General features: G+C 39.4%; 1 protein-coding gene across 1 annotated transcript; it reads right to left on the bottom strand.

Moving 5' to 3' along the window:
• Positions 1-4374: 4374 nt before the first annotated feature.
• On the bottom strand, positions 4375-69790 carry LOC136870278 (uncharacterized). Its single transcript, XM_067144909.2, has 3 exons — positions 69490-69790; positions 22933-23116; positions 4375-5548 (listed from the first exon to the last, which is right to left on the bottom strand). The coding sequence occupies exons 1-3, from the start codon at positions 69651-69653 to the stop codon at positions 5501-5503; spliced, it is 396 nt and encodes a 131-aa protein (XP_067001010.2). The 5' UTR covers positions 69654-69790; the 3' UTR covers positions 4375-5500.
• Between the last annotated feature and the right edge of the window lie 74389 nt (positions 69791-144179).

A 144179-nucleotide genomic window follows, 5' to 3' on the forward strand; every position in this document is an offset into this window, starting at 1 on the left:
TGATGCCAAGTTGCATTGTAAGAAAATTAAAAGCAACTGTAAAATAATGTTCTCCATGCTCTTTGAAGTAAAGCTAACATGGCATTCTTTGAGAAAGCAAATATAGCCAGTGGTTGCCAAGGTTAGATGCATCATTAGACTGTGTGTGACTATACTTGGTGGTTGACAAAGATTTTCAGGGAAACCTGTTTGGAATAGTGTTTATTAATAGTCACACTCTTGTGTAACATATGGTAGCATGATTGCACTCAGGAGACTAGCGAATTGCAGTCTAGATGTTGGAAGAAGTAGTAGACTTAGCAGATACCAGTTACCAGTATATATCACATTTACATTTTAAAAAGTAAAAACTGTACAACTTCTTTCTTTTTGCTATTTGTTTAAGTGCCAGGATTTGGAAAGTAGCGGCCATGGCCTTAATTAAAGTACCACAGAACACCATCTTCAGGGCTGCCAACAGTGGGATTCGAACCCACTATCTCCTGAATGTAAGCTCACAGCTGCACGACCCTAATCGCATATTGAAAAAACTGTAGAATGTCCGGCTTCTTAGCTGAACAGTCAGTGTTCAGTTGAGATGGCCCTGGGTTCAATTAATGGCTGGGTCGGGAATTTAAACTATGTATAGATAATTCCTCTGTTTCAGGGACAAGGTGTTTGTGTTTGTCTAATACACTTCTTCATATACACACAACACATCTCACTACAAACCACTACAGAAAGATATAATATTGAAAACGTCCCCCCCCCCACACTGCACCGGCAAAGGCATCCAGCATAAAAATGGGCTGAATCCATACTAAGAGCCAACCCCAGGTAAATGGGAAGAGACTAGGAAGAAGAATAGGAAGTATAAACATAGAAATATGGTTATAGCACATACTAAAACTAACATCACGTAATAGTTACTTTAACCAGAGATTTGCATAACTCACAAAATGAATACCAGTACTGAAGGGTATTACAAACAATACTGAAAACAATTGTCAAAATATATTAGGCTGATGCAAAAGTTGGTAGCATTTATTAGTATACTGGCGGCTCTGCAATTGTTTGGAGTTTCTTTATCGTTAGTTCTAACATATTCTTCTGTTTCATTTAACAGAAGTGAAAATTGTGGAGGTGGTTCAAAATGTTTGTACTGTGTATGTGGAGAATACTGTCTGAGAAAGTACGACAAGAAAAAGGTTTAATAGTTTTAAACAGAGCCACTATGTGGTACTGATTCATGATGATTCACATCAGTCAACCAGAAACTGGCAAATGTAATGGGCTGTGACCATTCAACCACTGTGTGCATTTTAACTCCAATGGGAAAGGTTCAGAAATTCAGTGTGTGTGTACTGCATGCTTTAAGCAAAATGAAATGGAAATCAGTGGATAGCCATTTGTACTTCCTTGGTAACTTGCCATAAGTTAGCTCATAAACAGTGTCAATCACTCCTATTCAGGATTGCTACTAGTGACAAGAATGGTACACTTACGTGAAAGGAATGGCTACGTCCAAACAAATTAATTCCTCCCATCTAAAAAGCTGGTGTCCACCCACAGAAGATAATGTTAATGATCAAGGATGGCATCGTGTTCTGGGAATTGTTTCCAAAAAATGTACAGGACGCGAAACTTTTAGTGATACTTCGGCTCCCTACTGCGGAATCGGTAGACCTCAGTTATCTATGAGATTCGTATTGGCAACCTTTGACACACAAACTATGAATCGATTATGCATCGCCGTGAGACATCTGGCGTACACTTTACGTACTAGTACTGTTGTTGTTTACACAGCAAAGCCAAGGTGATATATCTGAGAATTCATGCTAGGAACAAGATTCACATCGAGAAATGTTATATAATGTGTGTGATACAGTTGCTGGCTCAATATAATTAAGGTTTAGAAAATTGATATCAATCGATCATACTATCGATTCAATTCAGATTTCATTTCCATTCAGTTGGCAGTATTACCGGAACTGGGGTAGCTCCCTCCTTACTCCTCACCCCTGTAAAACGATCACTAAAAGTTTCATGGACTGTAACCAGCACTGCTAATATTATGTCAGCCCACCTGGTGGCCATGATTGTTAAGGCATTAAGTCTCTATAGTCTGATTCTATGATTAGCCAGTTTGAGTCCCATTGGTGAAAAAAAAAAGAAATCACCATCAGAATGTTGGCCAGCAGGGAGAGTTGGTAGTGCACAATTTCAAATCACTAGATTACGTGCCAAAAGCCTGGATTCAATTCCAAACCTCTCTGCAATGCTCATATGATTGCTGTTGATGGGGATTCATTCATCGGATGGGGACATTAAGCCCTGAGCAGACCCCTTGGTGCTATTTGATAGGAGTAGGCTATGTGGTAGCACCAGGTTTCACTATCTCTCTTCCTACTATCATATATCGCATAATTCTCATCTCATTAACTCCTCTGATAAGGTTGGTGTCACGAAGCGCATCTGGTCATAAAAACTCTCAACGAAGATCACCTTACTTCATACCCGACCCTGTAGACAAATGGGAGAAGGGTACGACATACATAGATTACGTTCATTTTCAACTGCTCAGAAGACTGCAGTACAAAAACCAGTCAGCCAAAAGATGTCAAGTGTGTCTTCTGCAATGCAATAATGCACACCCACACTCTGCTTACTTGAAAGAAGAAAGAAAAAAAAAAAGCTATCCAGAAGCTTGTTTGACAGGTTCTTCTCCTGATATTGTGCTCTAGATTTCTACCTTTTCCATCCTTTAACCAACAATAAAGAAACTCTTTTGATAGTGAAAATGCTCTTCTATCATGGCCTGACGACATCTTTAACTCCAAATTAGCACACATCTTCAGATGTAGAACTGAAAATTTTCTTCTCTGTTGACAGAAAGTCACTGGATAAATAAGGCTGAAAATAAAGTTACTGATTAGTTTGTGTCCCCTTTGTATCTTTAATTTAAAAATAAAGACACTTTTACCTCACAGCACTATGAATGTATGCATCAACCTAATATGTAATATTTACTCAGTCTGCTTAACTTCCCAAAACTGCATGACTTAACAAGTTCACTACCACCTTAATTACACCTATGAATCATCCCAGGAGCTGATATGTTTTTCTTTTCTATCTATTAGTTAGAAGGTAGTAGATGGTAGATTGATCATTACATATGAAAAATCATCGATGGCATACATGTGTGTCACTGATGTATAGCTGTCAAAGGATAGAGAAGGGTCCACCTATTCAATACCATTAGCTTAATATAGTAATAATATAGTATATTAATATAGTAATAATAATATACCAATTATAATTGGTGTTAGTTTCGACCCCACATACATTGGATCATCTTCAGCGATGATCCAATTGGAAAATATGTGCTCACATACACCCAATAATAAAGAAAACAATCTGGTATGTCTCAATTTAAAATCCAAGTCTACAAAATTGATGAAGTCTGACAACACATCCAAAACTGAAACCAAATGACACATCAAAACTGCTGCGGCTGGTGCCAAACTATGTCGCTGATCCTACAGCAACCAAATGTTCTTGAGTTGATCTGGGAGTTGGCATTCCCCATCCATACAGTCAAGCCACTTGTCTTGTTGAATAGTAATATGGGTAATGGTTTGTATGTAGCTTGAAGGGGAACATCATTACTTGAATAAGTACTGTATTCCTTTTCATCAGATGTAGTGACCTATTGTTTAATTTAGTTTGAAGTAAATGTTCCTATGTTCCTCGTAAATTGTGTGCACGTGGCACGGACACCAACACCAAATTGACTGTTAAGAGGGAGCAGGAGTATGGCTATACTCACGTGACTCGACTATGCAGGTGGGGAAAGCCAACTCCCAGATCAACTCAAGAATGTTTGGTTGCTGTAGGAGCAACGACATAGTTCGGCATGAGCCACAGCAGTTTTGATGCATCATTTGGTTTCAATTTTGAATGTATTGTCGGACTTCATCAATGTTTTAGACTTGGATTTTAAATTGAGACATACCAGATTGTTTTCTTTATTATTGGGTGTATGTGAGCATATGTTTTCCAATTGGATTGTGGCTGAAGATAACCCAATATATGTGGAGTTGAAACTAGTACCAATTATATAGGACACTATATTAAGCTAATGGTATTGAATAGGTGGACCCTTCTCTACCCTTTGATAGTGATTAAATGTCAATACGGACCATAATAAAATTCATAACTTATGAACTGATGTGTAAGTTATTAATATAGTACATTTACATTGCATTGCAACAAATAATGTTACATTGTTAAGTAATAATCATTCATACCAAGAACATCCTTCTGTAACTGGTTTTGATACAACAGTGAATATTACTGTAGTCATTCGCAAAATGCACAGCACTAGCAGTAAATCGTAAAGCAAGCCTCTAAGCAAAGTGCAGGATTTTCAGGGAACTGAGCACAACAATAAATTGAGCCTGTTCTTTTCGCCTATTCATGGCACAATTTAAATAGCTTTCTCATTGATTTGCCCTGCGCATTTACTTTTTGTCTTCGAATTTGAAGCACCGGTGGAACTGTCATTTCCACCTTCACCCATTATTAAGCCAGGTTTGAAAGTGACAGGTCATGGATCAATAACTTAAACATGTAACTTGCACCTCAATCTGAGTGCCATTACAAATGAACAAACCCCAATCAAAGTGCTGACCAGTAAAGACAAGCAAGACCAGATCGTATACAATGACATATGTACGGCAGCCAATGTGTTAACACCCTTTACAAACATCATTAAAATTTTATATACTATCATATTCTTAAATATACTATAATACAATCTTCCATAAATCTGCTGTATTTTTTATAGAAACTGACAAACAAAGAAAAGATCATTGATTTCGTGTACTGACAATAAAAACTGTTAGGTACTCTGATCTTGCAACCATTTTATCAATATGTTATTCATAAGATTACACAGCCTTCACCTATCTCCAAGACATGGCATATAATAATTATTTTTAAGATGCCTGACATCACTTGTTGATTTCAATCAGTGACCATATTTTTTCAGTTTTTCCAAACTATTCATTTTCTTTTTGTGTTTCTTCTTTACATTATTATACGAATTTCGGACATACAGAATTTCATAAATTCCTGTGGTATTTACAGTCATTCATAATAAAGAGGATCAAAACAGGTTTAATGTAAAAGGTATTACTAATAAACTTAACTCCATTAGAGATCATCCATTCTCCTTGAAATGCAAAACCCAAACGGTACCTACCACAAGCATCATTCAGATAATTCACAAACTCATAGCAAACTACCTACGTTGTTGAACTACAACCTTACCATTCTCTTAAATGAACTTAAAATATAGTAAAAGCTTTCAGTGCTCTTATTCTTCTAAAAATGTCAAGGAACTTTGAATAGCCTAAGCTAAAAGAATTATCTACCAAATCATTTCAAAAAAACAAAAGTATCAGCTTTGTTCATTTTGCTGTTTATTAAAATAAATAATACTTGACATTATGTAGGCTCATATGGCTTGGCGACAATTTGGACAGGATGCACTACAACCTGCAGTCTGAAACAAAAGAGTTAATCAATTAATATATCATTAACAATATATTGTACAGAGTACCCATAAAAAGTATTTTCTTAATTATTTATTATTGGAGAGTGAAATATGAGAGAAAGTAGTACTGATAAAAAGACTTTGAAAGTTCATATCAATGAATATGTTTCTTTAGGTATCCATAAAGACAGCTAATGATGCTCCTAAAACTGGTTAAGAAGAATTCTACATAATTAAGGAATATTAATGAACTGATTAGGCCTACTGTATGTCAGAGGTAGCATGTGGATCTCTGAATGCCAAGACCATGGGATCAAACCTGCTGTAAGTAAGTAATCAGATTTTTTAAGGATGAAAGAAACTCCATTTGGTATTCCAAATTGCATGATGTTGGCATGTAGAAGATCTCTGGTGGCATATTCAGTGTTTACCCAGCAACATTAATTAAAACTTAGCAGTAATAGTATAAAAGAATTCTTGTTCTTCTCTCACCTGATAGACTAACATGGAACATCAGAACTGACATGCAGATAAGCCAAAATGGCAAAAATAAAAATGGCTGCACATGGTAGCTACGGCCATATAATTATTATTCCCTAATTCAACTTAAGTATCCTTGTATAAGGGTGCTTTATTATTATCAACCAAAAGTAAATAAAGTTAAATCTGACTTGTTTCAAGCTATAAAATTAAAGACTAATACATCTTGTAATTCTGAGCATAAAAACATACATTATAACAGTTCAGAATGAATTCATAAGTTTTATTTAATTTTTTTATACAATCTTACTGAAAGAATTTGGATCTATTAAGTGTTTGGTAAGAAATACTGCAAGTTTCTATATACAATATCAATGATATGATATACGATATGATGCTAAAATACATAACGTCATCCAACCTAGCTCAATTCCCCATACCGTGATACCAACAGCACTTTCAGGGCTACATAAACAAATCAATCTGTGGAAACTATTAAGTACGCAACCTTGCCACATCTCAAACGGCAGTAAAAAATAAAATAAAATAATAATTACATTACCTGCATGAGATTCAAACCTCCATACCCTGAACCTTGTCCACTATCACATCTCCAATTGTGCCCCTGCTGAGTGAGCTAATGCTAGACTTGGCATGCATTAGGCAGTTCCCAGACAATGCCTAGTACAATTCCTGTTCCTTGTCTACGTGTGCACTTCCTGTTATAACGAATATGTTCTTTGTACCAGTGCTCATTTTATGGGTCCATTTGGAGTACCCCTAATGAATCAATAGTGACATTCAGAATTCCTGCTGTCTTAGACCATAGCTGCACACGGAACAATGCTTTTCAGAATTGTAGTAAGCACGGCAGGTTGCATAAAACTAGATTGAAGGGGTGGGCGAGACACCATATAACCACTATAATTTCATTTCAGATTTAGAAAACTGCAAGACTCATTTCTGATGTTTCTATTTCAATAAAATAAACCATTTATACACATCACTGTACACATAAAAATATATAAATATTAATCCTAAAATTAAAAACAATTTCAATTCTGATGGGGGCACATTTTCCACCCAACGGTTATTCTTTAAATATAAAAACACAGGAATGTGCCACAATCACTAATAAATTGCATCTATATATATAGATAGATAGTATTTTTAAATTCCTTTTTTTTTACAATATGCTTTACATCGCACCAACACAGATAGGTCTTTTGCTATTTGCTTCACGTCGCACTGACACAGATAGGTCTTACGGCGACGATGGGATAGGATAGGCCTAGAAAGTGGAAGAAAGCGGCCGTGGCCTTAATTATGGTACAGCCCCGGCATTTGCCTGGTGTGAAAACGGGAAACCACAGATAGGTCTTATGGCAACGACGGGATAGAGAAGGGCTAGGAGTGGGAAGGAAGCAGCCGTGGCCTTACTTAAGATACAGCCCCAATATTTGCCTGGTGTGAAAATGGGAAACCATGGAAAACAATCTTAAGGGCTGCCGATAGTGGATTCAATCCCACTATCTCCCGAATGCAAGTTCACAGCTACGCGACCCTAATCACACATCCACTTGCTCTGTATATGTACAGTATATACAAAATAAGAATACACTCCTCATAATCAAAAAGAAATGGTATTTTTGTATTAGTCGTGTCCACAGTAAGAAGGAAAGGCAATTTTTAATTTTCCGTTATGTCCATCTCTATGTACGTTTGTAGGAACATCACGAGAAAATGACTGAACAGAATTTAATAAAAATCAGTACGTAAAAATCAGGGAATAAGGCACAACAGTCAATGCTATAAACAATTTTATTCATGTTGGGTTAAATGGTAGTTTAGGGGAAGGTCTAAATTTAATTCTCAAATATCTGTCATTAGTGGTCCTATCGATAAATACAGCATAACAAAAGTTATAGAGAACACAATTTCTGATTGTTTATGTTTTATACAGTTTTACCATACCAGCTATGATAACAGAGATATTCATGAATTTTACACTTTTGTTGCTTAACATGTATTAAAGCTGAGCAGTGCTAACATGGAAATATTGTTCCATCCTGTTAACTGGTTTTTGTTGTGATTGACTTAAGGTGAAAAAACTATGGGGTCATCAGCCCATATCAACAGGGAAAATTGTGAAGATGACTCAAAATGAGAAAAAAATTGTGAAGGAATGATAGCTTGAAGAATAAGACAAGAGGGAGTCATGAAAGGAGGAAGAAGGACTCCCTTTACACTCAATGCCCTGATATATCAGGGACGGAAGAAAACTAAATGTGAAGGCCTACAATATCAAAAGCCCATAGAATTGACCAACAATAACATTACATTGACTATTGTTTGTTGTGATGTGCTTTCTTTCTTCTGCTAGCACTCTTTTCTGATAGGATTACTGCAGTGTGCCACGTTAGCTAAGGGAGTTACATACCCAAGCAAAACAGCCTGCCTGAATACTGGTGGGAAGTAGCAAGGAAGTTTGAAAACCTCTATTTTTTAGCACACCATTCCTCTGGTTCATACATGTTCAGATAACTACTGGTACATGACACACTGGTTTATCATAGTATTAGCTGTAGTACCTGTCGTTGATGGGACAACCACTCAACATGTCCACCCCTCATATTGCTCCCCTGATCTTGAAGCCCATTAGTGGGCATGCTTCTCCCTGTCAGCAGCTTGTCGTGATGTACCCGCTTCCTTGCTCTCTGTGGCCCTTTGTACTTTTAATATTTTTTAAAAAATTGACAGATGTATAAAGACTTTAAAACATTGCCAGAACAATCTCCACAGCAACTCACTTTACAGTCTATAGAGTTAGTTACTTGCTTCCTGGACTTAAATTTCACACGAGTGCCACTGATATTTCCCTGCCAATTATCAGCGATGATGTTTCTGTTAGATCCCACGATTCCTGTACTAAGATGAATAACTGCTTGTGATGGCTTCAAATACCATGTATGTTAGGTATTCAGCCCGAAGGCTGGTTTGATCCTCCACAGTTCCGCCAACAGCTGTCATAGATAGCCTAGGCTTCAATGAAGAGGCATACTAGGGAAATGAGGAGTGAGGAGAGAGGTAGTTTACCGTTGCTTTCCTCACTGAGCCAGAAGTTGCCATTACATATCAGTCTGCCCAGCCCACTGAAATGTATGCACCAACTGACCCTATGAGCGATATTTTCGCACCATTCATAACAGGGACTGGCTGCATAAGGAATGGTATTACTAGCATCGCTCATACTTCGGTCACCTTCATTTTGTCAAATCCAAGGATGAGACTGAGACAAGTCAATGACAGTAACAAATTTATTCTAGCCTGTACCAGGAGACATAGTGCACTGTAAACATTACATCTCGCCGGCAAAGGCATTCAAATACCACATATACCCAAATAATCCCCGCACCCTGATTTTGGGAAGGGAAATATTAACAAAGTTTTTCTAATTATATAACCTTGTTAGATATTCATCATTTCTTTGCTCCAGCAAGCCGGGTGCAGTTTTGTTAAATATTAATACAGCAAAAGTCCATTATAGCAAGAATTTGTAATGGTGAAAAATTTATTTGCTATTGCGGAATGTCGTTAAGTTATATCCAATTTTTCATAAAAGATGGACAAGATAAAATACGGACATTAAAACTGGCATTAAACGATAAACAGTTAGTTCAAAACTTATGTTTTCGCAGATGATTTACATACTTGTTAGTCATTTTCTAATTCCGATAGTATCTGGATGTGCATGTTCAATTTCAATCCTAAAAATTGTAATAGGCCTAGTTTCATTTCTGAGGCTTCTGCGACAAATATTTCAATTTCTTTTACTCAACCGACCTCACCTAACCTAACTTAAGTGTACATGTATCATGAAAACAATCCTTCAGTTTCCAGTAGACTAATGATCACCTTTTCGCTATACATTTACATGGGAACAGCCTTTCTGAAATGTAAACAAACACAAGAACATATAACCTAACTTCTGAAGTCAGTGATGCACACTGACGTATGTTGAAGTACATTCTTATTTTAGTAGGTACCTAGTATTAAAATTAAGCTACCATTTACTTCAGTCTTTATTCCTAACGAGATAACAACTGCTCTCAGCCACATTATATATGCACTTATTGAGGAAACATGTTCCACCCTTTTCCAACTTGCATGTTTATTTACAGCAATTGGAGGCCTGAGCCGGTAGGTAATGACTGAGCGTATTCAATAAAACACTGCAATCAAGACCAACTACAGTGTATAAATATCGATTGCACAGAAAATAACACGCAATAAATCACTTGTAACAACGGATGATCCAGTGAAAGGGTTCTCATTGTAAGCAAAGTATATTACACGGAAGTATGATAGGAAAGACAACAAAGGACTGAGTAAGAAATAAGGACATCAAGAAATCACAGTGAAAAATCTTTCCAACAGAATGGATAAACTTAGATGGTTAAGACATATTAAGAGGATGGAGGAGGGAAGGATCCCAAAGTGAATGATGGAAACCCAGATACAAGGAGAAAGGCCAAGAGGGAGACCTAGACTAAGGTGGTTGAAAATGATCAAGAATAGTATAATTAGAAGAAACTTGTACTGGAACACAGTTAAGGAGGAACAATGGTGGTTGAATAGAGGAAGATGGGAAGGTGTCCATGAACATCAGAACCCTGCAGGAGATGGACGAGGGAAGTGGATGATTATGATGATAACGATGATAACTATTGCTGGATTTACTGCTGCATGCTTGTGTCTATTACAGTACAACTGCATCAAAACAAGTATGTGATATAGCGAGAACAACATGACAAATGCATACAGCGTCAGACCGATAAGGGTAAATATGTGGATAAAATGAGCAGTATTACTATAAAGGTTAAGTCACACTTGGCGATTTTATAGCAGCGAGTCAGCTAGCAACGAGTTCGCGCTGTTTAAATCGCTCAGTGTGATTAAAAAAAAGTCGCTACTCGCCGAAAGCCCAGCGAGAAGGAAAATCGCTGCGAGAAGAGTTGGGCATGTTTAACCTTTCTCGCTGCTAGCTAGTCACGTGATCATCACGCAGCGACTCGTCTTGTGTGACAGCGTAATCGCTGATACAGGACGTTCACTGTAGCGAGAAGTATTAGCTTAAAACACCTTATAAATATACTTTCCAGTGTTGCATTAGTCTGTTGGTGGCTCCAAGCTGACCCCTCATTTCTATCCAGTCTCTCAGCCATTTACGCTTTCTTCTTTTTTTCGTCAACACTCAATAATTCGCGACTAACCTCATGCACTGTAAGTCTCAACGTCTTACATTACACCATAATCCAACAGACGGCATTATTATAAAACACCACGAAAATTACACAAAACTCAGCAAACTAGTCTATTGAAACGCAGAAACACAATGTTATCGCTCTATATACTACCTCACTTGAGTCTTTGTAATGTGACATAAATTCTCGTAGCGATTTTACTATCAGCGAGAACTCGCAGCTAGAACTAGCAATGAGAATATCGCCAAGTGTGACCTGGGCTTTACACTCGCTAGTACAAATGTGGTTTTCATGGTTTAGGAACTTTTATATTGCTTTCTGTGCCATAATGAATGTGACATGTCATCTTACTCACTTTCATTTGATCAACAACATTGTAACTAGCAATAAGTCAGTGCAATTTTGATATTTTTCTCTCTCTCGTGATGGTGAGCTACCTGCTCAAATGTGGTGGTGATGATTATTGTTTTAAGAGGAAGTACAGCTGGGCAACCATCCTCCTCACAAATATCATCTGTATTGTTGATTCAGCTATGAGGAGTTCTGATGAGGATATCATCAGAATGTCACCTAAAAGAAAGTGTTTAGATTTGAATAAGAAATTAAAAATCATACAGTTTTTCAAAGTGAGAGGCTATAAACCAGGCATGTCAAGGTCACAAGATGACTAACAACTCTACATACACAAGAAACAGCTGTTACGAGCGCTAGCCCAGGATGTTACAGATAGCGCAAGCCTGGAGGGGTGTACATTACACGTTCATAACTATGGTGCTCCGTACAACACACGTATATATTCTTTCATATACGGACATACATAATTAAATGTGTTCAGCATGGCATTTGTATAAAATGTGCCGCACAACATGTTTTGTAATCACCGTGAATGAGGAAAATCGATAATTAATTTAAAGGCAATGAAGCACAAAATAAAAGGCATTTATATTTTAGGGGCTTAACATGCTCAACTCTCCCATGAACATTCATAAAGCAGAATAATATTGAATACTATGCCGCTACCATATCGCTTCTGTAGCAAACATCATGATTATATAAACTTAAACAAAAGAAAATATGCTATGATAAAAGTAGCATATCTTCAAGCAACCCTGTTGAAACAGAAGTACAAAGACACACACTAACAAATTACTGTTTCAATCCTTATGCCACAGCCTATGCAGCTGAATGTTTCAACCATTATTTTTAGACCAAAGGAGATAACTGGAGTCTGTCATGGATAGGCATGCACTGCCCTGAGTTAGCAACATGGGAAAGCACAAGCCAAGTGAGAGGAAGGGACTTGCACCCTCATGAACATTTATTTTTAGTAAGGACACTGTGCTTACGGTGGACAAGCTTTGACATCCATGCTACAGTATAAACCAACGGATTCACTTTGTCACGTTCATTTTCGATTTAAAAAAGAAAAAAGAAAAATTAAACTTACTGTTTTCTGTGCTGGCAAACCATTGCAATATAAACATCTGCATAATGCTAACAATGAAGATACAGAGTCTGTTCTTTTCAAGGGGTTTTGAAAGGAAAAAGCAGCTAGTATTGTTATCAGCGGACTGTGACAAAAGCAAAGGCCAACGATTTTGCCTTAAATTGAATGCAGAAAATTTCAAGAGCTAAGAAGGTTGGCAGCAACACTTTCAGGTTAAGAGAGGCATTTCTCTACACAAGGTATCAGAAGCATCTGCGGCAGAAAGTCAAAAGTTCGAAGACAGGACCCTCTGTATTATTTTTTTTTTACAGTGGTATGCACCACGGGATGTACTCAAGGCAGATGAATCGGCATTATATTCCACACACCTGCTGGATAAAACGTTCACCGTTAAGGAAGACTCTTGCAAGGGAGGGAAGAGAAGGAAAGAGTGATTAACTGTACTCTTATGCGCCAATATGGACGGCTCAGACAAAATAAAGCTGTTTTTTAATGGCAAGTCTACACGTCAATGCTGTTTCAGGGCTATCAAGGATTTTCCACGTACCAACAAAGCCAATACAAAGACATGGATGACGTTGAGGACCACTATCCTGCATGCACAGCTGTGGAACTGCACAACGAGTTACTTTTCTGTTTATTTATTTAGTAGTAACCAGATACAGGTAAGAAGTACTCAATTTTACATTGATAGTATAACAATATAAATAATATTAGCAGTAAGAAAGCAAAAATAACATTTAACAAAGAAGGGATGTAATATTTACAAATTCTTTTAAAATCAATAACAAATAATAAGGGCAAAAACACATATCATAATATAAAAAATTAAGTTCCCCGAAGGAAACCATAATTTAATTTCATCGATTGCAAATGTTAAAAACATTTCAGCTCTTTATGCCTTTTCAATTGCAAAATATATAATAATGTCCATGTCACTAGTAATGCTCTGGCCAGGTTGTCAACAGAGCATCGACAACTTAGTCTTTTAGTATACGTTTCAGTTTGGTTTTGAACAGGTGACAGGGAATGAAGATGTCAATTTCATGCACGACATTTGCTGTTGTGGGGAGGCAATAGAAATGGAACATTGTTGGATTGTTAGGCGCAAACGATGAATATGGAATAGTGATCAATGTCGGATCCTACGTGGATGAACATGCAACAGGAAATGAGGTAACAAAGATGTGCATTTATGAGTACCATTAACAATTCTGTGAAATACGCAAAGCTATGTGTACTGAAGACGTTTACTCAAGACCAAGATTTTGAAATATGACAGAATATGGCTGGTATTATACTCTCTCAGCTCGGGTTTACAGGCATTCACAATGTATGCAATGAGAATACATGGCTAATTTTATTGCGTTTTGTGGGAGCAGCTGATCACCAGACAGGGGAGCAGAAATCAATGATAGGAAGAACATAAGTACAGAAGTATAATTTAAGAGCATTTAAGTCACGAATTTCAGTAAATCTGAATAAAAGTCCAAGAGACCTCATGGCACGGGATTTAACTTGGTCTAAATGAAAAGATAAATTTAGTTTGCTATCATGAATTATTCGAAGCTTTTGAGCTGAGTAACAACCTTCAGTGGAATGCCATTTATTTCATACCTGTAGGTAAGTTCATGTTCAATTAGACAGATCAACATTTTTCATCATTAATTTTCAGTTTCCATCCAGTTACCCAGTCGAAGAACAAGTCCTAGCATTTTGAATGCCATCACAATCACTGGAGTTCACTATGTTTTTGAACATATTTAGATCATCTGCATATAGTAATATGGAACATGGGGTGCTCTTTATTTCATCTGCGAGGTCATCTACAAAGAGAGAAAACTGCAGAGATAATAGAATTCCTCCTGGTTGGACACTAGACATTCAGCTGTGACGAGATACAGCCAGGAAGAACGACTAGCTGTTGACAATTAAGAAGATAGTTTTTAAGAGATTGCCATGAATATTATGAGCAGGGGAAAGATCCAGAATTAGAGCACTATTTGAGAATAAGAGAGAGCGGGAAACATCAGAAGATGCAGTATTTTTGACAACTATTGGACTTAAGGCCAGTGGCTCTAGAAGATGGAAGACGAAGAAGAATGTTAAGAACTCCATCAGGCAATGTTGTTATACTTGCTAATACCGCTGAGGAAGAGGACAGTAGAGTCCTCAAGACATGTATGCTGTATGAGGTGGTAGAAAAAAATTAAACAACTCTAAGTATTGACAAGGCTGGCTTTTAATTATCAAAGGTATGTTTATTGGAGTAGAGACTTGCTAATAAGTCATGACATGCTTATTTTACAGGTGGAAAGATACGTTCAGAACCAGCATTGTTCTGCAAACACATGATAAAGGATTATTTTGGATGCTGAAGCATTATTTTCAGACTATGTTAACTCTCGATATGAGAAACATAAAGAATCTTCACTGGAATGTTCTGGGTGCAACTAGGCAGTCACAGTTTGCCGATAGAAAATGAAACCTGAAAATGTAGCAGCGTGCTTTAGGCATGCAGCTTTTAAAGTGATGATGCAACCTGGTGAGTCTGAAACCACACTGTGGCAAAAGTTCACTGAACTTGAAGAACCTGAAGCACGGAGTGAAGTCTTGCATCATTTAATAATACAGTAATGTTATTGTTATTACATCCTACTAACTACTTTAACAGTTTTCGGAGATGCTGAGGTGCCATAATTTTGTCCTGCAGGAGTTCTTTTACATGCCAGTAAATCTACTGACATGGGGCTGATGGATTTGAGCACCTTCAAATACCATCGGACTGAGCCAGGATAGAACCTGCCAACTTTGGCTCAGAAAGCCTTCACATCATTGAAGTGTTTCGTGTAAATTTGACAAGTACATTGATTATGTGTATCGGTATGTCATAAATTTGTACAACCTGGGGAAAAAAGATATTTCTAGCTCAGATGATGAATCATTAGAGCTCCTATTGTGCACGGAAGTATTGGCAGGCTTGGAAGCTACAAACTATGCCTATCAGGTAACCAACGCATCTATAGATGTTGATTCCCATAGGGAATCTGAAGTATTTGTCCCGAATGTCCAATAACGGACCATTATATTGGTATCTATAGATGGCTTTCGAAAATCTCACGATGACAAGTAATTTTCTTTACAAGCTACTAAGAAAGATTTTTTTACAATGTGGGGAGGGGGAAGAGAAAGGTCACTACATGATTATGCACTGCAACCAATTAGATCTATTGTGCTTCCCCTATTGAGAGATGATGAAAGCTGGTATCAGCACATATTCTGCTCTACTAAGGTTAAGTTGTAAGGAGATTCCCACCTTCCAATACTTGTCAATTTCTTATAATGGTTTTATTATTTACATGATATAATCCAGCTTAATCTCTAGGTATATACTAAATAGGACATGTTTTGTTCTGATTATAGAACATCTTCAGCTAAAAGATTTGACAAAATGGCAAGACAATGAAAACACATGTGATAGTTATGGTGATAAAATAAAATGTTCATTCATGTCAGAATGTCATTTGTAAAATCTTTTAGCTGAACATGTTCCATAATCGGAACGAAACATGTCCTATTTAGTATAACCTAGAGATTAAGCTGGATTATATCATGTAAATAATAAAACCATTATAAGAAACTGACAAGTATTGGAAGGTGGGAATATCCTTATAACTTCACCTTAGTTGTGTTGAGCCAATACAGGAGAAAATATGAGATTTATTAGCCATATTGTACTCTGTCGAATAACACCAAGGGATCTACTCAAGGCTTGAAAGTCTCCATTCAATAGATGAATCACCATTAACAGTCTTAATGTCCTTGCTCCACATAAGCACTCCAGAGAGGCTTGGAATTGAACCCAGTCTTTTGGCATGCAATCTAGTGATTACAAATTGTATATCATCACCTCTCCCACCCTGCTGGCCAACATTCAGATGGTGGAAATGTTTCCCACCACCAGAACTCAAACCAGCTAACCACAGTGCCAGACCATACACTTTGATGGACATGGCTACCAGGCGGGGTTCTAAGAAATTTACTAAGCAATTAAATATCAAAGATTTCTCTTTTCCAAGTTTAACTGAGTTAAACATTTGCAGAGGTAAACAGTCTGAATAGGATTTTGTAAGCCTTTTTGTGAGGAGGAGAGATATTCTGCTGTCAGTCTATTGGTTTATCTGGTCTATTGTCCTGAAGGGTTTGGATGAAGTAATAACAGTAGGTAGGAGAGGGTAATGAGGATTACATATAGCGCTGTGCTAAACTTGCATATGCATATGGAAATAATTTACTGTATCTCTAAGATTATGAGGATTTCTGTGTGCTGTACTAGGTGGGTTTCATTCAGTTTGATAGTGTGCCTCATAATGTATAAAACAAAAAATAAAGTACTAGTATTTTTAGATTTTGTGAGTAATCATTTTTATGAGTATTTCTTGTACTTTCAGCAACTATCACTATAATGAGGTTCTATTGTATTTCAACCTTCAAAACGGAGATTTGATAGGTTTTCATATCTATTTCTATTCATTATTAGAGCCCAGATTTTTAAGCACTAATAGGTTAGAATGCAGTCCGGCCACGTGGTATAGGGGGCAACGTGTCCGCCTGTCACCCCGCAGCCCCAGGTTCAATTCCCGGCCGTGCCAGGGTTTTTTAATTGTAAATGATTAATATTCCTGGCCTGGGGATTGGGTGTTTGTGTCATCCTTAACGTTCCTTTCCTCACATTAAACACTTTACACTTCCGCCATTTACAAAATACACGCAGGTTTCTCACATATGGTGCACGTAGGGGCAAAAGATCTTTCTAGGCCAACACCCTGAACAAACAGCATTTAAAAAATAAAAAAAAAGTTAGAATGCATACTTATTTGGCAAGAAGCAAGTGGCATGCTCCCACTCTACTGTTATGTAGGTGAACAGCATACATTTTAGGTGTTCTAAGAGGCTGCATCCCTAATATTTATGCATATCTCACTGCAGAACAGTTGTGTGGGCTAGAAGACACTTGCTACTTGCTGAAATAAGTTTGCAATCTATTTGTCAGTCCTTAAAAATTCAAGCTCTACTCATTAAACAACAAAAGATGTCATACTGCCCTTGTGTCTTCACGATAAGACTGGCAGCAGAATAAACCAGTAAACCTATAAATACATTTTCTATCATATCAACAACATCCCTATCTGGGTGATCAGGATGATTCTGCTTAGCCCTTTCCCTTTGAAGTTTCATGTTAATGTAATGAAACACATTTTGAAGTATACTGCTATTTATCAACAATGACCACATAGCAAGAAAATAATTTATCAACAAAGACTAAAGAGCAAGAGGGTCAGCTGTTTGGCCAGGGGCATGAGCACAAAGGGTACATTAGCTAGTAGATAATAAACATTTCAAACTAACAAACTGATCCTATGATGAATAATAATGGAAACATTTACAATTTCCATGGTATGGAGGTCTGAGAGGAATGAGTTAACACACTGAACGGAACATAGCAGACAGTAGACTTCACTGCTGTTTATGGACAGGTCATTCAAACACTGGAACTTGGCATAGGCAGGTCATCATAACATGAAGTTACTCAGTAGCACCCACAACATATATATTTTTTTTGCTAGGGGCTTTACGTCGCACCGACACAGATAGCTTTATGGCGACAATGGGATAGGAAAGGCCTAGGAGTTGGAAGGAAGCGGCCGTGGCCTTAATTAAGGTACAGCCCCAGCATTTGCCTGGTGTGAAAATGGGAAACCACGGAAAACCATCTTCAGGGCTGCCGATAGTGGGATTCGAACCTACTATCTCCCGGGTGCAAGCTCACAGCCGCGCGCTTCTACGTGCATGGCCAACTCGCCCGGTACAACATATTTTACAGCTTCTACACTACTCTCACTTTTACATTAATACTTTACTTACTAAGGAGCTTGTCCTTTTATAGACAGACTACCATATTCATACTTGCACTACAGCCGCAAATCGGATCGCTTTGGTTCATCATAGTATTCCAGCTATTCGATCCCTACTCTGACGCGCAGATTGGAGTGATCAGGGTGCACAATTCATGCAATAATGGCAGAGGTTCACTTATGACCTGATCTAGAACTGAAGATATGCCCGGAAAAAAAGGGGTTAACCCACACTTATTTGAAATGGAGAAAATTTGAGGTTTGTAAATGAGACTGAAAAAAATATAAGCCATTATCTTCATTCATTTTTGTAAACATAAGGTCCAAGCAGACAGCATAATTTTTCATATTTTACTACCCAAAACAAGACATTATCAATAAACAAAGAGAAACTTCACATTAAACTTGTTCAATCCTTTACACACCTATCACAGATGGTAATGAAAATACATGTATTTTTTAATATCTCGAAAGTAATCATTACATCTTTCATTTACCTTCTTTTTAACATGTTATACTTTGTATACTGCATTTCCAAAATAGTATAACAGTATTTTATTCTGGAAATTTATGGTTAAATGTGTTATTTAACAGTGATCAGTACTATGGTCAAAAAATGGTTCATCAGGAATAGTCTGAGATTCTGGAACAGATTTAAGGTTTTGATAGTATTCATGATAAACTGGTGGAATATATTCCATCAGTCCCTGTTAATCTTTCAGTTTTGCAAGATTTATAGCTCTTGGACCATGATATTTGAGGTGAAATGTCTCACAACTAAGTGAAGGTCTACCAGGTAATTTTGTTTTTTTCTAATGTCCACAGAATCATAACTCTCAATTTCACCATAGCTATACTTAAAAAAGAGCTTACAAGGTTGGTGTTTCAAACAAGTAATATTGCTCAGCAGTACCTTTTGACCAGATTTTGACACTATTTTTGTCTGGACTTTATTGAGAAGAGGTACTGCTGTGATAAACATACCCGTTGTCATTCTGACAACACTAAAAAGATTTTAACTCTAATTTTCTTATCTAGCTCAATCCATTGATCAGGACATAAATATAAGACACTTGCCTCTTTTTTCTCAATAAGACTGAAGGTTTTTTTTTTTTTTTGCTAGTTGTTTTACGTCGCACTGACACAGATAGGTCTTACAGCGACGAAAGACTGAAGTCCCGGTCACACGGTAAAACCAGGCAAGTTGGCCGTGCGGTTAGGGATGCGCAGCTGTGAGCTTGCATCTGGGAGATAGTGGGTTCGAACCCCACTGTCGGCAGCCCTGAAGGTGGTTTCCTGTGGTTTCGCATTTTACACCAAACAAATCCTGGGGTTGTACCTTAATTAAGGCCATGGTCACTTCCGTCCCACTCCTAGCCCTTTCCTATCTCATTGTCACCATAAGTCCTATCTGTGTCGGTGCGATGTAAAACAAATTCTAAAAAAATCACATGGTAAAAATGTATGTCCGAGTACCAAATAATGACTGGACTGAGCAAGAAAACTTTTGGTGTGAGCTCAAGCAAATTCCAGGTCTTCTCACTGCATTTACTTGGACGATTGCTGTTACGTCCTCTTTTGTCCACCTTTAATAAGTAAAATGTGGTATTTAATTTTTAAAAAGTTGGGCTGTACTGTAAAACACTGTAAAATTTCCATTAATGCGAATTTACTTCTTTACCTAGTGGTACATAATAAAAGTAAAACATGCAAGCTTACCTGAGAATAACCGTATGTTTTTTTCTGTTGAATTACTTGAGACATTTGTCCACTGCATATACTGAAGATGTCAGATGCAGCAGTGGGTTAGCCCATTCGTGACATTAGAGATAGAGCAAATCCAGAAACGCAAGAACATTCGCCTTTTGTATTTAATCTAATATGATCCCTGGAGGATAGCCCTATATCACAAATGATAGCTCTCGTATCCAACAATAGATGGCAGCGCATAACTCAAATATTTTAATTTTGAGGGTTAACCCGTTTTTCCGAGCATGTCTTCAATTACAATTTTGGCCTAGGCCTATTCCAAATTATAGCATCACAATTCACTATATAACTCCAAATTCAACTATGAAATGAGTTGTTTCTTAAGAAAATCTTCTTCCTCTTCTACTACAATCATTTTATTCCAAATTTGCAGCCAAGAGGGGGTTTCTCCTCTGGCTTGGAGGAAAAATTTGCTTCCAAGTCAGATAGATTTTCCTCCGCCAGTGTCGTGAATTGAGATTTTCTAACTCGTCAGGTAGTTCTAGGACATGGGCGCCCATAGGATAGTTTGTAAGGGGGGGGGGGGGGGGGGGGGGGTGTGTGCTAGACCTGAGGGTGTGTGGTATTTTGATTATTTTGGAAGATGAATGGAGACTTGTATTTCACGGTAGAATACCACCCACTGTATCCCCTACCACTTCTACGTAATACTGATATTTAAATAATTTTCTTGAAAGAAAAACACCTGATTACATTAGTTTTTCCTTTCCCTGAGAGCTGGGGGGGAAGGGGAGCGTCCCCCTCCCCCCGGGTATGGGCACCCTTGTTCTAAGAAACAGATGCGTAAAAGAGCATAATTTTTGCCCTGGGATTTTCCACTCTTCGCCCCCTCCCCCACCTCCCTAAAAATAAAAGTGTGTTCACGGCTGTCTGCGGTCTGGTCATTCCTGCTCTGGAACTTTGGACTGTTAGATCGGCAGCGTACTACTATTCGTTAAAAGTGAGAAAATGTGTCTTTTTTCATTTGATCGAATATTTCATATGATAGCACTGCTTTTAATCGTGACATTCCCACTGGTGTCGTTGTAATGACCTTTGTTGATTTCAGTTGGCAAAACCACTAAGGCAGTCTTTTTGAGGATGTAAAAAGGCAGGTGGAGAGTGAGAGTCTGCCATTATAATGAAAATTCCCCAACCTGATTATGACCAATGATAGGCAAGAGGGCCTACCATTACACTGAAAGTTCCCTAACGCAGTCTTCACATAAAAAAAGACGTTTGTTGACTTCCCCGTCATGTTTCTAGGCTAACATTAAGAGCTGTGCAATTTAATACAATCTAGCTCACAATGTGTACACTAGCTAACCTAGAATTTTGTATAAAATGTTGAATTCTGTAGCGAAGCATGGGTACACCACCTAGTATGAACTGCAAGAATGCATAAGGCACTTTTTACAATGCATAATGTAGAAGCACATGTGATAGTCAAATACAAGTATGTTACAGTCTCACTGAAAAACTTCGCTAAAATTCATTTTGCAATGCGACCACGTTTCAATAGTGGTTATGGTAAAATAAACCTGTGTCCTTGTTCCAAGGTGGTGCAGCTCTTTTCAGGCTCACCCCAAATGGAGGCGAGCTGCACGTGCCATTTTAACCACATACCAACCCTCCTGCAGCTCTTAAATTTCTGGCAGTACCGCAAACAGAACCTGGGCCACCCGAGGACAGCAGTTAATAACACTAACAGTTACATTATGGATGCAGACAATTGTTATGGTCATGTAGTGAAGTTCTATTTTGAGATTTTCCCAGAGCTCATTCTTAGAGATGGTAATAAGACTCCCGACAGTAGAACTGCTCCATGATAAGCAGGACAAAACATTTTCTTCATCTTATCCAAAGTATTTCTGGGGTTGCTGGAACCATGCTGGCTCTTTTTGAAATTTGACTGAGAATCCTTTTTGACATCAAGTGAAAAGTCCACACTAAGTTCCATCAAAATTTAAACTGACTGTCTGGGAGAAAACCAACAGCTAAGCAACTGAGCTAATCTGTTCTGCACCATAACGAGAGCAAACTGATGAATAAACAGCTATGGTCCACCAGTAATGTGCTACTAAAAAATGGGGGGGGCCTGTAATGTATGAAAATCTTCATCTCCTGTGCTGGCACAATGATGTGTTCAAACATCATTATGAAATGAGTGCTGCACCTGCTGTCTTGTACATAGAATTCTGTCTCCTACAGATCAAAGGAAGGGAGATTTTAATTGATAATATCAACCTGAATGAATTTTCAAGACCATCAAAAATGGTGAAAGATGACAGCAATTTTGGCATAGTTAGGTCTTCATAGGAAAGACTAATTTACCACTCTACAGTTTTAAACAACTGGTTTAGATGCATTCATTGTGAGTTAAACAAAATCATACAGTATTTGAGCAGTAGTAAAGCATTTTACTGAGAACTATGAAAATCAGAAAGTGATATAACATTACATGTTTAAAAATTGAAATTATAACAGTGATTTTAAAAATCACAAAAAAGCCTGGTTTTTACAAAAGAATATATCTACCTCAATCCACTTGCCAATGCATGTAATATGGAAGCTGTGGCCACAAGTTAGGGTTTTAGTTCTGTTAACATCTATTGCTATTGGCTGGAAGCAGATGCTGCATTTTTCTTCCACATCTCCTTCTCCCCTTCTCCCACTCCTGTTTCGGTTTCTCCTTCGTCTAGTGTCATTGTTAACGGGATTCCTAAAACAAATAAATATTTAAATATGAACCTTGATGGTTTTAACAGTATAAAAATTAAACTATAAAATATTAAAACATCTAATCCCAAAGTATGTGTAGGAGAGCATCTCATTAACACATAAGCCAGAGTAATCATAAAAATGGAAGACAAACATTTCACAGTTTACCTGGAAGTTCTACATTTTTCTAGAGATATCAATTACAAAGTAAAATGCACTGACTGAGCAAATGTCATGGGATAGCGGAGCTCTGATGCGCAGGTGCATTGTCTGCGCACCACACGCCCCCTGTGCCAGCGGCAGTTGTATAGGAGATCTTGTAAGCAGTGGCTGTGCATGTGACAGGTGTAACATGGAACGTAGTCGTGAGCTGACACCATTCAAATGGGGTATGGTGGTCGGTGCCCGACGGATGAGAAGTGCGATTTCGGAAATGGTGCGGGAATTCGGCTTCATACGATCAACAGTGTCCAGGGTGTATCGTGAATGGTTGAATGCAGGTGTCACCGTCCACAACAGACAAACGACCGGCCGTCCAGCCACCCTCGATGACCATGACCGGTGACATCTGAGACGGATTGTAAATAGTGACAGACGGGCAACCGTGCAACAAATCATGGCTCAATTCAACACAGGCCGTGCTAGACACGTCTCCCAGTGGACAATCCATAGGAACATGGGTTCTATGTGGTATGGGAGCCGGCGCCGCACACGGGTGCCACTGTTAACCCAACGTCATCGGGTACAACGACGCGCATTTGTCGCCAGTCACCAGGGATGGACACTGGAACAATGGCGTAACGTGATAGGGTCGGACGAATCATGATTTCAACTGCACCATGCTGATGGGAGGCACCGTGTATGGCGCAGACCACATGAAGTGATGGATCCTGCCTGCCTCGAAGGTGTGGTCCAGGGCGCTGGTGTCTCCGTTATGGTCTGGGGTGCATTTTCCTGGTATGGAATGGACCCCCTAGTTGTTCTGGAAGAGACTTTGAATGGTACACAGTATGTGGAGCTGCTCGGAGACCATCTCCACCCATTTTTGGCCTTCCAGCGCCCAGACGGTTCTACAGTGTTTCAAGATAACGTGCCGCCACATCGCTCCCACGTCGCCTGGGAATGGTTCCAGAAACATGCAGCGGAGGTCGAGCGAGTGCCGTGGCCACCCAGGAGCCTCGATATGAATCCTATCGAGCATATCTGGGATGTCCTGGAACGCAGGCTCCGTGCCAGCATTGGCGGACGCTCTGCAAATGATTTGGTGTCAGCTGTGTCCAGAGGACTACCAGGGACTTGTCGACTCACTTCCACAGCGTCTCACTGCAGTTCGCAGGGCCAGAGAAGGCCCGACACGCTATTCGGTGACTATCCCATGACATTTGCTAAGTCAGTGTACATTCAGCAATAGGCAGTCAATTTAATGTATGAATTCTTGCAACTTTCAATGCATTCTAAAAGAAAGAATTAATTCAAAATCCATATTCTTACTCAATATTAATAAACAATCATCGAGTAGATACTTAAGACTTTCTGTAATAAGCCTTCTGCTTTCATTCAGAACACCCACATGAACAAACTGACAGATATTCTTTCTACAATTGGCTTTACATTGCACCGACACAGATAGGTCTTATGGCGACGATGGTGCAGGAAAGGGTCAGGAGTGGGAAGGAAGCAGCCGTGGCTTTAAGTAAGGTAAAACCCCAACATTTACTTGGTGTGTAAATGGAAAACCACAGAAAACCATCTTCAGGGCTGCCAACAGTGGGGTTCAAATCCACTATCTCCCAATGCAAGCTCAAATCAAACATTTTTACTATAGTTCTTAAACAATGCATAAATGATCTTATGCTTATCCTTTTAATTTTCATTGTCCTAAGATGGTTACTTTCTGATAAATTGGTAATTATCAATTAATTAAATTTTAAAATATAGATTTTTTAATAATTTACGAAATGATTTCTAAAAACCAAGTTATGCAAACTATCTAGCTACAAAAAATGGCATTTGGAGGAGACAATCATGGTCTACCAGCCATTAAAATTTTACTTTATCATGCATAGTCCTTGAGATAAATGTACCTAAATGAGACACATTTAACATTGTCGGTATCCAAGGTACAATCTCCCCTTAAGATAACACTATAAAATACACAAACACGAACTAAAATAGAATCAATGGGATAAAAGCACAGTTAAGAGAAATACACTAAGACAAAGGACAATATTACACATGATAAAAAAGACCACTATCTCTCATAAAACGGATGATGAGGTCTGCTGACTGCTTGTCATTGCGAAGGATGAGGGAGATGGTACTCGGAAGTTTTAGACTACGGCGCAGATCGACCAGGTCCACACACTCTGTAAGGATGTGTATCGAAGTAAGATGATCGCCGCAAGTACACACCGGAGGGGGTTCTCCTTTCAGTAAATAGGAGCGAGTTATTATACCGTTGCCGATCCGAAGACGACATAATACCACTGCTTCCCTCTGAGAAGCCCGAAGGAAAGTCCTCCATACCTTCGTTGTGCTTTTTATCATTCTCAGCTTATATGGAAGTGGAGTGGGCTGCCACTCCATTTCCCAATGGGACATAACCAAATGTCTCAGCTGAGAGCGAATATCACTTGCTGGAACATTGTAAGGCAACGGGGACAATGTAACTGCCTCCTTGGCAGCCTTATCTGCTAACTTGTTTCCCTCTACACCCATGTGGCTTGGGAGCCACATAAACGTGATTCTGGTGCCGGCATCCGAACACCCGGCCAGCAGGTCCTGGATCTGCTGCACTAGAGGGTGCCGAGGAAAACAAGTATCAATAGACTGTAGCGAGCTCAAGGAGTCAGTACACAGCAGAAAGTGGCGGCGTTCATCAGATAGCGTGTACCACAGAGCTTCACAAATAACATAGAGCTCAACTGTATACACACTACAGATTCCTGGGAAAGCAAAAAGAAACCTATCGTTATCGGCAACAAAAGCAGAGCCTACTTTCGTTTCTGCCCTCGAACCATCCGTGTAAACGAGGCTGAACCTGGATACTGGCCAACAACGGACAGGAAGAGCCTCCGATAAATCGAAGGGTCCGCGTTTTCCTTCGGGCCAGTGTGCAGATTCAGGACTATGTCGGGTCATCGTATTAACCACGGAGGTACCCCACTTGGTTGTCTGACAAGACAGCAAACAGAAGGTACATCAAACAACCTGCGACTATTATCTAGGAGTATTCCAACTGGCCGCGTTGCTCGAGGATAAGCAGCGTACAGCTGACGGTTTCTATTGTGGAATACACAAGGACAGCTTTGGTGAAGTGGCATCTGTCATAAATTTGCAGCATACGACAGAAGCATTTACTGGCGCCTCAGGTGTGAAGGCGGCACACCAGATTCAGAGAGTAGGCTAGCAATGGGGCTTGTATGTAAAGCTCCCGTTACCAATCTAACACCGCTGTGGTGGATGTTATTGTTTCACAAGGACACTTGGCCTTGCTGATCCATATGCTGCACTACCGCATAAGATATGTGCCCTGTAAAATCATAGGAACACCGTGCGGCCAGCCCCCAAATTAGCACTGTTAAGGAACTTCAAAATATTCAACTTCTTAGAGCATTGCACTTTTAACTGCCACACATATGGCTCTCACGATAATTTGCTATAAAAAAAGGAGCCGAAGGAATCGGTAAGGATGCACATTCGGCAAAAGTGCATAACAGAGGTCTATGCGGTTGAAAACCGAAAGCCATGTTCTAAAGTCCACTGTTCCACTCTCCTAACAGTTTGCTGTAATTGTCGCTGCGACTGCCATATTATGCAAGCTATAATGCAGAGCAAAATCGTCCACATATAGCGACGGTATTACTGCTGAACCTGCAGCAGTGACAATACAGTTTATGGCAATCGCGAACAGAGTGACACTAAGAATCGATCCCTGTGGGACTCAATTTTCTTGAACGTGGTATTGTGAATATGCCCTCCCTACTCGGACACGGAATAGATGGAGGGACAAAAAATTCGCAATAAATACCGGCAAGTGACCTCGGAATCTCCCTGATGCAGGACTGAAAGGATACCATGTCGCAATATCATGTCATAGGCCTTTTTTACATCAAAGAAAACAGCCACCAAATGCTGTTTGCAGAGAAATACATCCTGGATAGAACTCTCCAGGTGTACCAAGTGGTCAGTGGTCGAGTGAGCGGCTCAAAAACCACATTGGTATTTGGACAAAACTCCTTGTTTCCCCAGACACCACACAAGTCAGTGATTTACCATCCTCTGAAATAGCTTACACAGGCAGTTTATAAGACAAATAGGTCTGCAACTTCCTGCATACTTAGGATTTTTGTCAGGCTTAATGACAGGAATGACTATGCCCTCTCGCCACTGAGAAGAAAACTCACCCTCTATCCAGATTTGGTTGAACACATGAAGGAGATATAATAGACTATCCTCAGTAAGATGTTTCAACATCTAGTTATGGACACTGTCTGGCCCAGGATTTGTGTCCTTGCAAAGCGCTAAGGTGCTGTTGAGTTCTCACGCTGTAAGGGGCAAGTTACAGTCCTCTGAAGCTTGAGTGGCAAAACTAAGCTGATGACATTCTGCCTCCCACTTCAGAGAGAGGAAATCACGATGGTAATTCCAGGAGCCAGGTACATCCGTGAAATGACTAGCTAGATGGTTAGCAATCAAGAGTGGTTCAGTGATGATACTGCCTGCAATGGAAATTCCCTGTACAGAAGATGATCCACGGATACCCAAAATATGTCGAAGTTTAGTCTACACTTGAGATGATGGAGTATGTGACGTTACAGACAACACACATCTCTCTCACAAAACTTTCTTACTTTTGCGAATAGGAACTCGCGCCTTAGCGCGGAGTTTTTTTAAATGTTACCAAGTTGGCCACAGTAGGCTGCCTACGATAACGTTTATGAGTGTGATAGCTGCTGCAATTTCTTCGTTCCACCAAGGGACAAGTTTTCGGCGAGGAGTCCCTGAAAAGGAAGGAATGGACTCCTCAGCAGCAGCAAGAATAACTTGTGTTATGTACGTTATTTCTTCCTCTACCGTCCGCCTGGTCTCATCGTTAAAGACAGCTAGTAATGTGAACTTCGGCCAATAAGCATGTTTAAGAATCGACCGAGGAGGAGCCTCTACGGATTTTTGTTTCAACAAAGTAAGGATAATGGGAAAATGGTCAATGTCACAGAGATCGTCGCGTGTATTCCACCGAAACAGCGGAACCAACGTTCGGCTGCATAGACTTACGTCTATGCGAGAATATGTGCCGCAACATACACTGAAGTGAGTTGCTTCCCCTGTGTTCAAAATACATAAATCCAGTCTGTTACTAATGTTTTCAACTCTCTTCCCCTGGGGCAAGGCATCTCAGAGCTCCATTTGGGGTGATGGGCGTTACAATTGCCCAATAAGAGGAAGAGAGGTGGAAGCTGATCTATAAGATCAGTGACATCATTTATGTTAAGATGCTGGCCTGGTGGAAAATAAACATTACACACTGTTGCTATGACAGGCAGCGGCTCCCGCATCGCAACTGCTTCCAGTGGGGTTCTTAGAGGAACCTCTCTGCTATAGGTATCAGAACAAACAAAAATACCAATGCCACCGGATGCCCGGTGAGCATAATATTGTTCCGTCGAGTATAGTCTGAAATTTCTCAAGACTGTATGATGACCTGGCCTGAAGTTTGTCTCCTGAATACAGACTATACTCACAGCAAACTCACTAATGAGCTAATACCAACATAAATGGTCCGTTATTGGATATTATAAATTTTCCAGCTAACTCATTCCTGGTTGCCAGCGTTTTGCCCCAGTGTGCTAAGTTGGGCTCATCAGTTGGTAAATAGCACACTCACCAAGATGCATGGCTAGTGCATACTGTGAAGGCCACTGCATAGGCTATTTGGAGCCACCGGCAGTGCCAATGCACTATGATGCCTGCCTGGCCATCAGATGATATAGATGTTTATTCCAACAGGGAACTCAGTTGGGACAAATAGTATTTCAGGTTCACTGTGAGAATCAACATCTATATCACTAATGAGCTGGTGCAGCTCAGCAAGATGCCTGTCATAACCCTTACAATTCCACTGTAACAGTGCCATAGTGTGGACTAAAACAGAGTGTGTTAGGTTATCAGCGACAGCTCTTAAACCTAAACACTATCAATATCAACATCTACATCCGGAGATGCAGATGACAGTTCGACGTCTATCCAGTCATCGGCAGATGGCTTTCCGGGGGCGGGAATTCCCCCTATGAGAGGAGCGCGCAGGTTTTGGAGCAGGCGTAACTGCTGGTGCAGACTCACACCCTCCGGATGGAGGGCATGATTTCCCCTTTGCAGGAGAAGTGCGGGAGCATCCGGTAAGGGCCTTCCTCTTCTCTGCAGACTTGGCCTTGCCCCCTGCTGCACCAGCTTAGGAGTCCCAGCCGGCACAGACTTCTATGTGGTTGAAGGTGGGGTGATTTCCCCCCCTTTTAGCTTTTACTCTTTGTGGCTTTGCTCGCAGGAGCAACAGCCGCCTAGGGCGCAGCGATCGCAAAAGGTTTAGATGATATAAACGATGAACCTGGAAGACTCTGTGCTATCTTCGTGTAGTCTAACGTCTTGGTGGGTGCATTCATAGCACTGAACTTACAGCGCGCTTCCTGGTAGGAAAGACCATCCAGGGTCTTGATCTCCTGGATCGTCTTCTCACCGAGATATACCGGACAGTTCCGATCTCGGGGTGAGTGAAGACCAGGTTAGTTACTGCATTTGTAAGGAGTTGAGCACTCCTCCGTGTCGTGAGCTCCTCTGCCACATGTACCTCAGACAGACTGATTCGAGCAATGAGATACCACGTGCCCGAACCTCTGGCATTGATAGCAGCACGTGGGATGTACGACCTCACATCGCAGCGATAGATTGTTACCTTGACTTTTTCTGGTAACATTGACACTTGAAAGAGACAATGACAATGAACCCGTGGCAACGTCCTCGCCATTGACTTTGCACGTAATGCGTCATGTGTCATGCCACGGTGCTTCATGTCTTCCATCAACTCAAAGTCAGTGTTCAAAATGAGATCACAGTGGAAGATAACTCCACGAACCAGATTCAAAGTCTTGTGCTCTTCCACTGTGACGGGAATATCGCCAAAGTGATCTCACTTGAGCAACAGATCAGTCTGCACGGCAGTGCGCATCTTTAGCAACAAACTACCACTGCGCATTTTCTTCAGATCTTCCAGTTCACCGTAGACACCTTCTATGTGCCTGCTCAACAAAATTGACTTTACCAGCTTGAAGTCACTCCCATCAGTTCTAGTAGCAACTGGAACCCTAGGAAAGCTGGATTCCATTCCTTCACACTGCGCTTGTTCCCAGGGGGGTGAACCCCTCAGGGAATCACAAGTTAAAGACTTCAGTGGGGGACCACCTTGGGCAGGTCAAAGATGCTTCGAATCCATGCCCAAAATCATCCTCCCCGAATGCCACCCACTCCGATCAGGGGTCTTTGTAGCCGAACCAAGCAGCCAAGGCAATACCCACCAGGTCGTAGCCAGTATTGCCCGGGGTCCAATGTTGGACGTTGCCTAACACGGAATGACTAAGGCAATGAGAACTAGGACTACCTTCCTCCAATCACCCGCAATAGCACATACCCCATAGCGTGTACAGAGCACTAAATATAAATAAAAAATAAAAAAACAATAATAATATGTCCTTCTGGCATCGGCTGTCTGGGGACCTGTGTCGTCAGGCGGATACTACTGCAAGGGTATATGACTCTCCCACCTGCCGATCCCTGGGTGGTCACTGCGCGGGCTTCCGCGCGTAATCACACATGTAAGAGGCCCATCTCCATGCAGCACACACATCAAGAATTTTGAATCGGTCTACAACTAACCCTCAAAACACAATAATAAATAAATGAGGGGACCATGGCCACACAGCCCTTTGAGTCGCCTTCTACGACAGGCAGGGATTACCTGTGAATGTATTCAGCCCCTCCCATCCACAGGAGGTCCAACACATGATATCAAGCCACAATCCATGTCTGCGCCAAGGTGCCCCTTTTAGTCGTCTCTTACGACAGGCACGGGATACCGTGAGTGTATTCTTCTTTACAAGAAATTTTGTCTGACTATAGCCCTGAAGATGGTTTTCTGTAGCTTCCCATTTTCACACCACGCAAATGTTGGGACTGTACCTTAATTGAGGTTATGGTTGCTTTCTTCCCATTCCTATCTCATTATCACTGTAAGACCTATCTGCATTGGTACAATTTAAAGCAAATTGTATAAAATAAATTTTATTCTTTTTCATTTACTACATGTTACTTGACACTTTCATCTATGTTTAGAAATGTTTACTACCACCTCTTGCTTTAATCACATCCTCCAACCTCCCAGGCATCCTCCTGATTAATGCTGTAATCCTAACCTACAAAATCTGCTCCTATTTTTCATGAAGAGCCTACCACAGGTGACAAGACAATTCTGACAGACCCTTCTTCCCAATTCATTGCATGGTTGTTCGATGGGATCAAGATCCAGACTACGTGCAGGCCACACCATTACATAAATCTCAACATTGTCCATGCTTTCACACAAAACCATCACCGATGAATGGAGCAAAAGGCACATGTTCCTCAAGGATTTCATCCACACATCAGCATGCTGTAACGTTCTTACGCTCCATGAAGACCAGATCCGTACTTGCTATCAAACTTATTCCTGCACATGCCATCATAGAACCTCCACAAAAAAAAAAAAAAAAAAAAAAAAAAAGCTGTCCTGGGTGAAAGTGCAGAGGGGGGAATGTATCTTCTCAGTTCTTCTTTCCCTGCTGTCTTGTGTTCAGAGATAAAATTAAGACTGACCAGTGAACAACACCTGTTCCCACTGATGTTTGTTCAGTCATAATGTTCTGTCATATAACACAGTCAAGCAACGTGACATCACGTGAGTTCAGGGTCCACAGCAGGTCTTTTGAAATGGTAACTGGCTTCTTGTAACCTTCTTCAGACAGTTCTCTCACTGATATTCACACCTTGGGCTTGCTGGACTCGACTTCGGATTTTAACAGCAGTGGTGCGACTGTCCTGGAGAATTTGTGGCCAAAGAATCTGATCATTCCTAGCTTATATGGCTCTTCTTGGGCCTGATCTTTGTTTCCTAGAGACCTACAATAATGTCCAGTTTTCCTGTACTGTACTGTTCTGAAAACTGTGAAAGCAGTAGTTCACAACACCCATACAACAAAATGCACGCTATGACTATCTTTCACCGAGACAGCTCATGTAGCACTTAACGATGTTTTTTCCCTTGAGAACTGATTTTTAAACTACGAGATATGATTAGAATCCATTTGATTCATATAAAATAATAATAATAATAATAATAATAATAATAATAATAATAATAATGTTATTTGCTTTATGTCCCACTAACTACTTTTATGGGTTCTGGAGACGCCGAGGTGCCGGAATTTAGTCCCGCAGGAGTTCTTTTACATGCCAGTAAATATACCAACACAAAGCTGACGTATTTGAGCACCTTCAAATACCACCGGAATGAGTCAGGATCGAACCTGCCAAGTTGGGGTCAGAAGGCCAGCGCCTCAACCGTCTGAGCCACTCAGCCCGGCACTGATATTAAAAAAACACCCATAAGTTGGAGAAGAGCACAACTAGGTGGAGTGCTTAATAAACTTACTGTACAATATCCTGTAAAAAAGACTTTAGAGGCTGCCGGAGAGATGTTAGTGAAGATCACAGGAACAGTGTCATAAATGACCTTCAGTACATACTTTTTGTAAAAAACTTAACAGAAAACCTTTGGCATAAAGAAAGATAAGATGAGCTCAGTTGTGTTAAATGCACAATTACACATAATTTCTTCAATATTTACCATGTATTGTATTTTTTCTGCCAGTCAGTGTAGTTCTAGACTGCACTTTCATTTTTACTATCTGACCTTCCTTAGTCATGTTTTGTTCCTACCCCAACAGTAATTGGTGTTTGAGATTGGACAATCTTTCATATTCATGGTCCTTTCCTTTCTTTTGCTGTTATTACATATTCATGCACTTGCGCACAGAAGCAAGAGAGGTAGTTTATCGCAGTTTGTAAATAGCGGGGCGAGTAGCAGACATGTCAGTGGAGTAAGTACTGTCATCACATGAGTTTTGCATTACTGATAGGACACGATGAATTTGTGATTGCTACAAATACAAAAACAATGGAATGTGTGTTAATCATTCATTCATGGTCTAGCGATGTTAGAAGCAATAGGAACCACTGAATTGCCAAGGACTAACTAATTACAATATAATTGGTCAGTTATTGGAAATGATCAAATTTCCACCTGGCTCATTCTTGGTTGCCAGCATTTTACTTCAGCATGCCAATTTGGACTCATCAGTTGGTAACTAGCACACCTACCAAGATGTATGGTTAATGCATGTAGAGGGGGCCACTGCAATATGAGAAACAGTCTCTCTTACAAAAACTGATACCTGCCAGGCTATCACATCAGATGGAATTTTCATTCCCATAGGGAACTTCGCTAACTGAAAAGTTGTACATTTAGTGGACAACTGCACTTTGTGACAGAGCCAAATGACAGAGCACTGCATGCAAACAAGCAGTAGTTCCTGGTATGACCAAGTGCAATTATATTTTGAACATACAATACTTTTATTCTTTGAAGATTCAGACCTCATCACTTTCTTCAGTTCCTGATTTAAGTTAAAAAAGATGTTTATCTGATTGTGGTTCCCCTTAAGAAAATCATCCTCACCACCAAACTATGTCTCGTAGCAAAGCACATTTGCCAGCATTAGCCAAATAGTCCAGCAGATATTTTTGTGAGCTTTCGTTCACACATGGTGAATGTCTTCACCTCTACTCCTGAAGTGAACAAGTAGGCCTACTCATTGATCATGTTACTTAACATACTCTGGTCTAAGTGTGAGTAACTTATAGCCTGCAGTGGGAGAAATTACATTTCGGTTGAGCTGAGTAAGCTTTGGCAAGCCATTAAATATCGGGAACGAACTGTGCATTCCATTAGTGTTGTATAAGATTCCATAAAGCTTTAGATAGAGTTACATGTTGCTAGATGGCAGTATTGCTGTTCAAGTGTGTTGAAAAGTAGAGGAAGGTGATTTGATGTTGGAAAGGATTACTTGTTTAGATAAAAGCTGTACTTGAGTTTCAACAACTACTGCCTTCATGGCCAGATAGTATTATTAGAAGTGCACAAGTATTAATTTTAATTACAACGGTATAACACTTGTACGTCAAACCTTTGTACCGTTTCTGTACGCGGTTGGGTAAAACTTTCTTCAGCTTATCCCAATTATTTTCGGGGAGCTACCCAGGCTCATTTAGGTTTTGGCTTGATGCCACACTATTTCTGATATGAAAATATCAATCCAGGATCAACTGGAATTCGAACCTCAGCCTTCCAGCAACTAAGCTACTGAGCTAATCATACCCTAACAGTGAAATAATGTCCGCCTCCATAGCGTAACGGTTAATGTTATTAGCTGCCGTCCTCGGGGGCCCGGGTTCGATTCCCGGTACTGCAAGAAATTTAAAAATGGCAGGAGGGCTGGTATCTGGTCGAAATGGTATATGCAGCTCACCTCCCTTGGGGGTGTGCCTGTAGAGAGCTGCACAACCTCAGGATGAGGACACGAGTTTGCTTTTAGTGAAATAATGCTTATTTGTCTTAAATTCAGAGTTATATTTTTCACGTGTGGATTAATGTCATAAATTCAAGTTTCTTGTGTGTTAATGACATGCAAACAGTGAAGTAGATGCCTGTACTAAATTTGAATCACTATGTTCTGTGTTATGAACCGATCCATACGAAACTGTATGCAGTGGCTTGTTTTGTTCACTTCTACTTCTACTTGAGCTCCTACGAGAACTTCTACTTACTTTGTTCACTTGTACTTCACTTCTGTACTACTACTTGGACTTTACATGGATCATCTTACTTGGACACTCATCTGCACTTAGCATAAAAGTTACATATTTCAGAAAAAAATTGAACAAAGTATAGAAGGTTCAGATTGTATACTGATCTCTATAATACAAGTTTCAGCTTCTTCCTACATCATTACACCAGCACCAGCAGAGAAGATGTAATTCTATAAGGGATTAAATGGATTTCATCATGGAGATAGAGTTCATCAGAATGGCAACTGAAACAAGTAAATTGATGCCAGCAGGAACCAAAATGCAGGGATATCCAACAACCCACCACAACCAATCACATCACTGAAACTCATGTAGAAATCAAGAATACAAGTTCACCATTTCAGTTAATGCAGTTTGTGTAGTAAAATAAATTTGACAGATATTTCTTCATATGATAGTTTAAAACAGTAGGAAGTTCTACATGTTAAAGTTTAATCTCTCTTCCTTTAATATTCTTGAGCGTTGTGATGGGTATTTCTATCTGGAATATTAGCAAACCTAGAAGACAAAATACTATGTAGTTGATATACTTTGTCCTTGTAGCAGCCTCCTCATGGGGGAAGTTGTATTAATGAAATTAATAAAAAATAAAATAAAACAGCTAAATTCATCAAAAATATTGGACATTGAGCGAGTTTGTTAAGCAAAACTCAGAACAACCCAAAGAGCTATGGAACGGTTCATGCTAGGCTTGACGAAGAAAGACAGGTCAGTCACAAACGTCAGTGACATTTTAGAAAGGGTGTTTACCCTAAAATGGCAGTGGGCAAGCCATGTTGCTCGGAGATCTGATGGTAGGTGGACAAAGCTTGTGCTTGAGTGGTGTCCGAAAGATCATCTCAGACCAAGGGGAAGACCACCGGACAGATGGGATAAAGACATCCAGAAGATTACTGGGATCAATTGGCAAAACATCGCTCAAGACCATCCCAGATGGAGAGACCTCATGAAAACCTACCTTGCTTCGGACTTAAAGAGGCCACATCATAAAAACGATTGAATATGGCTGATAGTGATAGTGATTGGTTTTCAAGCCTTTTTTAAAACACGTTTATCTTGTTACTTCATTTTATATTCATCTGGACATGATGGCAGGAAACTCATTATCATTTGTGTTGAAAGACTTGGGAATAAAATTAATGATTCCAAAATTAAGCTGACCAACTGCAGTAATATGAGAAAATAAAATAGTGTACATGGTTAAGAGAATTTGAATCATGTCTTCATTTTTTTAATTACCTCCTTGTGTAACTTGACTTAGTGCTCATATAAACTTAACTCACTTATTACTGATAAGGAAGAAGCATCCCTCATCCTATAATAATAATTATTTAATAATAACTTGCTAATTGGAAATAATAACACACTTATATGCTTTGCTGACGAGTTCTACAATCACCGTTGTGTGTATTTCTAATGGGGATGTGATAGATTGTATTTGAGCTGTCCTTGTGTACAATAATTTGTGCTCACCATTTGAGTCGTGTGTTAATGAATTTGAAGCTGTGTGTGTAAAACTGTAATTATGACCAGTAAGTCAATATTTGTTCAACGATGTATTTGAGGGTGGTCTATTCGCCTCATGTTGTGAGTAAGCCCATTAAGTAAGTCATTAGCAAAGTGTAAGTGTTTTCTTGCAATATGTAATCCCTAATTAATTAGTAAGAAAGAATCAAGTCTTCAAATAGAATAATACTGGATGTGTAAATTTTGTTCCAGTGATTGTGTCATCAGCACATCATTGGCTGAAATGCCTGCTGAAATTGTTTTCTTGTCATGAATTTGAAGCCCATGCACCTATTGTGATAATTCAAATAAGTGACTATTTCATTTCATTTCATATTGTCACAGTTCCCTAGTATGTCGTGTTACGTATAATCAAAGTGATCATCTAAATAATGAATCCTATGACATATTTTTGTCTTCTCTGAATTTCTGGGGAGGTAATAAACATGATAGATTACATGATACAGGCTTTGCAGGCTCATGCCGGGAGAAATTCTTTGCATTTCGCAGAGAACTTTGCTACGTGTCTTCAGAAGAAAATATCGACTGTTCACGAGGAAGACTTCTCCAGTAACGAAAGTTTGAATTTTGCCGTTAGTAATAAGCGGTAATACATTACTTCATCACCAGATGGCTCGCTGTACACTGGCAGAGCGCTAGCATTCCAAGTGGCAGCTGACGGTACCATCAGAGTTTCTCTGTGAAACGTAAAGAAGTTCAACTTATTTTCTTGACATGGCATAAGCCCAAAAAGCCTATATCACGTATACAATTATGGGTCATGAACACATCAATGGTGATATGATAGATTATATTTAAATACTAAACATTATCAACTTGTATTTATTGCGTATTGATTTATTTTGCAGTCTGTAACTTCTTGGTTTACTGTACTATTTGATTAATGTTTGGGACATCATATGTGTGGGTGTCTTCTTACAGCATCGTGTTTGAATTATTGATGATATACATTCTGTTTGAATTGTATTTTTGTTGTGTGAATATTTTCCTTGTAGTTGTTTAAGTGTATTCCAGTGTTATTTTTCTTTAAGTACTGGAACTGAGAATGATATTTATTTAGGGAAATTGATTTACTGCCTATGTTATGGTCGACTCTGTTCATAAAGTTACATCATATGAATGTAATTTCAAAGTGTAAAATTTAATAAGTGATATTTGAGACATGTGACATTTTTAAAGTTCAATGGAGAATTTGTTAGTTAATTTTTCTTTTAATTTTGAACTAATTACTCAGAATTTAAGAAGCAAACATTTAAGTAAATTCTAGAAACTAATTTAATGATGGTAATTGCACATTATGGTCATTTACTGGAAGATTTCAAGGCATAAAATTATATCACCCTGCCTTGTTTGATTTATTCAAAGTTACTGTTTTTATATTTTATTAGAATAGCAATCATACATAGAGACAAACACTAGATCTTACACAGCTAGGGATTATTTCGTACAGTTTGCATATTTGCTGGGAGATCTTTAGAAGATAGGTCCAGCAGTCAATGTTGTTGCTTCCTTAGCACCACCCAAGAGTCACGTGTAGGGCTTTTTAAGGTTTAACCTACGGACATGAAGCAACAGTATATCCATCCTTAATAGGATTCGATGAGGTCATGGAGTCTATGCTGTGTCCCTGTATAAATGGGGAAAGATACAATCCCCCAAGTATGACTGTGGTGCTCCTCTTCAAATTATCAAACACATTGTAAAGGAGTATAGCAGAAGAGCCTACCCTGGAAATTGGTTTGATTTTCTAGAGGCTCTAGAATGGATAACAACTTTGGACATTAAAATATAATGTACTTGCTTTCCTGTTTCTGTATATATGTCATACAATCAATCAATCAATCAATCAATCAATCAATCAATCAATCAATCAATCAATCAATCAATCAATCAATCAATCAATCAATCAATCAACCAACCAACCAACCAACCAATAAATAACATAGCTAGGGATGGCCTAATTTTCAATAAATTGTTAAAAGTCAACATATCACAATTTTATTATTTGTTTGACCTAGTATTGCATATTCATTTCCTGGATCCTTATCATGAGCAAGTAGATTATCATACTCGACTGAACGCACGAGATCTCATCTCTCGTCAGCTTGAACCCTGCCAAAAAGGCATATTCTACATCCATTTCTTCTCAGCCTCTACAAGCTCATTCCTGCTTGTTCTTTTATTGATCTGACAGCAGCCTATGATACAGTCTGGAAGGATGGCCTACTCTTCAAGTTTCTGAAAGTGATACCATGTAAGACGACTGCCCGGCTCTTGAATAATATGCTAAGCCAAAGACTTTTCCAAGTACATATGGGGAATACTGTGAGCACAAAAAGATCACTTCCTCAGGGTTCTGTTCTTGCTCCAATCTTATTTAGCCTATATATCTCAGACATGCCTGCCACATTTTCAAGAAAATTTGGATATGCCGATGATTGGGCTATTGCTACCAGACATACAACATTCGAGAAATCTGAGATGACCTTAATGGATGACATAAAAGTGTTGGTACAGTACTTTAAATTGTCGAGACTTACACTTAATACCAATAAAACAAAAGTATGCTGCTTCCATCTAAACAGCGAGATGGCTAACAAACAATTACAGGTGTACATTGGAAATCAGTTATTGAGACATAATAGATTCCCTAAATACCTAGGAGTTACCTTAGATTGAACACACTCCTTTAGACAACACCTTTGTAACGTCCAATCCAAAGTACGAACTCGCTACAACGTAATCCAAAAATTATGTGGTACAACTTGGGGTTCAACAGCAACTTTACTCTGATGCACCACTTTGGGACTTGTGTTCTTGGCTGCTGAGTACTGTGCCCCTGTTTGGTTGAATAGCCCTCACACCAACCTCACAGATACGCAGCTCAACACCACGATGCGTCTCGTCACTGGCACAATAAGGTCTACACCCACATGTTGTCTACCTATTCTCACCCATATCTCCCCACCAGATCTTCGACGTAAAAACCACTCTCCTCAGGGAATTTAAGAAATTAATAAATAATCCCCAATTACCAATACACGACGACATCGCCGATGTTCATCTGAATCGTCTAAGGTCCCGAAATCCACCAATAAGAACTGCAATAGAACTGAAAAATACAAACTTCAATATTACTAAGGAATGGTAGGGAAGACGAGATACTAGGCCTGAGTCAACTTCGCCACACATAGGATCGTCACTGCCATCTGGATTTGAGCTTCCTCGGAAAACCTGGTCTACTCTTAACAGGATATGATCGGGCCATGGTAACTGCGCAGATTTCCACAACAAGTGGAAAATAATTCCTACGCCTAACTGTGACTGTGGTGCCTCTAAGCAGACCATCCTGCACATTATCAGCGAATGTCCAAAAAGAAAGTACAGTCGCGATATCAGTGACTTTGCTCATACGCTTCCAGAGACAGTTAGCTATATAAATAACCTGGATATAAATATATAGTTTGTTCAAAATCATTGTGTGTTGTATCTGTAAAGCCATACTCTAAATAAATAAAAACATTTCTGTGTATGACTTGAATTGTCACTTGTTCACTCCTTTTCTTTACTTTCTTGTCTTTGAATATTTTTCAATTCTTTTTACCTCACTTCACCCACTCTGAGGGCTGGATTTTAGGATTTTGTTATCAGTGGTCCTGAAAACGACCATTTTATGGACGGAGTTAGAATGAAATTCAGTCTCCATCATCGCCTATTGTTTCCCCCTTTAGTCGAAGGACCGAGGCCATTAGCCCAGAAAAGTTTATCATTATCTAACACGTGGTCTTACAAGTCAGATATGAGGTGCCAGAGATACTTTGGTGTTCCGTGGAGTTGGTTGCAGCCAGTCTGACCATACAAAATGCACTGCTTCTTTCTGTCGAAAGTTAGAGGCCATCATTCTACTGAAAAGTGCATTAAAATCATCATAACACCAACATCTCCCTTAGTATTTTGTCTTCAGTATTTCATTCATAAATGCTGTAGCAGGATTTAAATCACTACAACTATCCAGTAGATGCAGAAAAAAAGTTCAGCATTAGGGTAAAGCTTCTCATGAAACCTTGTGCACGTTTCATATGAATGGTCCATTTACTGGAGCTCCTTCATCTATTTTCTACTGAAAACACTGAATATTGTAATCTGTTTTTATGATATCTCATACTGATGTGATACCAACATGTTCATTTGCTAAATTAGCCCCCAATTTATCCTTTCAAATCTTTCAATTATTTAAACTTTTATTTCACTGTGCAACTGTGGCGGTGGGCTCTCAGGAGCACATGAGCACCCAATTCTAATGCATATTCAAGCATTCATGCATAATTCAAAATTGTTTCCTTTGTTTCGACCTGATTTCATCAACTGATCACAAGCATTTGACTTATATCGAATCTCTGTTACACTGACAGTTGTTTGTTTCGACTGACAATCCAGGGAACACACTGGAGATTGTGCTACGAGCATACGCATGCAGATGATGTAATGGTTTATGCACAGATAAACCCATAAGCGAAGAGCACAGTAAGGTATGTGCCTTTCCATCCACAACCACCCTTAAACCAGAGATAATTACAGTTGACTACAAGGCCACAGTTCCCCGAAGTTACTTTTTTTTTTTTTTTTTTTTTTTTTTTGCTAGTTGCTTTACGTCGCACCGACACAGAGAGGTCTTATGGCGACGATGGGACAGGGAAGGGCTAGGAGTGGGAAGGAAGCGACCGTGGCCTTAATTAAGGTACAGCCCCAGCATTTGCCTGGTGTGAAAATGGGAAACCACGGAAAACCATTTTCAGGGCTGCCGACAGTGGGGTTCGAACCTACTATCTCCCGAATACTGGATACTGGCCGCACCCGAAGTTACTACTGCATTACATCACCAGAAGATTTTGCTACTAGATGATTGTGAACAGTTTCATGTGAAATAAATTTTAATACTGGTACGCATTATTTTAATGCTTGTTGTCATACTTAGGTGAACTTCCTGCTATGTAAAACCAAGAACAGAGTTCACATTCTTTAATATTCGCTTAATTAGGATACAGCCCAGCACCTTACTGGTGTGAAAATGGGAAACCATGGAAAACCATCTTCAAGACTGCCGACGTTGGAGTCCGAGCTCTCTATCTTCCAAATACAAGCTCACAGCTGTGCGACCCTAACTGCACGGTCATTTGCTTGGTCCTCCTCTTTCCAATGAACAGTTATTGCCTACAGAATTCCCCTCACCCACCTACATAGCAGCAGGACCACAGGAAGGCAGTTGGCTTCAGTCGATATGTAGTTGCTGGAGGTAATAGACGATTAGCAGCTTAGGTTGAGTACAAGAAACTTTCTCACAGTTACTAAGGTCACAGTGGAGTACTACTACAATGATAATTTGTCTAACTTGTTCATAATATCACCTATTCACAATCAGTGATAAGTTTACACAACATAAACAAAACTGTACATATATACACGATTACAAGTACCGAATGGAGAGGCCACGCGTTATTGTGTTGTGGCTATGGAGGCAAGCTCTGCATTCGGGAGATGAGGGGGCTCGCACCCCACCGTCGGCTATCCTGAGAACGGTTTTCTGTGGTTTCCCATTTTTACTTCCAGGCAAATGCTAGGAAAATTCCTACTCACAGGCCACAGCAGATTCCTTCTACTTCCTTACCTAATTTCATTCACCATCATTCATTTGCTCCTCAACTGAAGCTGGCGACAGGAATGGCATCCAGCCATAAAATATACACACATACATAATCATTATAGACTGTTATGCTTTTCAGCATTCAGTCTGCAAGCCTCTGTGAATTTGCTAAACGTCGCCACAATCCTCGATTTGCAACTAGTGTTGTGGCCTCATTTAGTTCCATACCTCTTGTCTTTAAATCGTTAGAAACCGAGTCTAACAATCGTCGTCTTGGTCTACCTCTACTTCTCTTACCCTCCATAGCAGAGTCCATTATTCTCCTAGGTAACCTATCCTCCTCCATTTGCCTCACATGACCCCACCACCGAAGCCGGTTTATGCGTACAGCTTCATCCATCGAGTTCATTCCTAAATTAGCCTTTATCTCCTCATTCTGAGTACCCTCCTGCCAGTGTTCCCACCTGTTTGTACCAGCAATCATTCTTGCTACTTTCATGTCTGTTATTTCTAACTTATGAATAAGATATCCTGAGTCCACCCAGCTTTCGCTCCCGTAAAGCAAAATTGGTCTGAAAACAGACCGATGTAAAGATAGTTTCTGCTTGCTTGTTGTTTTAAGGGGCCTAACATCGAAGGTCATCGGCCCAAAGATAGTTTCATCTGGGAACTGACTTCCTTCTTACTAACACTGTTGATTGCAACTGCGAGCTTACTGCATTAGCTTTACTACACCTGGATTCAATCTCCCTATATTACCATCCTGGGAGAACACACAACCTATTTGAAATTATCGACCTGCTCTAGCTTTGTATCACCAATCTGACATTCGATTCTGTTGAATTTCTTACCTACTGACATCAGTTTAGTCTTTGAAAGGCTAATTTTCATACCATACTCGTTGCACCTATTTTCAAGTTGCAAGATACTAGACTGCAGGCTTTTGACACAATCTGCCATTAAGACCAAGTCGTCAGCAAAGGCCAGACTGCTTACTACATTTCCACCTAACTGAATCCCTCCCTGCCATTTTATACCTTTCAGCAGATGATCCATGTAAACTACAAACAGCAAAGGTGAAAGATTACAGCCTTGTCTAACCCCTGTAAGTACCCTGAACCAAGAACTCAATCTACCATCAATTCTCACTGAAGCCCAATTGTCAACATAAATGCCTTTGATTGATTTTAATAATCTACCTTTAATTCCATAGTCCCCCAGTATGGTGAACATCTTTTCCCTCGGTATCCTGTCATATGCTTTCTCTAGATCTACGAAACATAAACACAACTGCCTATTCCTCTCGCAGCATTTTTTCAATAACCTGGCGCAAACTGAAAATCTGATCCTGACAGCCTCTCTTGTGGTCTGAAACCACACTGGTTTTCATCCAACTTCCTCTCAACGACTGATCGCACCCTCCCTTCCAAGATGCCAGTGAATACTTTGCCTGGTATACTAATCAATGAGATACCTCGATAGTTGTTGCAATCCTTCCTGTTCCCTTGCTTATAGATAGGTGCAATTACTGCTTTTGTCCAATCAGAAGGTACCTTACTAACGCTCCACACTAATTTTACTACTCTATGAAGCCATTTCATCCCTGTCTTCCCACTATACTTCACCATTTCAGGTCTAATTTCATCTATTCCTGCTGCCTTATGACAATGGAGTTTATTTACCATCCTTTCTACTTCCTCAAGCATAATTTCACCAACATCATTTTCCTCCTCCCCATGAGCTTGGCTGTTCACAACACCACCAGGATGATTTCCTTTTACAATGAGAAGATCTTCAAAATATTCCCTCCACCTCTCCAGTGATTCCCTAGGATCTATTATGAGTTCACCTGAATTACTCAAAACACTGTTCATTTCCTTCTTCCCTCCCTTCCTAAGATTCTTTATTACTGTCCAGAAAGGTTTCCCTGCTGCTTGACCTAGCCTTTCCAGGTTGCTACCAAAATCTTCCCATGACTTCTTTTTGGATTCACAACTATTTGTTTCGCCCTGTTTCTTTCATCTACATACAAATCCCTGTCTGCCTCGGCCCTTGTTTGGAGCCATTTCTGATAAGCCTTCTTTTTACGTTTACAAGCTGCTCTCACTTCATCATTCCACCAAGATGTTCGCCTTTTCCCATCTTTACACACAGTTGTTCCCAGGCATTCCCTTGCTGTTTCTACTACAGCATCCCTGTATGCTACCCATTCACTTTCTATATCCTGAACCTGCTTAGTGTCTACTGTTCGAAACTTCTCACTAATCATATCCATGTACTTCTGTCTAATTTCCTCGTCCTGGAGATTTTCTAACCTTATTCGTTTGCAGACAGATTTCACTTTCTCTACCCTAGGCCTAGAGATACTTAGTTCACTACATATCAGATAGTGGTCTGTATCATCGAAAAATCCCCGGAATACTCGTACATTCCTAACAGATCTGAATTCGAAGTCTGTTAAGATATAGCCTATTATGGATCTGGTACCCCCTAGCCTCCCATGTGTAGCGGTGAATAGCCTTATGCTTGAAGAATGTATTCGTAAGAGCTAAACCCATACTAGCACAGAAGTCCAGCAAACGCTTCCCATTCCCATTAGCTTCCATATCTTCCCCACATTTACCAATCACCCTTTCGTATCCTTTACTTCTATTCCCAACTCTCGCATTGAAATCGCTCATTAGCACTATTCTATCCTTGCTGTTGATCCTGACCACGATGTCACTCAATGCTTCATAAAACTTGTCAACTTCATCCTCATCTGCATCCTCACATGGTGAATACACGTACACAATTCTAGTCCTAATTCCTCCAAATGACAAATCTACCCACATCATTTGCTCATTTACGTGCCTAACAGAAACTATGTTGCGTGCAATGGTATTCCTGATAAAGAGCCCCACCCCAGACTCTGCCCTTCCCTTCTAACACCCGTCAAGTACACTTTATAATCTCCTATCTCTTCCTCCTTATCTCCCCTTACCCGAATATCACTTACTCCTAGCACATCCAGATGCATCCTCTTTGCTGACTCAGCCAGTTCTGCTTTCTTTCTTCCATAAGCCCCATTAATATTGATAGCTCCCCATCAAATTCCATTTTGTTCGCCAAGTTGTTTCCAAGGAGTCCCTCGCCTGTCAAATGGGAGTGGGACTTCGTTACTCCCATAGGTCCTAGGCTTACTTAAAATGTTCTGAGCTCGGTAAATTTATGAAGCAGGATGCTACCCTACTTGCACATAGTCCAAGTGAGGATCTCTCCTCTAACAGGTTATGGACCACCGGTGGATTGTATAGTCCTAGCCGCCTGAGCACAAGGAGGGCCAGGACTCAGAATATGTCCGAGATGCCCACTCCCATTCCATAGCAACTGGTATCCCGACCTTCAGGACCACTTACTAGGCCACTCAGCCGTTGCCGATGGTTCACGAACTAGGACGTGACTACAGTAACCCACAAACATGAACCATGCCATATAATTTTATCTTGCCTAATTCTCAACCCCATACCAGGAAATAGGATAAAATAATGTTAATTTTACGTCCAACTAACTACTTTCTCAGTTTTCGGAGACGCTGAGGGCCGGAATTTTGTCCCGCAGGGACGTGCCAGTAAGTCTACTGACACGAGGTTGACATATTTGAGCACCTTCAAATACCACTAGACTGAGTCAGGATCGAACTTGCCAAGTTGGAGTCAGAAGGCCAGTGCCCTAATCATCTGAGCCACTCAGCCCGGCCCAGGAAACAGGACTAAGGAGTAGACATACATACATGCACAGGATTTAAAGTGATGTGATAGAATCTGAGGATGTTCTTGTAGAATGGAACATATTCTTTGTTTATTTGTGTGGGTTTTTCTTTTTTACAAGTATGCTATAGTATTATGTGAGTTATAATTAGTGTTTTCAATAGACTGAAAAGCTTTCAAGTTACATTACAGGATAATGGGCTCCTTCCAATCTCTCATTGGATCATCTCCAGACACCAATGCTCCTGTTGTATGGGTGCAAGCTTATGGTAACCTCATCACAAAAGAGCATTCATTTCCATTGTTCCTGGTGCCACGGCTACGAGTTGTTGCCCACTTCAAACGAGCTGTCCTATGGTGTGGTTTAAGAGAAGCTTTACGCACAGGCCTCCATCATGCTAAAACAACACTGATCCTCACAGTCAGTAGTCTTGTGGGGTGTCCTGTCTGTTACTGGTCAGTAATCATTTGTGTCTTCCTGAACTCTTTCCAAACTCTGGAGACATCACTGTGACCCACTCTAACATGAACAGCAACATCTACTTGTTACCATCCATCTTGTAGCAATTTCACAATGCACATACTCTTGTCATGTTTATGTCACTCCCACACCTGCTATCTATAACACCACAGACCTTACTGACCAACACAACAAATGCCTCACATCGGATAAATATCAAACCGGACCTGTGTTCAGCATCACTGTGTGTCTCAGACACTGGCCAACAATGCATACTGTAAAAATGTGAGAGGTACCATGACCATACACTGAGTAAAACCATAATACAAAACTTTCCTTTTTTGAGCACTGCCATAATTCTTTCCTCTCGGATCACTGGAACCACCCTAACTCCTGTAAGCTTTTGGTAATAGGGCTTCAGGCAGGATATTTCTTGATGCCACATGTTTTTTCAAGTATAAATTCTGCTCCAGAATCAACCATATTTTGAATCTCAGACATCTAGGTAGAAAGCCTGCACCTGTGACATTGTGGTAATCACTTACACCTCTCACCATGTTAATAACACTGCCAGAACCAACTAACACTTGATTTCAATCATACTTCACAGCATGGGGCCAACAGCCTAGATGTTAGGCCCCCTAAAACAATAATCATGGTCACTTCACAGTAATAAAACCAGGTCAAAATGTAGGCTGTATTACCTTACAAGGAAGGGCACCCAACTGTTGTCGCTGACTTTTGAACTAGACCAGTTTATTTATGTTTCAGAACACCAAAAAGTACATTTGGTGCAATTTGATGTGCTATGGACCGCTGGAAGTAGAAGGAGGAGGGAGGGGAGTATGGAACGCAAAGAAAAGAGTAGATGCGTAACCGGTCTGCTAGTTACGTATCAGAGATGAATGTGACTTCTTGTATGCATAGGCTGTTACAAAATGAAACCAGCTGTGGTTGTTAAGTGGTTAGGGGATATCTATGGTATGTCAGAGGAAAAGCCAACTAGGGTAGATTGCATAGTTTTTGAACAGATTAGAAAACAGCTACTTGATGAAAATGTTCTTGTCAAAGTGTACAGAACTCTTATGGTAGATGAAAAAGACACCGAAGAAGATGATACTGAAAGTGCTTTTGGGGGTTGATCCAGCGATACAGCTAGAAAATGAGATTACTTCAGAAAGCGGTCCAGCATTACATGGCAGTGACGAGAACAGTGGTTCCTCATATTTATACCACAGAAGAATAGAAGACAATTTCCTAAAGGTTACTTGGCTGATTCTTATGAAATCTGGACAAAGCAGCCAAGAGGAAATGATCCTCCACAATGGTGCCCTACTGGAGTAGCTATAGACATGTCCCCTAGAGTCAAATTCACTACAGTAATGACACAAGAAAAAAGACCAATAAAAAAACAATATGCTGAAAAGATATGGCAAAACAGGAAGGTACTACACGAAAGAATAAACAACAAGGTATGTGATTAGATCATTGCAATGCAAAAACAACATAGAATTATAAACACCGAACACTACGAATCTAGGCAATGTCTTTTAAATTACAAATTGGTTGCACGGTTTAAGAGAAAAACCAAGATTGTTTCTCTCAAGATCAATATAAAGTTGGCAGCAGATTTTTTGGTGATGGCGCGAATACAGAAAAGCAAACTGATGAGTTTGTTACGGAAGTTAAGGTGCAAGCATATAATTTTACACCTGAGCAGATAATTAAAGCATGTCAGTCAAGATTTTGTAAATAGTTACTGTCTGGGAGAACTCTTGCCGTTAAGGGAGCAAAGACGATTTATGGTACCGTGGGTTCAGTTGCAGCAAGCACCTATTCATACATGATAATGCCTGTTATTGTAATGGATGGCACCCTTCTTAAAGACATGTATGTTCTTGTCTCGGAACTCAGTGGCAAATTTCCAGCAAGCATGACACTTGAATTACCCAATGTGAAAGCATATGCTAGCAAATCACTAAACATGACAAAACCAGATTTGAATGTGTTCCTGGAACATGTGTTATGACCGGATTTGCAAGGCAGAGACTGAATTCTTCTACAGCAAATAAAGACGTTGCTCTACACAATGAGACAGTTCCAGAAGACGTTGAATTTCACAAGTTGATTCCTGCAAAATGTACTAGATTGGTACAACCAGTGGGAATTTTCTTTTTCTGTCCTTTCAAAAGTATGGTATAATTCATCACAGATACAATAAGTGTTGTCTACAGTTTAAGTGTGGCAAAGAGAACAATTTCTTTGCATTCAATTGTTTGTGCACTTCCAATTTTTAGCAAATAGATTCAAACAACTGATCCGATTTGCTTTCTTTAAATGTGGTTACACTGATGAACATCCACGATAATTTCAGACACCTTCTGAATACCGTTTTGAGAGTGGTTTGGAAGAAGAATGTTTGAAAAATGACTGTTCAGCTTGCCTTCATTCAATGTGCTCACTGTGAAAGATGTCTTCCTAGACTATGGATTACTGATCAACCTTTATGTCTACTGCAGTTGAACTGCCATGGGTGTGTAGTGTATTTTATTTCCAGTATTTAAATGTTACTGAATGCATTTGCTTGCCCATCTACAATATTCAGCAGTGTTTGGACTAATCTGTGTGAGGATTCCTGTCTTTGAGTGTACTCGTCTGTATTTGGAAGCTTTTAGCTCCTATGTTTCTTGCCCATGGCAGCTGTAATTTGCATGCGATGCATATTTCGATATTGTCTATTCAACACACTACTATATATACATTCAAAATGTGTGCGACAACAGTTGGGTACTCTTCCTTGTTAGACAAGAAGAAAGCAATGATTATTCATTTCCTCTGTGAGCAGGGTTGTGTTGAAGTGTTGTTTAAAAACTGCCTTTATGAGGCTATGACAGCTTTCATTTTAGTCCAAAATCAAGCCCTTTCACACCATACACTTTTCACCACACGGAAAGTTCATACAGAAACCTCGTAGTCCAGTAATGACAGAAGCAGAACCATTCACATGCAATTGATTTCTGTATAGGAACAAAGTGCAGTCAGAGAAGTCAACAGGATGATATGCTAGGGAAGTGGTGGTTGAAGATGGGAGTGCATGTACACCGTCATACCTTGAGGTTTGTTCTGTAAGGAGTTTTGCCAGTTGAGCTTGAACTGTAGTGACTGCTCCAAAAAACCATGCAGCTCTTTAAAATTAACGTAAAATAATTTTAAAATACTAATTTTCTGAAATAATTTTTAAAAATTGTTTATCATTCATGAGCTCTTGAAAAAAGGGTACCAAAAAGCCCCAACTTACTTTGTCTTTCAACAAGTATATGAACTATTAACAGCAAAGGTATACAATACCCCAACAGCCAAGACCAGTAGACCAAGCAGGACATAATGATGTTCTCTTCTTCTTAGCGACTTACCTTATTTCCTCACACGATTACCAACTGTTGTCTGGCCCCGTGGCTAAATAGTCAGCATACAGGCCAACGGTCGAAGGGGTTTCAGGTTTGATTTCAGCCGAGTTGGAGATTTTAATCTTAATTGGTTAATTGTTCTGGCTCAGGGCCTGGGTGTGTTTGCACACGTGTCATCTTACTCACACGTAGGGCCCCACCCTCACAGACACACAGGTCGCCTATAGGCATCAGTTCAAAAGACCTGCACCAGGTCTCTCCAGAGACCATACACCATTATATTACCAACTGCTGACCAAACACTCAGTTGTTTGAGTATATTATTATTGGTCTGTGCACATCTGACTGCACAAGTGACAAAATTTCATATTCATTTCCATTTTGACTTGACAATTTATAACATTAATTTTTTTAAATAATTTATTTATATTGGTCCACCTTTTCAAGTCAAACTGGACTCTCCACTTTAATATAAATGGTAAATATGGCCATGTTAAAAGTAGTAAGTAATACACGTCTCGACCCTCATTGGGTCATCCTCAGCTGTTGAGTTATTATGAAAGACATCTTTAAAACCTTTGACATAAGACATGATAAAAATAAAATAAGACAAACAACGATAACATTTAAAATACAACATGCAATGCCTTTGTCTTGGATGTTTCTTCTTAATTATGATGACCAACAGCGACAGTGAAAATGTCGAGTAGTCTCATATTGCAGTAAACAGAACAAATACTAGTTGAATGATAATGAAGAGGCCAGGGGAACTTTTCTTATACATTATTGTGGTTGGACCTTGATAATGACAGAGTGCTTCTATATCATAAAAATGTCAAGGCAGAACGGTAAACATGTTATTTAGAAGCAGCAAAATAACTATTACATTTTTTTCTAGGACTTGATAAAGGAAAGAAAGAAAAACACAATGAATATACTAAACAAGAAAGTATGGAAGACAAGAAAGAAAACAACAAACCTCTGTGGGGAGGATATTTTTAAAAAGGCTTCTAAACTCAGTAAATTAAGGAGAAAGAAATATAGAGTACATTCTTCCCTATGCTTTCTTCTGAGATGCCAAGACCATAACATCATTCCCAACTATTGTTTTTTTGTTTCAGTGTTTTCCAAATTCGTTCATTCGTCATCACCAGATGGTTCATTCCTAGCTATGTGTCATACTTTCATTAAGTGTACACCCCTCCCACACAGTCTCAAATCATTATCATCCTCTGGTTCTCTCCGCATACTTTCTTTCCATTCTTCAGCTCTGTTCTATTCTATCCTGGTGTGCCTGTCATTGCATTTTATTTTATTTGTTTCTATTTATTTTTTCTACTACATTTGTCCCTGATTCATCTGATGTCCACTTTGTTTACTTCTCACGCAAACACAGTGTGATAGAACCCGTTAATTGGAGCTTAACGTTGTCATCAGCTCCCGCTTGGAGCACTGTGCCAGCAGAGAGAGAGCCACCTGGTGACGAATGAACGTACCACTACAGCTCCAACGGTAAGGCAGTCTTAAGTTCAAACCCTCATTATTGTAGAAGTCTTCCTCATGAACAGTCAAAATTTTCTTCTGAAAATGCGGAACAAAGTTCTCTGCGAAACAGAGTTTCACCTTGGTTTCTTGACATGGCATAAGCCCAAAAGCCCGTATCATGTCTACTAGTTGGGTAGTTAATATGGCAAACACTCTCACTCCCTTTCTGCCCTGCATTCATTGCTTTACATATTTTATTTTTATCATGTCTTATGTCAATAATTTTAAAGATATTTAATATCTTTCACAATAACTCAGTAATCGAGGATGACCCAACAAGGGTTGAAACAATACAGGTAATATTTACTACTTTAACATGTTACGGTACCATTTATATTTAAGCGGATAGTCTACTGAGTGGAGTGGTAGCGTGTGTTAACATGCTACAGCTACAGAGCAAAGCTCTGCATTTGGGAGATGCGTGGGTTCGAGCCCCACCGTTGGCTGTCCTGAAAATGGTTTTCTGCGCTTCTCTTCCAGGCAAATGCCGGGGAGGTTCCTATTCATAGACTACAGCTGATTCCTTCCACCTTCTTGCCTAATTTCTTTCTCCATGATTGATTTAATCTTCATTAGCTCCTCAAATGAGGTTGGCAACAAGAAGGACACCCGGACGTAAAAATATGCCATATAAATTAATCTCTCACCCCCGAACCCATATCAAGAAACGGGACTAAGGGCTGGTATTATAATAGAGGTTTATACTATTGGTGAATTTTTTAATCAAGGGCTCACCACTTTCATAATAGAATGAAACCAAGCTTTCTAACAAGTTTAGGCTAACACAACAGACTGTCACAAAACTATTTCAGCAAATCGGAGTTAGAATAAAATATGCAACGAAAAGGTAAGAATTCATTAAACGTGCAGGCTGTGGCTGATGCAATATTTTTTTTTCTGCTTTACTTCGTACAAACACACATAGGTTTTATGGCAATGATGGGATAGGAAAAGGCTAGGAGTGGGAAGGAAGCAGTCATGGCCTTAATTAAACTGCAAGAGACATGAATGAACGTGAGTCAGACTCTAAGGTACATTGTGAACTTTACTGAAAGACAAATACATATGCACGGCAACCATGAAGAAGAACTTCCGAAGCATGACAGATATTTTCATCATTGTATAAAAGCGGTTTCCATCATTGCATGGGAATGGGTTAATTTCTTAATATTCAGAGGTGCCAACTTTGAAGTGGATTATCAGTAATCCCCCTCCGCCGAGAAAAATTTGGAGTTAAATCCAAAGCATGCTCCTTCCTTCTTGATAATGACACCCCTTTTTTCACTTCCCTCTAGCAACCTATCCAAATGTATATCATATTACACAATAACATTGGCACGCAATCTGTTGGTTCTATGATAAAATATTCCTTGTAGCTTGTTTCTCACGCAGCAGCTGCTTTTCAGTGTAGTTTTTCTTGAACCATCCTTCCGACTGTGATGACATTTTCGTTTTCTGAACCACAAGCGATACCAGTGCAGATGTGCTTAATGTAGGCCTCACTTCTTTCTCAATCTTTCTGTCAACTGTCAGGTACACTTAACACAGCAAATACAACATTACTGAAGAATTTGTAGTGGAGAAGAGCAGCTCCTTCATTCACAATGAATTTTACAACGCTTATGGGTAGCAAAAGGAAGTCACGATCGAATAAGTATTGTTGCCAACTCACAAGCATTGAAATAAAGACGATTTAGGAGAAAGGCTTGAAAGGACTGAACATTGTTTCCTTTTCTTTTGTTTCCGTCGAAAATTATTTTTTCGTGATAATGTCAGCTTTTCCGTAATAATTTCCCCTTTGACCGTAACTCTGTAATCGTGAGGGGAAATCCGTAATAATTACGGACAATTCGTAATAGTTGGCACCTCTGAATATTTAATCTTACTTCCTTCTTTCCTATCTTGATTCGATTCTTGCCATACTTTCTTCGTTTGTTTAACAACCTCTTTCACCTTTTTGTTCCACTAATATGTTTCCATTTCCTTCACTCTCGTCGAAGTTCTGCCACAAATCTTCTCTGCACAGCTTACAAATGAAGGGTACACAAGAAAAACGAACATTGTCACAAAAAGCAAATTTTATAGGAGAGACATTTTTAAGTTTGAACACTTCTACACAAAATACTAAGGAAATAATTTTTTGTATGTAGGTGTCTAAATTATTGTCACATATATGTGCATCTCATCCATCAATATGATGTTTCTAAGTTAACAAGTACTCTAGTAATACATTTTTTAGTTCATTAGTGCAAGGACTATGTGCTATTTTCCTCTGGAGTCTCCTGAAAGAATGGGCACATGCATGATATTACACTGATTATTCCTCCAATATAGCATTAACAATACTTCAATATATTTTGAGAGTATGTGACAATGTTTTAGAAAAAATAAAATTTCTCTATCAATGTCTTGCTAAAAATGGTTCAATTTGTAAAAGTTTGGCTTTCAATTTCAAAAATTAAAATAATTGGTAAACAGAATAAACAATAATTTGAACATTTTTATAACTAAATGTGGTCGTACACATATAAAACGTAATACACATTTTAATATTTCTCTGTTCTGTTATGTAATAGCGACCGCACCTATTGAGCTCGGTAGTCGACTCTTTTACAACAGGTACACAACTAAAAAACTCCTGTGCGTCATCTCGGCAAAACTTCTTCAGTATTTGAAGGTCCTTGTACTTCTCTTCAGGCAAAGGAATTGATCCTGAATATGCTTGCGCAACTTCATGTTGGCCGTGCAACACGTTCTTCCGCCCTGTTGCTGTAACAACGGTGGAAATGAAGAGACCATTGTATGGTTCACAGTGTTCAACTGTCTGTGGATATTCAAAGTTCCAAGATGGGCCGGGTTGCAGCAGGAAATGTTTTCTTATAGGCCTACATTGGTGTCAAAAAGTTACCCCCGGACTTGAACATATCAGTTTTACAATCGACCACCTCAAAAGGAGAAGGTTTTACTTGAGCACTTCTAATTACTTCCTGCCAGTCATTTGGAGTTTCTGCTGGAGATTTTTTTTTGATTAGGCCCATTGTTTTGTCACACTCCATGTACAAATGTCCTCTTATTGGGAATGTGACAACTTCTTGGTCAAAGTGATTCAATGCTATTGCTACATCGTGGAGAAATCTAATCATGGAAGTTTTTGTTTTGTCAACTGCATGAATCACAGAAAATGTGGAGTTTATGGACAGACTTATCTACGTAGGTTGTTATGAAATGATGTAGCATTGAAACTATGTTGTCTGCTCCCTTTTTTTCCCCACTGTCTGATCGTAAGTGTAAAACACTGACATACTAGTTGCTAAAACATGTATACTGAACACAAAAATGAAAGTTGTCTACGAGATTTCTATCAAAATCTATAGCTATCGCCTCGAATGTTGCATCTTTTCTAGCTTCTCTTCTTGCGTTTTTCTTCCTTTTGTAGAACTAGTCAGCTCTAACTTTGTGCAGTTTCATTTTGCTATGCATTTTTTTCAAATCATCTTCCAATGTCTATTTCCTCCAGATTAGATGATGTTTCTTTAGCCTTTTCTAAGTTACTAGCTGATGCCTTCTGTTCATCGCATGTGCTACACGTCAGTTCGGGAATACCCATAAGAGATGTTAAATTTTGTGACAAATGTTACTCTGAATGTCTCATAAGAAATCTGAACATGCAGATAGCGTTCCAGAAACATGAAACGTAGCTTTTTCACGTTCAGTTCTTCGGGTAGGTAAACTTTTCCTGTATCTTGTACAGCATAATGAGCTTTGCGCCCCTTGAAAGAACTGAGAAATGTAGTAATTGCTTCATATGTTTTCTCAGGAAGTTTGCCTCTTTTTTCATGTTTTCCCTTTTTGTCAATTGGGGAGTGTTCTGTTGTAGCCAGGGACAATTTAATTGTGTGTAAACAGCGGGCAGTTACAACAAAAAAGGATAAGATTGCTTTAAAACAAACATTAATTTCAGCAGGTATCCCTTCACGCATAACACAAACTTTATACACATAAGAAAAATCATGCAGACGGGCCTCTTGTGCTGGCTGCTGTGGTCACCTTCGGTTAACAGGAATTACGGTAATTAATCCTGCCAAGTATGAGTTCTGGGCATTTCTATCACCTAACTTATTAAAATCATCTAATAGCTTATTCCGTTCACTTGCAGTGACCTGTTTAAAACATTGTAATCTTTTGAAGTCACGGTCTTCACCAGATTCATACGTAGTATCTCGTAACCTCTTCGTAACACTTTTACACACTACCAAATTTACGGTTCTTCTTTGTAGAATTCCCAATGCTCGCAACTTCAGTCTCCTCATCACCTGAATTGTAGACATGAGTGTCCATCACAGAATCCATCGTACTACATACAATATTAGTGTAACAAACCTACACAATACAGAGACGGAACAAATCACCTGACACAGCCATCAATCACCTTAAACTGCAATGGCAGCAACACGCGCATGCTCATTGGAGCTGTTGGTGGACTCTGTTCGTTTTAATGTAGTTCCACGCATACATTGTTCGTTCTTCTTGTGTGCTATTTCTATTTTACTGCATATCTCGGAGATCGTTCATTGTTTCTCTTTGATATTTCTCGTGTTGATAGCTTCACTGCTAAGCTAAGAAATGGGACTAATAACTCATTTTTTGAATTTTTTTCCCCTCTGTACCCTTCAAATGTGCTTTTATTAAATTTGGTTCATCCTTCTTCTGTGCTGTCAATGCTCCACCAGGCAGCAAATATTTGAACATGAAGCACAGAAATTAATATTGTGCCAATGTGAACTGTTACTGAACTTACAAAAAGCTTGTGTGCAAGAGATATAAAAATTTTGCAGATGCACATTATAGTGTCACCCACACTATAGGCCATGCGGAACTATTGTTCGTAAAAGACAGTTGTAATTGCAGTTGGACTTGTCAACTGCAGCACATATTGCATCAATGAGATCTGATCAGAAGCATACGAAAAACTCAGTACAATTTGCAGAAAGTATTTTTTTACTAGATTCAAACCTTTATGTGAACTAATTTATGCACATTTTAAACTCTGTGTTGTGATAGCAAGTGTTAGGTAAAATGACAAAAGGCAGTTCCAAGCAGTAACCACCTAAGGAATGCAGTAAGCAATTTAAGCGATGATTTAATTGAAAGTGATGCAAAGATTATCCGCTGCTGCTTGTGTGACGTCAGTATTAAGGAAGATTGAAAACGTATATAAGACAGAATAATTTGACATCTTCAACATGCAAGGCATCAGATAAATAAACAAATTTGTGGGAAAGCTTTAAAGCAGTAATTAGTACAGACATCTCTGCAAAAGGCAAAAGAGAAGAGCACAAAATGGAATGCTTTCTTCACCAACCTTATAGCTGCCTTTGTACAATGCAGCATTTCCCTTCATGAAGATGCTTTCAATGCAGAATTTCTTTCAAAATTACACAGAAAGATCTGTCCTAGATGAATACACTCTGAGAAAAAATTACTTGCAGCCAATATATGAGGCCAATGCATATATTGGCCATTTGTTTTATTCTGCATGAAACACCTTATTCTGTCTTGGATTTCCTTATCAGATTGATCAAAGCCAATGTTGTTTGCAATGCCTGAATTGCAAATAGTCAACTCTACATCCATCATGTAGAGTTTAAATGACTGCTGCTGCAAGCTCTGGTCCTCAGGAATACCATACAAAAAAATATGGTAAGATTTTGCTGACTGGGCACCATGCACGGTCTCAGCATTTGGACAATTGAAACCTCTATATACCATTCTCTATCAAGTAACTTGTATTACTTACACTTTACATAGGATATGCAAAGCAGTCAGAAATGAATACTGGACGTCAAATTCATTTATATCCATATTCGAAAAGACACTGATTAAGGCTCCATATAGAATACACTGTTACAAAGAGATCACGTACTTGCCTATTACCCAAGTTTCCCATTATACCCAGATGGGGAATGTGCATTTCATGTGCAGTCTTTCTAAGTGAGGATTGTAACAAGATTAAAGAGATTTTGTTGTGCTTAGACAATGAAGAATCAGCAGTGTAAGAGAGGAAACCAAATTTGGAAACTGAACTCTACGCAGTACACTCCTTCAAATTTCTGCCAGTGCCATCATGATGCTTGAAGAGGAGATGTTGTCCATGGAAACCAGTTGAGTCTGGCAGAAGTAAAGAACAACATGTTGGATGGATTTGTTCAGACAAACTGAAGCCAAGTTTATCAAAGAATCCAGACATTAAAAAACTAATAAAGTAGGCTGATTTATTCAAGATAAAAACTTAATTTTCATTGTTGGTTTTAGTCAGCAGTCATTTTCAGTTTATAAAGAGATTCTGCATTCAAAGAGGCAGAATCTGACTTTCAAACATGCTGAAATGTTGAATGTAATCAAATACAACACTTTCCATATGTTGTGATGGTGATTTTTGTTATGTAAATGTAAGATTGTATGTCATGTGTATCTACATGGATTTGCTGACGTGTTTTCTCAACTAAATAGCATTTCTTTGAGCGAATAACATAGTCCTTTTACAAGACTCTTTCTCTATGACTTTCCCTGTCCCCTCTTTTTTTGAGGAAATATTTTCCCTTAAAAATTCAGTCTCCAGTTATTAAATATATTTTAACACAGCTCTTGCTTGGCAATGCAGTTTCACTATGCTATCCACAGTAGGTTTTATGAATCAGTACAATAATCATATCCACCCCATGTAGAAGTCATCTGCAAAATCTCTTGCCTATTTATCAATATATCTATATTGTTTAATTATATCATTCTCAGTCTCTGCAGCCAAAATACTGCAGGTCCTTAGAGTTGTACTGTCAGTGGGTGCATTCTGTAGCCATGTTACAGGAGTCGTATGATCCCTTGTGATGAGAGGGGCAGTATACCTGCTCGTGTCAGCATGACTAGGTTCAGTTCAGAAGGTATTGTGGTCAGGCACACAATGTGTCACCATAGGCAATGTTTTTTGCTCGAACAGTCCCATGCTGTCACCATTGCATAAGTACAGCGAAACTTTTAGTGATACTCCGGCTCCCTAGAGCTGAATTGGTAGACCTCTGTTATTTTCGAGATTCATATTGGTAACCACCGACACAAAAAATATGAAACCATTACGCATCGCTGTGAGACATAGGGCGGTATAATTGCAACACTTTAAATACTGTTGTTATTTACACAGCAAATCAAAATAAAGGTTAAGCTTGAACATGAGTGAGCAAAATAAAGGTACATCACAGAAACAACCTAGAACTCCTACACGGAAACAACGGTTTAGAAAATTCGTACTGATCGATCATACTACTGATTAAATACAGATTTCATTTCTATTCAGTTGGCAGTATTACCGGAACTGGGGTAGCTCCCTACTTACTCCTCACCCCTGTAAAATGAAGTATCACTAAAAGTTTCAAGGACTGTACAGCTCAGTGTGCTCCTCACTGAATATTTACCTTTCCATATGGCTAACGATCCCAGCAACTAACAGTAGTATGTACATTACTTTTGCAATAACAAATTTCCTGAGATGATGATGATGATCAATCAATCACTACTGATCTGCATTTAGGGCAGTTGCCCAGGTGGCAGATTCCCTATCTATTGTTTTCCTAGCCTTTTCTTAAATGATCGCAAAGAAATTGGAAAATTATTGAACATTTCCCTTGGTAAGTTATTCCAGTCCCTAACTCCCCTTCCTATAAACGAATATTTGCCCCAATTTGTCCTCTTGAATTCCAACTTTATCTTCATATTGTGATCTTTCCTACTTTTAAAGACATCACTCAAACTTATTCGTCTACTGATGTCCTCCCACGCCATCTCTCCACTGACAGATCGGAACATACCACTTAATTGAAATAATAACATTAAGTTATTTATTAGACCACCTAATCAATACAAAATTGTCTTGGATGATTTACATAAATTTTGTATTGATTAGGTGGTCTAATAAATAACTTAATGTTATTATTTCAATCAAATATCATCAATACGGACCAAAAATGATATTTATTACATGTAACATACCACTTAATCGAGCAGCTTGTCTCCTTTCTCCCAAATCTTCCCAGCCCAAACTTTGCAACATTTTTGTAACACTACTCTTTTGTCGGAAATCACACAGAACAAATCGAGCTGCTTTTCTTTGGATTTTTTCCAGTTCTTGAATCAAGTAATCGTGGTGAGGGTCCCATACACTGGAACCATACTCTAGTTGGGGTCTTACCAGAGACTTATATGCCCTCTCCTTTACATCCTTACTACAACCCCTAAATACCTTCATAACCTTGTGCAGAGATCTGTACCCTTTATTAACAATCATATTTATGTGATTACCCCAATGAAGGTCTTTTCTTATATTAACACCTAGGTACTTACAATGATCCCCAAAAGAAACTTTCACCCCATCAACCATCGGGTTTTGTGGGATTAAGGTAAGGAAAGGTTATGAGCCTTGTTAATTTCACATGGAATGACTCTCGAGTCTCTCAAGGGAGTCTGTCCCCATGCAGCAGGGGCACTGTTTCGTATTGGATCACTGACCTACAGCAAAGGAGTTTTTATTGTTTAATAGTTGGTAATTAAATCTGTGTTGAATTCTGGGAGTGATGCCATATTTAACCACTCGGGATGTATGGAAAATGTTGCACAATTTCTCATATTTTAATATAAGAGTATAATTATTAGAGCCCGGATTTCCATGCAAATGCATGTTCCTAAATAAGCTGGTTACACTTCTGAAACTTTGTAAATATTTGTTTTATGACTAATTAACTGCAAATACCTAAAGATATCCAAGAAACAACCTAAAAACTGGCAAAAAGAACGTAAAAATCTGATCCAAATTAATTCATAATTTTAGTTCCATATGTAATGAAGGAATGTAATGTTTTAAAATGCAAAATTCTGATGGTATGCAAGATACAGTGCAAAAATATGGGTGAAATATTACTACTACTTTCTGATGTTGTAATTTTTAGATTAACATAACTGTTGTGTTTTCAATGTACATATGCTATGGTGAGAGAAGTGTGGATGCACAGGGTTGGCGACAGGGTAAAAAATGGCTTCCTATGTTTATGTTGTTATGGTAATGCATTGTTCACATACTTTGAATAAAATATCGGTAATAAGCGAAATGCGACTTATTTTTTCTATGAACCTTCGTTTACTGATACGTGGTTAACGTAAAATTAACATTGTGGCGACCGTGACAGGACTTACTGGTCCTGATACTTAAATATTGCGTTCGGAACGGAAGGAAGACATCGTGAAATATGGATCTCGAATCCTCTATTACAATGAGGAAGGTGAAACGTTCAGGGTTTACACGGCAATTGAACATTCTCAAAGACGAACTGAATGACGAAGAATTAGATCATGAAGAAAGAAGGAGGAAAGTCAGAATCTCCTTTTCCTTGCTTCAAAAGAAGAACGAAGATCTTCTAACGTTGGACGGTAAGATCTTAAGTTTGAAAATAGAGGCGGGTCACGAAGGCTTGGAAGATGAATGCCGTGTGGCCGACGACTACCAGCGACTATTTCTTGATGCCGAGGTAAGTGTGAATGAAGTATTAACTCACCCGGTGAACGCACTTGATGATTCGAGTATCAACAGTGGTGCTGACATCGCAAGTAGGCGGAAAGATGATTCGAGTATCAACAGTGGTGCTGATATCGCAAGTAGGAGGAAATTCAAGCTCCTGAAGCTGGAATTACGGAAATTTGATGGTGATGTGAAACAATGGTTACAGTTCTGGGGACAATTTGAAAAGATAGATAAGGACCCGGACATTGTACCAGAGGATAAATTTCAGTATCTAGTGCAAGCTACTGTTGAAGGTTCTCGTGCTAGAGAAGTGGTGGAGAGTTTTACACCTACTGGTGAAAATTATATTAAAGCTGTTGAAAGCCTGAAAAACAGATTTGGTACAGATGATCTACTTGTAGAAGTGTATGTTAGAGAATTGTTGACTTTAGTTTTGAAGAATGCTTCCTCTGTAAATGATTCCACTTCATTGTGCAGTCTCTATGACAGTCTAGAATCACAAATTAGGTCACTTGAAACTTTGGGTGTCACTTCAGATAAGTGTGCTGCTGTGCTATATCCTTTGGTTGAATCATGCTTACCTGAAGAACTGCTGAGGGTATGGCAAAGAAGCAGTACTTTTGTAACCACTGGTGATGGTAAAGATAGGTTAGAAAACATTATGAAATTTCTGAAACTCGAAGTTGAATCTGAAGAAAGAATCAGGTTAGCAGTAGCAGGGTTTGGTATTCACGATAATGGTTACAATAACGCTCAGACAGTACTGTCATGTAATAAGCCTGCCACTGCTACTGAGTTGCTAATAAACAGCAGGGTAGAAGATAAAAGACAGGGTTGCATTTTTTGTGATGGCCGACATGAGGCTTCAAGTTGTTTTAAGGCCCAGAAGCTCAGCCTACAAGATAAACAAAGGTTACTGAAAGATAAGAGTGGTTGTTTTCGTTGTTTTAATAAGGGTCATTGCATAAACAGATGTAAAATTGCTGTGAGACGTTTGGTTTGTAGCAAGAATCACAATGTTTTAATGTGTCCTGATGTACCTAGTAACGGAAAGAAAAAATCTAAAAATAGTTCTGACTTACATAGTTCAGATCACAAACATAAAGATCAATCGAAAACAACCTCCCTAAACAGTACCACTAACCGCCACGTTCTTTTGCAGACCTTAGTTGTAATTATTAAGGGTCCTAGATTTTCTGTCTCAGCACGAGCTCTGATTGATTCAGGATCACAGAGATCCTATGTCAGGAAAGAGATTATGGAAAAATTGGGTTACACACCACTGAGGAATGAAACTATTAAACACAGCTTCTTTGGGGGTGTAAAAACTAACGTGAAAGAACACTTATGTTATAAAATAGAACTACAAAGTTTGCAGGGTGAATTTCAATGTAATTTTGAAGCTCTGGATCAGTCTGTCATATGTGATGGTACGGTATTCCTTCAGTCGAAGAAGGGCCGTGGTTAACAGAGATTTTACAAGCTAATATTTCTTTAACTGATGTAGAAGGTAGGGATAGACCTGTCGACTTACTAATCGGAGCAGATGTAGCAGGTAAATTAATGAGAGGGAGGCTCAAAATGTTAGACTCGGGACTAGTGGCTATAGAAATCAAATTAGGATGGACAGTGATGGGTAGAGTACCGTGCCAATCGGCGAACAACTTAGCAGTAGAGGTTACCTCGCTGTTCATCAATGACGTCAGTGACCTCTGGAAGTTGGATACAATCGGTATCTCAGATTCGGCCATTCAGAAGTCCAAATAAGAGACAGAATTTGAGATACAAACAAGTTTTCAAACGTGCATTGAAAAAACTGACGATGGACACTATGAGGTACCTTTGCTTTGGAAGGAGGAGCATTTACCTCTTCCAAATAACCGAGATTTAGCATTGAAGAGACTTGAGTCCAAGACTCGAAAACTGCATGACCAGGATTTATTTAATCTCTACGATGATGTCCTGAGTGAGTGGGAACAGCTTGGAATAATCGAAGAAGTTCCTCCTCAGGTGTCTATGGTTTATGGGCACTACTTACCGCACCGGGCTGTAGTGAAGGAAAATAGCACCACTAGGGTACGTCCTGTATTTGACGCCTCTGCTAGGAAGGGAACCTCGCCCTCCCTCAATCAGTGTTTAGAAAGTGGACCTAATCTCATTGAACTCATTCCCTCTGTCTTGCTCAAATTTCGAGAAAGAAAGTTTGGTGTAACAGCGGATATAGAAAAGGCTTTCCTGCAAATTAGTATTAGAAAATAAGACAGAGATAATGACCGCTTCTTCTGGTGGGATAAAGAAGACCGAGAAAAGGTTTGAGTTTTTCGACACAAACGGGTGGTGTTTGGATTGAGATGTAGTCCATTCATCTTGGGAGCGGTTCTCAATTATCACATTAGCGAAACAATGCAAAGCCCTCACTACAACGATGGAATCATGTTGAAACTCAAACAAAGCTTGTATGTTGACAATGTGGTCACTAGTGCTGAATGTGAGTCTGAATTAAAGCAGTTCATCAGTGAAGCCCGTGATACTATGAAACTTGGGAAATTTAATTTAAGGGGATGGCAGTCTAATCACTACAGTTTTGATTTCACTGCAAAAGTTGGGGTGTTAGGAATGTTTTGGGACACTCGTTCGGATACTCTGACTTTAAATTTAGAAAGGATGGAAAATTTTGTAGTAGATGAGGTGACAAAACGTACTATCCTTTCTGTTACTCAAAAGATCTTCGACCCAATTGGTATAGCCAGTCCTGTATTACTAATTCCTAAGCTATGGTTGCAAAAACTTTGGAAGAATGGGGTGTCGTGGGACGAGGAGACTGATGCTGGTACTCAAACTGAATATTTGACGTGGTATCAACATCTTTCAATTCTTAGGAACTTAAAGATACCACGTTGGTTCTTTTATGTAAGAAGGGACAATAAAGTAAGTATCCACACCTTCTGTGATGCCAGTGGGCTAGCCTATGGAGCGGTTGTATTTATAAGAATACAGAATAATGATGAAGTGAAGGTATGTCTTCTAGCTGCCAAAGCACGAGTAGCTCCTATTAAAGCTGTCTATATTCCTCGATTGGAGTTGATTGCTGCGGTGGTAGGAGCCAGATTATGTAAATCTGTGCGAGATAGGCTTACATTGAAGGATATTGACTTTTATATCTGGACAGATTCTTCCACGGTTTTGACCTGGATCCAAAAACAAGACAAGTGGACAGTGTTTGTAAACAACCGAGTTTGGGAAATACGAAGGCTGACTCTTCCCGAATCCTGGAAACACGTGCCTGGTCACCAGAATCCCGCAGATCTTGTCTCGAGAGGGTGCCGAGCAGACAAACTGTTAAGATTGAAATGGTGGTACGGATCAGATTGGCTGAAAGAACCTCCACGAGACTGGCCTTCGGGAGAGAAAGTTGTGAACGAGCAGGTGATTCGTCAAGAAATAGATGAGTCGACACAGGTGGTGAGCTGTCTTATGAAAGAATCGGTTGTCTGTGAATGGTATTATACACCCAAGGAGACATACAACAATCAGTGCAAGTATCATGGTTTTAGCTGGTACTATAGGTATTTTTCAAGCTACGATAGAATCGTACGATTGATTGCGTGGATGAGGACGTTCATCCATAATTCACAGAAAACAGGATCAATGAGGAGGGAAGAATTATCAGGTGAAGAGATCCATATGGCGGAAAAGGTAGTAATACTTCTGACACAAAAAGAGTCGTTCATCGCAGAGGATGACAAATGCCTCGCTGCTTTAAAGGTATTTAAGGATGGTGAAGGGATTCTGAGACTTAAAACAAAACTAGTTAACAGGCAAGATAAGGAATATTTTTGTGCCCCCATGATCCTGCCAACCTCTCATCCAGTGGTTCACCGGTTAATTATGAGTGAACATAAGAAGAACTCGCATGTCGGAGTCCAAACGCTTATTAACATTTTGAGGGAACAGTTTTCGATCTTGAAAGCCAGGAAAACCATCCAAAATGTACTCTCAAAATGTGTGGTATGTTTAAGATAGGTGGGACATAATCTAAATGCCCCTACAGCATCGCCGCCAATGGACCGAATTAAGGATTCAGCTGTATTTGAAGTGGTAGGAGTTGAACTTGCAGGGCCACTCTAACTGAAAAGTGCTACCAAAGCCTGGATTTGTTTATTCACATGTGCCGTCTATAGGGTAGTACACCTTGAATTATTGTCTGCACTGTCAACAGAGAACTTTACGCAGGGGTTCAGACGATTCATTGCACGCTAGGGGAGACCCGCCATAATGTACTCTGATAATGGTCGGAACTTTACTGGAACCTCGAATGAGCTCAATGCAGTTGATTGGAATAGAATTATGCAGTACAGTAGTGTTAGGAAAATTGAGTGGAAGTTTATTCCTCCAGCAGCCCCTGGTGGGGGAGATTTTGGGAACAGCTGATTGGTGTGATGAAACAGATTCTCCAAAAAGTCCTAAGCAGAGCCCTGCTTTCTTATGAAGAAATGTCTACGGTTCTCTGCGACACAGAAGCGCTTGTGAATTCCCGACCCTTAACATATATTTCTGAGAATGATGGTGAACTTCTTCCCTTGTCACCCTCACTGTTTTTGCAGGATGTTAAAGAAACTCAAATGCCGGATTGTGATTTTACTGAAGAAACATCTCTCAACAGAAGGTTGAAATATCGCCAGAAAGTACAGGCAGATCTACGTAAAAGGTTTAGATCAGCGTATTTAGGGCTGTTAATACTGAGGCCAGGAGTAAAGAAAGAAGAGAGCAAAATCAAACTAGGAGACATAGTCCTTGTAGGGAGCGATAATGTCAAACGTATAGATTGGCCCTTGGGACGAGTTATTGAAATTTTGCCAGGTAAAGACAATGTCACTCGTTTAGTATGGTTGCAGACTGCAACATCTGTCTTACTTAGGCCCATTCAAAGGGTATACCCTCTAGAAGTTTCGTCTGACTGGGTAGAGGAAGTTAGGTCATCAGATAAAACTGAGGAATACCAGGATCCTTCTGAGAGTGAAGAAATGCCAAGGACTAGCAGGAGTGGCAGGCAGATAAAGGTGCCTGAAAGATTAGATTTGTAATGGTTGAGCTTATTGTTCAGTAGATTTTCATTGTATTGTATATATCCCTCATTTTTGTATGTATTCCGACTTGTATGTATATACATTTTTACATGCATTTTTTTTTCTTTTTTTTTTTTTTTTGGATTTGTTAACCACCAAATCAAGGTGGGAGGATGTTGTGTTTTCAATGTACATATGCTATGGTGAGAGAAGTGTGGATGCACATGGTTGGCAGAGGGGTTGCGAAAGGGTAAAAAATGGCTTCCTATGTTTGTGTTGTTATGGTAATGTATTGTTCACATAGTTTGAATAAAATATCGGTAGTAAGCGAAATGCGACTTGGAACCTTCGTTTACTGATACGTGGTTAACATAAAATTAACAATAACTTTAAAAAAGGAATTTGTGTTGGTTTAAAAAAAAAGTACTTGCAGTATTTAGAATGAAGTATTTTTTCCACCTAGAATGAATTCAGCGAATCTGCAATGGACATCCTGGAGAAAGAAATAACTGGAATAATATCTGGCTTAACCACACCAGGGTTACAGAAATTGCAATTCGGAAACTTTACCTCAGTTGGTTTTGCAGTGTATCACAATAGTCATCTCCAGGTGTTTAGATGTAAAGGATTTCATTTTCTCTCTTACTACAGAAAAGATGTTTAAGACGTGATAGATGAACTAATGATGATTCGAACTGAGAATGGGCAGTACAAATGTAGTCGAAAGAAGGTGAACTTGCAAAACAGCTGTCAAGTTCTAAAAAAAAAAAAGAGCTAAAAAAAAGGACCCATAAGCCAAGAAAATCCAAAAGAAGGCAAAAAAGGACACACAAACTACACCATTTTCTGGCTTACAATGACCCAGAATGAACATATATTACGTTGGGCCTCTTCTTCGGACACTCGAGAAAAAAAAAAGAGAAGTTTTCCTCAACTTCCGAGCCCTGGTAATGAGCATATCTCTTTCTTTTCCATGTTATAAGAGGTAGATTTCTAAACTGTGTATTTCATGCCGAGGTGAAATTGTATAACTTTCACTCCATAGCTCCTGAATGCAATGCAGTTTCCTCCTCCAACACAAAAATCATAGCAGGATTACACTAGTGATGGTTTGCAACTGGAATCGCGAGGAGCCGATTCCATATGCCTGGGAAATCGGGTACCCGATTCGAGAATCGATTCCCAGAAATTAGTAGCACCATCTATGATGCAGATACACAAACATGTGCAGCACGAATGTTTTCTTTAATGTGAGTTCATTTTGTTTTATAACCAGGTCACTCTACAAGCCATGCCTGCTCTCATTACAGCGTCCTGGAGTTATATACATTAATGAGACTAATTTAATCAGAATATGTGATTCTCTGTTTGAAACTAATCAAACTGTATGGATTGTTAATAAATCAAAACTTGTATGGGGATTATTCCTGGCTTTCTAGACCAGTGCTACCATCTCACCATCAGGTAGCTCCTTAATTGTAATCACGCAGGCTGAGTAGACACCAGCCCTCAGATCCAGGTAAAAGTCCCTGACCTGGCCAGGAATCGAACTCGCGGCCTCCGTGTAAGAGGCAGGCACGCTACCCCTACACTGCAGGGCCAACAGTAATTCTAACAGTTTCTCATAATAATATTTAGTATTAGTATGAAATGTTCATTGGAAATTAAATGCATCGGAAGACCAGTACACTACAATACTTATTACAAATGTTACTTAATTCCACAGACTTTACATGTTTATACTAGCGATATTTGTAAACCATATTAGAAGCAGAATACAGTATCAGCATAAATAACAACGTTAACTGATACAGCCAGTGTTGAAATGCGTTATGCTATCTTCAGACTATCGGGTTAAATAATTGTTATTTCATTATTATGTGGCATAAATCATTCATAACAACCAATAAGACATTTAATTTGAATGGGTGTTATATCATTCTAAGTTGTACTGTATACAAAAGAAATAGTAAATGTTGCACATTCAAATTTGCCGCAGTTATACACGAATGATTCACTCTAGTAAGTACACCCAGCATACTCTGGCGACATCATCGCAGAACCAATTCCTCACATGCGACATTCAGTGCAGCCACAGGAACTGATTTTCGCGATTCCAGGAGTCATTTGCGGACATCACTAGATTATAGTACTATGATATAGCAGACATGAAATCTAAAAGAGTACTGAGGGCAGAGAGCAACAGACTATCAGATGCACCACTTCTCAACAACCTATGCAAACATACTGAGAAACCATATACAAACTGATTTACTTTCCTATCATGTTTACTCATACATTTTTCCGTATGGTACTATGACAAAAAACCACAAGAATACCAAACTAGTATATGCTAACTAAGATTTTGTAATGTTAGTATGAGGAAATGCAGCGTTTTCTGATCAATAACAGTTTACGAGGTATATATTTTACATTCAATGCAAATAAAGAACCAAGTTGAAATTTTATTGTGGAAACAGTAAGTTAACCTTATACGGAAACAATACCTCGGTTCTTAGTCCATTAGTCATCTAAGCAGTCACTCAGGTTTGCATCAAGCTATATTTCAATACATAACGATCTGATAATTGTTTTCAAGGGGCCTGATATTGAAGTCATCAGCCTCTGGTCACAATGGCAAGGCTGAAAATACTTTCTTTATAAATCTTCTAAGAGTATTCAATTTTTCCCACTTTTTATATTATCCATCACTGTATCAGAATAATTACTATCTTGGAATAATTTACTAGCTAACTAATCTCCACAACTTCAGCTTCCACTTCAAAAAAATGTTAATGATGATTTAATATCACATAAATTAAGAGAAGTTGCAGTTAGATTGTAACTGAGGACTGTCCTTAGCTAATTACAGCCTGTATTTTGCAAAATTATAAGGACAGTTCTGACAGCTGTCAACAGTAAGGGAGGTTTGTGATGCATGGAACTTGTTCCTCCCTTTCAGGTTATAACCCAAAGTACAAAGCACACGTTCACCATACCAGAGCTTGTCCTCATACAATACATTCGTCTGCATGACCATGCATCCATTATTATTTAATTTAATTTAGCACAACGTGCATTCGTAGAGGACATACTCTTAAGCACTTTCACAGAATTTTGTCAGAGATATTTCTCTGTGCTCAGCCTACATGTCATTACGTGATATCTGTCACATGGGTTATAAGTCCTGGGTTTTCTACATTTTACCAGTATTATGAAATTTTGAAATATTATTGCAAAGTACTGCTTGAAATTTTATTGTGGAAACAGTACCTTATCCGCAAATAACACCGGTAGGGTATCTCTGTTCTTAGTTGGTCATCCCGAAGTCAGTAGCTAATACTGACAATAACATTCCGACAACATAACCTAAAAATGTCATGTCCAACTTTCACAGCATCTTACCTAGGAGCCCAACTATTAGGAGGAGAATCATAATCGACTGATGCACGATTCTCATAAGGGCTTTCCAATCTTCTGTTGGCGACTTCTCCCACAAAGAAACAGATTGCTGCCGTTGCTATTCCAACACCCAAAAGGAAAGCAAGAGCTAAACCTTGATATGGCATTTTTCTATAGATAATGAGCAAGTCAGTAGCTCAGGGGATGATGAATAACACGTCCATTAGCTACCTTTGCGACAAAATTAGCCTTTGCTTCCCCGTCCAGCCTACACAAGCAAGACAGCACAACGCTTCTGCTCAAGCAGCTGTTTCCTAGCCAAAGAGTTAACAAAAACAGAACAAATAAATAGTGGAAAATACACTTTTCACAATCGTAACTCGAACGGCGTAGTGTCAACTGTCAGTACAGCCAACATGTAAGTCCAAATTATCCCATAGATCACTTCTAAAATCCATCTAAATGAGACAATAACCAAACAACCAACCAATTATTATTATTATTATTATTATTATTATTATTATTATTATTATTATTATTATTATTATTATTATTATTATTATTATTATTATTATTATTATTATTATTATTATTATTATTATTATTATATACTATATTATTATAATATATATAGTATTATATATATAGTATATATATATATATATGTATGTATGTTTAGTCCTCAGCCCAAAGGCTGGTTGGATCCTCAACAGCTCTGCCATCAGCTGTCATAGATGGCCTAGGCATCACTGAAGAGGCATACTAGGGAAATGAGGAGTGAGGTAGTTTCCCGTTGCATTCCTCACCGGGCCAGAAGTTGCTATTACATATCAGTCTGCCAAGCCCACTGAAATGCATGCACCAACCGACCCTATGAGCAATATTTTCACACCATTCATAGCAGGGACTGGCTGCAGAAGGAATGGCATTACTAGCATCACTCATACCTCAGTCACTTTCATTTTGTCAAAGCCAAGGATAAAGCTGAGACAGATCAATGAAAGTAACAAAATTGCTCTAGCCCATACCAGAAGACATAGTGCACTGTAAACACTAGGTCCCGCCAGCAAAGGCAATATATATATATACTATATATATATATAATACTATAATATTATACTATATATATAATACTATATATAATAATAATAATAATAATAATAATAATAATAATAATAATAATAATAATAATCGTATGGCCTCAGCTACCGTGTGCAGACATTTCGATTTGACGCCATCTGGCTGTCTGCTCGTCAATTTCGACGTTCCGTTTTACTCTAGGTCCGTTAGATGGCAGACAGAGTAAACCGGATCTCTCTTGGGCGTCTATGGCTGAGATTTAATTAATTTTGTCGGGTAAATACCAAATGTATCACCAGAGATCTTTTACATGCCGACATCGTACGACATGGAGTGTCGAATGGACTTTTTTCCGCCCTTCAAAAATCCGACTACCTCTGCCGGGTTTGAACCCGCTATCTTGGGATCCGGAGGCCAACACTCTACCACGGATCCACAGAGGCAGCTATAATAATAATAATAATAATAATAATAATAATAATAATAATAATAATAATAATAATAATAATAATAATAATAATAATAATAATAATAATAATAATAATAATAATAATAACATAGCACAAACCATAAAACATCCCACACCCATTATGGTGTGGCGTGTCATGTTCGCGAAGGGTACAGACAAGACCAAATATACTATAGAGAATACGTGACACTTTGGGGGATATCGCAAGACATTGATTGCCAGCGCACCTAACGGGTCGACCTTAAAACTGAGTGTAATAGTAATACCGATCAGCTTATGCAGCGTGAAATTTTGATCTTGGATTTGCGTTAGGAAGAATATTTCTGTGAAAATGTAATTTATTCGGTGACAAAAGTTTTTGGAATTACAGTCATACAAGCACTGAACCATGTTTAGTAAGGTTTGTGCTGTTTTTGGCTGCAATAACTTTGAACATATTCACCTATAGAAATCTTTCTTCCGCTTTCCTCAAGACAAAACATTGTATGTAAATCAGGGGCGTATACTAGGAGGGAGGGGGGACGAAATAATGAATAGGCCTATAAAGAGAAAGATAAGTACCGCAGTCTGAATTATTTTAATGAATCATGCCCGAAGGCATCGCCTAAATTCCCATGTAGGTGAGGGGACTGGGGATGGAAGTGGTGTGAAGTTCGTGTCAGTGATCCCTGACAATTTGATTTTCTGAACACCGGAAGCTTCTGCTCCCGCCCGGCTATCTGCGTGTGCGCGAACAACTGAACTACATCAGTCGCCGCCAGAGGCCAGCACAACAACCGGGCGCCTGGGGTGTGATGAACAGTTCGGTGGCAATCATTGGTTGTTGTTGTTTACGTTTGTTCGACATCTGTTGTACCTATTGAAGTATGGTGCTGTTTTAAGTGTTAATGTTTACGTACTTTATCAATACACTGAAGTTGGCCTTAAGTGAACCACAATCATAAAGAAGAGGCAAGCTTCCATTCAAACTTTTTCGCCAAAAGAACAAGTGTCAATAAGCCTGTTGGCGATAGTTCTGAAGTCGGTAGAGTTACGAATGGACAAACTGCAAATGGTCGTGACGGTGACAATCCTGAAGTTGGCTGCGTTGATAGAACTGCTTCTTGTGATGTCGCTACTTCGAGCTCAATTTAGTTCCGGTTAGGGAGGGTAGTAGGCCTAACCAAGTAAGGAAAAATATCTATGATATTGGAAACTATTGCAAAAATAATTCCGTTCAGTCTTTCACAAACGAAAAAAAAAATATATGTTAGAAAATATTTAGAAACCTCAGCCTGGATACAAATTTCCCTCCATTACTAGTTCAAATCATACTAGATCTTTTCAAATGAAGTGGCTGGAAGAATTTACGTGGTTACCTTATTCAGAGGAAAGACCATCTACAATATATCAGACCAAGACCAACTACAACTTATCAGGCCTTAATGTAGAATCCAACATAGCGAAAACATTGGGTCACTTTATGTTTTGAGACGCAGCTGGATATTAACTAATACACTATAGACAATACTGGACACTTCCGTATTCTCCCATACTAAACTGAGAGACATGTTGACAGTGGCGCACCTGGCGGCCCAACCTTAAACATCAGGCGGCAAGATTGAAACTACAACAGTTGCACGTTGAAATTGATAGACTAAATGAAACTAAATATTTCTGCTTTGTTCTATTACGAAAGTTGAATGTTTATACTGATAGAATTAATGAAACTCAATAATGATTTCGTTTTGTCCAAATCCTTGGCTGAACAGTCAGCTTTGAGACCTTCTGTTCAGAGAGTCCTGCACCCTATTCCCGGTGGGATCGGGGATTTTAATTGCGTCTAATTAATTCTTTTGGCTCGGAGACTGGGTGTTTGTGTTTGTTCTAACACTTTTACCTTCATATTCAGACAACACACTACACTTCCAACAACCACAGTAACATGCATTAGTGATTACTAGACCTCGGATTTTTAGGTGTTTAAATGTTATTTTGCTGCCTAAAATAGACTCTTAAATAGGTTCTAAACTATTTTGAGTCAGCTTCAATTATACGAATTTTAATAGGCATCAATTAAAATACCATGTTTATTTTGTTAAATTGATAATACCTCGTTAGAGGCAAATATAAATAATACAAACGTCTCGGAATTTTACCATCCGATGTGAAATGGGGAAACTCCTATAATCACTTTTTAATTATATATGACTTGGAACCTGACACTTTCGGCATAATTCACACACTAAACAAACGAGAATGCCGATCTGTTCTCACAGAATGAAATGGTGTTTCATTATTTTCAGCAGGTCAATGGATACTGTCTCCTGCCTGGTGACAGACTAAGGGAGTGTTCGCTGCGAGAGGTTCTTAAGGATTTCCGGGGAGTGTGGGTTTTACAGCATCCCGATTGTAATATTTTGTTTAAAATATTGAAAACTCAGCAATTATTTTGTTTTATCGGAATATACGAGTTAAAAGCATTTTAACCGATTTAGAGATAAAAATGCGAATTATAAGAATGTAGGCAAATATCGGATTTAATGTCAATTTGGGCATTTTTAGGAACTATAGGACCACCGTTTCTAACCTTATAAATACATGAAATATGCAAATACAACTTTATTTTAACTTATCTCTCCTAGAACAAAATGTACAGTTCCCTTAAATACAATGTATAGTGATTACATCCCTCCATATAGGGTTGGCGTCAGGAAGGGTATCACGCCGTAAAATAGGGCCATATCCACATGTATGACACAGCTCGCACCCGTGAAAAAGCGGTAAAAGTACAAGAAGAAGAATTTTTGTTTTATATATTTTGTTTTAATTTTCTTCATGTAATTTTCTTCATCTAAGATAAGAATACTTGTTGACAACTAAATTTTAAACCTAATGTGATGTGTACACTAATATTTTACAATATTGGCATATACTTATACTGTTTTGCCTTGAGGAAAGTGGAAGAAAGGTTTCGGTAGCTGAACAAGTTCAAACTTATTGCAGCCAAAAACCAAACTTACGAAACATAGTTCAGTACTCGTATGAATGTAATTCCAAAAACTTTTGTCACCGAAAAAATTAATTTTTTACGAAAATCTTCCTCATAACGCAAATCTAAGAACAATATCTCACACTACATCAGCTGATCGCTAATACTACTGCACTTACTTTGAAGGCCGTCCCGCTAGGTGCGGTGGCAATCAATGTCTTGCGATATCTCGCAAAGTGTCACTTATTTTCTATAGTGTATTTGATATGAATTCCTAATAATATAATTAGCGCAGATAACGTTCATAATGTTAGTAATTAATAATAAGTATATGAAATATAAATCATGTTTCCATAGTTAGAAAACCCGAAACTATTTAAAATATTATACAAAAATCGAAACAAATATTCGACCGACGTACATTACACCAGTACATTTGACAATGACGAAATGTAAGTAATTAATATTCGTTTGTAAAACAACAACGCACAATATATTACAAGAAAAACACAAAACATCCATAACAGTGAAATGACATATCGTACTCAGTAAATAAGGTATTCAGCAACCAAGACGACTTTAAATATGCACATAAGTCACTAGCATAACCCTCCATCTCGTGCATTTGTAAATGACAAAATTTAACCGACATTCTTTGGTAAACGACATCTAAGAGAAGATAAGATAATACCCATCTCCCATAATCTCGGAAACACAGATCAGGGAGAAGGTATTGTTTATTGTAATCATTTTTTTTAATTTTTTGATATATGCAGTATACAAATGTTGATATCCTTCAGCTTAATTATACGTAAAAATAAATTTAAAGAAACAGAAATAAAGAAGCCTCAGGAAAAACTATAAACCAATTTTAACACATAGATGATTTAGGAACTGAACAGAGAAAGAATAGCCTGCGATGAATGTTAGAAAAATTATGTTAATAAATGGAACTTAAAAAATCAAAACACAAACAAGAAAGAAACACGTGACTCCTTGGACATGTCATGAGGTCCACCGGTAGCCCACTCCGGAAACGTGACACCGCAAAGTTAGGGTCACCACAGTAGTCATCCTCAGTCCCTGCATACCACGTACCAACGTCTCCACTGAATATTAATATTGTCTTTTCAGAACAGGTAAACGACATCAATTCACATCATATTACAAGTATAAGAAAAAATACAAATTAGGCTACAGTGGACAGTGAAATTACATTCTCAACAATACAAATTCAACAGCCTAGTCATACGTAAATTATACAATTATATGTGTATTTATAAGAAAGTTAGGTTATTTACAATGACACTGTTTGTTTGTCCAACCCTTGTCCCGTTTCCCTACGGGGTCGGGTATGAGGTGAGATGAATTTGTCGTGGCGGTTTTTTATGACCGGATGCCCTTCCTTATTTACAATGACACTACCTACTCAAAATTAGAGACATAAGTATAACTAAACTGACACGTTACATTTTAAAGAGGATTTACTGCTATGTTTCAACAATTTGTGTCCCTTAGCTTTTTGCCTTGATTCTTTATTAATCAATCAATCAAACAATCAATCAATCAATCAATCAATCAATCAATCAATCAATACTGATCTGCATTTAGGGCAATCGCCCAGGTGGCGGATTCCCTATTTGTTGCTTTCCTAGCCTTTTCCTAAATGATTTCAAAGAAATTGGAAATTTATTGAACATCTCCCTTGGTAAGTTATTCCAATCCCTAACTCCCCTTCCTATAAATGAATATTTGCCCCAGTTTGTCCTCTTGAATTCCAACTTTATCTTCATATTGTGATCTTTCCTACTTTTATAAACGCCATTCAAACTTATTCGTCTACTAATGTCATTCCACGCCATCTCTCCGCTGACAGCTCGGAACATACCACTTAGTCGAGCAGCTCTTCTTCTTTCTCTCAATTCTTCCCAACCCAAACATTGCAACATTTTTGTAACGCTACTCTTTTGTCGGAAATCACCCAGAACAAATCGAGCTGCTTTTCTTTGGATTTTTTCCAGTTCTTGAATCAGGTAATCCTGGTGAGGGTCCCATACACTGGAACTATACTCTAGTTGGGGTCTTACCAGAGACTTATATGCACTCTCCTTTACATCCTTACTACAACCCCTAAACACCCTCATAACCATGTGCAGAGATCTGTACCCTTTATTTACAATCTCATTTATGTGATTACCCCAATGAAGATCTTTCCTTATATTAACACCTAGATACCTACAATGATCCCCGAAAGGAACTTTCACCCCATCAACGCAGTAATTAAAACTGAGAGGACTTTTCCTATTTGTGAAACTCACAACCTGACTTTTAACCCCGTTTATCATCATACCATTGCCTGCTGTCCATCTCACAATATTTTCGAGGTCACGTTGCAGTTGCTCACAATCTTGTAAGTTATTTGTCACTCTATAGAGGATAACATCATCCGCAAAAAGCCTTACCTCCGATTTCACTCCTTTACTCATATCATTTATATATATAAGAAAACATAAAGGTCCAATAATACTGCCTTGAGGAATTCCCCTCTTAATTATTACAGGGTCAGATAAAGCTTTGCCTACTCCAATTCTCTGAGATCTATTTTCTAGAAATATAGCAATCCATTCAGTCACCTTTTGTCTAGTCCAATTGCACTCATTTTTGCCAGTAGTCTCCCATGATCCACCCTATCAAATGCTTTAGACAGGTCAATCGCGATACAGTCCATTTGACCTCCAGATCCAAGATATCTGCTATATCTTGCTGGAATCCTGCAAGTTGAGCTTCAGTGGAATAACCCTTCCTAAAACCGAATTGCCTTCTATCGAATCAGTTATTAATTTCACAAACATGTCTAATATAATCAGAAAAAATGCCTTCCCAAAGCTTACATACAATGCATGTCAAACTTACTGGCCTGTAATTTTCAGCTTTATGTCTATCACCCTTTCCTTTATACACCGGGGCTACAATAGCAACTCTCCATTCATCTGGTATAGCTCCTCCGACCAAACAATAATCAAATAAGTACTTCAGATATGGTACTATATCCCAACCCATTGTCTTTAGTATATCCCCAGAAATCTGATCAATTCCAGCCGCTTTTCTAGTTTTCAACTTTTGTATCTTATTGTAAATGTCATTGTTATCATACGTAAATTTTATTACTTGTTTGGCCTTAGTCTCCTCCTCTATCTCGACATCATCCTTGTAACCAACAATCTTTACATACTGCTGACTGAATACTTCTGCCTTTTGAAGATCATCACATACACACTCCCCTTGTTCATTAATTATTCCTGGAATGTCCTTCTTGGAACCTGTTTCTGCCTTAAAATACCTATACATACCCTTCCATTTTTCACTAAAATTCGTATGACTGCCAATTATGCTTGCCATCATGTTATCCTTAGCTGCCTTCCTTGCTAGATTCAATTTTCTAATAAGTTCCTTCAATTTCTCCTTACTTCCACAGCCATTTCTAACTCTATTTCTTTCCAGTCTGCACCTCCTTCTTAGTCTCTTTATTTCTCTATTATAATAAGGTGGGTCTTTACCATTCCTTACCACCCTTAAAGGTACAAACCAGTTTTCGCAATCCTCAACAATTTCTTTAAACTCATCCCAGAGTCTGTTTACATTTTTATTTACCGTTTTCCACCGATCATAGCTACCTTTTAGAAACTGCCTCATGCCTGCATTATCAGCCATATGGTACCCCTAACAGTCCTACTTTTAAGACCTTCCTTTCTATCACATTTATTTTTAACTACCACAAAAACAGCTTCATGATCACTAATACCATCTATTACTTCAGTTTTCCTATAGAGCTCATTTGGTTTTATCAGCACGACATCCAGGATATTTTTCCCTCTGGTTGGTTCCATCACTTTCTGAATCAGCTGTCCTTCCCATATTAACTCATTTGCCATTTGTTGGTCATGCTTCCTGTCGTTCGCATTTCCTTCCCAATTGACATCTGGCAAATTCAGATCTCCCGCTACAATCACATTTCTTTCCATGTCGTTTCCCACATAGCTGACTATCCTATCAAATAATTCCGAATCCGCGTCAGTGCTACCCTTTCCCGATCTGTACACTCCAAATATATCAAGTTGCCTATTATCTTTAGAAATGAGCCTTACACCTAGAATTTCATGTGTCTCATCTTTAACTTCTTCGTAGCTTACAAATTCTTCTTTCACCAGAATGAACACTCCCCCTCCCACCCTTCCTATCCTATCTCTACGATACACTCTCCAGTGCCGTGAGAAAATTTCTGCATCCATTATATCATTTCTCAGCCATGATTCAACTCCTATTACAATATCTGGTAAATATATATCTATTAAATTACTTAATTCTATTCCTTTCCTTACAATACTTCTACAGTTCAACACTAACAATTTTATGCCATCCCTACTTGATTTGCAGTTCCCAGTTCCCTTATCACCGCTCCCTAGGCCATCCCGTTTCCCTGAATGTACCTCCCTATTACCCTTCCAAACAAATTTCCTCACTTATACGTACTACTGCGGTTTAAATGAAGGCCATCCGAGCGCAGATCCCTATCTCCTACCCACCCATTAGGATCTAGAAATTTCACTCCGTTTCCCACATACCCACTCCATAGTCTCATTTAAATCCCCAACCACCCTCCAGTCAGTATCCCTTCTACACAGTATTCCACTAATAACAATCTCCGCTTTCTTAAACTTCACCCGTGCTGCATTTACCAGATCCCACACATCTCCAACTATGTTGGTACTTATATCAGCTTGCCTTACATTGTTGGTACCAACGTGAAACACTACCACCTTCTCCTTACCCTCCTCCCTCTCTTCTACTTTCCTCAACATCTGCCTCAACCTAATTCCTGGATAACACTCTACCCTGGTACCCTTTCCTCCACACACTTTCCCCACGTGTCTAACGATGGAATCCCCCATGACCAGAGCCTCAACCCTACCCACCTCATTTGATCCCCTCCCCTCCTGGACAGCCCTATCTTTCCTGATAGCTGCAGAAGCTACTTCCTCCTCCCTTTTCTCCTTCCCATGACCCTGTTCCACCTGTCTTTCCCTATCCTCTACTCTACATTTTCCTTTCCTACCTTTCCCCTTCCTCCTACTTCCACACATCTCAGCAACAGTTCCTGTCCCTCATCTTCCCTCTGTTGTTCTACCTGGAGTGACTCGTACCAATTTCGCACGGACACCTGTCCTGAATTCTGATCCTGAATAGAGCCCTTAGCCTGCAATCTCCTTCCCCTTAGAACATTAGACCACCTGTCTTCTACAACTCCTCCCTTTCCTTCCCCTCCCTCTTGTACACCTACTGTAACCTGTACATTTTTTGAGGGAGTCCTATCTTCCTTCCTGTCTTCTGTGAGAATCCTAATTATCTCCCTCAAACTTTCCAACTCCTCCCTCATACCCCTCAATGCCTCGCCATATCCACAGTAAGTACACTCGCGCTCCTTAGCCATTCTTTACGGGGGAAGGAAATGAAATTAAAAATAAAATAACTTATCAGCAAAAAATAAATGAACGGAGGGATATATTGTCTGGGATAGTACACAACAATAAGGTAATTAATATACGACTACACTACAATACTACTTAGTCGTGCTCTATTTTTTTTATCCTACAACCCCTGACAGGATAAAAACTGCTGTTAATTACTGAATATCAAAAGTAATAGCCTACACAAGAACTACACAATTCCAACTGCAATTAAGCCTATTCTAATTACAACAACAGTTCAAGTCCCTGGAGTAGTAGTAGTAGTAGTAGTTTTGATAGAAATATTTGAGAAATTATTGTAGACAACCTCGTATTTTTCAGTAGGCCTAATTAAGGACACTTTTTTTTCTCCGTCCCGTGGAGTAGGGAAAATAATAGTAATCCACCAGCTGTAATAATCACATAACCACATTTCAGCAGAATTGTAGTGAAGATAAGGTATAATATATTAGATAGTATCTTGCCAGTTATATTCGTGTTTTTCTTCGTGTACGGCAATCCTTTAGATACTTAAGCATTTAACCAAACGCAGTGTAGTGTAGTGTAGATACATTGTAGTATAGATACAGTACATTTAGATAGTGCCGTATCTTGCCTGCTATATTCGTGTGTTATCTTTCGTGTATATCTATTAGACCGTAATACTAATAATACTTTGTCTAAGCATTTAGCTTCGTTGGTAATCTTTGAGTACAGTAGTTCTTGCAAATTTCATTTCTGTTGTGCTTAGTAGTGACATACGGTACAGTACCGGTATCGTAATTAGGATACGTCTGAAAGTAGTTTAAAAATTACTGTAGTGTACTGTACAGTAGTATACGAGTAATATCCTATTAGAATTTAGTGTGCTTATTTTATTATTGTAAAATATTTGTGTAGTACTGGTGTAGTAGAGGTATCCGTAGAAACTCTTACTAAAATATTGGTGAAATTAGGGTAGGCTTAATTGCAGTTTGGAATTGTGTAGTTCTTGTGTATTACTTTCGATATTCAGTAACTAACAGCAGCTTTTATCCTGTTAGGGGTTGTAGGATAAAAAAATAGAGCACGACTAAGTAGTATTGTAGTGTAGTCGTATATTAATTACCTTATTGTTGTGTACTATCCCAGACAATATATCCCTCCGTTCATTTTTTTTTGCAAATAAGTAATTTTATTTTATTATTTTAAAAAATTTCCCCCCGTAAAGAATGGCTAAGGAGCGCGAGTGTACTTACTGTGGATATGGCGAGGCATTGAGGGGTATGAGGGAGGAGTTGGAAAGTTTGAGGAAGATAATTAGGATTCTCACAGAAGACAGGAAGGAAGATAGGACTCCCTCAAAAAATGTACAGGTTACAGTAGGTGTACAAGAGGGAGGGGAAGGAAAGGGAGGAGTTGTAGAAGACAGGTGGTCTAATGTTCTAAGGGGAAGGAGATTGCAGGCCAAGGGCTCTATTCAGGATCAGAATTCAGGACAGGTGTCTGTGCGAAATCGGTACGAGTCACTCCAGGTAGAACAACAGAGGGAAGATGAGGGACAGGGAACTGTTGCTGAGATGCGTGGAAGTAGGAGGAAGGGTAAAAGGTAGGAAAGGGAAATGTAGAGTAGAGGATAGGAAAAGACAGGTGGAACAGGGTCATGGGAAGGAGAAAAGGGAGGAGGAAGTAGCTTCTGCAGCTATCAGGAAAGATAGGGCTGACCAGGAGGGGAGGGGATCAAATGAGGTGGGTAGGGTTGAGGCTCTGGTCATGGGGGATTCCATCGTTAGACACGTGGGGAAAGTGTGTGGAGGAAAGGGAACCAGGGTAGAATGTTATCCAGGAATTAGGTTGAGGCAGATGTTGAGGAAAGTAGAAGAGAGGGAGGAGGGGAAGGAGAAGGTGGTAGTGTTTCACGTTGGTACCAATAACGTAAGGCAAGCTGATATAAGTACCAACATAGTTGGAGATGTGTGGGATCTGGTAAATGCAGCACGGGTGAAGTTTAAGAAAGGGGAGATTGTTATTAGTGGAATACTGTGTAGGAGGGATACTGATTGGAAGGTGATTGGGGATTTAAATGATACTATGGAGTGGGTATGTGGGAAACTCGGAGTGAAATTTCTAGATCCTAATGGGTGGGTAGGAGATAGGGATCTGCGCTCGGATGGCCTTCATTTAAACCGCAGTGGTACGTATAAGTTAGGAAATTTGTTTGGAAGGGTAATAGGGAGGTACATTCAGGGAAACGGGATGGCCTAGGGAGCGGTGATAAGGGAACAGGGAACTGGAAATCAAGTAGGGATGACATAAAATTGTTAGTGTTGAACCGTAGAAGTATTGTAAGGAAAGGAATAGAATTAAGTAATTTAATAGATATATGTTTACCAGATATTGTAATAGGAGTTGAATCATGGCTGAGAAATGATATAATGGATGCAGAAATTTTCTCACGGCACTGGAGAGTGCATCGTAGAGATAGGATAGGAAAGGTGGGAGGGGGAGTTTTCATTCTGGTGAAAGAAGAATTTGTAAGCTACGAAAAAGTTAAAGATGAGACACATGAAATTCTAGGTGTAAGGCTCATTTCTAAAGATAATAGACAACTTGATATATTTGGAGTGTACAGATCGGGAAAGGGTAGCACTGATGCGGATTCGGAATTATTTGATAGGATAGTCAGCTATGTGGGAAACGACATGGAAAGAAATGTGATTGTAGCGGGAGATCTGAATTTGCCAGATGTCAATTGGGAAGGAAATGCGAACGACAGGAAGCATGGCCAACAAATGGCAAATAAGTTAATATGGGAAGGACAGCTGATTCAGAAAGTGATGGAACCAACCAGAGGGAAAAATATCCTGGATGTCGTGCTGATAAAACCAGATGAGCTCTATAGGGAAACTGAAGTAATGGATGGTATTAGTGATCATGAAGCTGTTTTTGTGGTAGTTAAAAATAAATGTGATAGAAAGGAAGGTCTTAAAAGTAGGACTGTTAGGCAGTACCATATGGCTGATAAAGCAGGTATGAGGCAGTTTCTAAAAAGTAACTATGATCGGTGGAAAACGGTAAATAAAAATGTAAACAGACTGTGGGATGGGTTTAAAGAAATTGTTGAGGAATGCGAAAACAGGTTTGTACCTTTAAGGGTGGTAAGGAATGGTAAAGACCCACCTTATTATAACAGAGAAATAAAGAGACTAAGAAGGAGGTGCAGACTGGAAAGAAATAGAGTTAGAAATGGCTGTGGAAGTAAGGAGAAATTGAAGGAACTTACTAGAAAATTGAATCTAGCAAAGAAGGCAGCTAAGGATAACATGATGGCAAGCATTATTGGCAGTCACACAAATTTTAGTGAAAAATGGAAGGGTATGTATAGGTATTTTAAGGCAGAAACAGGTTCCAAGAAGGACATTCCAGGAATAATTAATGAAAAAGGGGAGTGTGTATGTGAGGATCTTCAAAAGGCAGAAGTATTCAGTCAGCAGTACGTAAAGATTGTTGGTTACAAGGATAATGTCGAGATAGAGGAAGAGACTAAGGCCAAAGAAGTAATAAAATTTACATGTGATAACAATGACATTTACAATAAGATACAAAAGTTGAAAACTAGAAAAGCGGCTGGAATTGATCAGATTTCTGGGGATATACTAAAGACAATGGGTTGGGATATAGTACCATATCTGAAGTACTTATTTGATTATTGTTTGGTCGGAGGAGCTATACCAGATGAATGGAGAGTTGCTATTGTAGCCCCGGTGTATAAAGGAAAGGGTGATAGACATAAAGCTGAAAATTACAGGCCAGTAAGTTTGACATGCATTGTATGTAAGCTTTGGGAAGGCATTCTTTCTGATTATATTAGACATGTTTGTGAAATTAATAACTGATTCGATAGAAGGCAATTCGGTTTTAGGAAAGGTTATTCCACTGAAGCTCAACTTGTAGGATTCCAGCAAGATATAGCAGATATCTTGGATTCTGGAGGTCAAATGGACTGTATCGCGATTGACATGTCTAAAGCATTTGATAGGGTGGATCATGGGAGACTACTGGAAAAAATGAGTGCAATTGGACTAGACAAAAGAGTGACTGAATGGGTTGCTATATTTCTAGAAAATAGATCTCAGAGAGTCAGAGTAGGTGAAGCTTTGTCTGACCCTGTAATAGTTGAGAGGGGAGTTCCTCAGGGCAGTGTTATCGGACCTTTATGTTTTCTTATATATATAAATGATATGAGTAAAGGAGTGGAATCGGAGGTAAGGCTTCTTGCGGATGATGTTATTCTCTATAGAATGATAAATAAGTTACAAGATTGTGAGCAACTGCAACGTGACCTCGAAAATATTGTGGGATGGACAGCAGGCAATGGTATGTTGATAAACGGGGCTAAAAGTCAGGTTGTGAGTTTCACAAATAGGAAAAGTCCTCTCAGTTTTAATTACTGCGTTGATGGGGTGAAAGTTCCTTTTGGGGATCATTGTAAGTATCTAGGTGTTAATATAAGGAAAGATCTTCACTGGGGTAATCACATAAATGGGATTGTAAATAAAGGGTACCGATCTCTGCACATGGTTATGAGTGTGTTTAGGGGTTGTAGTAAGGATGTAAAGGAGAGTGCATATAAGTCTCTGGTAAGACCCCAACTAGAGTATGGTTCCAGTGTATGGGTCCCTCACCAGGATTACCTGATTCAAGAACTGGAAAAAATCCAAAGAAAAGCAGCTCGATTTGATCTGGGTGATTTCCGACAAAACAGTAGCGTTACTAAAATGCTGCAATGTTTGGGTTGGGAAGAATTGAGAGAAAGAAGAAGAGCTGCTCGACTAAGTGGTATGTTCCGAGCTGTCAGCGGGGAGGTGGCGTGGATTGACATTAGTAGACGAATAGGTTTGAATGGCGTCTATAAACGTAGGAAAGATCACAATATGAAGATAAAGTTGGAATTCAAGAGGACAAACTGGGGCAAATATTCATTTATAGGAAGGGGAGTTAGGGATTGGAATAACTTACCAAGGGAGATGTTCAATAAATTTCCAGTTTCTTTGAAATCATTTAGGAAAAGGCTAGGAAAGCAACAGATAGGGAATCTGCCACCTGGGCGACTGCCCTAAATGCAGATCAGTATTGATTGATATTTTAGTAAGAGTTTATACGGATACCTCTACTACACCAGTACTACACAAATATTTTACAATAATAAAATAATCACAATAAATTCTAATAGGATATTACTCGTATACTACTGTACAGTACACTAAAGTAATTTTAAACTACTTTCAGGCGTATCCTAATTACGATACCGGTACCGTACCGTATGTCACTAAACTAAGCACAACAGAAATGAAATTTGCAAGAACTACTGTACTCAAAGATTACCAACGAAGCTAAATGCTTAGACAAATTTTTATTAGTATTACGGTCTAATAGATACACACGAATATAGCAGGCAAGATACGGCACTATCTAAATGTACTGTATCTATACTACAATGTATCTACACTACACTACACTGCGTTTGGTTAAGTGCTTGAGTATCGAAAGGATTGCCGTAAACGAAGAAAAACACGAATATAACTGGCAAGATACTATCTAATATATTATACCTTATCTTCACTACAATTCTACTGAAATGTGGTTATGTGATTATTACAGCTGGTGGATTACTGTTATTTTTCCCTACTCCACGGGACGGAGAATGAAAGTGTCCTTAATTAGGCCTACTGAAAAATACGAGGTTGTCTACAGTAATTTCTCAAATATTTCTATCAAAACTACTACTACTACTCCAGGGACTTGAACTGCAATTTCTGGGATATATGAACTTTATTATTATTAGCTAACCGCTCATAAATACTGAAAGATCGAGGGAGCGAAATATAGATTACGGATACTTTAACTACCTACTCAGAAGTACAAATGAATGGAATACAAGGTCAGCTGATTTTTATTTACTTGACTACACTACACCCTTTGCTCACGACTGTAGCCAACAATGCAATATTTGAATATGAGGAGCGACAATAATCAATAACAATACGACCGTTAACTATTACCGTGTAATCTCTTTAACTTCTTTTTAAATGGAAGTTTACAGGCCTATCGTGTTTTTTTAATGTAGTAAATTATTACCTTCGCGATAGTTTGAACGGATATCTATACGAAATACCGGAGAAGTTGCTGCAGAAATCATCACAGGTACTTCTCTTGAAGTTTTTAGATTTATGTTTCTTTGCAAGTTAAGAGCGTTTCTATAAACATTGATAACAACATTTTCTAACACCTTAATGTACTTTTTAATCATTTTGTTCAACTTCACACTGCACTGACACCCATAATCAGTGTTACATACAATACTCTCAATATTAACTGAAATCCTAACACTACTAGTGCCTCTCTTTGATTCTGTAACTTAAGAAATTCTGGCTCGTAACTGTCACTAATTAACACCTGGAAAATTCTGAACACGTTACGACACAAGGACATGACCATCAGCGATGGACACTTCAAAACAATTCTGTTCACTAGATTAAAATATATCATCATTTCACTGTCACTTCCTACAAGCAATTCATTTTAAGCCTGTAACATTTTAATGCAGATATCACACTATTTATATAATATTTCAATCACTTATAAACTCGTGTAACTGGTAATGTAGACCAAAATCTGCAGTGTTTCAAGGGGAACTGTGATTTGAACTACTTCTCTAATGCATCTAAGTTACTAATAATTCCATCGCGACTATTGTTATAGACATTACGGGCTAAGTTTTTCAAAGAAAATTCACCAAGTTTTGCAGACCTCATCTTCACTACACCTAACACTTTTAGCTTTCTTTCAGACTCAAGCATTTGCTCCACAGAAACATTATAAGTGCAACCACTCAATCTTCTGTAGGCAGAAAATCTTCCCTCTAAACTGTCTGTCTACAATTTGGCAGTAAGCACATAAGACCAGTGGTACCACTGTGGTAAGAGTGCGTGTGTCAAAGCAGTGTATGTTTCACTTGTCAATCTTCCTTCTGTGTGTGACATGTGACACATGTCTGTTTGTTTTTAAACATGTAAAGGATGAAATTTTGATGTCATCACGCCCAGTAATTGGACTAGCGTCTTCATTTCTGGGATATTTAGTTTTCATGAGATCCTGTACATCACAGACTTATCATCACTTTTAGATTAATTGCGAAGTGGACATCCCTGCCAATCGTTCTGCTGTAGCGCGGAAGGAAAGATCCACCTTCACGTAGCCCTATTATACGACCTCGTTCAGCCGTAGTGAGCTGTTGATACTGGCCGTTTCGTCGTCTTAAAGGCATTCTTGACCCACTCACAGTCACCACGTCCTATCGCACTGGTAACTAACGCTCTCGCACAGTACAGTCCGTATTTACAGCAAACCTGATGTGCAACGTCATGGTGCCGCTACTAGCGCCACGCTAATGTGATTTGCGGGAAAGTTGAATCAACGTCATCTTTCAGATGTATATACACGCCTACCAACGTTCATTAATCCAGAACAACCCCTTCTCGGTGTTTGGATTTTTCCGTCGGTGTATGTGTAATGCAGATTTTTAGTCCACAGATTCAGTTTCGCTAATTAAAGCAATCTCTGTAAGTTATAAGGGCATCAACCAACTATAAATTCTAAATTCATGCGATCCCACTCATATCGCTCATAGTTCCTTCCGAATTAAGATAGGTGCCAGTTTACCTTTTTAGGCTAAACAATCCTAAAGCGCATCCAATTAAAACAAAGCATGAAACTCGCAGTATGTATGACCACCCTTGTCCTGCTTCTCTGCAAGGTCGGGTATGAAGTGAGATGAATCTTCGTAGCGATTTGTAAGACTGGATGCCCTTCCTGAAGTCAACCTCATCAGAGGAGTTAATGAGATGAAACGAATGACTTGATATTCTGTATGGTATTTGGAAGATCGTGGGTGAAACGTTGTGCCGGTACATAGCCTACTCCTGTCGAATAACACCAAGAAATCTGCTCAAGGCTGTACCTCCCTAGCTGCTGCCTGCGTTCTACTAGCTGCCATCACAAGCTTAAGGTGGACCACGTGTTTTCGGCTTATGATCTGTTTCGAGACTAGTTTACATTGCTTTGTAAGTAAATAGTGCACAGTCTGATAAGAATATTGTTAGAAAAGAAAAAGTGTTTCAACCGTCTGTGGGTGCTAGTATTTCGAGCAGAGATTAATAACTTTTTCCGACATTGTATAGTGATGTTCCGCGAATAAAATGTATACCGTAAATATAGTGAGTGAAATCTCCCGGAGATTATAACAATACTGCTGAATGTTTTAGGTACTTATTCTTTCACATTTATTAATGCGTTTACATAGTTTTAGAATGGTGCATTGCTCCGTCGCGTATTGCACATCGGATGATTTCAGAAAGGAAGATAGTGTTATGTTTCACAAATTTCACTGAGACGTCATACTGAGAGACAATTGGACTTCAGCTTTGTGGGGCGCTAAGGAATCACGATTGACAGCGCTCATTTTAAACAACGTGAGTAGTATAAGTGGATGGTTCGACCACCCCCACCTCCACCTCCACCAGCCCTTTGCAGAGGCCTCCTCCACACGGCGGGAAATTTGAATTTTGGCGCGAGATTTGAATTTGTGTAAAAGCCACGTGCTTTTTGACAGCCTCGTGCTTTTTTGACAGCTGTCAGCAACCATCTTTAAACAACAACGCATCGCTAACCTCAATGCCGTTATCTTGACGGGGCTAAACTTCACTCTTGCCACCGTTTGCATGTGGTAGCGGGCAATTTGAAAAATTCAACGTGCTCTTGTTTGTAAACAACGCCACGTGCTTTTTTGACAGCTGTCATCCGCCATCTTGCATCGCTAACCATAGTGCTGCCCTCTTTATACTACTAAACCTTATCGTAGTGGTGCGTAATTTAAAATCCACGTGCTTTTTTGACAGCTGTCATCCGCCATCTTGCATCGCTTACCTCAGTGCTGCTACCTTTACGGTACTAAACCTGGTAGCCGGAAATTTAAAATCCACGCGCTTTTCTGACAGCTGTCATCCGCTATCTTGCATCGCTAACCTCAGTGCTGCCCTCTTTAGAGTACTAAACTTTATCGTGGTGGTGGGTAATTTAAAATCCACGTGCTTTTTTGACAGCTGTCATCCGCCATCTTGCAACACTTACCTCAGTGCTGCTATCTTTACGATACTAAACCTTAACCTGGTAGCCGGATATTTAAAATCCACGTGCTTTTCTGACAGCTATCATCCGCCATCTTGCATCGCTAACCTCAGTGCTGCCCTCTTTACGGCACTACCTTTGAAATGTGGTGGCGATAATTTCTACGTGCTTTTTGACAGCAGCCATCTTTAAACAACAAAGCATCGTGCTGCCACTTCTAGCTACTACCTTTGAAATGTGGTGGTGAGCAATTTGAAAAATTCCACGTGTTTTTGACAGCTGTCATCCGCCATCTTTAATCAACAGAGCACCGTGCTACTATCTTTATCGTAGTAGCGGGCAATTTGAAAAATTCCGTCAGCTGTCATCCGCCATTTTTAACCATCAGAGCATCGTGCTGCTATCTTTACGGTACTAAACCTTACGAGCGGGTAATTTGAAAAATTCCACGTGCTTTTCAGACAGCTGTCATCCGCCATCTTGCATCACAAACTTCAGTGCTGCTATCTTTAGCTACTACCTTTGAAGTGTGCTGGCGGGCAATTTCCACGTGCTTTACAAACCCACGTGCTTTTTGAAAGCGCCCATCTTTAATCATCAGAGCACCGTGCTGCCATCTTTAGCTACTACCTTTGAAATGTGGTGGCGGGCAATTTCCACGTGCTTTACAAACCCACGTGCTTTTTGACAAGCGGCCATCTTTAATCAACAGAGCATCGTCCTGCCATCTTTATGGCACTAAACCTCATCCTTTGACATGCGGTAGCGGGCAATTTGAAAAATGCCACATGCTTATTAAAGCCACGTGCTTTTTAACAACTGCCATCTTTAATCAATAGAGCATCGTGCTGCCCTTTTTCCTACGAACTCAGAGTCAAAGCAAGCAGCTTTTCTGCTTGCAAAACGGAAGTGACTTAGCGAAAATAAATCCCGGTTTTGTTATATCAGGAAGGGCAGCCGGTCGCAAAACCGATTCTCGCGATTTAAAATCCCGGTTCTTGCGTCAGGAAGGGCATCCGACTGTAAAACAACAACAACATGCTTCAGCTGTCTGTTCTGCTTGTACAAAATGCACATGACGTTGTTCGTGAAGTAAGACACTGAATACTGTGATTTAAAATCCTCAGTCCTAGCGTTAAGAAGGGCATCCAACTGTAAAACAGATTCTTGCGATTTAAAACCCCCAGTCCTTGCGTTAGGAAGGGCATCCGGCTGTAAAACAGATTCTTGCGATTTAAAACCCCGATACTTAGACTTTTGGCGTTAAGAAGGGCATCCGGCTGTAAAACAGATTTTTGCGACTTAAAATCCAGGTCATGTTACGTCAGGTAGGGCATCCGGCCGTAAAACAGATTCTTAGAGCTAGGAGCGGGGAAGCGGGTAGCCGCCTCCTAGCATTTACAGTGTGGTTCGAACCCCGCTATTTAGGCTCTAAGCCGTGGGAGTAGGCTATGGGCTAGCACCGGACTGTAGTATGCTAAGCTGTAATGGCATATCTGCTGAATGTACCAAGTCTGAGATGCGTAAGTCCTCGGGGCAAGAAAAATTTCTTGTGTGTGTGTTTTACAGAAACGTTGTTGTATTTGCTGGGAGAAGTGAGTCTGCTTCAAGTCAGTCAGTGCTTGCTCGCAGGAATGCGAAACACAGCACTTTTCGCTCTGTGCAAAGTCCATCGCACGCTTACAGCCTGGGCCATAAGAAACAGCAGCAGACTTTAGGCTTGCTCTCTCTTGCCGGGTCGGGCTGAGTACCTCAGAGGCGCTGGCTTTTTAATATAGCAGGCTTGATCCCGGCACAGTTTAAAGGTACTTAAATACGACAGCCTTGTTTTACTGGCAGAACTCCTAAATCCCTACACCTCGACGTCTCTAAAAACAGCAGGTTCGATCCTGGCTTAGTCCGATAGTGCTTAAATACGTTAGCCTCGTTTACTAGCAGAACTCTTAAATTCTGGCAACTCGGCGTCTCTAAAAACAGCAGGTTCGATCCTAGCTCAGTCTAATCGTGCACGGCAGAACGTCTAAGGGACTAAATTCCGTTACCTCGGGGTTTCTAGGCTCGATCCTGTAGCTCAGTCTGGTTGTGTACGGCAGCACTTCTGAGGGACTAAAATTCCGGTACTTTAGCATCTAGCGTTGTTAACATAGCAGGTTCGATCCTGTAGCTTGATCCGGTAGTATTTAAAGGTCCTTGGTTAATTTACAAAGAACTCTTGAGGGACTAAATTCCGGCACATCAGCGACTGTAAAAACAGCAAGTTCAATCCTGGCTTAGTCTGAAGATGCTTAGTAGAATTTCTAAGGGACAAAATTCCTGCACCTTGGCTTCTTGTGTTGTTAACATAGCAGGTTCGGTCCTGGCTCAGTTTGAAGCTGCACGGAAGAAATTCTGAGGGACAAAATTCAGGCACCTTAGCGTCTTGTGTTGTTAACATAGCAGGCTCGATCCTGGCTTAGTCTGAAGGTGCTCAGTAGAACTCCTAAGGGACAAAATTCCAGCACCGCGGCGTCTCCATGTTCGATCCTGACTTAGTCTGGTGGTATTTGAAGGTGCTTGGTAAACACTTGAGGGACAAAATTCCGGCACCTTGGCGTCTTCGAAAACCGCAGATTCGACCCTGTGGCTCAGTCTGAAGGGGCTTGGTAGAACTCTTGAGGGACTAAATTCCGGCACTTCGGTGTCTCTAGGTTCGATCCTGTGGCTCAGTCTGAAGGTGCTCGAAAGAACTCTTGAGGGACTAAATTCCGGCACCTCGGCGTCTCCAGCAGGTTCGATCCAGTAGGGGATACCGTAGATGATACCCCCTTTCTTTACGGCCCGTTGTTAACTTAGAATCGCTCCTTGTTAACAACCCTTTTTTGAGATACTAACACGGGAAGGAAGAAGGGCTTTAGTCTACTGCTTACTTTGAAGGCCTGTATTTTTTCGGACCGCTTAGAAAATCAGTGCATGAACGTTTGTTACAACTGTAGTGCAGACGTATGCAGATTGCATTACCGCCTAGTAACATGTCGCAGTCCACCAGATGTAGTCTGTGTGAAACCCACGCCAGTTTGCAGTCCCCGTGTGTGTGTAAAGTGTGTGTATATAACTAATTTACTTAATTCTTATACTTTGATTCAAGCTTATTATCGTGCACCGTCTAGTAGTAAAACAAATGGTAATATTAATTCTTTGATTATTATTATTATTATTGTTATTACTATTATTATAACGATTTCCTTTTTCTTTGTTTTTAGAAAATCACCGTCTGCTGTTAACATTATTCCAGTGACCATTCTTCAGTTTACAGCCTTCAACTTAAGGTAAGCCTAAACTGTTCTTTAGTGTTTGCATTTTTTCGAATGCAACTTCTACGCTTTCCTATCCTATCATCACTATGTGCGATGCAAGTACTCTGTGTGTAAACATAACAATGTGCTAAAGCTACCTTCAGACAGTTAGACGATATTCATAACAGGTTAGCTGTTAACAAACCAAGTAACTTTTGTAGCCCTTTCCTATCCTATCATCACAATGTGCGACACAAGTGCTTCTACGCTAGGCAATAAAGAACTTGGATTTGCATGTATTTTAACTTAGTAAAGAAGGCTAATCTAGCTGTTGACGAACCGACTTACCCTTTCATATCCTATCATTACTATGTGCGATGCAAGTGCTTCTACGCTAGATGATGAAGATCTTCGAGTTGCATGTTTTTAACTCAGTAAAGGTAGTTAGGCTAGCTGTTGACGATCTAACTTTCGTAACCCTTTCCTATCCTATCATCACTATGTGCGATGCGAGTGCTGCAAAGCACGTGGAAATTGCTCGCCACCACATTTCAAAGGTAGTAGCTAAAGATAGCAGCACTGAGGTTTGCGATGCAAGATGGCGGATGGCAGCTGTCAGAGAAGCACGTGGAATTTTTCAAATTACCCCCTCGTAAGGTTTAGTGCCGTAAAGATAGCAGCACGCTGTTCTGTTAATTAAAGATGGCGGATGACAGCTGACGGAATTTTTCAAATTTCCAGCTACTACGATAAAGATAGCAGTACGATGCTCTGTTGATTAAAGATGGCGGATGACAGCTGTCAAAAAGCACGTGGAATTTTTCAAATTGCTCACCACCACTTTTCAAAGGTAGTAGCTAAAGATGGCAGCACGATGATTTGTTGTTTAAAGATGACTGCTGTCAAAAAGCCCGTAGAAATTATCGCCACCACATTTCAAAGGTAGTGCCGTAAAGAGGGCAGCACTGAGGTTAGTGATGCAAGATGGCGGATGACAGGTGTCAGAAAAGCACGTGGATTTTAAATACCCGGCTACCAGGTTAAGGTTTAGTACCGTAAAGGTAGCAGCACTGAGGTAATCGATGCAAGATGGCGGATGGCAGCTGTCAAAAAAGCACGTGGATTTTAAATTACCCACCACCACGATAAAGTTTAGTACTCTAAAGAGGGCAGCACTGAGTTTAGCGATGCAAGATGGCGGATAACAGCTGTCAAAAAAGCACGTGGCTTTGTAAATCATGTAGAATGTTTCAAATTACCCGCCAACACGTGCCTAAGTTTGTAACTATAAGGTTTAGCCCCGTCAAGATGGCGGCACTGAGGTTAGCGATGCAAGATGGCGGATAACTGATGTCAAAATAGCACGTGACTATCAAAAAAGCACGTGGCGTTTATTACAAGCAAGAGCACGTTGAATTTTTAAAATTGCCCGCTACCACATGCATAAGGTGGCAACAGTGAGGTTTAGCCCCGTCAAGATAGCGGCACTGAGGTTAGCGATGCGTTGTTGTTTAAAGATGGTTGCTGACAGTTGTCAAAAAGCACGTGGCTGTCAAAAAGCCCGTGGCTTTGTTTACAAATTAAAATCTCGCGCCAAAATTCAAATCTTCCGCCAAAATTCAAATTTCTCGCCGTGTGGAGGAGGCCTCTGCGGTGGGCTGGTGGAGGTGGAGGCGGCCGAACCATCCACTTATACTACTAACGTGACTTAAGTATTAGTAAAACAAAAAAGAGACTGCTGCCTAACATAGTTCTCTTAGTTTTTATGGCCATGCTTCTCATAAGCTGGAGTCTATTTCTGATAGAAGGAAACCAGCGCCAAAATCAAATTCTTTGCCGCCAGAATTAAAAGACGGAGGCTAGTGGAAGAACGAAGTGATGTTGAGATGCTGTTCGATAACGCACAGCCAACTAGTTCCATAGCAATTACTATCCGCACACTTTATCTTGGTGCATTTACAACCTAGTGCTGAATCGGTCGACCTCGGCGATCTTCGAGATTCATACTGGCAACCTCTGAAACACAAACTATGAATCGCTTAAGCATCGTTGTGCGACATCTGGCGTAAACTTTACGTACTGGTACTGTTGTTGTTTACACATCAAAGTCAAAGTATAGAATTCATGCTAGGAACAAGATTCGCATCGAGAGATATGTTTTATAATGTTATATAATGTGTATGTGACATAGTTGTTGGCTTAAGATGATAACGGTTTAGAAATTTCATATCGATCGATCATCTTCTCGATTCAATTCAGATTTTATTTTCATTCAGTTGGCAGCACCAGGCAGCACTATCGATACCGGGACAGCTCCCTCCTTACTCCTCACCCCGTACACAAATGCATCAAGATAAAGTGTGCGGACAGTACTCGCGAGTTAGGTACTCAAGCTTCATTGCCCTCCTTAGGAAACATAGTATTAAACAACAGGCGTGTAACATGACAGCCAGATAAACATCCAGATACGTAGGTTGCAGTTTAGCAAACTGGAAATTAATTTTTCTTGCGTACCACTGAAAATGTAGTGTCATTTCGTGCGGTTAATGAAATTAAATACCGTGTGGCCTCCAGAGAGGCCTGGTGCAAGTCTTTTGATTTGACTCCCGCAGGCGACCTGCGCGTCGTGGCGAGGATGAAATGATGATGAAGACGACACATACACCCAGTCCTCGTGTGCCATCGAGATCAACCAATTAGCCAATAAGGGTTAAAATTTCCGACCTTGCCCGGAATCGAACCTGGGACCCCTGTGACCGAAGGCCAGCACGCTAACAATTAAGCCATGGTGCAGGACATTTCGTGCGGTGGTGTATCTGTATCTTTTCCCGTGTGTTTTGTCTGCTTAGCGCCGTTCCTTCAAAGGGATAGCAATTTCATAAAGAGAGCATTATAATATTGAAGTTGAAGCTAAAATGAGTAATAGGACGGTAAACTATAACCAGGAAGATATATTTAAATTAGCTTGTTAGAGTAGCCTAACTTGAGTCGTGCTCTTAAGTCACTAGGTATTTAAGAATTAAATCTGAGGTAGATAAAAAGCAATGAATTATTATTAACACACCAACACACTCAATTTACAAACAGATATGAATAACCCCAGATAACAATAAGTTCCACAAGGAGAACACTGAAACTTAAAAAGGGATGAAAATAAGAATAGGATTTCCTACCACTGCATAGGGATATGCAAATAACGGTTTCTTTTTCTTCTTTCTTTCTTGATCTACTTACCCTCCAGGGTTGGTTTTTTCCTCGGACTCAGCGAGGGATCCCACCCCTACCGCCTCAAGGGCGGTCTCCTGGAGCTTCAGACTCTGGGTCGGGGGATAGAACTGGGGAGGATGACCAGTACCTCGCCCAGGGGCCTTGGTGGGGGATGGGAAGATGGGAAGGGATAGACAAGGAAGAGGAAAGGAAGAGGCCGTGGGTTTAAGTTATGTACCATTCCGGCATTTGCCTGGAGGAGAACTAGGGGACCACGGAAAACCACTTTCAGGATGGCTGAGTTGGGAATCGAACCCACCTCTACTCAGTTGACCTCCCTAGGCTGAGTGGACCTCGTTCCAGCCCTCGTACCACTTTTCAAATTTCGTGGCAGAGCCAGGAATCGAACCCGGGTCTCCGAGGGTGGCAGCTAATCGCACTAACCACTACACCACAGAGGCGGACAGCGGTTTCTTCCTTGCGTGTTTTATTTACCTACACAGTACAGTACTCTGTATAGTACTACTTCAGAATGTACATAATTCGTACAGCAAGGTTACATGTTTGTGTGTTATTGAAATGTTTGTTTGTTTTGTACGTACTACTGTACAAACATACATTTATGTCATCACTTCACCATGTGCAAAATTTCAATTTTAATATAGTATTTAAAAATGTTCAGTAACACGTCTTGTACTTGTCATGTAACATTATGTAATTGATGTACAACTACGGAAAGTAAACCAGCATTTTCCCCCTCTGCTAGATCCTTGGTCAGCGCTTGATTTTGTAATACCCCGACCAGTGATACTCAGTTTCGTTACCGTTATGTCCATTCTAGTACTGTACAGTAGTAGTGATCAATAAAACACCAACGAGCAAACCCTTTCTTTATTTTCCATTGTGTGTGACTGGCAATAGGTATTATTTTAAGCCTCTTCATAACAATGCAAATAACATTGAGTACAGCATAGCAGTAAGTCAATCATATCGCGATTAACAGGAACTTGAGGTTCGCGCTCGAATCTCGGGATGTAAAACTGCTGCGCTTTTCGTTCATCTCAAGCGTCAACTTCACGTCGCAATACCTCGGGATGTAATTGAGCTATTGCGACGAAACAAACGCCATTCCTTATGTGATTTTTCATGTTAACGATTATGCAAGAAATGATACAGAGTGTCCATTTAAAATACGTAAGTTAATATTGAAAATAATATTTCCTTACGTTTTTGACTGCCTCATAGTATTTACTTTAATTGGCCCCTTCCCTGTCTTCATGCCCGTGGAAGTCATTTTGCAATATCTCTTGTTATTCTAGATATATTTGCGGTGAAAGTTTTAAGTGGGCCACCCTGTATATACTCTCGCAGCACATGTCACATCCTCCCCCACTTAAAATGGGTCCAGCGCTCAATAAAAAACTTTAAATTTTGGGGAGGGAGGAGCGCACGATACAACATGGATATCTTGATGCCGTTCTCAACTGGAACGTCCATTATGCATCGAAGTCTTCCATCTTGACCTCTGGTTTCGCTGACACTGATTTAGGGCCGCTGATACCGATCGTATGCCAACACCACCTAGCACCGCCTTACAGTCCAACCATGGCAATCTGGTAAATTTCAGCTCAGCTCACCCATCTAGTGAACTGACTGGAAACTGAGACAGTACGGCGTAAATGCAGGAAGCTGGAACATAACACACAACCAGCAGAAGAAAGTCTCCACACAAGAACAGCACCCCAAAAGTTTGGAAGACGAAGAAGCAACGTTATGAATGAGACTTGAAGAGAGGTCACTTGATAATTCTAACTGTAGTGTTATTCTTAAAAACTTAAAATTTGTAGAATTTGAAGTAATTATTTTTCAAAATTTATTGACTTCTAGCTCCACAGAGCTACCACGCCCTTCTCCCACTGATCACTCCACCAATCTCTGAGGTAAGCAAAATTAAAAAAAAAAGAAAACGAACCAAAATTTTAGAAATAAAATTCAAGAGTTTACCCGTTGACCCTCATTACAATTTAAGTGAACCTAAATTTTAAAGAAAACAATAGCAAACGTAAGCTGAGTCAAAGATGGGTCCCAGTCTTCTCACTGATGAGCACAAGGGACAACGTTTCCACTCCTCCCTGGCATTTTTGCAACGCTATACCGCAGACGGCAACGGGTTTCTGCGGCGAATCGTCACAGGCGACGAACGTGGGTCCACCACTTTACCCCCGAAAAGAAGCGAACATCAATGGAATGGGTGCACCCCTCATCACCACAACGAAATAAAGCCAAGGTTCAACCTTCAGCCGGTAAAGTTATGGCGACAGTGTTCTTTGACATGGAGGGTTTGCTGCACGTGGAATTCATGCCGAAAGGAACGACGATCAACGCGGCGTCGTATTGTCAAACGTTGCACCGGTTACGTAAAGCGATTAAAGAGAAGCGCTAGGGGAAATTGAGCGCCGGCGTGATTTTGTTGCACGATAACGCAACACCTCGCAAGGCCCGCCAAACGAGAGAACTGCTGCAGCGTTTCAAGTGGGAGGTCTGGCAACATCCACCCTACAGTTCCGACCTAGCGCCATATGACTTTCATGTGTTCGGTAATCTCAAAACGGAGCTCGGTGGTCGACATTTCCAGACCGATGAGGAGGTGAAGGCCGCTGTCTCGGAGTGGTTGCAGAAGGCTGGAGGAAATTTCTATGCATCCGGCATCGACAAGTTGGTTGTGCGTTCGCAGAAATGTTTGGAGTCTCTTGGAAACTATGTGGAAAAGTGACGTCACAGTGTATGTCGTTATAGTCGTGTTGCTGTTGCTGTTGTATAGATGGTGTAATAAATAGCCAAAACTGGGAAGTGCAACTTATTTTTTGATCTGCCCTCGTAAAACTAGTACAAGAGCGCACATACCAAAATCCGACTCACTTATACAGAAAATAAAAGGCACAGGTAACACCTTCATACCAGGAAATATCAGTCCACGGCATGACACACCACGACCACCATGCCTATCCATCCTCCAACGAGCAACAATACAAGGACACAATAAATTCACACAAACACTCCAGTGAGATGACTCCAAATCAAGAAGTACCAACAGAAAAAGGCAAGACATAACCTTCAATACTGCTGTACATGACTTCAGCACACTACATGAGACTACCCTTGGACCAGTGTCGTACTGTACGGAGGGCGATAAACCCTCAGCACCTTAAGTCCTAAGTCTCATTTCACTTGCCTTCCCAAGGCATCCAAGACAAATACAAATTACATCACCATAATTACATATTTACACAAATATTGATGGACAGATATGACAAGGCTCGGTACCGTATTAAAATTCCTTACTCAGCCTACAAGACACCATAATATAGTAAACTGAGTAAAGTATTTTTGAAGACACAGCGATTCCAAAATTGATGAAATGAAAATAAGAACCGTTAAAATTAAAATAAAGACCGAATATTTCAGGATTATTCATTAAAGATCTTTTACTGAACCGTAACACCTGAAAATTCACCACAAAATTTTACGATGAATTTAGAATAATTATGAAGAACAAATTATAATGACCTGCTTTGTAAATGAAATAAACAGCTCACGGTAATATAAAGAAACCAAAATTTCGAAAAATTCCCTCCTAGCACATAATTCACTATAACAAATGGCCAATATACTACGTCTGACCATCAAATACCAAGAAAATGATTGCAAAAGAATCTCATATTAGATGAACGCCAGACTTCAAATACATGTCATGAGCATAGATGCACAACCATAACCCATCAAAATTGCCATTACGGCGTCAGCATTGCCTGGTCTAATAATATGGTGAGCCTCGTTTCACCCTATGAGACTGTCCTAGTCCTCATAGACACACTTCCTAACAAATATGGGTATACACGGGATAAAATAAAATATAAACGACAAAGAAGTGGAAAATTGCACTATTGAACAGTTCAACAGATGATCTAGGAAAATTTTCGGACAGATTAAGAGACCCCACAAGCAACTGACTAGGAACACCCTAAGTAATCCCATACTTACTCGGAATCGAACCAAGGTACAGTAGAAGACCGAAATACGATAAAAACACATGCAATGTTACAAGGTCGAAGACATGAAATTTAAACATAACACTGAGCCAAAACGCGGCATTACAGGAAATATTAAATGAACACATACCGGTACGAAAAATAATGCCAAATAAAATGTACTTGCAGTGCAGGTGACAAGAAATGAAATTTGAAATTCGCAAAATAATTTACCGAAACACCAAATTTGTAAAACAAAATAAACATTCGAAAAAATTGTCGAAAGAATTACGAAGATTTGTTACTCAAAATTTACCAAAATAGATAAACAGAATCCAGTGAAAGTCCATGCTGAAAACTTATTAACACGGACATGATGACCGGTATGACAATCAAAATTAAAATTACGAAATCTGGGAGAAGAACAAGAAGAATACGACACGAGTTAATTTTAAGGTGTAAGGTGTTCACAAACTCGAAGTAGGTCAAGCACGCATCTGTCTTCAACAGATACGCAGGTCAGCTGTTTTAAAGATAACAAGCGTGAGGTCACATGGGGAAATACAGAATGTAGCAAGATTCAGTGGCATAGCCTAAAGCAATATGTGATTACGCAGACGTTACAATCGAAATACACGGATCGAGAAAACTTTAAATTATTAATACGTATTGAAATTCGTCACAGAAGACTTTCAGAACACGGCACATGCAAAGTGATGATATAGCTCTCAAATATTCGCTCGGTTAACGGACAGCTTACCACAGGCAGAACTTTTCAACCTAAACTGACAACAGACTGAAAGAAAATGTCATGGACAGTGTCCTGCCATTACCTCCAACGTTCAGATAATTACAGGTTGAAACCAGCAAAACACAGATCCACATCACGGACAGAATGCCAAACAAATTCAGATGCCTTATACGGAGATAATAGGCAATTCCCTCGGGATATGAACATTGAACGCGAGCAACCATCATGAGGAAACACAAATAAACAAGGATTAGAAATGCACACACGGCAATTACATCTTTTAAAAGTAAATTAACATTAACTAAATTACCCTTTCCGAAGTTTCATTTCATAAAAACAACGCTCTGCTACCAATGTAGTGCCACCTGGAGCTCAAATAAAAGCAATTATTTAAAAAAGAACAACATTTGAAACATGCAAATAAAATTTAGAATCGTTAAAACCATCTCATGAAATCAAAATTAAACAAGGTAAAATACATGGAAACTAACGGCAGGATGTGGACAGTGGAAGGAACCCTACGATGTTGTGGATCAAAGAACTTTTGTGGCCGAAACTTCGACCAAAGAATAATTCAGTTAATACCTACTTATAGTACTTATTCATTATAAAACATTAAGAAAACGATCACTACCGCTAACACAAGCACAAAATAGAAAAGCAAACCCTGATGTACTTACGTCGCAGTCTTACAATCTTGCCATTACTAATCTTCATGGAAAATACTTTTAATGTGAAGCGACTACCTTCACCAAAGAAATAAAATACAAGTCACTGGAAAACATGTTAAAAAGTATCAGAATTACTGAGGTCAATCTTAATGAAAAATTAATTTAAGTTATAGAACTGTTAAAAAAATGGCTTGCCTCGTGGCAACGTGAACATGGATGTAAAACCATAAATTACAATTCATTTCTGATAGAAAAATCGACGGGTAGACTCCTGTGACAAATTAAATAGTGAAATAAAATAAAGTTAATTTAGATTAGTAACATTAAGATTTACTTACCCCAAGAGAAGCCAGAGCTCCCGGACAACACGTCCGCTCTACAAGATGACGAAGCCGAAGACAGAATTCCGACACCGTGTGACGTGCTTCCCGAAGGTAGGTCGCGCCTGATGCAGTAACCGGAAATGCCACAGCAAAATTATGACTCAATGAGCACTCAGGAGTTATCTTTCGATTAATTTAAACCAATGAAATTTAAATATTCCATTGGACGCTAGTTAGGAAACATCTCGAAGCTTGTATCTTGTGCAAGTCCCAGAAAAATCGGCACGTGCAGTACAGGGAGTCCCACAAATTTCGACAGTAAAATTTAATAAATTTTAAATGATCCAAAATTTGCTTGAACTAGGTCAAGTTTATATTCTCTCATAGTACACGTCACACAGTTGGGTAACTGAATCATAAAATGTTTATCTCTTCTAGCAAGTATTTTGAAGGGTCCTTCGTATATTGGCTGTAATGGTTTCCGATTTGCATCACGATGAACAAATACATGGGAGCAAGTTGGGAGGTCAGAGGGAATGAATGTCTTTCTCATTGTGTGGTGAGCTGGTTGAACCTGATGTGCTCTTTGAGTTTCAAGACAAAGGAAGGTACATCTGACATTGGTGGCGTCTCATCTACAAAGTCTGCAGGTAACCTCTCTGGCTATCTCTTCTTCCCGTCAAATTTAGCCAAATAGATCCCCTCTCATCATATCGATTCAGGATCTCTTCATTTGTAAATTCGATCTACCCACCTCACCTCCGCTGGTTTGGTGCAGCTGTACATGCAACCCTATTCTGCGATAATCTCTTCATTCCTACGTGACTACTACATCCTACACATGTTGTAATCTGCTTGTCATATTCTAACCTTCGTCTACCCCTACACGCCCCTCAAAAACCTAGGTGTCTGAAGATGTATCCTATCGACTGATGACTTAAAATACAACAACAAAAACAACAGCATATAAGCTGCAACATTATGCCGAAACAAATTGTATTTTCGTCTTACAACATCCATATCACTATCAAGAAGCGAGCCATACTCTAATATATTCATTAAGGTGTAAACTAGTGGTGGACGTTTGCTTTAAATATACAGGTCTTTCGCTGAAATTCAGGATAGGAAATTAAACATATTTCTAATTGCCCCATTCTGTACTATAATTAGTACTTTAAGTATCGATTTGTTACAGTGAGATAAAATTGCATGCAGGTATTGTTGATGGCTATGTACAAGTGAGTAATAGGTATCTCTTTGTGGCATTCCTGCAATCAGTGAGTCTTTTTAATTAAATATTTCATATGGTCGGTCCAACTCAAACTGTTATCGGTAAGCAAACCTAGATAGTTCACTTCATGGCTTCTTTAATCTCCTTACCATTTACATATACTTAACGTATACTTTTACTGATGATGTCCGACTCTTTGGCTGAACGGTCAGCGTACTGGCCTTCGATTCAGAGTGTCCAGGGTTCGATTCCCCGCCGGGTCGGAGATTTTAACCTTAATTGGTTAATTCCAATGGCACGAAGACTGGGTGTGTGTGTTGTCTTCATCATCATTTCATCCTCATCACGACGCGCAGGTCGCCTACGAGAGTCAAATAGAAAGACCTGCACCTGGCGAGCCGAACCCGTCCTGGGATATCCCGGCACTAAAAGCCATACGACATTTCATACTGACGATCATTTAACTAGATTTCTTAAAGTTAATAATTAATTTTGTTCTCCTGAAACCATAGTGTTTATCAGTGGCGAAACTACTTGGAGTCACTTGAAGCAATGCCTACCCTGAAAAATACTATTAAACATAACTATCGTAACAAATGTAGGCCTATCTGTCATTGTTATTGTGTTAAATCAACAAGAATCTCTTTTTGATATGTGCTCCATGATGACAGCAGATGATGTGCTTCGCTGATCGCCCCGCTAGATGGCGACAGCAGACTACTTGTTCTGACAGGGAGGCAGTCTCTAACTTGTCTCACCCAGGACTTTTTGTTTTATTTACCTTCCGTCAGCTTGTGAATGGCGCGGGGGTGGTGGAGGAAGGGTACCTTTACCGCCCGCACTCCCCTATCCGCAAGGTCTAGAGCCCAGAGAGGCAAGCCTCCTTGCTATTTGAGAGCGTAGTAACTCCCCGCGCGAAGGTGACAATGAAGTACCCTATTGTTAAGTGTGTGCTTTTCTTTTGAATTAGTAGACAATCCATGCATTATTGGCTGTATTTGTGACAATTCAGACATGGACTGTTAGTTGTGTAAAACGAGACAATAATATCAGGCAGGCTCTTCATTCATAATCTGACAGCGTTTCATTCATTTTTAGTAGATCCTCGAAAAGAGCTCATCCTCTGGAATCCAAAGGATTCAGACTTCCACAAGCATGCGCTACCCGTTGGAGCTTTCACTCGAGAGCAGTCCACACAATATTTTCACACTGAGTATGGTATGAAAATTAGCCTCTCGAAGACTAAATTGATGTCAGTAGGTAAGAAATTCAACAGAATTGAATGTCAGATTGGTGATACAAAGCTAGAACAGGTCGATAATTTCAAGTATTTAGGTTGTGTGTTCTCCCAGGATGGTAATATAGTAAGTGAGATTGAATCAAGGTGTAGTAAAGCTAATGCAGTAAGCTCGCAGTTGCGATCAGCAGTATTCTGTAAGAAGGAAGTGAGCTCCCAGACGAAACTATCTTTACATCGGTCTGTTTTCAGACCAACTTTGCTTTACGGGAGCGAAAGCTGGGTGGACTCAGGATATCTTATTCATAAGTTAGAAGTAACAGACATGAAAGTAGCAAGAATGATTGCTGGTACAAACAGGTGGGAACAATGGCAGGAGGGTACTCGGAATGAGGAGATAAAGGCTAATTTAGGAATGAACTCGATGGATGAAGCTGTACGCATAAACCGGCTTCGGTGGTGGGGTCATGTGAGGCGAATGGAGGAGGATAGGTTACCTAGGAGAATAATGGACTCTGTTATGGAGGGTAAGAGAAGTAGAGGGAGACCAAGACGATGATGGTTAGACTCGGTTTCTAACGATTTAAAGATAAGAGGTATAGAACTAAATGAGGCCACAACACTAGTTGCAAATCGAGGATTGTGGCGACGTTTAGTAAATTCTCAGAGGCTTGCAGACTGAACGCTGAAAGGCATAACAGTCTATAATGATAATGTATGTATGTATGTATGATGATCTAAGACAGGTTTTTGAAGACATTGCAGAGAATGATGAGGGTTGGGACCAGTGAGTCGTAAAATTCTGCTGTAGGGTTGCCTAACATAATCAAGAAGGCCCAATTCATTTATTTGCTCTGTCTCTGTAGATAAAGTTTTGTTTATAGAGACCATATCGTTGCTCTACTGCAACACAAAAGCACACCTGATGTAATTCTGTGCAATACTGAAATTACAAAAACCAACTGTATCCTCAAGGTCCTGCGATCAGGATATACAGTATCATCTTGCGTTGTAAAATGTCGCAAAATAAATAACGAGATAAATGTAGACGACAGGACATTCCAAAAGCTCAAAATGTTAACATATGAAGTTCTTGACACCTTAATTATGCAAATGGAAATACGGTTTGGTGATTTTGAGAGCATCCAGTTTGAGTTGTTGGATCAAACTCAGTTCATAGTTTACAAAGAGAGCTTCCCTGCTATTAAACTGAACAGTCTTATGAACATTTACCGCTGTTTTAATAGGAAAAGACTAGAAAGTGAATTGATGAAGATTTATTTCGATATAGAAAAAACATTTGTCCCCTAAAACTTTTACATTACATTGTCCACAATGACCTCGAACCAGTGTATTTGGAAATGTCTTATTATTATTATTATTATTATTATTATTATTATTATTATTATTATTGCTCTTTGTTTTACGTCGCACCGACACAGATAGGTCTTATGGCGACGATGGGACAGGAAAGGCCAAGGAATGGGAAGGAAGCGGCCGTGGCCTTAATTAAGGTAGATTTGCCTGGTGTGAAAGTGGGAAACCACGGAAAACCATCTTCAGGGCTGCCGGCAGTGGGGTTCGAACTCACTATCTCCCGGATGCGAGCTCACAGCTGCGTGCTTCTAACCGCACGGCCAACTCGCCCGGTTGTGGAAATGTCAAAATTGATTCCTTTAAGATTAACATTTCCTGTGACCACTAAAGGGAGTATGAGCACTCTGAAGAGGATAAAAACATACTTGGGTAAATCAATGAACAATGAAAGACTCGGCAGTCTTCGTACCATTTCTATCGAGAAAATGCTTGTGAAGAAATTGGTGAGTGATCAAGTATTGAAGGACCGAGTGATTGACCATTTTGCAACCAAGACAACTCAACGTTTGGAACTACTGTACATGAAACGTTAAGGTAAGATTTACTGCCTACCCATTAATTAACTAATAGCTTCGCCACTGGTGTTTATATAATTCTGAATGTCTTCTATGATGGAGATTGCATCTTTTCCCGTCAAGAAAAGATTTGTGTTGTATGCGCACTATGTGATGCGGCCTTTTAACTTACAAGTTGCAATGAAATTGATGCAGATAAGGAACAATACCGGTTCTGAAATGGATTCTTGTGGAATACCATGCGTTATATAATTTGCTGTGCTTAAACAATTAGGTATTTAAAGCAACATGCAGTATTCTACAAGGAAGGTAGTTTCTAAACCTGTTCAAACCTACTCCTTCCTGCAGTTTGTGTAAATTAACTACAATTTATTGATATCGAAAGACTTTGTAAGATCAATAAATAATCCAGCAGAAATATTGTTATTATCTAGAGCCTCTTGTAGCATTGTTATGAGATCAGCTGTTGCTGCTTCTGTGGTGGAAAAAGTAGAAACTCACAACTGGCGTGGCGAAAGGAATGACTCTCGCGCTCCGGGTACGAAAAACTATTGACACAGGTTTGTGGTAACAGAAGAACGAGAGTAATAAAAGTTACCTGTGGCCATATTTGACCACGCTGACGGCAACCACAGCAACCATCTAATTTCTGTTCCGATTCTGAAAATAGTGAACTTCACAAACATGAAAAATATATCTAATAATTCTATGTTCTTTTCTCCTTTATCATTTACATTGATAATTTAAATTGACCAAGAAATATTAATCTTCCATACTGTTTTTATATTTATAAGTAATTTGTAAATTATTCTAGTCATGCCATGTTATTGTGCTATCTACGCTGAATAAAATGTGAATACAAGGACCTTATCTTTATGCAGTCTTCGATGATTCCTTATGCCACATAAAGGCATGCATGTTAGCAGCCGTGGGGAGTTTAAAAATTGATTCTCCCAGTGCAATCTCATTCTTCAAACCGTTGACGAAAGATAAAATCCCATGCTGAGCCAAGTGGTCCAAAATAATTGATTTCCTACCACACGGCTTGACAACAGCGTTACCAAGATACATGCACATTGGGTGTGACTCTTCTACTGGGCACAAATGGCAACAATCCGGTGTGTAGCTAGACACCAAGACCACTAGGAACGGCAATAGCAGTAGATAAGGCTCTATAAGATGGGTATGCTTAGCCGCCATTTTGGTTCATACACGCGCAATGAGCCATGTGATCAAACTCTAGTTTCTCCTACGAGCGCTCGCTTCATCACATTGAACGTATCGCTTTAATCACCACGTGCATGGATAGTCTTTAGAGAGCCCTAGCAGTAGAGGTGCTTCGGCGTGGACATATACAATAATTTAATAAGATGACAGTTCTGTCATTAGGCCTATTTATGAACTTTCGTAAAGCGTTTCTTGCTGACCACCAGTGGTCATGACGGTAATACTTTTTAAGATGAGATGGGTATGGTGGTTATAGTTTTTACAGTAAGTATAAGTGGGCAAACTAAAACTTCCTTTCTTAAAGAAAATGGAACAAATTCGATCATTCAAAGGATGAAGTCATTGTACCCGGTTAGATCATAAGCTAGAAGTATCTGTACATCGAACCACAACATAAAACAGATACTGTAGTTCACGGTCACCACCACTGGTGCATTGGATTCTCCAATGATATTGGGGATGCTTAATCCAAAACAAAATTCAAAGCCAACGGCGTCTTATACGCATTTACAAGTTGAGTGAACCACGAACCAACCTCAGGTCTTGGCAAAAACCCTTGACCTGTTTGAGAATCGAAACCGTGGTCACCGGGTGAGAGGCAGGCACCTACCCTCAGACCGCGGGACCAGCATTATCAATAGTACCCATCTATATCGTTCTTATAAGTAGCACATATGTATATTTAATTTTATATAATTTATCTTTGTTTTATTATGCGGTTGAGTGTAGGAGAGGCGCAGGAGGCCTAAATGTACCACGATCAATAAATATATAATAATAATAATAATAATAATAATAATAATAATAATAATAATAATAATAATAATAATAATAATATGTTTTATTTATTAGGTACTTTCTCCTCTTGAATTCCATCTTTTCTTTATATTATAATCTTTCCTACTTTTAAAGGCTCCGCTCAAGCTTATTCGTCTACTAATGTCAGTCGAGGCCAGCTTTCCACTAACAGCTCGAAATATACCACATAGTCGAGCATCTTGTCTCCTTACTCCCAGTCTTCCCAGCCCAAAGTTTGCAACATTTTTGTAACACTACTCCTTTGTCGGAAATCACCCAGAACAAATCGTCCTGCTTTCCTTTTATTTTTTTAAAGTTTATCATTTAGTCCTGGTGAGGTTCCCATATACTGGAACCATAACTCTAACTGCAGTTTTACCAGGGACTTATATACCCTCTCATTTACATCCTTACTACACGCCCTAAATACTCTCACAACCCTTTGAAGAGATCTGTAACCTTTCTTAACAACCTGATTAATATGTTTTTTGTTCCAATTAAGATCATTGTTATACAACACCTATGTACTTACAGTGTTCCCCATGAGGTACAATTATCCCGTCAACACAATGACGGGGTTAGAAGTCAAGCTGTGAGTTTCACAATTAGCAAAAGTCCTCTCAGTTTTAATTACTGCGTTGATGGAGTGAAAGTTTCTTTTGGGGATCATTGTAAGTATCTAGGTGTTGATATAAGGAAAGATCTTCATTGGGGTAATCACATAAATGAGATTGTAAATAAAGGATACAGATCTTTGCACATGGTTATGAGGGTGTTTAGGGGTTGTTGTAAGGATGTAAAGGAGAGGGCATATACGTCTCTGGTACGACCCCAACTATAGTATGGTTCCGGTTTATGGAACCCTCACCAGGATTTCCTGATTCAAGAACTGAAACAAATCCAAAGAAAAGCAACTCGATTTATTCTGGGTGATTTCCGACAAAAGAGTAGCGTTACAAAAATGTTGCAAAGTTTGGGCTGGGAAGAACTGGGAGAAAGAAGACGAGCTGCTCGACTAAGTGGTATGTTCCGAGCTGTCAGCGGGGAGATGGCGTGGAATGACATTAGTAGACGAATTGGTTTGAGTGGCGTCTTTAAAAGTAGGAAAGATCACAAAATGAAGATAAAGTTGGAATTCAAGAGGACAAATTGGGACAAATATTCATTTATAGGAAGGGGAGTTAGGGATTGGAATGAGTTACCAAGGGAGATGTTCAATAAATTTCCAATTTCTTTGAAATAATTTAAGAAAAGGCTAGGAAAACAACAGATAGGGAATCTGCCACATGGGTGACTGCCCTAAATGCAGATTAGTATTGACTGATTGGTGATTAAAACTGAGATGACTTTTTCTCTCGGTGAAAGTTACAACTTGACTTTTCATCACATTTACATTCATATCATTGTCTGCTGTCCATCTCACAACATTGTTTAAGATCCCCTGCAGTCTCTCACACTCCTGCAACTCATTTACTACTCTATACAGTATAAAATCATCCCCAAATAGCCTTATGTATGATTTCAGTTCTTTAATCATATCATTTAAATAAATGATAAAACAATGTTCTGGTAATACTGCCCTGTAGAATCCCCCTCTTAATCATTTAAGGATCAGATAATGAATGCTCCACCTACTCTAATTCTCTGAGTTCTATTTTGTAGAAATGTAGCCACCCCTTCATCTACTCTTTTGTCTAGTCCAATAGCGTTGTTTATCGTCAATAATCTCCCAAGATGTACCCTATAAAAAGCCTTGGATACAGTCCATTTGAACTCCTGAATCTAAAATATTTGCTATACCTTGCTGGAATCCGACAAGTCGAGCTTCACTGAAATAACACTTCCTAAACCCGAACTGCCTGCTATCAAACTAGTTAGTAATTTTGCAAACCTGTTTAATATAATCAGAAATAATGCTTTCCCAGAACCTACAAACAGCACGTGCCAAGCTGACTGGCCTGTAATTATCCACTTTATGTTTGTCACCCTTTCCCTTGTGTACTGGGGCTACTATTGCAACTTTCCATTCATTTTGTATCACACCTTCATCCAAATAGTAATCAAACAAATATTTCTGATATGGCACAAAATCCCAACTCATAGTCTTTAATATGTCCCCAGGAATCTAATAAATTCCAACTGCCTTTCTAGCTTTCAACTTTTATCTTTTGATAAAGGTTCTCATTATAATTATATAATTATAATAGGCGAATTTCAGTATTTCACCTGTATTATTCGCCTCCCCTGTCTGGACATTATCTTACATACTGCTCACTGAATACTTCTGCCTTCTTGCATATACAATCCCCTTGTTCATTAACAATCCTTGGTATGTCCTTCTTGGAACCTGTTTCTGCCTTAAAGTATCTATACATATCCTTCCAATGCACCCTAAAATTAATATGGCTGCCAATTATGTTTGCCAATTATGTTTGGCTGATTTTTTTGCTGAATTAAATTTACTAGTGAGCTCCTTCTTACTCCTACTTATATTTCTTTCTAATCTGCAATTCCTTCTTAATCTCTTTTAATTCCCTGTTATAATATAACGAGTCTTTACTATTCCTTACCACTTTTAAAGGCACATACCTGTTTTCATACTCCTCAACAATTGTGTCAAAACCATCCCATAGGCTGTTTACATCATTTTCCATTGTTCGTAATTGATATGCCAAGTATCCGCATTCCCCTCTTATCATCCATACGGTATTGCCCAATAGTCCTAATTTTACAACATTGCTTTCTAAAATATCTATTTTTAACTACGACAAGTCAGCTTCATGATCACTTATACCATCTATCGCTTCAGTCTCTGTATAGAGCTCATCTGGTTTTATCAGTATCACGTCTAGAATGTAAAGGAGAGTGCATATAAGTCTCTGGTAAGACCCCAACCAGAGTATGGTTCCAGTGTATGGGACCCTCAACAGGATTAGCTGATTCAAGAACTGGAAAAATCCAAAGAAAAGCAGCTCGATTTGTTCTGGGTGATTTCCGACAAAGGAGTAGCGTTACAAAAATGTTGCAAAGTTTGGGCTGGGAAGACTTGGGAGAAAGGAGACGAACTGCTAGACTAAGTGGTGTGTTCCGAGCTGTCAGTGGAGATATGGCGTGGAATGACATCAGTAGACGAATAAGTTTGAGTGGTATCTTTAAAAGTAGGAAAGATCACAATATGAAGATACAGCTGGAATTCATGAGGACAAATTGGGGCAAATATTCGTTTATAGGAAGGGGAGTTAGGGATTGGAATAACTTACCAAGGGAGATAATAATTTAAGAAAAGGCTAGGAAAACAACAGATATAGAATCTGCCACCTAGGCGACTGCCCTAAATGAAGATCAGTAGTGTTTGATTGAATATTTTTCTCTCTAGTTTTTTCATCACGTTCTAATTCAGTTGCCCTTCCCATACTAACTAATTCACCATTTGTTGATCACGCTATCTGTCATTTACATTCCCTTTCCAGTTAACATTTGGCAAGTTCAGACCACCCAGTACAATAACTTTCTATGTCGTTCCCCTCATTGTTTAATATCTTATGAAATAATTCTGAATCATATTCACCGCCAGCCTAATCAGGTCTATACAACCCATAAACATTAAGTTGCATATTGTCTTGAGAGATGAGTCTTACGTCTAGAATTTCATGTACCTCATCCGTATCATTTTTCATAGCTTACAAATTCTTCTTTCACCAGTATAAATACCCCCCCCCCTCTTATCATTTCTAATGTGTCTCTATGATAAACACTCCAGTTCTGTGAGAAAATGTCCGCCTCAATTATATAAATTCTCAGCCATCATTCAATTCCTATTACAATATCTGGTAAATATATATAAACTTAATCCTATTCCTTTATTTACGGTACTTCTATAGTTTAACACGAACAATTTGATGTCATCCTTACTTCACGCTTCCTATACTGTAATCACCGCTCCGTTATCCACCGCGTTTCCCTGAATGTACCTCCCTATAACTCTTCCAAACAAACCCCTCTAACTTATATGTACCACTGCGGTTCAAGTGAAGGCCATCTGAGCGTATCCACACATTATGATCTACAAATATCACTCCCAATTTCTCACATACCCTTTCCGTAGTCTCATTTAAATCTCCAATCACCTTCCATTCGGTATCCCTCCTACACAGCATCCCACAGGTAACAATGTCTGCTTCCGTAATTTCTTTCCGTGCTGCTGTAACCAGATCCTAAACATCCCCAAATATATTAGTAGGTCTTCCTGCTTGCCTTACATTATTGGTACCAACGTGGAAAATTAACACTTTCTTTTTACCCTTCTCCAACCCTTCTATTGTCCTCAACATCTGCCTTTAACTTAATTCCTGGACAACACTCTACCGCAGTTCCCTTTCCTCCACATACTTTCCCCACATGTCTGACAACTGAGTCACCTGTGATCAGAGTCTCAATCCCACTCTTATTAGGTCCCCTCCACTCCTGCAGGACTAATTACATTTGGCCAAGTAATGCCAGTCTGGGTGTCTCAGAGCAAACACGTGTGTGGAGTTAACATTTTGTTATTGATTCCGACTTTTGTTTGCAGTTTACATATATTATTTAAAATGCCGAAATTAAAGCCAAGTAGGGCTACTCATTTCAAACAAATAATTTCGCAATTCGGGGACGATATTTTTTCTACCGATAGTGAGATTCTTTTCTGCAAAATATGTGAAATGAAAGCAACAAGGGAATCCAAGATAACAGCAGACGAAAAGTTTCTCAACGATTACACAACAGATCCCCCAGTGACGTCTCCCCCTCCGTGTTTTTCAAAGGCTTGTGTGAAGCTTACGTGAAAGTGAACAATATTAAATTCTGAGATTAATTAGAAAAGTACACGGGCCGTTCAATTCCAGACCAGTCTACTTTGGGGAAAAACTACGTATCCCACTGCTATGAGAGTACTACGAGCAAAATAAAAGCACAAGTCTGTGGGAAAAGATATTCGCTTCTATCGATGGAACCAGTGACGTTGAGGACCGTTACATTGCCAATGTCATCGTGAGTACATTGGAAATAGATGGACGTGGAAAAATATTTTTGCTCACGACCGAGGTTTTGCTCTGTGAACCATTCAGCAATATGTCGCCCCTTCCATACATCGATGGCTCTACTGTAGTCCGAGGTTGTATGGCATGACGATGTTTTACTCTTCTTGACTGACGCAGCATCTTACATTAAGCTGCTAACGTTATCAAAGCATTTTACTCAAGAATGGTGCACGTAGCCTGCCTAGCTCATGCATTCCTCAGAGTAGCCGAAGAAGTCAGATCAAATTCCTCTGAAGTCGAAAAAGCTTATGTCGCTAACCAAGAAGTTATTTCTTAAGGCTCCATCATGCCGAAAACTTTTTAAATCCTAAGCACCCGGCATTCCATTACCACCTCAGCCTTGCATCGTACTGTGGGGAACGTGACACCTGTGTTTTCTACTGTGACAACTTTCAGCCAATGAAACAGGTAATAGATTCTCTCGACGAGCAAGACGCCAAGGCTATTCAGATTGCCCAAGAATTGTCTTCAGATACGCACATGGAGGAAAAACTAGCATACCCCAAGGCCAATTTCGGTTCCTTGTCGTCAAACATTATACGCCTTCGGGAGAGAAGAGTGGCTCTTGAAATAATTACCAATTTATTCAGAACAGCTGCAGACCATTTAAAATGCGTTCATAGTGATTCTGGTGTGCCAGTGCCAGACGAAGTGAAACGTGTTCTTGACAGGAATTCGGGCTTTGATGTTTTGTGCTGCATCCGTCGAGTGTTGATGGGTGAATATTTTAACATCCCTAGAGTTGTAGAGGAACTTAAACCCAGTGACTTAGTGCACTTCAAGTTTGCTCCCATCGTATCTGTAGACGTTTAAGTGTCATTGATACAGATAAGGAACAATACCGGTCCCAAAATGGATCCTTGTGGTATAAAATGGGTTGTATAATTTGCAGCGCTTATTTATTATTTAAAGCAACATTCTGTATTCTTCCAGAAATGTAGTTTCTAAACCATTTCACAGCTACTCCTCGAACTCTCGACATATGTAATTTAGCTACAAGTATTATGTGGTACACAATATCGAAAGCCTTTGTAAGATCAATAAATAATCCAGCAGATTTTTTTATTATCTAGAACCTCTTTTAGCATTGTTATGAGGTCAACTGTTGGTGCCTCTGTGTTTTCCCTAAACCCATATTGTGAACAGTAAAATAATTTGTTATGGTTCGAAAATGATAGTATTAATCTATTTATGTTTGAAGAATTTTAAACACAAACAGATAGAATAGAAATAGGCCTGTAGTTTCTTGGATTTCTCATACCTTCACCTTTTAAAGCTGCAATATTACTTTGATTAATTTTAAGTTATCTGGTAGAGTACCAGTAGCCAAGGATTAAAAAAATACCAGCGCACACACTGTCTAAGTCAAGGACTTCCTGGATATAAGCTACAATATCAAAAACAGTTGAAGCAACACTTGAATTTTGAATCCGGGATCCTTGGAACCGAAGGTATTTCTGCGGACCATTTAGCCAACGACCGGAAAAATGATCACATCATTTATGATTAATAATTTTAAAAATGAATTGCTCATTACTGGAGCAAAGTGCCCTAGGAAGGATGGCGCCGCAAAATCACACTTCTGTAGAAACTCACAGCTGGTATGGCGAGAGGAGTGACTTTCGAGCTCTGGGTACGAAAAGCTATTGACACAGGCTTTTGGTAACTCGAGAAAGAGAGAAAAGTCACCAGTGGCCATATTCGATAACACTGACGGCAACCACAGTAACCATTTAATTTCTGTTCCGATTCTGAAAAATAGTGAACTTCAACACAAATATATATATCTAAAATGGAATCATTCTATGTCCTTTTCTTTTGTTGTAAGTCACAGTGAATTGATCGAGGAATATTAATTTCCCATACTGTTTACATATTTATCTGTGAGTAAGTTGTAAACTATTCCAGTCGTGCCATATTCTTGTGCTGTCTACGCTGAAGAAAATGAGAATTCAAGGACCTTACCTTTGTGCATTCTTCGCTGATTCATTATACCACATCAAGGCATGCATGCTAGCAGCCGGAGGGAGTTTAAAAGTGGATTCTCCCAGCTCAATCCGCGAACCGTTGACTAAAGTTAGAATCCCTTGTTGAGTCATGTCGTCCTAAATAATAGAACTTCTAACTCACGGATCGACAACAGCGTCACTAGGATACATGTACATGTGTGTGTCATATTTATGGGGCACAACTGGCAGTAATCCGGTGTATAGCACGTCACTAGGACCACCAGGAACGGCAACAACAGTAGAGGTGCTTCTGTGTGGAAACACAATAATCAATGACAGTTCTGCCATTAGGCCTGTTTATGAATTTTGATAAAGGCTATCTTACCGGATGAGAGGCAGAGTCACCTACTCCCAGACCGTAGGGATGGTATTATCAGTAGTAATCATTTGTAAAGTACTTATAATTATCACTTATTTATGTGTGTGGCATTCATGTTTATTTTAATGGCATTCTTGTTTAATTTTAATTTTAGTAGTATTTATTTTCTGTACAGTAGCTATTAAGCAGGTTCTTCAACAGCTGAATATGACCTATTTACAGGTCGAAACCGGTACTGTCCTTTTATGTAAATAATATTGACACTATGTAAAATAAAGTATTGATTAGGTGGAGAACTCATCCTTCATACTTGTGTGCTTGAAAGCCTATCTTGTTGAGTAGCATTGGCCATCGTGGTAATAATTTTCAGGAGATAGTAGTGGTGCTTGTAGTTTTTACAGGAATTATAAATGGGAAAACATCCTTTCTTAACATTAATTAGAAGAGAAAATGGAACAAGCTCGATCCTTCAAAGGATGAAGGCATCATATTCATGGATACGATTTGTTCACGTACCGAACGTGTTAATACTATATCGTTTCGATTTCCTAGGAACAAATCACTAACGCGAAAACAGGTCACGAGTACGTAGCATGGTCATTGTAAGTGATTACTGTTTTAAGAAGAAGTACAACTAGGCAACCATCCTCTTAGTTATTTTAAGCATCTAGGTGTGTTTTAAATATATTTATACCAAGTTTATTATTAGAGAAGAAAATTTCCTTTCGGCTGTGACGAAGAAATAGTTTACATATCAATCGATTGATCAAAAATTGTCTGAAGTGTTGATTATCAATGTTTATGTCCTGTGACACACTTTGTTCCTATTTTTCCTGGTGTTGATTAGTGATAATTATGAATAAAAATTTCTCTATTTACTGAATGACAGGTAAGTTTAGGACTTCCATTAACAAAGAAAAATGGGTGTATTCTTGCTGATTAGTGTCAAATGTGGTGTCCTATTCGAAAACAATCAATACTTTTTCAGACGATACAGTAGTATCATTTCGCGAATTTTAAATTTCGAAACGCTGTTTATGTTTAATATAACCGTTCTTCTTTATGGAAACTACGATTATCAATATTCATTAATTTATATGGACTTTTTCTTAATAATTATAAAATGCTGTCGAGTAAAAGCCTTTCCCACATCAGAACTGCAATATCATTTCGTGGTTTTTAACTTAGGAAACGCATTTTATGTTGAATATAAAAATCCATTCTTTTTGTAAATCTCATCAGAGTTAATGTTTTATATATACCTTACGACCATCGCTTTCCGCTAATCTCACAACAGTCAATGAAACTACACCGAGCTTTCCGGTCCAAGTCTACAGCCATATTGAATTCTGCATTAACATCTGATATATTTTAGTTAGGCTTCAAGTCTTTACGGTATGACAACGCGGTTAGCCGTATCGAGTCCCGCTGGTCGAAAAAAAAAAATCAGAATGATTGGGTGGCAGGGTAGGAGAGGTGGTGGTATGAAATTTCAATTACTAGATTGCGTGCCAAAAACCTGGATTCAATTCCAAACCTTTCCGCAGTGTTCATATGGAGGGCAGGCTTATGCCGCTATTGATGGTGATTCGTCCGTCGGATGGGGACGGTAAACCTTTGAGCATACCCCTTGGAGTTATTCGACAGGAGTAGGTTACGTGCCGACATCGAGTTTTACCCTCTCCCTACCTCATCAACATCATCATCATCATCCCACATTCAGACACGGAGGCCACCCATGGGCGTCACATAGAAAGACATGCACCAAGCGAGCCGAGCATGACCTTGGACACTGCCGGCACTAAAAGCCTAAAAGACTAGATTATTTAATAAAACATAGCCCCGATGTTATATAATATCTGTTCTTTATAATAAACAAGTTTTGTTTAGTAATGAGATTTATAATGAATATCTTAACTTTATGTACTCTTGCAGAACGTAACACAACGCTTCACATGATTCTATAACTGCCGTACTGATGGAAACTGGTGACATTATAGCGGAAAACTTTACATCTTCAAAATTTCTTCGAGTTGCAAGATACCTCAATATCAATCTCTCTGCCACCGATAAAAGATTCCGCATGTGTGTGTATTCTGTCTTATTAGGAGGGGCAGTACCATTTGAAGTAATTTCTCTAAAGTACCCTGACTCATTCGGAGGTAGTTTGAATAATCTTCTGCGTCGGTATATTGTATTTCCCTCAAAACCTTTATATGGTAATACTCTTCTCGTTTTTTAAGCCATCTTTAACCCATCTTTTACGTTTAACACTGCGTTTCATGAAGAGTACTAATACACATGGCAGTCTTTTACGATCCAATTTGATGGAATACTGCAATGATCAACACGAGCACGAGCAGGCCTACTGACCAAAATGTTGACAGTAATAGTGATCATGTAAGGATTGTACAATACTGATGTGTAATGTAAGTATTATTGACTCCGATTTACTGATCAGGATTATTGACCGTGTAGGGTCCGCTTTGTAGTTAGTCTTGCTCGGTACATGCCAGAGAATCGTTTTGTCTCTTATAATAAGATCATTAAGACTCATTAAATTCCACACAAAGCAAAGGTTCAGGTAGACCCCAATATTTGAGGACTAACAGACCAATTACGCCCAAATCATTTTCTGGCGAGACATTGTGTTTCCAGTCCACTATTTCTTGTATTAGCATGAACAAACTTGTTACTTTAAACGCGCGTTGTATTTGTATTTCCGGTAAAGAAAAGAAGCCGCTATGTTTGAGGTACACCAAAAGCATCAAATATCTCCACAGAAATAAGACGGCTATGAGTTACTTAGTGAGCAAACATGTGAATGAGCAAGTGGTTTTATTTATTTATTCATTCATTTAATTACAGTATTTATTTATTTATTTATTTATTTATTTATTTATTTATTTATTTATTTATTTATTTATTTATTTATTTATTTATTTATTTATTTATTTATTTATTTATTTATTTATTTCTTCTTACCCCAACTGGAGATTGTCCTGAGGACAAAGTGTAGTGTAGAAGAGAAGGCATTTTAAACATAATAGTGAGGAGTTGATTACATATTGGTTGGTTAGTATGCATGTAAATACAATCGTAATGACCGTGTGTCTGCACACTGACTATTTTGGTGGAATTTTAGTTCAGTTATCGGTTTCAAATGTAATAACGACCATTTGCATATTTTTTGGCTTTGGTGTCTGTCTGAGTTCTTATAACTTGAAAACAACTGAATATATTCCTACCAAACTTCATATTTAGAATCCACCTGTCCTTGGGTAGGTTTTAGGGTCAATATTGTTTCTTAATCCCTGAATTGGCTGGGGGTTTATACGAAATCGGAAACGTGATTTTTCACTCCCACAGAATATACACAACGAAACTTAAAGGAAATTTACCTGCCTTAATGGAAATCAATGTAAACATTTTTTCTTATGTGCATCATTTCCATACTGGACGAGTTGGCCGTGAGGTTTGGTGCGCGTGGCTGTGAGATTGCATCCGGGAGATCGTGGGTTCGAATTCCACTGTCGGCAGCCCTGAGATGGTTTTCCGTGGTTTCCCATTTTCACACCAGGCAAATGCTGGGGCTGTACCTTAATTAAGGCCACGGCCGATTCCTTCCGACTCCTAGGCCTTTCCTGTCCCATCGTCGCCGTAAGACCTATCTGTCCCGGTGCAACGTAAAGCCACTAGCATCATTTCCATACGAGGATTAATAAGGAAGATATCATTAACGGGCCGTTTTTCAGCTTATGTCCCAGCGAACTTAGCCTAAAAGCGGTTGCGTGTAAAGCATATTACTTATAACTGAAAATCTACTTTAAATATTTCAACCAAACATAATATTTAGCATCCACATCTCCAAAGGTAGTTTTCAAGGTACAAATAATTTTTTGGGGACCGAAATCGTGATTTTACTCTCCCACGAAATATACAAGACGATCCTGAATGGAAATATATCATTAGGCCTAACGACTGGTTTTATAGGCTATGTCCAGAGGACATAGTCCAAAAGTTGTTGTTCGTGTAGCAGGTTTTTTATCTATATAAATAAAATCGTAACGACTGTGTGTCTGTACATTGGCTATTTCGATGAAATTTGTGTAGATTTATCCGTTTCAGGTTTATTAATTAACCATCATCATATTTTTTAAAGCTTTGCTCAGGCGGCCAGGACTACACAATTCACCGGTGGTCCATAACCCGTTAGAGGAGAGATCCTCACTTGGACTATGTGCAAGTAGGGCAGCATCCTGCTTCATGAATTTACCGAGCTCAGAACACTTTAAGCAAGCCTCGGACCTATGGGAGTAATGGAGTCCCACTCCCATTTGACAGGCGAGGGACTCCTTGGAAACAACTTGGCGAACGAAATGGAATTCGATGGGGAGCTATCAATATTAATGGGGCTTATGGAAGAAAGAAGGTAGAACTTGCTGAGTCAGCAAAGAGGATGCATCTGGATGTGCTAGGAGTAAGTGATATTCGGGTAAGGGGAGATAAGGAGGAAGAGATAGGAGATTATAAAGTGTACTTGACGGGTGTTAGAAAGGGAAGGGCAGAGTCTGGGGTAGGGCTCTTTATCAGGAATACCATTGCACGCAACATAGTTTCTGTTAGGCACGTAAGTGAGCGAATGATGTGGGTAGATTTGTCAGTGGGAGGAATTAGGACAAGAATTGTGTCCGTGTATTCACCATGTGAGGGTGCAGATGAGGATGAAGTTGAAAAGTTTTATGAAGCATTGAGTGACATCGTGGTCAGGGTCAACAGCAAGGATAGAATAGTGCTAATGGGCGATTTCAATGCGAGAGTTGGGAATAGAACTGAAGGATACGAAAGGGTGATTGGTAAATGTGGGGAAGATATGGAAGCTAATGGGAATGGGAAGCGTTTGCTGGACTTATGTGCTAGTATGGGTTTAGCTGTTACAAATACATTCTTCAAGCATAAGGCTATTCACCGCTACACATGGGAGGCTAGGGGTACCAGATCCATAATAGACTATATCTTAACAGACTTTGAATTCAGGAAATCTTTTAGGAATGTACGAGTTTTTCGGGGATTTTTCGATGATACAGACCATTATCTGATCTGTAGTGAACTAAGTATCTCTAGGCCTAGGGTAGAGAAAGTGAAATCTGTCTGCAAACGAATAAGGGTAGAAAATCTCCAGGATGAGGAAATTAGACAGAAGTACATGGATATGATTAGTGAGAAGTTTCGAACAGTAGACAGTAAGCAGGTTCAGGATATAGAAAGTGAATGGGTGGCATACAGGGATGCTGTAGTAGAAACAGCAAGGGAATGCCTAGGAACAACTGTGTGTAAAGATGGGAAAAGGCGAACATCTTGGTGGAATGATGAAGTGAGAGCAGCCTGTAAACGTAAAAAGAAGGCTTATCAGAAATGGCTCCAAACAAGGGCCGAGGCAGACAGGGATTTGTACGTAGATGAAAGAAACAGAGCGAAAGAAATACTTGTTGAATCCAAAAAGAAGTCATGGGAAGATTTTGGTAATAACCTGGAAAGGCTAGGTCAGGCAGCAGGGAAACTATTCTGGACAGTAATAAAGAATCTTAGGAAGGGGGGGAAAAAGGAAATGAACAGTGTTTTGAGTAATTCAGGTGAACTCATAACAGATCCCAGGGAATCACTGGAGAGGTGGAGGGAATATTTTGAACATCTTCTCAATGTAAAAGGAAATCATCATGGTGGTGTTGCAAACAGTCAAGGTCATGGGGAGGAGGAAAATGATGTTGGTGAAATTATGCTTGAGGAAGTGGAAAGGATAGTAAATAAACTCCATTGTCATAAAGCAGCAGGAATAGATGAAATTAGACCTGAAATGGTGAAGTATAGTGGGAAGGCAGGGATGAAATGGCTTCATAGAGTAGTAAAATTAGCGTGGAGTGTTGGTAAGGTACCTTCAGATTGGACAAAAGCAGTAATTGCACCTATCTATAAGCAAGGGAACAGGAAGGATTGCAACAACTATCGAGGTATTTCATTGATTAGTATACCAGGCAAAGTATTCACAGGCATCTTGGAAGGGAGGGTGCGATCAGTCGTTGAGAGGAAGTTGGATGAAAACCAGTGTGGTTTCAGACCACAGAGAGGCTGTCAGGATCAGATTTTCAGTATGCGCCAGGTAATTGAAAAATGCTACGAGAGGAATAGGCAGTTGTGTTTATGTTTCGTAGATCTAGAGAAAGCATATGACAGGGTACCGAGGGAAAAGATGTTCGCTATACTGGGGGACTATGGAATTAGAGGTAGATTATTAAAATCAATCAAAGGCATTTATGTTGACAATTGGGCTTCAGTGAGAATTGATGGTAAAATGAGTTCATGGTTCAGGGTACTTACAGGAGTTAGACAAGGCTGTAATCTTTCACCTTTGCTGTTCGTAGTTTACATGGATCATATGCTGAAAGGTATAAAATGGCAGGGAGGGATTCAGTTAGGTGGAAATGTAGTAAGCAGCCTGGCCTATGCTGACGACTTGGTCTTAATGGCAGACTGTGCCGAAAGCCTGCAGTCTAACATCTTGGAACTTGAAAATAGGTGCAATGAGTATGGTATGAAAATTAGCCTCTCGAAGACTAAATTGATGTCAGTAGGTAAGAAATCCAACAGAATTGAATGTCAGATTGGTGATACAAAGCTAGAACAGGTCGATAATTTCAAGTATTTAGGTTGTGTGTTTTCCCAGGATGGTAATATAGTAAGTGAGATTGAATCAAGGTGTAGTAAAGCTAATGCAGTGAGCTCGCAGTTGCGATCAACAGTATTCTGTAAGAAGGAAGTCAGCTCCCAGACGAAACTATCTTTACATCGGTCTGTTTTCAGACCAACTTTGCTTTATGGGAGCGAAAGCTGGGTGGACTCAGGATATCTTATTCATAAGTTAGAAGTAACAGACATGAAAGTAGCAAGAATGATTGCTGGTACAAACAGGTGGGAACAATGGCAGGATGGTACTCGGAATGAGGAGATAAAGGCTAATTTAGGAATGAACTCGATGGATGAAGCTGTACGCATAAACCGGCTTCGGTGGTGGGGTCATGTGAGGCGAATGGAGGAGGATAGGTTACCTAGGAGAATAATGGACTCTGTTATGGAGGGTAAGAGAAGTAGAGGGAGACCAAGACGACGATGGTTAGACTCTGTTTCTAACGATTTAAAGATAAGAGGTATAGAACTAAATGAGGCCACAACACTAGTTGCAAATCGAGGATTGTGGCGACGTTTAGTAAATTCTCAGAGGCTTGCAGACTGAACGCTGAAAGGCATAACAGTCTATAATGATAATGTATGTATGTATGTATGTATGGTGTCTGTTTGTTTGCCCGTTTGTTGAGTTCTTATACCTTGGAAACTACTCGATATATTTCTACCAAACTTTATGTCTAGAATCTACCCATCCTTGCGTAGGTTTCAGGTCCAACATTATTTCTAAATCTCTCATTGGACTGGGGGTTTATAAGAAGTCGAAAAAATTATTTTACCCTCCTACAAAATATACATGACCAACATTAATGGAAAAATACCAGCCTTAATGGAAATCAATCTCTAAAAGCTTTTTTCTCATGCAATCCTTTTCGATAGGAAGTTAACAAGGGAGGTATCTGTAACGGACTCTTTTACAGGCTGTCATGTCAGGCAAGTTGGGTTAAAGGGTTTAACTAAAGAGCCATTTTACTCCTTTCGATAGAACAGATAATAAGATAGGTTATCGTTAACGATTGGTTTCATGGGTCTTCAGCCACATTGCCACTTCCGGTTTCAGATGAACAACAATATGTAATTGAAGTAGGGAGAATTATGAACAGTTTTTATTATAATTTGCTTTACGTCGCATCGACACGGATAGGTCTTATGGCGTCTCACAACTTCGGACCAGGAACTGCACTGTTAATAAACTCTCTTATTGTTCTCATTCTGTCTCCACTTTGTTCAGTTTTATCGTACTTCACGTTACTGCCACGTGCTTTCGTAGAATAATATCAGTATTAAACGTTTGAATACAGGCATGTATCTTCGCATAAATTCATGGAGGAATCGTGAAATCGATTACCAATTCCCGTGCGAACAACGGGGTACATATGCTAGTTTGACATATGTTGTTACATTAAAAACTTGGGAGATATGGTTCTTTAGGGTTTAGATTGCATATTCTAAGGCAGACACCGCAACGTTTCTTATATGCCTGATCGAGATTAAATTATTAGCAGAACTTGACGAAAAAGAGAAGAACGGTTTCTCTAGCGACAACCATTAATCCGATGATTTCTAGATCATTCAGCTGGTACTCTTGTTGATAAAATGGGATGGTTGGTTCATGTGTTGCTTTCTTCTAAAAGCGAACCTCACTGGGTTATGTTTCTGACGTTTCAAATCTGATAGTCGGATCTATGTAATTTTAAAGACCCTTCAATGATATTTGAAGGCTATTATGTCAATTCGACGGGTTCTGCCTGTAAGAGAGAGACCATTAACCTCCTCGAAGACTGAAAAGACTTTCTTAACGCTGGAGCAATGACAGATCATATTTTACGATGTCTTGTATTTCGTAGAGCTTCGCCATCAGCGCAGTAACAGGAGACGTGAACAAGCGTTTCTACCTCGTTTTGGTAGCACCGACAACGGTTATTGTCCATGGTCCTGCCTGGAATAGCTCGAACAGCCGCTACGTTGCATGTCATTTTCAAGGCAACACGCCATTCGCTACAAGAAGATCCTTGAAGGTGACAAACGCACTGATTGGCTGGAGGGTATTGACGAAAAACGATAACTCCTTTCCCTTTCTGTGAGAAGTCACAAATTAGATTACATTCAACTTCTCTCATCTTGGTTCTTATTTACCGGGGTCTAAAAACATCTCTGTTTGACTCAGCATGCTATAATCTGGTGTTAGATGATGCCTTTTCAAACAGTTGAGTCTTTCTTCTTCTGGTTCTCTTATGTTTAGTATGTAAGGATCTCTGGAATTAAATAGTATTCTAAGGGCATTAATGGGTCCAAGTCTCTTGAATTTCTTAGGACTTTGTAGTATGGTGTCCGGCGTATCAAGGGCAATTTTCGTATATTGCAATGTGCATCTGGTCACTTTATCTGAACCTTCAAGGAATTTTATTGGAATTTGCTCGGAGGGAATAGTTTGGAACTGATATAGTGAGGCATTGAAAATACAGTATTTTTGGTTAGTTTGCAAAAGAGGTGAGGACGACAGAGATTCTAACTTGCATCATACAAGGAAAGGCCAGACCCTGCGTCCAACCGAGTTCGACTGTACCTATGAGGGCTGGGGGTGAGGGCGGGATGGACATTCAACAGTTACTCGTGTATTAGGATTTAAGTCAATACGCTTTCGTTTTTGAAAACAGAAATGAGGACAAATGCCTTGACGCCGGATCCGCTTCGAATTGAGTGGAGGTGATGGAACACTAAAAGGCGAACAAAGTTTACTTTAACATGTCAGGTCCATAACCTAATGTCCGACTCGTTAGCTGAACGGTCAGCATACTGGCCTTCGATTCAGAGGGTCCCGGGTTCGATTCCCGGCCGGGTCGGGGATTTTAACCTTAATTGGTTAATTCCAATGGCACGGGGCTGGGTGTATGTGTTGTTTTCATCATCATTTCATCCTCATCACGACGCGCAGGTCGCCTACGGACGTGGAATAGAAAGACCTGCACCTGGCGAGCCGAACCCGTCCTGGGATATCCCGGCACTAAAAGCCATACGACATTTCATTTCACAACCTAATAATTTAGGAAAAATGTATGAATCCCCGATTCCAATGCAAAGCATATATTCTTGGAGAGTTACTTCGCAGTCAATCTAAGTGGAAGCCGAGTAATCACCGTACTTGTCTTCGAAACTCTAAAACGTGAGTTCGAGTCTCGTCGCTCCTATGTTTATTGAACAAAATAAACAGTATTTGAGGGAACATGAAGATAAAATTACAAACAAAATTTTACGCTTGATTTTCTACCTGAAATTAATATAGGCTGAAACGTTCTCACAGTTACTGCTGTATCTCTCTCTCTATGTTAATTTCTTTCTTTCTTTCTTAACCCGTTTAGCCTCCGGGGTTGGCTTGTACCTCGACTTTGCGAGGGATCACACCTCTACCGCCTGGAGCGTAAGAATTTGGGTCGGCGATACAGCTGGGAAGAAGGATCAGTACCTCATCCAAGTGGCTTTACGTGCTACTGTATGCTGAACAGGGGATTAATGAAGGGTGGGAAGATTGAAGGGATAAACAAGGAAGAGAGAAGGAAGCGTCCGTGGCCTTAAGGTAGGTACCATCCCGGTATTTGCCTGCAGAAGTGGGAATCCACGGAAAAACCACCGAGGTGGGAATCGGAACCCTCTCCACTCAGTTGACCTCCCGAGGCTGGGAGGACCCCGTTCCAGCCCTCGTACCACTTCAAATTTCGTGGCAGAGCTGGGAATCGAACGCGGACCTCCAGGGGTGGCAGCTAATCACACTAACTACTACATCACAGAGGCGGACTCTATGTTAATTTGAGGTGAAAAATATTCACTGTAGTTTGCCTAATGTTTTCATTCGTATTTTATCTTCCCGTTCCATGTCCGTTCCAAGGCCAAATGGTTAGCGTGCTGGCCCCTGGTCACAGGGGTCCCGGGTTCTATTTTCGGCAGAGTCGGGAATTTTAACTATCGTTAGTTAATTTCTCTGGCACGAGGACTGGGTGTATGTGTCGTCTCGATCATCATTTCATCCTCATCACGACTCGCAGGTCGCTTACGGGTGTCAAATCAAAATACCTGCACCTGGCGAGCCGAACATGTCCTTGGACACTCCCGGCACTAACTGTCATACGCCATTTCATTTCCCGTTCCCTCAAGTAATAATTTATTTTGTACAAACAGTATAGCTGCCACGAGATTCAAATTCACGTCATCGAGGTTCGCAGACAAGTACGGTGACCACTCAGCCACCGCTCCAGTTGACTGCGATGTAACTCTCGAAGTGTATATGCATTGCATTGGAATCGTGGATTCATCAATTTTTCAGAATTCATTATGTTGCGGGCCTAACATATTCAAGTAAAATGTATTCGCCTTTTAGTGTTCTATCACCTCCACTTCCGAAGCGGATCCTGCGTAATGACATTTGTCCTCATTTTTTCGAAAACGAAAGCGTATTGACCTAAACACTTATGCACGAGTTGCTGTTGAGTATCCCCCGACAGGTATATTGAATCTCGTTGAAATCGGTTAGACGCAGGGTCTGGCCTCTCCTTGTTAGATCAATTATTGAAGCTTCGGAATTGCATATGAAAATACTCTCAAAATTCACTCCCAGATACTTGTTGACTCTCCCGGAGAGATGTTCTTGCGGTCTCCTTTGTAAGTTGAGATATCTTCACCGTTGAGTTTACCTTGGACAGTATTGATATATACCGACTTGGACCGATTAATATTCAAACCAATCTCACTGAATCCTTGAACCACCATTCGTGCAAGTTCGAGAGCAGGTTGCTTGCCGAATTTGACGGCATCACGTGCGAAGCGTAAGATAATTATCAATGCTTTAGTATTGGGTGTTAAGAGAAATCCACATTCTGTTGCAACAGGCTTGTCGTTGTGCTCTACCGAGCTCGATAGCTGCAGTCGCTTAAGTGCGGCCAGTATCCAGTATTCGGGAGATAGTAGGTTCGAACCCCACTGTCGGCAGTCCTGAAAATGGTTTTCCGTGGTTTCCCATTTTCACACCAGGAAAATGATGGGGCTGTACCTTAATTAAGGCCACGGCCGCTTCCTTTACACTCCTAGCCCTTTCCTGTCCCATCGTCGCCATTAGACCTATCTGTGTCGGTGCAGGGTAAAAGCAACTCGCTCGTTGTGCTCTCACAGAATATGATCCGTTTCAAGATTGTATAATGTTGGAGGTAAAGGAGATCCCTGCAAAAAGCTTGTTCTAAGCGGTAGTGGCTTAGTTTCTGAGTGGTTAGGTATCTATCAATCACCACTGATCTGCATTTATGGCAGTCGCCCAGATGGAACATTTCCTACCTGTAGTTTACCTAGTCTTTTCCTTAAGTGATGGCAAAGAAATTGGAAATTTATTGAACATCCCACTGGACAAGTTATTCCAATCCCGAACTCTTCTTCCTATAAACGAATATTTGCCCCAATTTGTCCTTTTGAACTCCAAATTTATCTTCATACTGTGATCTTTCCTACTTTTAAAGACCAATCAAACATATTCGTCTACAAATGTCATTCCCCGCCATCTCTCCATTGACAGTTCGGAACATGCCGCTTAATGAGCAGCTCGTCTCCTTTCTCCCAAGTCTTCCCAGCCCAAACTTTGAAACATTTTTGTAACGCTACTCTTTTGTCGGAACTCGCCCAGAACAAATCGAGCTGTTTTCCTTTGGATGTTTTCCATTTCTCGAATCAAGTAATCCTGGTGAGGGTCCCATACACTTGAACCATACTCTAATTGGGGTCTTACCAGAGACTTATATGCTCTCTCCTTCACAACCTTACTACAACCCCAAAATACCCTCATAACCATGCGCAGTTTTGTACCCTTTATTTACAATACCGTTATATGAATACCCCAATGAAGATCCTTCCTTATATTAACACCTATGTACTTGCAGTGATCCCCATAAGGTATGTCCACCCTATAAACGCGGTAATTGAAACCGAGATGACTTTTCCTATTAGTGAAACTCATAACCTGACTTTTAACCACGTTGATCATCATACATTGCCTACAGTCCATCTCACATCATTTTCGAGGTCTTTTTGCAGTTGCTCACAATCTTGTAACATATTTATTACTTTGTACAGAATAACATCATCCGCAAAACGTCTTACCTGTGATTCCCGTTCTTTACTCATATCATTTATTATATGTAAGAAAACTTAAACGTCCAATAATACTGCCTTGAGCAATTCCCCTCTTAATTGTTACCGGATCAGATAATGCTTCACCTACTCTAATTCTCTGAGTTCTATTATCTAGAAATATAGCCACCAATTCAGTCACTCTTTCGTCTAGTACAATTGCACTCATTTTTTCCAGTAGCCTCGTATGATCTACCCTATCAAATGCCGTAGATAGGTCCATCGCGATACAGTCCATTTCACCTCTTGAATGTAAGATATCTGCTATAACTTGCTGGAATTCTACAAGTTAAGATTCAGTGAAATAACCTATCCTAAACTCGAACTGCCTGCTATCTAACCAGTTATTATTATCTCAAACATGTCTAATATCTGAAATAATGCTTTCCCGAAGCTTACATCTAACACATGTCAAATTGACCGGCTTGTAATTTTCGGCTTTATAGTTTATCACCCTTAGCTTTAAACACTGGGGCTACTATAGCAACTCTCCATTCATTTAGTATAGTTCCTTCATGCAAACAGTAATCAAATAAGTACTTCAGATATGGTATTTTCAGTTTGGGTTTGATTTGCTTCTTGTAATGAGAAAATCAGAGAAGACAGTTTTGAGGGAGCAGCAGAATTTTCCAATGTTCTTCTAAGAAGTTCGTGGCTTATGGTGTAGAAGGCTTTGTAAATGTCAATACAAATTATAGTAGCATTGTTCCTGTTCTTATTTCCACATTTTAATGTCGACTGCAATATGGCTATATTCAGTGTTGTTGTGTCAGGTGAATTTGTCAAATATTTGTGGTGCTTATTAAACACTAAGAATTCCCTTAACCTCCGATTGGGGACTGTTCTGAAAACTGGAACAATTATGCCTGGCCGCCAGTTTTAGCTTGCCATCTCATGTACAGATTTAAATAATACTGTACTTGCTTTCTTGAAGCAGGGTGGCACATGCGAAGTCTCTAACATACGTGTAGCTATAAGAAAAATTATATCAACAACCATGTTCCCTCAAACAACTCTCATTAACACATGACCAGGGCCGAGTGGCGTATCAACTGCTATTTTCCGAATTGCTGGTAGAATGTCCACTTTCGAAACGGTGTACTGATACGTATCATCTAGAATAATTATCTGAGGAAACTCAATACCTAATGCCCAACTCATTGAAATAAGCTCTCAAAATAACTCCTCAGCAATAACAATCCAAATGGGCAACTTCAGCATTATAGTTATTTACAACTCACCAAATGGATCATGGCCTGATGATTTCCTGCCAACCGCCTCACATCCAGCAATCATCATCGGAGAATTCAACAGTCATCATACCAGCTGGGAATACAGACAGGATAATTCACATGGTGCTGAAGTAATCAACTGGGCCAAGCACAAAATATTCGCCTCGTGTATGATCCTAAAGACAAACGCACATTCCGTTCAGCCAGATGGAAATGTGAAACAAATCCAGACCTGAGAATTGTGACGACTGACGACGCAGGATTACCTCTACTGACCACCAGATACATTATAGATAACTTTCCGCACAGTCAACATAGGCCCATCATCCTAGAAGTAGGAATGCAAATACCAATCATTGAAAATTCACCACACCCCCGATGGAATTTATCCAAAGCCAACTGGGACCAATTTTCTAAAGACCTAGACAGCAATATCCGATGGATCACTCTCACCCCTGGTAACTACCATAAGTTTGTCAGGATGGTAATCTCAACGGTCAAAAAACGCATACCCAGAGGCATTCGAAAACAATACATAACATGATCATGCAGACAATTGAAGAAAATAAAAACATGAAGATTTTAAAGAACAGCATGTCTACAGGAAGACCAAAAATTACAAAACTTAAGAACCAAAATGGAGAAATAGTCACAGATAGGCAAAAGATTACTGAAGTTATTAGAGATTTCTACTACAAGCTGTATACATCAACCATTAATAAACCATCCAGTGATGAACAACTAGCCCAGAATTATACACATGAAGTAACACCGGAAGTAACCACTGCTGAGATTGAAAATGCTCTTAAACAACTAAGGAATAAAAAATCCCCTGGGGAGGATAAAGTAACGAATGAAATGCATAAATTAGGTGGAAGAGATCTGCTAGAAGCCGTGAGAATACTCATGAACAAGTGTATTAACTCTGGAAGAATACCAGAAAATTGGAAAAATGCTGAAGTGATACTTCTCTTCAAAAAAGGTGATAAGGAAAATTTAGAGAACTATCGTCCTTGAGTTTGTTATCACACCTTTATAAGCTCCTGACTAAAATTGTAACCAACCGCCTCACAAGAGAACTGGATTTTTATCAACCTGCCGAGCAAGCGGGATTTCGTAAAGGTTTCTCAACTGTTGAAAACATCCAGACTATTCGTCTTCTTCTTGAGAAAACCATCATTGATTCATTGATTATAAAAAAGCTTTTGACTCAGTGGAGATCTGGGCAATCATGAAGGCACTTCAAAATGCCATGATAAACTCAAGGTATATAAAGCTTCTGGAAAACATTTATGATCAAGCAACAATGGTAGTCAGAGTGGACGAAGACCTCATCACCAATAAAATCCCAGTTGGCAAAGGAGTTCGACAAGGTGACACAATCTCTCCAAAGCTGTTTACCCTTGCCTTGGAAGATGTATTCAAAACCCTTCATTGGGATAATAAAGGAATAAAAATCAATGGGTTATATTTGAACCACCTGCGTTTTGCCGATGACATTGTGCTCATAAGTGAAAATATAGATGAGCTAGAAAGCATGATCCAAGAATTAAAAACTGCTTCTGCTAAGATTGGTTTGGAAATGAACATTAATAAAACGAAAATACTAAGCCCAGAGAGTCGACCACTTAAAATGGGAAACCAATATATAGAAGCTGTCGATGAGTACATCTATCTTGGTCACAAGATAAAACTTTGAAAAGACAACCAACGTGCAGAAATTCCTCGCAGAATATGTATGAGTTGGACTGCATTCCGAAAACTAAGATTCATCCTCACCAACAAGGATGTTCCAATTAACCTGAAGACCAAGGTTTATAATACGTGCGTGCTGCCAGTTACAACTTACGGTCTGGAAACGATGACTCTGACGAAGGAAAGTGCTCGCAAGCTCCAGCGAACACAACGAGCCATGGAGCGACAGATGCTAGGGATCAGCCTTAGGGATAAGATCCGTTCAGAGGACATCAGGAGAAGAACTAATGTAACAGACATCCTAGAGATAGTAGCAAGACTAAAATGGCAATGGGTAGGACACGTAGCTCGAAAAGACTACAACAGGTGGATCTCTAGGATTGTTCACTGGAGACCATGGGGACACAAGAGAGGCATTGGAAGACCCCTGAAGACATGGCTCGACGACATACAGCTGTTGGCTGGAACACGCTGGTTCCAAGTGGCTCAAGACCGAAGACGATGGAAGCACATGGAAGAGGCCTATATCCAGCAGCGGATTGAAATAGGCTAGAAAAGAAGAAGAAGAAGAAGAAGAAGAAGAAGTGAGCTTCTGTATCAAGAATTTCTACAGAGTGGTCACAGAAATTGCAGATGATCTCATTAGCAGATGGACTAAAACGGTTGAGGAACTAGACTTTAAGCATTCAATTAAAAAAACCCTGGAGCTTCTAAAGAAACTAGGAGGCCATTCCCACAAACCACAAGCACCTGAAGAAGTCAAACCAGACAGAGTAGCGGACCGAATCATTCAGATGTCCAGAGCTAAATCAGACAATGCACGTTCCAAAGCACTCAGAAGAGACCTACGAAAACTAAAAAAATCATGCTTCTCTATACCGGAGCTAGCACCATCATTCACTGGAGATGGAGTCACAATAGCCATTTAAATCTGCAAAATGGCAATGGCACCAGACTTTGACAACATATGTAATGAGTTCCTCATTCACTGTAGTAAAAGCGCTACGAAATGGCTTGCTGACTTCTTTTCATCCATCCAAAACAAAGGACACCTGCCAGCATAATCAAGAGATCAAATATAATTGCTTTCTTGAAACCTGGAAAGCCGCCCACTTCAGAAAGCTATAGATCCATAGCATTATTAAGCTCAACCTACAAGCTACTGGAAAGGCTGATATACAACAGAATCAGTTCAGCCATCTCCAAGATCCTCCCGGCAGAACAAGCTGGCATTAGACCGGAACGAATTTGCGAAGACCAGGTACTTGCTCCGACGACATTCATTGAACCTGGATTTGAAGAGAAGATAAAGACCGGTGCGGTGTTCATAGATCTCACTGCTGATTTTGACACTGTATGGAGGGATGGGTTAAAGTATAAACTCCTGAAAACCTTACAGTGTAAAAACACTACAAATCTAATCAATCGCATGGTTTCAGATAGGAAAATTCAAGTGGTCATGAACAATACACTGTGCAAACAATGAAGACTAAATAATGGAATTCCGCAAGGTTCCATATTAGCCCCTTTGTTATTTAGTGTTTATCTCGCAGACATCCCAGAAACTGTACCTAGACAATTTGCCCATGCCGATTTTATTTGCATAGCCACGCAACAAACAACATTCCTCATCCTTGAGGACACGCTAACGAAATATTTCTGCTTACTGACACATTTCTTTCAAAAGTGGTGCCTGACACCTAGCACAACAAAAAAAGAAACATCTTGCTTTCATCTGAGTAACATACTGGCTCATACCACCTTGAAAGTCATTCTCAATGACATCATTTTACCGTACAACCCAAACCCAAAATATCTCGGTGTAACACTGGACCGGACACTGTCATACAGTAAACATCGCTCCAACCTTGCAGACCAATTAAGTGCAAGAAACAACATCTTATCTAAGCTATCTGGCAGCACATGGGAATCCACAGCGGCAACTTTACGTACTTCTATCTTAAGTCTTGTTTATACAACAGCTGAATACTGCTCATCCGTCTGGCTGAATAGCGCCCACACCAAGAAAACTGACACCGTCCTGAATCAGACAATGCGGATTATCACCGGTATAATCAAAATAACCCCACTGCACTGGTTTACAGTCCTTAGCAACATCCTTCTTCCAGATCTACGCCGCATGAACAATCTCGTCCGAGAAGCAATAAAATACAGGCCAATAAATCACTTCCAGTTCATCAAGACATCCAAAGAATCGCTTCAACCCAACTGAAATGCAGACACTCTCCCCTGCTGCTGGCTTAAAAACTGATGAAAGAAAACCACTGTGGACTGCGAACATGGAATGAAGAATGGACTGCTAAGGCCCCCGACGAATGGAGATCGATCTTTAACCCTACGCAGCCCTCGCCCGGATTTCATCTCCCGTGGAGTGTATGGGTCCCTCTAAACCGAGTGCGCACTGGTCATGAAAGAAGTGGCTCTGCGATGCATTCTTGGGGCCTGCGACCTTCTCCAAGCTGTGACTGTAGTGGAGAATTCCAGACAATACGAAACATCACTTTCAGTTGCCCACATAGAGCCTTCCGCGGAACTATCGACGACCTCCTGATAGCTTCAACAACGGCTATTCAATGGCTGCAACAACTGGGCATCCTAGTTTAGTTTTCAATTTTCATTTGTTAATTTATGTATTTATATTTTACATCACTTTTGTATTTTTGTATTTCTTCTTTCTATTTTTCTGTATTGTACATATGTATCTCGATTTCTACTTGACTTTTTATATTTATTCTGTTTTGTATATTATTTGTAGCTTTTACATGTTACACAATTTGTGCGCGGCTTAACTTGTACCATAAGCTAAATAAATAATCTGTGGATCAGGTAACTTATTTGGACAGGAACTTCGGATACAGTTATTTCCGACGGAAAAATCTGGGGGAAATTATTTTCTATATCCCGAATAGGAATTATGAATTGGGGGACCACTGTTGCCAAGAACACTATGAACTACTTTTCTCCTCTGATTATAATACTGATATTGCATTAATAGGTATTCGTACTTTACTTCTATTTTTGCTCTATCGCGCTTTGTTTGCCTTTCAGCGTTTAATGATTGTGTGTATTTCCTCTGAATATTTAGGTCCTTCCTATATTTCCTCAGTTCATAACACCTGTGAGCAAGGTGCTGATGTCCAGGAAAATTATCAGTAGCTTGAGTAGGGTATGATTGTCATCGATATATTTCTCGAATTGAATATTGACCAATCTACTTTACAGTTCGTGTCAGTTCCAACCTTAGGTCATGTATCTCACAGACTGCTGATGACAAGACATTCTTGAAGCAGAGATCTCGATCAGCTGACTATGGGGTTCCGGGAGCATCTTGGAATCTCCTTTAAAAATTAAGAAACAAGCATTTTGGCGGGCGGAGGGGATCAACTTGGGGTGGGGGGTGGTGAAAAAGGAATTTAATTCCTTTTTATGAAGATACATATATCTCAGAACTGAAGATGTTACAGTCATGATAATTGGCATTTGGAAGCTTATTTATAAATAAAGAAGCAAGTCCTTTTGGTTCTCGGAAAATTCACTTAAGCAGGGAGGGTGAAAAAAGTGAAAAATTTTAACTTTTTATGGAGAAACCTATATCTCAAAAACTTAACTTTACACACGTGATAATTTGTATTTGGAATCACGTTCAATTATAAATAAACACTGCAGGCATTTTTTGGAGGGAGGGGGAAATCAACTTAACGGGCTGGGGTGAAAAAGGAGTTGAATTCCTTTTATGAGGATACTTATATTCAAAGAAGAGAAAAGACGTTAGAGTCATGAAGATTTGTATTTGTAATCTTCTTTCAAAGTAAAGAAACACATGTTCTTTTGTATTCGAAAAATCCACTTAAGGGGTGAATGAATTGAAAAATTAGTTGAATTCTTTGTGTGAGGATACTTATATCTCAAAAACTAAAAATGGTAAAGACGTGGAATCTCCTTTAAAAATAAAGAAACACGCACTTTTGGGGAGGGGGAATCAACTTAACGGGTAGGAAGGGGGGTGAAAAAGGAGTTGAATTATTTTTATGAGTATCCTTATATCTCAAAAACTGAAGATGTTACAGACGTGAAAATTAGTGTTTGGAATCTCCTTTAAAAAAATTGTTTTTTTCGTAAAATCGACGTAAGGTGTGTGGGGTTGGAAATAAGTAAATAAGGAGTTGAAATATGTTTATGAGGATACTTTATCTTAAAAACTGAAGCTGTTACAGCGTGAACGTTGGTATTTTAAATTTCCTTTCAAAATAAAGAAACACGTATTTTTTTCTTTTCTTTAAGTTCACTTAAGGCGGGAGAGGGGTGGAAAGAAGTGAAGAAGAAGAAGTTGAATTTTTTTTATGAGTATACTTTTATCTCAAAAACTGAATGTATTACAGACGTACAGACATGAAAACTGGTTTTTGGAACTTACTTTAAAAATAATGAAACGCGTATTTTTTTATTTTCGGAAAATCCAGTTAAGGGGCTGAAAAGAATTGGAAAAGCTGGTGAATTTTTAAAATGAGTACCGGAATATTTACTTTATATGTCAAAAACTTAACATGTTAGAGACGGAAGGCACTTAACAGGGGGTGAAAAGAAGTGAAAAATAGTTGAATTATTTTAGGAGGATACTTATATCTTAAAAACTGAAGATGTTACAGACGAAAAAATGGGTATTCTGAATCTCCTTTAAACATAAAGAAACATGTAGTTTTGTTTTCGAAAAATACATTTAGATGGGGGTGAGGGTGGGGGAAGGACTGATCAAGAGGTTGAATTCTTTTTCTGGGGATACTTATGTATATCTCAAAAACTGAAGATGTTACAGATGTGGGAATAGGTATTCGGAATATCCGTTGTCGGAATCGAACCCACACCCGTAATTGCGGGAAGTAAAGTAAGTGAATTGGACAGGGATCGTACAACAAGCTATCCAGCCTGATATGTTTATGAATACAATTTTCAATTCAACCAACAGCGGATACAACCTATCTACTTTGAAAAGGATAAACAAGAGGATCAGCCTTTATAGTACAGTACAAAGTGACGAGGAAGAAAACTAGAAGTCAAGTAAAGAAGAAGCACACTTCAGCAAAAAAAACATTTCTTCAGGATCACAACACACATTTTTTTTTAATTAACGATTTTTAAACAACAAGTGATTTTATCAAGCCTTCGGGACCAAAATGATACCAAAGACATTTTAGCTCATAGATAGTATTTTTAATTCATTTTAAGTTTAACGTCCTTGTAACAACCGCCCCCCCCCCCCGCACGATACCTCTCCTCCCCCACTCCAACCCATACATCCCTCACCAACATTAGTTTTTTAAAGTCAACAAAGATTTACCTATGTGATTGCTTTATGCTGTTTTATATAAGCTTTCGTGTATGCAGCTGATGATGATCGCAACGCCATCGAAACATGTCCTGTTATTCTTAACGTTTTTATAAGTAGCCAAAGGCTAAATAAAATAAAGGTATCGATTAGGTGGAAATATTTTCTTATATTGATTAGAAGACTGTGTCTCACATGTACAGTTCTATATCGCATGGTCGTCTTAGCCCCAAAAGGTAATACCACAAACATGGATTACAAAGAATTTCTGGGTAAATGAAACTCAATTTTTGGGTGAGTTTTTATACTTTAGAAATTTTCAGATAATGTCTTAGTACAATGCCGAGGAACGATTACTTTGATCAAATTACGAAATCCACGCGAGCGAAGCCGCGGGTAATTGCTAGTCTATATATATATAAAATAACTTATCCTGACTGACTGACTGACTGATTGATTCATCATCGCTGAGACGAAACTATAGGACATACAGAAATGCAATTTTGTGGATACTTTCATATTACAATGTAGGTGCTCGCTATGGGAGGATTTTTGGATATTCCGTCGCTAAGGGGATGAAAAGGGGGTGCATTTTTAAAATGAGTGTATCTATATATCGAAGACTGAACAATTTAAAGACATGAAAAGTGGTATTTGGGATCTCCTTTAAAAATAAGAAAACACGTATTATTTTGTTTTCGGAAAATCCTGTTAAGGTGTGAAAAAAGAAAAAGCATTGAATACCTTTTATGTGGATACTTATATCTCAAAAACTGAAGATGTTACAATAATGAAAATTGGTATTTGGAATCTTTTAAAAATAAAGAAACACTTATTTTTTGTTTAGGAAAATCTACTTAAGTGGTGGTGAACAGGAGTGACAATGGGGGTGATTCTTAAAATGAGTATATCTAAAAAACGTAACGTATTAAATTGGTATTTGGAATCTCGTGTAAAAGTAAAGGAAAATGCATAATTTGTTTTCTGAAGATCAACTTAAGGGGAAGTGTTGAAAGGGATAAATTTTTGAAATGAGCAAATATACAGTATATATAAAATACTTAACACGTTACATATGTGAAAATTGGTATCTGGAATTCCTTTTAAAAATAAAAGTTACACGTCTTTGTTTGTTTTCGAACCAAAAAAAAAAAAAAATTCAGTCGGGGGGAGTGTGTGTAAAAGGGACTGAAAAAGGGGTTGAATTCTTTTTATGTCAATACTTATATCTCAAAACTGAAGATGTTACAGGCATGAAAATTGGTATTTAATCTCTTTAATCTCTTTAATCTCTTTAAAAATAAAATAACACATACTTTTTGTTTTGGGAATAATCACTGGGGGGAAGGGGTAAAAGTACAGAAAGAGGGGATGAATAATTTTTATTAGGATACTGGTATCTCAAAATCTGAAGATATTACAGACGTGAAAATTGGTATTTGGAATCTCCTTTAAAAATAAAGAAACACCTATGTTTTGTTTCCGTAAAATCCACTTAAGGGGGTGTAAAAAGGACTGAAAACGGGTTGAATTATTTTTATGAGGATACTTATATCTCAGACACTGAAGATGTTACTGACATAAATATTTGTATTTGGAATCATCCTTAAAAGTAAAGAAACACGCATTCTTTTGCTTTCGGAAAATCCAATTAAGGGTGGGTAAATTAATTGAAAAATGAGTCTAATTCTTTATATGAGGATACTTATATCACAAAAACGAAGGGTCTCCTATGTGTAAAATATTGTATACTTCATATCATTTATTCTCTAAGAGGTTTAGTTGGTAGTTGACTCTCAGAAACACAATATCCATTCTTCCGAAACCATTTCAAGCACGAACATAACGTTCTTTTTTTGAAGGGTTGTCTTCTAGATGTTAATAAATATTTCAAAACTTTCACCCGTTAAAAAAAGTATTCATTTCTCCATTACTGTTCGACGTACAAAATCAAAATTTCACACGTTGGTCGCTTTTACGTCAATCAAAAGGGTGTATTCTGCCCGAAGGCACGTCCGAACCTCCGCAGAGGTATGCCTGAGCCGGAGTTTAGGTACGGTAGGGTGGTCAATTCCTTTCCGCTCCTCCATTCCCTTAACCCCCACCAACAGCGCGTGGCAACCCATCCAAATCTTGACCACGCCCAATGTTGCTTAACTTTGGAGATCTCATAGGATCCGGTGTTTCAACACGGCTACGGCCTTTGGCATGTTAAGTAACATAAGGTTTAAAACATTCAAATTCTTCAGTGCGGGGTTCAAATGAGTGGTAGATTAAAGGCTTGTTTTTGCTAGTTGTTTTACGTCACACCGACACAGATAGGTCTTACGGCGACGATGGGACAGGAAAGGGCTATGAGTGTGAAGGAAGCGGCCGTGGCCTTAATTAAGGTACAGCCCCAGCATTTGCCTGGTGTGAAAATGGGAAACCACGGAAAACCATTTTCAGGGCTGCCGACAGTGGGGTTCGAACTTTCTATCTCCCGAATACTGGATACTGGCCGCACTTGAGCGACTGCAGCTATCGAGCTCGGTTAAAAGCATTTTAGGTGTAATAATCATTCTCCCCAAACCGTTTGACGTACGAACTGAGGGCGTATTTTACAGGCTCGGCTGACAGTGGACTCTTCAAAACTTTAATTTTAAACCGTAGCGAAGCACGGGAATCTTGCTGGTTCAATATAAAACGAATAATACTGTATATCACTTTAAAATTCATTATGTACATCGTGTTGATAGAATTGTGAAATAGTAATAATGATAATAATAAATAATAAAGTGAAATTCAGATCTGAGATTTCTGAAGCCTTTCAAATCCGAACAGAAGTTCGGCTAGAAGATGGACTATCACCACTACTTTTCAACCGTGCTCTCGAGAGGATCATCCGGGAACGGAGACATGTTCTCCAATCTAAAGAATTGTCTAATGGAGTTCAAACAGGACGAACCCGTAATGGTATCAATATTAATTGCCTTGCTTTTACAGACGATCTCTATGTCCTTACTTCCTCTCCTGAACTAGCTACTCGGCAAATCAATTACCTGCATGAATGCGCAGTTAAGTTTGGCCTCAAAATCTCCTACACCAAAACCCACTTCATTTCTTATATCATACGATCTCCACCACATCTTCTGACTACCCACGGTAGAATCTAGAAAATGGAAAGATTGAAATGCCTTGTTGAGTGGGTTGAATTCAACAATTCTGAGAAGTTCGCCGTCTTAACACGTGTCAACAAGTTTGAAACAACCTTCCGGCTCACTCAAAACATATATAACAAAAAGTCTATCTCTCGAAATGCAAAAATGAGACATTATCGAACTGTAATTAGTCCTGACGTATTATTTGGAAGTGAATGTTCAACACTTCGAGCACATAGCCTGCTTGAAAAACTGGTAATTGAGAAAAGGAGGATTACCCAAAAAATTCTCAACCTCAAAGATGGTGTTCATAGACTTCGGAGCAACTTAGAAATATACAACCACACCGAAAAGATATCGAAAGTAATCCGGAAAATAAGGATAATTTTTCTACGCTCACCTCTTCAGATTTTCAGTTGAAAGTATCTGTAAACGTTCGTTATCCTACTTATTTTTAACAATTAGCTTAACGTCGCACCGACATTGGCGACGATTGGATAGGAAAGGCCTATGAGTGAGAAGGAAGCGGCCGTGGCCTTAATTAAGGTAAGCCCCAGCAATTGCCTGGTGTGAAAATGGGAAACCACGGAAAACCATTTTCAGAGCTGCCGACAGTGGGGCTCGAACCCACTATCTCCCGGATGCAACATAACAGCTGAGCGCTCTTAACCCTCTACTGCATACTGTTGCCTTTAGGCAACAAATAACTTTTCACCTGTATAAATGGATAAATATTGTAGACAGGTAGTTTTACAGCACACCTTCAACTGTACTATCAATTAAACACATATCCCAGTGATGCCTTGTTTTTTTTTACATAACATAAGACAAAACAGCCCTACAACCAAAGGTACTCCTTCCACCCCGTCAACATCCACGCGAACCAACCACCGTTTATTTTACGTGGGCCCTCCCCATCACATTACCACAGGCTTCAGGAGTACATCAAAGACATTACCGACCTACGGTTCTGCAAGTTGTACTTGCGCCTTGCAGTACGTACCCATGGCGAGTAGGTAGTAACGTTCGGTCTTTGAATGTTAAAAGCTTAGCATAAAATCGTGAAAAATCGTATGTATATATATACTGAACGTATGTTGAACATTAAAGCTTGAAATTTTCTTCACCAAACGAAAACGAAAAATAATTCATGCAGTAGAGGGTTAAGCGCCCGGTATTCTACTTCACAAGTCTCAAAACCATTCTTTCTTGGTTGGTGGATAATTTGTTTTCTGAATATGAGGGAAAGTGTTGAAAGGGATAAATTTTTGAAATGAGCATTTGAGTATTTGTTTGTTTTCGAGAAAGAAAAAAAAAATCAGTCGGGGGGTGGGGGGCAGTGTGTGTAAAAGGGACTGACGATGTTACAGACGTGAAAATTGGTATTTGAAACCTCCTTTAAAAATAAGGTAACACATAGAAATATTAACCACACCGAAAAGATATCAAAAGTAATCCACCCCGTCAACATCAACGCGAACCAACCACCGTTATTTTACGTGGGCCCTCCCACTGCCTTCGTGATGTCCAGGCCGTACTGTAACGAGCGCGGGAAAACAATCAGCTGATCGTTAGGGGGGAAGTTTAGCACATGAGTTAGTAGAGTTAAACATAGATTTTCGCAGTTTTATTGACATTTTTAACGATAGCCGCGTGTTTACTCAGATATATGTGAGAATGAGTCGTCATCGACTGCATTATTAAGGACACCACGTACTCTTACACGATGAAAAAATATATTTTTTGGCATCACTTTAATAAGTATTTTCTGGGTTTTGTGCTAAAGTTACAGCTATGATTCTTGTAACATATAAAAAGCAGTATATTCTGAGCTGTTTATATCCATGTAGTACTACTTTGCTTTTATAGGATGTGTTAAATGAATAAAAATTTGGACAGATACGTTTTCCAAAAAAAAAATTGGTATAAGTGACTTCAGGTACACGTTTCTCAGTTGTTTTTGATTCAAATACTCTCAAATTTTGTTCACATACTGGGAATAGACGTTGGCAGATGAGTAACCACTTTGTTTCTTTATTATTGGGACATAATGCAAGAAAAAAATTCCGAACCCTTTCTTTTCAAATTTATTCAAAAACATGTATCAATTTTTCTCTTCCCAATTCAGGCCTACCGGGCGAGTTGGCCGTGCGCGTAGAGGCGCGCGGCTGTGAGCTTGCATCCGGGAGATAGTAGGTTCGAATCCCACTATCGGCAGCCCTGAAGATGGTTTTCCGTGGTTTCCCATTTTCACACCAGGCAAATGCTGGGGCTGTACCTTAATTAAGGCCACGGCCGCTTCCTTCCAACTCCTAGGCCATTCCTATCCCATCGTCGCCATAAGACCTATCTGTGTCGGAGCGACGTAAAGACACTAGCAAAAAAAAAAAAAAAAAAAAAAAATAGCAAATCAGGCCTACTATTTTTTGGAAATGAAAATAGGTTAACATTCAAGTAATCCATTAGGAAAGTTAATGTACAAAAAATTAGCCCTCTATCTTGAATGGTTTCCTAGTTATTGGTACCGAAACATGAAAAATGAGTATTAACGGGAAACAGCTGGCAAAGACATTTAAAAGTAGGCGTGACGCTTGGGACGCTTATAATAAAACACGAATTTAAGGTACTTTTAGACGTCTAAACCCCAACAAACTATATATATTTGGATTCAGAAAAGAATGAAGAATTTTATGGTGCCAAAATAAAAAAATCGATTTTTTTCCTCATGCAAGAGTACGTGGTGTCCTTAAGTGGAAAGTCGTTAATTAGTGAAGAAAACTTAGTGTGAGCGTGTATTTATGTGAAGCTATAGGCTAAGAAGATCCTTCTTCAGTGTTTTAATTTTGTAGTTTATTTGTGTACAGTTATATTTATAATGTAAAATTAATTAAGTTAGTGCATTCTGTGTTTTATTATTGTATATACTTGAATTAAGATGATCAGTGAGGGAAATCACCATGCCTAAGAGTTGCTGTGTGCCTGGCTGCAAAGCCAATTATAAAGAAGGAGAGTACACTCCGGTATTTGTGCTTCCTTCTGATGAAGATCGAGTTAAGTTATGGAAGAAGGCTATTCCCAGGGAGAATTTAATAGTTAATCACAACACAGTTGTGTGTATTAAGCACTTTCCTGAAAATCACATCCTGAGAGAAATAAGAGTGTCCCGTCCAGATGGTGAGTTAATGTTTTATGTCATAAACATGGGTAACATTTTTTTATTTGTTAGGGGCTTTACGTCGCACCGACACAGATAGGTCTTATGGCGACGAAATGGGTAACATTAGGTAGGCCCTATATTTTTATGTAATCAGACCTACGGCTTACCTGAATTCGGTGTATTTGAAAATGCAAGTCTTATTTATGAGTATCACCGAGCTCGATAGCTGCAGTCGCTTAACTGCGGCCAGTATCCAGTATACGGGAGACAGTGGGTTCGAACCCCACTGTCGGCAGCCCTGAAAATGGTTTTCCGTGGTTTCCCATTTTCACGCCAGGAAAATGCTGGGGCTCTACCTTAATTAAGGCCACGGCCGCTTCCTTCCTATTCCTAGACCTTTCCTGTCTCATCGTCACTGTAAGACCTATCTGTGTCGGTGCGACGAAAAGCAAATAGCAAAATAATAATAATAATAATAATAATAATAATAATAATAAAATAAATAAATTATGAGCATCAAACAGCAGTGTGATTTATGTAAATCTTATCTTCTGACAGATTCAGATCTTATTTATGAATTACCTCCAGAAGTAAGATATCTGAATTTCCTAAATCGAGGGGGCTTAAAGTATCCATCAGACATGTCAATAGAACTTGGAATTGAGGTGTACAAAGTATTTTGTGTGTTAGTGTCAGATACATATAAGATGGTATTTCTGAATTTAGACGATCCTGTCACAGAATCCTTGGCTTTGGAGTCAATGCAGTTGGCAGATTCCCTAGTCATTTGTGACTGCGGGAAGAAATTGAAAGACCTGGCCGGACAGTGTAGGCCTATATATATTTGGGTGAATATATTTTTAAATAACTTTTCGAAAATTCACACCGATTGTGTATTTAACAAAGTGCTTCAAAGAGAGCAGACCTACTCCATACTGGTATAACTTCCTGTAAGAGATCTAGGAAAGCTGCAGTGTTCATGGAGTGGAAACAGTGAGGTACAGAAATAATTTATATTTGTAATAAATAGTAATGGTAATTGGCTGCATGTTTTCTGTCAGTGTGTGTGATGTGAATGTTCCAGTTGACCAGAAAATGGATAAAATCGCAAGAATATGCCTCAAAGTGTTAGGCTGTACTCACGCAAACGAACGTATATAGGCCTACGCGAGGAATAGAACGTTACGGAGAAGGATATGCATTGTATGTCAGAATTAACAAATATTTGAGGATAGGTTTTGGTTTTATAAGGTGTTAACAGTTCTTTAAGTAATTTAAACGAGTGTGTTATTCAAGCGGAGCGTATGCGTATCGCCTTCAAGTCCCCCCCCAAAGCGTGACGTCATCAGAGGTACAGTACGGCCTGGACATTACGAAGGCAGTGGCCCTCCCCATCACATTACCACAGGCTTCATTATACCTCTGGCTCAACCTCAAAGACATTACCGACATACGGTTCTGCAAGTTGTACTTGCGCCTTGCATTACGTACCCATGGCCAGTAGGTAGTAACGTTCGGTCTTTGAATGTTAAAAGCTTAGCGTAAAATCGTGAAAAATCGTATATATTCAACTATGGCAATCCACATCACATATGAGTGTAAAGCTATTAGCCCCAGTTAAGAATTGCTGGTACATCTAATACACTGAACGTATGTTGAACATTAAAGCTTGAAATTTTCTTCACCAAACGAAAACGAAAAATAATTCATGCAGTAGAGGGTTAAGCGCCCGGTATTCTACTTCACAAGTCTCAAAACCATTCTTTCTTGGTTGGTGGATAATTTGTTTTCTGAATGTAAGGGAAAGTGTTGAAAGGGATACATTTTTGAAATGAGCATTTGAGTATTTGTTTGTTTTCGAGAAAGAAAAAAAAAATCAGTCGGGGGGTGGGGGGCAGTGTGTGTAAAAGGGACTGACGATGTTACAGACGTGAACATTGGTATTTGAAACCTCCTTTAAAAATAAGGAAACACATAGAAATATACAACC

Source organism: Anabrus simplex, chromosome 1, assembly GCF_040414725.1.
Source record: "Anabrus simplex isolate iqAnaSimp1 chromosome 1, ASM4041472v1, whole genome shotgun sequence".
In the NCBI taxonomy this organism is placed as follows: Eukaryota; Metazoa; Arthropoda; class Insecta; order Orthoptera; family Tettigoniidae; genus Anabrus; species Anabrus simplex.

What these genes read in the sequence shown, in the direction of transcription:
- LOC136870278 (XM_067144909.2), bottom strand. Translation starts at nt 69,653, where the DNA reads ATGCCATATCAAGGTTTAGCTCTTGCTTTCCTTTTGGGTGTTGGAATA. An exon ending in CCTAATAGTTGGGCTCCTAG is followed by an intron (nt 23,117 to 69,489) that starts GTAAGATGCTGT and finishes TATTTGTTTTAG; the next exon opens with GAATCCCGTTAACAATGACA. An exon ending in GCATTGGCAAGTGGATTGAG is followed by an intron (nt 5,549 to 22,932) that starts GTAGATATATTC and finishes CTTTTGTTTCAG; the next exon opens with ACTGCAGGTTGTAGTGCATC.